The sequence below is a fragment of the Etheostoma spectabile genome, chromosome 12, assembly GCF_008692095.1.
Source record: "Etheostoma spectabile isolate EspeVRDwgs_2016 chromosome 12, UIUC_Espe_1.0, whole genome shotgun sequence".
Lineage (NCBI taxonomy): Eukaryota > Metazoa > Chordata > Actinopteri > Perciformes > Percidae > Etheostoma > Etheostoma spectabile.
In genome coordinates, this window is record NC_045744.1 from 22,909,001 (window position 1) to 23,053,179 (window position 144,179).

Here is a 144,179-nt window from a genome sequence, read left to right on the forward strand (position 1 = left end):
CATGTGCCCTCACACACGGTTGCTCAGACATCTCTGACCTTACTGTAGTGCTGGGTCACATCATTCTGTACCTTTGCATTCTAATTATTATTGTTATTATTCATTAGGTGCATGGGTTAAAGTGGGATCTGGCAGGTGCGGGAACCCTAATAACAGCCGCAGACAAACAAGGCCATATGCTTAGTATTTAAAGTCTATTTTCCGACGCAGTCCCTCCACATAAAACACACCGGTGCTACATTCACACCCAGCAAATATTTTTAAATCTGTCTGGAGCGGTAAAACATATATGAGCCTTATAATGAAGGTAACAGCCTACTGGGTCTAAATTAGCCTATCAACATTCCTTTCCTAGTATGTCTAAATGAGCTTTTGGTTATGATTATGTTTGTTGACATTTTTAATTGCCCTGTCTTTTGACCAATTGATTTTATTCTCAAAAGTGAACTTGCTCTGCTTTTTGCAGCAGTTCCAAAATCTCTTTCTCTCTCAACCTAGCCAGATACTTTTTTTTAGCAAATGCAGTGTGCTTGTTCTGGAAATGTCTTTCAATATGATTTCTTTTGGATTTGGGTTTGTAATCCACAGCTAGCCTACAGAAACTCAAGACCGCTATTAGGCTAGTAGGCTATGACACATATTTAGTTGATTGAAATGTTACGGGGCTAAAGAGCTGCACGTGGCCCCAGAGCAGCAGGTTGCAGACCCCTGGTCTAGCTCAACTAAAAACACCGGATCTGCAGCACGTTACGTGATCTTCTCCTGTTCAACTGACATTACCAGAAAGTACCCGACTCTCCTGCTGTTCTTACATACATGTGAACTCACTGTGAACCACAGGCCGCTGCCTTGCTCATGGACTCATGGCAGTGTACTGCTGAGACCGAATAGGAAACACTGGAATGGATATTTGGCGTTATTTAAAAGTATTCTTATAACCATTAGATATAGTTATTTATTAATCAAAAGGTGCTGGAACAGCGTTTTGGATCATTTTGTCCCGCTTTAACCCCTGCATAGGTGCCATCGGCAGTAAGCGTTCCTACAGTACACGCCCCCCTACCTGCTCCTGATGCTGGTGCACAATGTGGTGCTGTTCTTCATTCAGCTGGTTCACTCTCTGTCTCAGCCAACCACAGCACTCCTCAATGTGCTCTGGGGACGAGCTAATGGAGAGAGAAGCATCATAAAACATAAAAAATACCACTACTGAACCTTCTGCAAAGTGCTACATACGTAATATACAGTCAATACCCCTATGTTAAAATACAGGCAGCATAAGTATACACCCCCCTATGTTAAAATACAGGCAGCATAAGTATACACCCCCCAATGTTAAAATACAGGGGCATAAGTATACCCCCCTATGTAAAACAGGGGCATAAGTATACACCCCCCTATGTTAAAATACAGGGGCATAAGTATACCCCCCCTATGTTAAAATACAGGGGCATAAGTATACCCCCCTATGTTAAAATACAGGGGCATAAGTATACACCCCCCTATGTTAAAATACAGGGGCATAAGTATACACCCCCTTGTTAAAATACAGGGGCATAAGTATACACCCCCCTATGTTAAAATACAGGGGCATAAGTATACACCCCCCTATGTTAAAATACAGGGGCATTATATTACAACCCCTATTTTAAATACAGGGCAATAGTATAACACCCCCATGTTAAATTTCCCATAGAGGCAGCCCATTTTATTATTAAAGACGTTGATTTCATGGAATCAGGATACTAGTCTCCCAATAAAGTTCCTTTGGCCTTTAGAAATAAAATGACCCCCATCATCACGTACCCTTCAGTTAGCTTAATAACTGGTTGGATTTGCATTGTGAGATGATCTTATGGATAAATTAAGTTCATCCATTTTCCAAAAGATGTTTTTTTATTCCTCTTTTAATCAACTTTAGCCTGGGTGTGTAAACTTTCTCAAGCCACTGTGTACATACTGTTTATTTTTAAACTTATTCGTTTCATGTATTTCACACGTCATCATTGTATCTTTAAACACAATCTCAGGAGGTACAATGATCATATGCAGGCCACATGAAATGGGAAACCCCAAATAAGCCACTAAAAGCTATTCGGAGGGGGCCCGGTAACATTAAAAATACAACAAATAATATACCAACCAAAAACTCATTGTACATCATTGTACACAGAAGGAGTCTGTTCACACTTGTTTCAATGTTAGGAAATTGCACTGGTACACTGAATGTGTGTACTGCATGCATTCTTGATTTTGTAGTTTATGATTTATGGTTAACAATGGAAAACCAACTGTAATAACTAATGATTTGAAACTTGTATCAAGTTCTGTTCAAATCAAATACTCTTGATTTAAGGGGGTTTACATTGTCTTGCTAAATATCATATCTTGTAAGAAGCGTGTGTCGGAGAAAGTGTTATCTTTCTGTAATTTGAGGTATGATTTAATCTTTGTTTTTTTGAGACATAATTCGTCTTGAAGGGGGGAAATATGTAGTATCTAATGATTTGTAACTTGAACAATAAAATACTGTTGATTTACATTGTAGTTTGGTCATGAGTTGCAGTGAACTTTGGAAGGGATGTTTGGGCTAAAAAGTGATGACTTGGATGTGATCTTTGGTTTCCCACGTCGCAAATCCTATATGTTATCTAACATGTGACCTACACACATCCTATATCAAGTATGTCCAATGTATTGAAAGCTAGAGTGTGTCCATCTGACACTCTCCAAGCTTCTGCAGAGCTTATAAATCAAAGCTGAATCTAATATTATAAACTTTATAATCAAGAAACAGTGTTGATGCGGTTTTCTTTCGAACCATCATCCAGCCTTGTTGTTGTTCACCACACAACCACAGGCAGAATCCTGCAGTCAACTAAAGTTGTCATGTTCAATGTGATCTGAAACTGAGTCATTTGCTGATCATTGGAGCATTTTGAACTATATTGTGTCGATTGCTGAATGTTGATGTTCAACGTTCTTTTGCTTCAGTGCATGGAAATGGTTTCACACACACAAAGTGGTTTGCTGTTGTTTTAGAGATGGACATGCCAGATTGCAAGTAGAAGAAAATAATATGAATCGAGTTAAAAGCATTGAACCTTACTAAATGGATTTATTAAGCAGGAATGTAAAATGTATCCAAATTTATGGGAACACAAGCTCATTGGGGTACAATTAACAAAAGGAAGGGAAATTGGCAGTGACCCAACCGCATGTTATTTTTAAATTTCATGAACTGAAGTAGAAAAACAGAAAACATCTAGAAAATGTGTGAAATAATGCTAATGTTATTAAATCTTCATCTGCTACCAACGGTGAGAAAACAACACTTGACTGGTTGTCAGGCGTGAATTAATGAAAGAACTAAAAAAAAAAAACACTAAAACTGTCACTTCTTACAAAAGAACTGAAAGTTTTAAAGTGACAGTCATAGCTTGAAGTTTTAAAAACGGACCTGTGAGGTACAAAGGTCTCCAGAGCAGAGTCCATGTCCACTGTGCTGCCATAACGACGGTAATTTGGGTCCTGAATGATCCTCAGACCCTTCTTCCCCTCGGTCTTACTATGGTCTGGCTTGGTGCCTGAAAAAACACACACACACACACACACGCAAAAGGATCATTTAAGTCAGTTAAATAGCATCTAACTCAATTGTCTCAAATGTCTCGGACACTAGCAGCTTTCTAACTGATCAGTACAGCAGCCATGATGAGCTCTTACTGAACAGCAAGTGTTGCTGTCCATTTTTTTCTAAAAAGCATCATCTACACAAGAGTTTTAGTCACGTTATGCAAGTCAGGTAGGTCCGATACTATGACTGCAACTTACAACAATTATTTTCATTGTCATTTTCATTGAGTGAAGAAACTATAAAACATTCACATTCACTAAGCTGGAATCGGAAAATCTTTCCTATTTTCATAAAAAAATAACTCAAACCAGTTGATTGACTGTAAAAATAGTTGTCGATTATTAGGGCGCCCAGACAGCTCAGTAGGTAGCGCGTGCGCCCATGTACAGTATGTATATAGAGGTTTACTCCTCTTTCATGTCTTCAGCTATCCTGTATACATAAAGGCCTAAAATGCCCAAAAGAAATCTTAAAAATAGTTGGCGAATGATTGAATAGTTGACAACTAATTGATTAATCTTTGCAGCTCTATCAGATACAGTTCGATTGAAATAATTCATTTTAAGGCTTCATGTTAGCCTGACAAGCCAGACCCACATCCAGATGTTGGGTCTGGGAACTCACCATTGGCTGGGCTCAATCCGAGGGGCGGGATAAAGGGCTGTCTTTCAAATTCCCTCTGCACGCAATAGGACAGCGCTACAACCAACCAGAGTCAACGCAAGTTGATAGATTCAACTTTTGCCGAATCCGGTCGGCAAAAATCCGAACACATCTGCCTTTTTTTTTTAAATGACTTCAGCAAATTACATTTGCTGCTGCTAGGGTGCGTCTAGCTTTCTAGGCTAGCTTCAGGTTTTTTTCCCCTGTTTTACGGGGTCCCTGAACACATCCTGTTTATGCACGAGATTGCTGCCGAGCTGGCATGTTTTTGAAGTGTTGCAACCATAACAAAGTGCATATTGTTTTTCAGTTATTGTCAGTACCGACCATTTAGTAGTAGGGTCCTGAACTGCTCCACAGCAACGTCCACTTTGACCTGGTAGAACTCCCACAGTTTGATCTGAGGATACACGTCCTGCCACAACACACTACGGATGGCCTGAAAAACACACACACACACACACACACACACACACACACACACTATTATTTAATTTTTTAAAGATTATCCCCCCCTTTAATCACTAGGACAGCTTAGATATGAACTGGGAGAGAGAGGGGGGCTTTGAATAAACCTCTACATATGGGTGTGAACACTACCAACTGAGCTACCCGGGCGCCCAATAATCACTATTAATAAATGAGCCTTTTTTATTTTACTGTATCAACTATAGCTTTCATGGTCTGCAACATGTTGTTGAAAAAATGTACGTTTAATATCAGCAATGAATCACAAGGCTGGGAAACACACCTTCTTTAAATGTGTTACAATCATAAAGCGTACAGGAAGTCAGCTTTAGCAGCTTTTTTTATTTACTCAATCATTGTATTCCCATGTTTTTATTACCTACCAACATTAGAATAAGGTAGTCTGGAATCCTAATGAAAGCATCCCCCCTTAGCTGTATTAATGATATTAAGTTGTGGCTTTCACAAAACTTTCTTCATTTCATTGAAGCTAAAACTGAGTGTATCATCTTTAGTCCACGGTCCAGCTTTGAGTTTGGCAGCTCTGGCTTCATACCTTAAGCCAGCTGTCAGAAATCTAGAGGTTACTTTTGATTGCAACAGGAAATTTCATAAGCAAATCAGCAATGTAGTTTAAAATGAGCTTTTTCCAGCTTTGCCTCTTGGCTGAAGTTAAGCCCTTCCTTAACAGGCATGATCTAGAAAAGGTGATTCATGATTTTATTAGTTCAAGGTTGGATTACTGTAATGCTCTTTATGTTGGTTTGAATCAAACCTCCATCTCACAACTTCTACTTGTACTAAATGCCGCAGCCTGTTTTTTGACAAATACATCTAGACATGCACACATCACTCCCAGTCACTTCCCATTCTTCCTTCACGGGCACTTATTCCAGTTCATCCATATACAAAACGACTTGGTCAGAAATCTTTTTTCTATACACACACCAGTATTTGGAACGACATCCCACATCACATCCGAACACTATCATCCATCACATGCTTCAAAAAGACTACAAACAGCTCCTTCTTAACAGTGACACCTGCACACATTAATTGCTCATGTGTCGTCCAAGCCTTGTTTGCACTGTTTGTATTTGTCTAGCTGGTGCCTTGTATAAATGTTTCTGTCCTTATGTGCCGAAACTGTATTGTTGTTTTAGTTGTCCGAATTTGTCCAGTCCAAAATTGATGTCCTGTACAAATGTTTGTCCCGACGTGCTGTAACCACGTTTAATGTCGTATGTTTCTGCAGAACAGGAACCTGCTGAAAACAGCAGTCAGGCCCGTTTATATTGTAATGTAATGTTACTTTTTAACTTTCCTGTATAATAAATATGAATGAGCGTTCTCTACATTGGCTCCCTGTGCGTTTTAGAATTGATTTTGGGATTTTGCTGTTTGTTTTCTAGGCCTTAAATGGCCTGGCCCCAGAGTATTTGTCCGAGAGTTTAACCCTGCATGAGCACAACCGGTTTAAAAAGTCCCAAGTCCAGGTTCAAACGGTGGGGTGGTCAGGCTTTTGCGGTTGTTGCCTGAGACTGCAACAAGTTACACTCTGATATTCACACTATTACAGATGTAGCTCTTTTTAGGTCTAAACTCAAAACATATCTGTTTAGAATGGCTTTTATTTACGGAGCAGTGGTGTGACAATTTCCCTTTCTTATTTCTATGTAACCTTTTCTGATTTTACTGTTTTCTATGTTTCATTCTTTTACTGTATGCTATGTTGTATGCAATGTGTTCTATTCTTGGTTTCTGATGTTAAGCACTTTAGATACCTGCTGGTTACTGTAAAGTGCTATATAAATAAATGTTGACTGATTGAGTACATCTAACATAAAGAGACAAAATTAAGTGTTGCGGTCTTTGTCACATCTCAATAGAAATACATGATTTTAAGACTAAGGCCATGTTTGGACCAGGAAATCCAGCGACCCCCAGATTATAGCGTATGTACGCTTTTTAATTCACAATTAGGGTTTTCCTTCAGATGGTTTATAGATCTCAACATTTCCAACCGCACTCGAAGGCCACTTCATTACACGGAGAAAGAGAGAAAGAATAAAATTAAACACACTACCGCCATTCGAAATGAATGGGCAGACCTGCATTTTCACCGCAGCATCTGGTGGCCGATGTAGACAGTGTGACTGTGCACTAACTAATACTGTCAAATGATCCATAAAGCCCACTGGTTATTACATGTGTCTCCTCTACAACACAGTCATGAAGTGTGTCATGTTTACTCTTTCTATAATCTGTACACAGGGTTCAAAATTAGCACCATCTGGCTAGCCAAATGTTGGTAAAATATGCAAGTGGCTGGTAGTCATAAAAACAATGGTTATGCTATTGAGTGGCTGGTAACATTTGAACGTTCATTCCCTATTTTGCTGGTTTACAAAAAGAATATTGTGAACCCTGTCTGCACAGCTGTGCAGAGGGTGTCCAGTTGAACTGTGTCTACTCACATTCAGATGGCTCTCGTTGGTAATATCAGCAGGAAGTCCTTTAGCTTCGTAGCGTCCCTCTGCTACTCTGGTGGTTAAATGCCACAGAGCTCGATCTAAGACCCAGGCTGGTCGCAGGTGGGGAGAGTTAATCAGGTTGTACCCACACTCTGGATGTTCTTTGATCCACTCACTGTTAGCAGCTGCAAGAGGAACACTGAATCAGAATCCCCAACATTTAGCGATTTAATTGTCTAAGGTACAATAGATGTTGGAACACATACTAAAATAGTTGGCAAAAATGGTGAGCATGAGCCAGAAAGGAATCATCAACAATGCTAACATTGGTCCCTAGATTGAATAGCACCAAAACTCCAATGAAAACAACATAATTGAATTGATAGTCTTTGTTGAAAACCAAATTTGAATTAGTTTTAAAAAAAATTGTTTAAGGCAGGGTTGGTAAGATTTTAAAGTAGCATCTCCTCGGGGCTCCGACACGTACACAGACGTGCACAAGCCCCGCTGCGTTGTTGGGTCAGAGCAGAGCGGAGAAAGAACCGCAACCTAACTTCATGGCTCATACCATGCCTCGGACTGAATGTTTAAAACAAACATGGCTACTGTTAGCAGGGCAAGGAGGAATTTTAGTGGCTCTTTCCAAGCGGCGTGCGAGGCAGTGATAGGTGGGCGTTTTTCAAGGGATTACAGCAGCTACAGATGTCATATCTTTTTTGCTTATTTTTTAGAGACCTTAAGTTATTTATTGGCTTTGTGGTTTAAAGACCATTTTAAACAATGTATAAAATAAGTTGATGAATAAAAATGATTTGTATTTTGAGACATTATGAAATTTAGACTGGGTAATGGTCACTTCCCCTCCTCTCCTAATTAGGTCATACTCAGGTATAATGAGCTGCTGGGTGACCTCTTCATGAGTTAAGAAGATAGATTTTTACAAAAGAATACCTTTCTTTTATGTTATGTTCAAAGCCAACCAAGGATTTATTTTGTGACATGATAAATCTTCTATATTTGAATAAAACAAGTGCCGAGTCACAACCCTCCTCCAAAAGGCGACAAAGGATAATGAAAATGAGTGGAGTGGTCGCCATAACAGAAATAGTTGCCAACCCTGCCTTCGATCATAACGTCTAATCATGCAAAACTATACACTACACCGGTAAAAGGTTTGGGGTCACTTACAAATTTCCATACTGCTCCATTATAGACCGAATACCAGCTGATCTGAGTGGGCGACTGATCGTTAATACAATATCTACATTGCCCATTATCAGCCACCCTTCCTCCAATGTTTCAATGGCTCATTCTGTACTAATCTGATACCATTCTGTCAATAATGGAGTGCAATGGAAATTTCTAATTGACTGGTAGTGCATGTTTAGCAGCAGATCATGAACCAGCCTTATTTAGAGAGTTTAGAAAAGGCTACCATATGGACGAAGAAAAAAAAAAAAAGATCTACAGATAGACTGACAGTACATTAACCACTCAGTCAGTCTAACCTTTTAGTCAGGCTCATTTTACTGCGTGACCTTTTCTGGGAAAGGAGGTGAAAAAGATTTTCTGATAACAAGGGGGACAAAGGTAACTAACTGGGAGGAGGGGGCTCACTCTCGGGGGTTTTTTGCTGCAGGTTCCTTTTAGTTACTTTCATGTTAGGGGTTTTAGGGGTCCCCTAAGCGGCCCCATGTAATTTCCACCTGCTGAACCCCGGGAAGAGTAGCCTTACAGTTAACCTTAATTTCCCTCTAAACCTTGCCCCCTCCGGCTTTAAAACCCGTGGCTCTTTAATTAAAGGGGGGTTTTTTGTGATTTTTTCCCGCTGCCACACACACACACACTTCCAAATTTTTGTTTGTTTTTGGGGTGTGTGTGGTGGTGTGTGGTGGTGTGTGTGGGGGGGGTTTTGGTGTGTTCGAGAGAGAGAAAAATTTTTAAGACCCCTTTAAAAACCCTTTAAAGAGAAAGAAAAGCCTCTCTCAGCCTTTCTTCACTGAAGGATTTTAAAATTATCTTTCTTTTTAAAACTTTCCCACTTGTTCGGGAGAACCCCCCCGGGGCCCATTTCGGGGGTTAACCCTTGCTCTCACCTCACTTTGAATCAACTTTTGGGAAAAAAAAATGGTTTTTCCAAAAAGTTGCTTGTTTTTTTTGGCCAGAATATTTCCCTGGACTCGCCATACTTCCCGGTCTTTGAAAAAAAAAGCAACACTAAATTTTATAAGGGCTTTTGGGGCTTTTCTTTTTGCTCTATGTTTCTAATATTATATTTAGAAATTTGGCGAACAAAAGTGACACTGACAACAGCGAGAAGGGGAAAAGAGAAAAGGGGAGAGAGAGAGAGAGAGAAAAAAGGACAGAAAAATGAGATGTCACCACCACCCCAATGTTTTGCTCAGAGAACTTTTGGGGTTTTTAAAAAGGGATCTCTCTTAAATCTTATATGATTTTAAAATTTTGGGGCAAGGGTCAAAATACAATAAGTAAATGCTCAATTTTTTTTTTGGGGGCCCCCCGTATTTGGGTTTTACTGGGTTTTTCATTTAAGTAAAATGAAAATCTAAATTCACTTTGGGAACAAACTAAGAAACCCCCCCGGTTTTTTTAAACGGAACCCCGAGATAGTTTTTTTGAACCGCAAAAAAATTTTAGATGAGTTTCACGCCTGCCCAAAACGAACCACTAATTTCCCCTGAAAAGCTCCTTGGTTTTTTAAAACTGGGGGGGTGCGGTTTTTTTTTGGGCGGTGAGAACACGGGAATCAAACTCTGGTTTCGCACCGAGAAACGGGCCAAAAAAACGTACCGAGATCATAAAAAGTCAAAAAAGATATTCATTTACCATCAAGACGAGGGGAAAAAAACTAAAAAAAATTTCCCAAATTTTTTGGAGCTGGATCATTTAATTTTACTTAAACCAAATTTTTTCTCATGAAAATTTTGGAAAAACAGAAGGGATAAAGTTCCCCCCCCCCCAGATGATTTAACCAATCTGTAATCCCCCGCATGTTTTCCCCCCCTTTTTTACATCTCCACCCGCCCCCACATCCTCCCAGCCCGTACTCTGACCCTTGGGCGGGCCCCAGGGTTAAAACTGAACCGGCTGCCAGGATAACGGGCCTGATCCCTAATCTTTCAGGGTGTGAAGTGGATCAGGGGTTTTCCCTGTAAGAAAAAAAACACCAAAACAATTTTTAAAAAAATGCCCTCAATTTTTTAAAATTCCAATAAAATTTTATGAACCCTTTACCCTCAAAACCCCCTGTCCCCTTAACATAAATGACACACAGACACCGACCCCCACCCACAACCAAAACCAACCCCAGACACCCCGACCACCCCAAAACACAACCCCACACCCGCCCCTTTACCCCTTGGGGTAAACCCCATCTCTTCCTTTATCTAAGTGTCCCAGACCTTTTTTACAGGTTTGGTCTTATGGTTTTGGGGTCTAAAAGGGGGGATGTCGTTATTTTTTCTCCCAAAATGAAGAACTGGGGCGCTACATGTTTTCCCCGCCCGACTGTTTTTTGTCCTGGGGGGAAAAAAGATGGGAAAAAAAAAATGATACAGTTTCAATCCCCCAACATGGCCGGAAGGAAGGGGCTTGTACTAAATATTTTCATACGTGAATGAGCAAAAAGAAAACTACAACAACATAACTGTGTGCAACATAAAATTTTTAGTCGGCCCAAATGAAGTCGTTTATTTTGTTTTTCCCTTTTTTTGCCATAAAATGTAAATTTTAAAAAATTAGTTAAAGGACCGGGTTCTCCTTCTTTCTGCTGTGTCCTTTTAATGTACTGAGGTTTTCCTTTCCCCAGTTTTTTTAATCCCCCAAATCAACACCAATTTTTTTTTGGTGGGAATTTTCCTTTTTGGGAACAACTCTGGGCCCAGCCCTACTTCCTCCCCCTTCATCTCTTTTGGGATTAAAAAAATAAAAAACTGAACAAATCCAAAAGGGGAAAAAGCCGGAAACATTACGGGACCCCAAAAAAAAATCGGGAGGGTTGGGGTTAACCGGGTTTTTGGGGGTATCCACTTAAAAAAAAAAAACAGCAGCTTTGGGGAACTGTTTTTGTCGTGTTTGTGAAGGAGAATATTCTAAGTTTCATTTATTTATTTTTTTTAAAGATTTTTTTTTTAGGGGTTTCCTTTTGACTTTGAATTGACAAAAAGATAGGGGGAAAAAGGGGGGAAACCTTCCAAATTAAAAAATTTTTACAGGTCCGGGGGGTCAAACCCTGGGGCCCCTGCAAACGGGGGCAAAATTAACCTCCCATGTTTATATTTGCGCCCGCTCTACCCAATGATCCCGGGGGAAAATAAAAAAGCAGTTCTTGGGTGGCCAGGGGGGTTTTCCAAAAAGGGGGTCCCTTAAAAAAACCCATTCCAAAATAGGGGACTTTATAAAACCCCCGGCAAAAAAGTTTGGGGGTCCCGGAGAGAACTTAATCAGGGGTCACCCCCTTCCTGTTGGGTTTGCTCCACCCCAAAACACGGGGAAGGGTTTTTTCGGGGGTCAACTCCTTTCCTTTCCCGTTTTAGGTTGGTGTGCCCAATCCTCCTCCCCTGAAGGCTTGGGGGGCCTAGGGAACTGGAGGGGTCAAAAAACCCTGAAAAAGACCCTTTTTTTTATTAATTGGGTTTGGGGTCAACAAAAACGCCGGGAAACAAACGGGGACATGGTGTTTAAAAAATGTTTTTTGCTGTTCCATGCCAGTTTAAAAACATTTTTTGGGGAATTAAGTATCAATTTCATGGGGGAAAAAAAACTAATTCTGAGCCTTGGATATTTGCTTCCTCCCCCCCTTTATAAAAGGGCCCTTCCCCAAAGTCCTTTTCAACCCGTCCGGTCCTTTACTGAAAGGCGTCATCCCTTTCCCCCACCCCACACACACACACCCACCCCACACCCCACCCACACCCACACCAACCCCACACACTACACACAAAACACACCACACCCCCCCTTGTGGGGGGGAAAAGTCCTTGCCTAATGCCTTCCACCCCCACCAAACCTCACACCCTGCCTAACCCTCACCCTCACCAACCCAACCCAAAAAAAAAAACCCAAAAAAAAGAAAAGCAAAAAAAAAAAGGGAAAAAAAAAAAGGGGAAAAGAGGGGAAAAGAAGGGGGAAAAACGTTTTAAACCGTTTTTTAAAACCCCCCCAATTTTTTGGTCACCCCAAAATTATAAACCCCAACCCCACCCCACCCAAACCCAAAACCCCCCCCTTTTAACCCTACCTAATTTTTTTAACCCCACTTAAGGGAACCCCTGTTCCTCAAAAAACCCCTTTTTAAAACATTTTAGGGCCCTCTAAAGGGGTTAAAACATTCAAAAGGAACCCTATTTTCAAATACAGTCACTTGTATTTATATATTAGTGAAGGAGACTAGTCCTCCAGAGGCTGGACCGTGAAAGGTTTGTCTATATATAGTCCAGTCTTCACAGCCAGACCACACAATCCCTATCAGGTTCAGAGTCCTGTAAATGTCAACTGGTACATGTCTCCCAGTCCAAGTGTCAGAAAGCCAAGTTTGAGGCCTCTAGTTTGATGGTGGTGTCCTTTGTTGTATGACCCGGTGTCCCTTTCTGGACTCTCTCTGGTTTTGGTGGTTGACTAACGCATATTTTTGCAGATTGGCTTTCAAAATGGGCCGGATGGGGGCGCACGGCTCACCCCAGTGACTCCATGAGATATACAGTATATCTTGTATTGCCCTTCAGCCGAAAAATTAAATAATTAAATCTTTTTGGTCTATATCGCCCAGCCATAATAGTAGGCTACCTTGAATTCACCTTAACCCTTGTGTCGTCTTCCCGTTAACCATTAACTTGTCCTTCGAGGTCAAAATTGAATTTTTGTTTGTGCTTTTCTGAGTTTTGGGTCTTTTTTTTCTGATTTATTTCTCACTTTTCCAGCTCTTGGTGCTTTTTTAAAAAAAACCCGAGCTGGTTTAATAACAGGTTTTACACCCTTTTTCTTCGAAATTCCCTGGTCAAAACCCATTTATTCAAATTTTGCATATTTTTTAGTTAAAAGGCAGAATTCTGAATTATTTTGACTAAAAATGAAGATCGAGGATGTTGAGTGGATCTCAGATGGGTAGATGTTTAAAGTTTAGTCCGGATACTGTTTGGAAACCATTAAAAAAAAAAAAACTCAAATGCTATAAGATTAAAAAAACACCCAAAATGAAAGCAATTTCCAAATGGTTACCGGTTTTTTTTTGGCAAATTTGGGGTTTAAAAATCTAATATTTTGATATGAAAAACTTTTTAAAAAGGGCAAAATTTTCCCAGACAACCCAAGGGTTTTTAAACCCCCCGTCTTTGGTTTTGTCCCCCCCCCAACACGTGTTGTAAAAAAAATGCGACAGCAAAAACATAAATCTGACTAAAAAGCTTTTCGAGGGGGCCCCGCCCCCCCTGATACTTTAGGGGATTAGGGAAAAAACCCAAAAACCGAAAGCCCAGCGGTTTTTAAAAACATGTTACCCCTTTTTCAAATCCCCAACGAGCCTCTCCAAAACTCCTGGCGTTTAAACATCAGGGCTTTGGATCTCTTCAGGTTTTAGGCCAAAATCTTGGGAAAATCTTTAAAGTTAACTGACCCCCCTCCTGTAATCAAGAAATTCAGGGTTTTCAAAAAAGTTCCAAAACCCCCTTTCCAAACCCCTTTTTTTAAATTTATTTAAAAGGTTTCTAAGGATGAATATTTCCCAAACGGAACCCCGGGCCCTTTAAACCCGGACCCTTTTTGCAAATCTTGGGGGATTCCCCCCGGTAAGGTGGCCATTGGCACTAGTCGGTTTTTTGACGTTCAATTCGGGTTGCTCCGGGGCTGCAGGGAAAAACCCCGGACATGTAATTTTTTGTTTCCTTTCGCTTTAAATTTTTGGGGTTTAAATTAAAAAAAAAATTTTTTCCCCAAAAAAAAAAAAAGGGGGAACGGTTTGGCCCATTATTTTGAACCAAATTTTCCTATTTTTTTTTTTTCCCCTTTTTCCCCAAAAATTTTTTAAAGCTATTCCCGGGGGTTTTTGACAAATTTTCAGACGTTTTTTACCGGGTTTTAAAAAACCCCCCCAAAATTTCAAGTTGCTTCAGGGGATGAAATAAAAAACAACCCCAAAAAAAATGAAAATGTGAACTTTTTTTACCTCGGAAAGGCATTGTATGGAACCAGTGTTATTTTTAAATTTTACAAATTTTGTTGGGGGAAAAAAAAAAAAAAAAAAAAAAAACATTTAAACTAAAAATTTTTTAAAAGGTTTTTCAAAAATTTTCCCAGGACCTCAGGAGGTTTAAAGGGCTTATTTGAGCAACTTGATAAAACAGAATTCAATATACGCGAGCCAAGTAAAAAGCCTCAACTTTTATTTTAGACAGGAAGCAACTTTTTTTAAAGTTACGCTGGTGAAAAAAGGGCCCCAAAAAAAAAGCACAAAATTTTGAAATAAACCACAGTTACCAAAACCTGCAACGGGGTGTTTTTCATCCGTTGGTTAATTTCCAATTTTTGGCTTTTTTTTTTCAGGGTATCAAGGTCTGGCAAACAACCCTTAATCAAAATTAAATTTTTAAACCCCATGACCTTAACAGCCCAAACAAACGTGGCCGGAAAACGATGGGACTTTTCCTAAAACGGCTGATTTGACAAGTTAAGGGGGAAGGTTTTTGAAATCATAATAAAGTATTTTAACTACAAAATGCACCAACTAAATTTAATACCAGCATTCACAATTTTAAATGCATGACCGACATCAATAGCACATAGACGTTTGTCAAATACTGCTAACTGGCATGAAGATAGGAGGGGTTACATGTTAAACAAGGATTTTTAGGCAATACTTAGGTTGAGAAATGCATTGTGCAAACAGCACAAGGAAGTTAGTCCTGACACTAAAAGTATTCAGTTCAAACAGACCACAACCGCTGCTAAAACCCACTGGACTCAGTCAGTCAGCTGGTATTGTAGCCTCTGAGGCTGGAGCATACTTTACTTTTTTAATGTCATCGTAAGTTGCAGCCCTAATATATAAAATATAACATTCTGATAGGAGTCATTATGAGCATCTACTTTTGATCCTACTAGTGCCCGTTGAAAATATGCCTGTTTGGAAGCGGGCCGAGTGCTTGGCCAGTGGTATTGATGCTTTTCAAATTCTTCAAAACCAAATTGTACCCCAAAATTACTTCCAGAAGGACCTCAAACCACTTAATATGCAACTCCACTATAAAGCCCAATGACTTAATGATTAGTCCTGACAGAGAACGTTGCAGATTGACAATGTAAAATGTGGAGTAAACAGACATCAGCGTCATGGAGTCATGGCCGTGTGCTACCCAACTATGAGAGCTAATCACCACATATCTTGGTTCATCAACCACCAGAACTGGACTGAGTGTGTGTGTGTGTGTGTGTGTGTGTGTGTGTGTGTGTGTGTGTGTGTGTGTGTGGTGTGTGTGTGGTGTGTTGTTGATGAAATCTAACATTTCAGCAGAGGTGTTAATTTCCATACAGGTTTAGTGGCTTGACGGCTAAAGGTGAGGTAGGGGATTTTATTTGTGGGGGTATTTTAGAGACGATAATGTTAATAGTAAATTAGCATTAGACTTAATTAACCCGACCCGGGGTAAGTCTGATGAGAAGTTCTGTGTCGGCCCGGTTCAGCTTTGAGATTTCCCCATATTGCACAGCGCTGTGAAGGAATAATCTCCGAGATTACTTTATGCTCTGCTTCTGTTTAGAAGTGGTGAATGTAGACTACAGCTCACAGCAACTTAATAATCTATAGGGTCTTTTCTTTGATATTTAGAGTCTGGGTCAAAGGGCTTTTTATTGAGTTTCCTCTCGGCAAAATAATAGACACTGAAAAGCGTAGGGCCATTTTTCGACAACCTTATTCCAGACAACATTCGTAATGTTCCTTTCAGCTATCCGCTGAAGAAAGTGTGGCGTCTGTGTGTGACGTGCAGGTGACCATCCCAACAACCACGCCCCCAAACAAACATACATAGATACATAACATACATTCATACACACATACATACTGTACATACATCCACATGCATGCATGCATTTCTATATGTTGACTTCAGTAAAACCTTTAATGCAGGACTTTTACTTGTTATGGAGAATTTTATTGTGTGATAGGCCATCATAAAGACATCATACACCCCTGACTATTTTAGCCTCAAGGATTCTAGGATTACATCCACAAATTACAGCTGACAGTCTTGGTTGTGTTCTTACAGTGTGCCCTCAGAAAAATAAAGAGAGTTGAATTTTCAAGTAGCCTAACTCAATGTGCATTTTTTTTAAAAAGGCACATTACTTAACACAAATACCTGAATCATAAACATAGACTGGCATGTCTTCATATAACAATAACTCAAATGACTAGAATCAGACTCCATAGGCAAACAGATTTGTCAGCTAGGATTTAGTTCAAGCTAAATCACATATGTAAAATAAGTAAATAAAACTGGTCTTCTTGGTACTCCCTTGTCGAGTAGAGGCCATGGATATGGATATTAGTGGCCACATGCTAACAGATATTTGCACACGGGTCCAGATAATGCTGCGGTCAATTTTGGGTTCAGTTGTGAAATAATTTGAGCAAGTTAATGCATCCAGTTCCTGAACCCTCCTTCTGAGTCTGCGCAGTGCATCGGTCCGAGGATCAGACCAAGGTCAGGAATCCAGCTGTTAATGTCACACTATCTATTTATAAAACACTGTTCATCGTGCTTGGCACCCCGGGTTCACACCGACACAGAGTAACAAAATAGAGACGCAGTCGACGTACAGTTTCAAGATGACGGTAGATAACGTATTCCGTACGGTGATGCAGGAACCTGCAAAGCTAATGTCGCGCTTATGGCTGGACTCCAAATTCCATTCAAAAAGTGGCCATTTAATGTCGCATCGCTTTCTAGCGCACCCTTATGCATCATGCAAGACAATGCAAAGCCCTGATTTAATTGAAATTACCCACTTAACAATTCGGCATACGTACAATGTATCAAAGAAACTTTAATTTTAATAAAGCAACCTAATTAAGTTGTGTACTTCAGTCGGCCCCGACCAGATTGCACTGAAGTGGGCGGTGCCGTCAAGTTGTAATTGTAACAACAAAGTAATGCAGGATTGGTCATATTTATTTATAAATTCAGATTGGTTATAAATATATGTTTCAATGTTACCTTCGTTGTAACGTTTCTCAAAATAACTGAGAATGTATATGTTCCCTTATTAGGGTGTAGGTTGAACTACGAAGAGCAACGTGAAAAGCGTTAACGGTCAGTTAGTTCATGTTGACGGTGACAGCTAGCTAAACTTATGCCAGCTAACGTTAGCTAACGCAGCTAGTTATCTATCTCTCTGCCAGCTGCTAGCTGGGGTTCTAACTCGTGGAAGCTTAATAATGACAACTTTACACAACAATGCAAAAACATGTTTGACTGTGTCTTCCCACTCACCTGTCAGATGTGTCTTCGGGGTGTCCCAGCAACAGGAGGACAGTTAACACCGTGACAGCTCTGTCTTTCCAGGATGGACAGTGGCTGAACTGAGGGGGCGTGGTCCGCAGACTGGGAGCCTTTACCGTAATGACCCGAGTAAAACGGTCGTACAGTATCACATGTTTTTTTGTACCATAGGAGTTCTAAAGGCCTAAATGAATTGTATTCTAAGATTTTTACATTTAACAATACATGTGCTCTTTTCAAACCTGTATTTATTCGAGCGAGTGATTTAAGCTCATTTAGTGTATTCATTCCAAAATTTACAGTTGTAAAATGAAACAATCATGTTTTTTGCACAGACAGCATGTCTATTTGTCTAGTGTTTTACTTAGACAAAGTTTTCTTGATTGTAACAGTATTTGAACAATGCCGGAAAGATCTATGCAATCTCGTATATTTGCAACAATACCTAATTGACTGTAACAGGATATTGCTGGCAAAATGCTAACTTTGTGGCACAATTTGTGTTGCGCAATTTCTGAGTTTGACCACACGCACAGCACACATCACGCACACACATAAACAGACCAGGGGGTTACGTAAGACGGCACTGCAGTGCAGTTGTTTGGCAGACGGAGAGCATCACGTCTGCACTGCGAGATATAATTCATTGACATAGATAAAGTATATGCAAATGTAATCTGAACCGCGAAGGAGTTCCGTTTTGTTTCTATAATCACATTATTTGCACGCCTTTTTTTAGATATTGGTCACAGACAAATGTATAATAATCTTTCTGTGTAGTCAATTCTTCTACAAGGTTATATTGTCAGGGTGGGAAAGCTTCAGAAAAAACATTGTGTGCATTATGGGAGCTAAAACTATTGTTATTGAAGAATAAAAACGATCTCACAAACATGAAATTAGGTTTTAAACTGTCTAGTTAATCCGTTCATTGTTAAATTCAATTTTTTGTGCCATTTTTTAAGGCTACTGTGTGGTCCAAATGCTTCCTTCACACTTCCAAGAATAACAAATCATAATACTAAATCACTGTATTTTTCCATTGTATTCCCCTGAAAGTAATCACATTAAAATATATCAAGTCAGGACTCGGCCTGTGAGATACTAACCATGTGTAGTAGAACCTAAACCCACAATTTGTCCCTTTTCTTTCCCCCTATCTGGTCTGGTGAAAATATACAACAGGGGATCGGGCCGACTCCATTTGTACACCACTTGAAAACCTTTGCAAATAAATGCCATAAGGGAACAACATCTGACCATTTCATCCTATTTGTCAACTGTACTGTTGACTTAATCTGTTGAATTTATTGTAATTTAGAGTGTGAGGTGGTAAGTAAGGTGGATAAAGACATTCAAAGAAAACTACATGAAGTGGAATGTAAATTAAATGAGATCAGATTTAGAGACTTGCACAGAGCAGAGTGTGCACAGATGCCATTCCCCCACTAGATGTCATGGTGGTGTAATCTGAGTATCATATCATGTGAACCACCCAGACCCCAGAGTCAGAACTGGGGGAAGCAGCGTTCAGTTTTTTAAACTCCCAGAAAACTGCAGGTCCACAGCAACTCTCAGTTCTTTTTATTATTTTTTGTAAGATTATTTTTTGGGGCTTTTCTGCCTTAATTATTGGATAGGACAGGTAGGTGAGAGAGAGAAGGGGGAAGACATGCAGGAAATCGTCAAAGGTCGGATTCAAACCCTGGACCTCTGCATCGAGGCAGATTAATCCTCTATGTTTACGTGCTATTCTGGGGTAACTGAACCACCAACTAGCGTAGACCTGACGGAGCACCGTGACTAATTTCTTGGGTTCAGTTTAATGTGAATTAGAGTCATTTGCCTGCCAATGTTGTGTCATGTCATTTCTATGAAGCTCCATTGTTCCGACCCCTCTATGAGCCGAAAAAAGTCCTTTTGGTCCCACAGCCCAACTAGTCCGACGTCCCTTTGTTAGGAAAAATACATACCTTCCTCTCCGACATCCCACTGTTCCTACCATTTTGTGGAATAGGACAATGTATGCGTGTGCATGAGAAGTGATTGGCATGCAGTTAGACCCCCCCCCGGCCCGTATTGGTGCATCTGAACAAGGAGCAGGGAATTTTTGCAAATCACACTACAGGCTGTAGATGGTGCCAGAGGAGCCATACATTTTGTCTGAATCACCTGCTTCATGCAGTTCTACTGGAACACAGGGTCAGGTTCAACATATGGGACAGAAAGTTAGTTTTGTAAGTCGTACCTACAGCATCTTTAAGTAGATTATACTGGCACGGCAAGATTTGCAAGAGGATTTGCACAGCGAGCCCATTTTTTTTGTAGGGTCAAGAGCATCAAAAGAAAACAAATTACCAAGACATCAAGAACAGCCCGTTTCTTACCAAACTTAAAATATGACAAAGACTGATCTCGTAGGACAAATGACGCCCATTTTGTTTTCTCCCCTCTCTGAAACTGCGCAGAGTAACGACAGAGAGTGGGACGGTGATGAAGATGAGGAAGAACGATGTGCTTCATGATATCAGGGTGGGAGAAGAGTACTTTGCAAACTATATGGAATTTGCCAGGGGGATTGGGTGCCTATATATACAGGCAAACATATTAAACATTAATAAGAATAAACAATAAATACTGAAACAGAGACAAATATATGCAAAATTGTTGTTTGCAGTGTGTGCAATGGGCAGCTATACAGTATAGTCCAGGATGGGGTATAGTAGATTAATTCAGAAAATGATTACTTTCCATTTTTGCTGTTCACGCACAGAAAGCAGACAGTGATGGTTTCACAGGGGTCAAGAGCAAAGAGTCACACCATACATATTACATCCAGTAAGAATCAAGTACGTGTAAAAAAAAGTGCTTGGCAAACATCTGCAATCTACAACATCTGCAAACATGAAACAAGCGTGTGAATGTTGATTTGTTGTTGTAAATGACAGTTGTGCGTACATTTCAGCTGTTTTCAGCCTCCTCTTCACATCTACGTGCCACTGCGTCGAGATGGAACAGCGCTGTCTGTTTGCAGATAACCTTCTGGGCCACTGTTAATAATGAGAAAATGATGTGCTTTCAAAACCAGATTACACATTCAAATCCGGGTCAACCCACACACTCAGATAATGTACACCGTGCTGGGCTTGATTATTCTGCTGGGGTTAGAAATATCCCTGTGTGTGAATCAGTGCACAACAGTGCCTCAGATAGTTCCTGGTTATTTATTTATTTAACCATCCTGTTGTCCTCGGGTCAAATTTGACCCATTTTTTTAAGAAGTTGCTATGTCAGAAACGTGGGTTTCTTTCAACAAAATTGTCCAAAATAAAACATGGACAGTTCCGTACAACGCTCTTCACAAGCAAAATAAATCATTAGTTCACTACTTTTATTGAATTTTGGGGTTTTAATTCATTCATTTATAGCATTTGGAGAGAGAAAATTTATGAAAGCAAAAACGTCAAAAAAAAAAGTGCAAAATAGTCTCGGGAAGGAACTTGTTTTGGTGGAACATGTGTACGTTCAAAGGAAGTTTTAGTCGTGCAACAGAAAACTCAGCTTGGACAGATAGTCTAGCTAGCTGTCTGGATCTACCCTGCAGAGACCTGAGGACCAGGTCACCATAGTCCTCAGATTGGACAGATAGTCTAGCTAGCTGTCTGGATCTACCCTGCAGAGACCTGAGGACCAGGTAACCATAGTCCTCAGATTGGACAGATAGTCTAGCTAGCTGTCTGGATCTACCCTGCAGGGACCTGAGGACCAGGTAACCATAGTCCTCAGCTTGGACAGATAGTCTAGCTAGCTGTTTGGATCTACCCTGCAGGGACCTGAGGACCAGGTAACCATAGTCCTCAGCTTGGACAGATAGTCTAGCTAGCTCTTTGGATCTACCCTGCAGAGATCTGAGGACCAGGTCACTATAGTCCTCAGAAATCCACCGGCTGAAAAGAGCGGAATTCCCCAAGCGGCACCTGAGGAAACCCGGAAGTGGACCGTCGTGGATATAGTCTAGGAAATTGGTTACTTAATATAGAAAAAAGCAGGTTGACAAGATGTAGTACAGGCCAAAAAGTTTGGTTACACCTTCTCATTCAATGCGTTTCCGTAATTTTCACGACTATTTACATTGTAGATTCTCACTGAAGGCATCAAAACTATGAATGAACACATGTGGAATTATGTACTTAACAAAAAAGTGTGAAATAACTCAAAGTAGCCACCCTTTGCTTTTTTGGTGGCGCTGCAAACCCTCGGTGTTCTCTCAATGAGCTTCATGAGGTAGTCACCTGAAATGGTTTGCCCCCCCCAGGTGGGCCTTGTCAGGGTTAATTAGTGTAATTTCTTGCCTTATTAATGGGGTTGGGACCATCAGTTGTGTTATGCAGAAGTCAGGTTGATAAACAGCCGACAGCCTGTAGGACGACTGGTAGAATTGATATTAACCGTTTAAATCTGAGCATGCACGACTCAAATCTGCACTCGACTCACATCAGGGAGTGGCAGTTAGTTTAAACACTCAAAATTATTCAGCTAGCCAACAGCTAGACCACGCCCGCAAGGCAAAATTTCAATGACCAAAATTTGCTGTGTGGAACCTCGGCGTCAGTCATTCTCTACTGTTTCACGCCAAAGAAATACTACAAACTGCTATTTTTTGGGACTGTCATTGCCACTCTTCATTTTAACCCCAACCGGTCGTCAGACACCGCCTACCAAGAGCCTGGGTCTGGGTCTGGGTCTGGGTCTGTCCCAGGTTTCTGCCTAAAAGGAGGTTTTGTTGCTTGCTCTGGAGGAAACTACTAGAACTGTTGGGTCCTTGTAAATTCTGGAGTGTGGTCTAGACCCGCTCTATCTGTAAAGTGTCTCGAGATAACTCTTGTTCATGAATTGATACTATAAATAAAATTGAATTGAAACTGAATTTCTCTCACCACAGCTTTGTCCCAGGTGTTCTACCTGCAAAAAAAAGATAGAATTATAAAATAATTTAACGTTTTCCTGAAATCAAAAAGAAGTCCTAGAACAAAAACAAAAAAAAGACTTAAAAGACTAGGTGATGCTTTCTTTCCCTCATCTGGATCAGGATGGGTGCACTCTAAGTGAGAGTGTTTTTAAAACCACCACATTGTTTAAATCCTGGTTTATACACAGGGCATAAAGCATGCGAAGCACTTAGACGGAGCGCGGCTGCTTTACGTTTTCCGTCCGCCCGTTTTAATGTGGTGTTGATACTTTCGCCCACTGCAGGGCCGCTGATGGTCTCCGGCTTTGTGTAAATATGTGCCACTTTAATCCTCGCTCTGCTATCATGTTTTCACCGTAACCAAGACAGAAACCGTGCGCACATGTGAGAGTGTGTGCATTTATTATAAAGACAGTTGTGTTTTTGTAGTTCAGTTTGGCTGTTCATCTCTAAATCAAGATGTTTCATCTCGGGGTCTGAAGTGAAATATCTGCTGATAACCCCAAATGCATTTCACACTTTCTGCATGTCAAACTGGAGTAGAAAATCGTAAAGGCTCGCTGTTTTCAGCTCTGTTCTGTTGAAATAAGAGAAAGTTTCCAAACGAGCCATCGTTACGGTCTGTTTTGAGATCTCGGAGCAGACAGTCCAGCAGGTTTTAAGTCTGTTTTCCTTAGTTGCCAGTGAAGGGAAATTGATAACTGCTGGTTGCGAGAAGCGGGACGATCCCTGCCGTCAAAAAATGCCAATGTGGACACGTACAATGAGAGGACAGATGCTTTCTTTGGAGATCTCTGATGAAGTGACAACCAACATCAACAGTTACGCAATACAACTTTGAGAAATGTGACCGGTCCTCACCCCCCATTGTGACACTAAAGCACACAATTTACTGCGACATTGTCTGCACCAACAAGAAAAACAACTACTAGGCACTGTACTGTTATGTGGTCCACTCCACCGACGGCAGCCCTGTGGAGCAGTAGATTTGGACAAAGGTAAATAATTGAATTGTCGCACAGTGGAAGGCTAATGGGAGATGCAGACCAATGCAACGGTACACATTGAAAGAGGCTGTGTTGATACATTTGTGTGGTTTGAATTGCAGGCACGTGTCTGCTTCTTTGTTAACTGCCCAGACATGTGCTGTGGTTTTCCTCTCGGTGAGCCTCGGTTATTCTGGTGTGAGATTTCTCCAAAAGCAATCTTCTAAGCAGTCGAGTCAGTCAAAAAGATAACTTTAAAATGTTTGCATGGTGAAAGAATTGTTGACATTACCAATCATTTTTCTATAATCTCTCCTCTTTCAACAGTAAAAATATATTGACGGTAGTCTTGCATTCCCAGTTCTATGTCCACATATTCATTTCTATATTTATTCAGTACATATCCACGTCCTTCACTTACTGCTATTGCACTTCTGGTTAGACCTAAATTGCATTTTGTTGCCTTTTACCTGTACCTGCGTAATGACGATAAAGTTGAATGTAATCTAATCTAATCTAATCATACGTTTGCATTTCTGTAAACCAATCACAGCAGGGGTCTTCAACAGGGGGTCCGCGACCCCTAGGGGGTCCGCGGAGGTACTGCATGGGGGTCGCGAAAGTTTTGGTTGATTAGACTTTTTTTTATATTCCCCCCCCCCCCCCCCTGCAATTTTTCCCACTAATTGAAATGTCTTTAAATACACATTAACATGAATTCAACACACTGTAGTAAACAGATAAATGGAGGCAGAAGATGTCTTTCAGTCATCAATGCTCACATGGCACTATAGGACCAGTTTGATATAACACAATGTTATACAATATATATAATTAGGGGGTCCACGCTCCATCTCGCCATCAGTTTGGGGGTCCTTGGCCTGGAAAACGTTGAAGACCCCTGAATCACAGTCTTCTTGGGTGGCGCTGAACTCTGGATGCAAAATATTCTCGGGAAGGAGCTTGTTTTGGTGAAACATTTGCCCCCCCCGCAAAGGAAAACGCCACATACATTGAAGTTGTTCAAGTGAAGGAAGTTAACTGTTGACACGAAACATTAACTTGGGCTAAATTAATAAGCCGGATACATGGTTAAACGCCGTTTGCTATTGCCAGTGCATCGCCGTGTGTACGTCCACAGCAACCCCACCAATCAGTCCCAAAACGTCCCAGTTAGAGAGGAAATAATGTAAATGGGTTTTTTTTGTAAATCTTTACAATCATTCTCTCAAAAGAACCAAGCAGCTTGCCTTGTTGGTCAAACCAAATTTTCTTCAAAAGTTTCCATTTTCTGTGTGTAGCTTGCTAGCTCGAAATTTGTTGTTTCCTTTAGAGAAGGGATTTTGCGCGGCAACACACAGAGAGCATTGTGAGGATAAGAGGGACAGGCAATTATGTAAAATTATTTTAAAAACAAAACAAAATCCATCTATCTAAAAAAAGAGACCGTAAGTCAATCCAAATGCAGGGTCCAAGAACAACTTATAGGAAGTTATACATAGAAACACAGCTAAAAACAACAACATAGCAGGGGGAAGATAGGTAAAATGACTACTATGAAGTACATGTGAGGAATCGGCATATTCACATATCCAGGCCTAGTGTATCAAAAGCATTAATAACCAACAACATACAAGTCATACAAGTGTTTCTGCAAATTTTAAACAAAAAATAATAGTGCAAAGGAATGAATATTGAATGTATAATGTGTTAGATTAGGCTACTTCATATACAGCATTTAACCTATCTTTTCTTTTTGATGCTGCCTTCAAAGTAAATGTTCAGTGTAATGCAACTTTCTTGCACGTCTTAGCTTTCTTTTTCTAATTTAAGCTCTTTCATATTTTCTTTAACGAATTGTTTATATCTGGTTTAAGTTTTTCTGAAAAGCACTTTGAATTGCCTTGTTGCAGAAATGAATAACGCTGTTTTACGTTGCCTCGCCCATAATACAGTAATCCTCAATGCAAGTTTTATTTTGAAATCCAGCACCGGAAGTCTCCATGCTCTGTTATTTGAGGGGTTGAAAGCAGCCGCGCGCAGCTGATGTCTCTCTGCACATTCATCCAGCCCAGCGGAGGACACAGACCGGCTCCGGCTTCTTCTCGGGGTTTTCCTCCTCTTCCATGGAATTGAAAGAACATCCAGACCCCCCTAGCGGGACGAAAGAGCCCAAAGTGGAGTTTACATGAAGTCCGGACCCCGGTTTGTATTTCTTAGCTGGGTTTCCCGTGTGAAAGGACCTGTGACCCGGGGCTCTACCTGAGGAGGAACGATGAGAAGTTTTCTCTTCTTCACCTTGTGTTTCTCGACCTGTCCGCTCACGGTGAGTCCCTTTCACTACACGTGCTTAACTACACAACAACAACAACAACGTTGTGAGTCTGAAGAACAACGTGATGGTGGAAAGCCTGTTAAGATTCAAGATCCAAGATTCAAGATATGTGTTTGTCACGTGCACAGATTTTACACCGTGCAATGGAATTCTTAAGTTGCAACGTTTCCCACAATATAAAAATGTACACACTATACACACATTATATTTCAAAGATTCAAGTTTAAAATTGCATGCGGCAGCAAGACATTAAAAGCATTATTTAAAAAAAAAAAAGCATATGCATTGAACAAATGCAAACATTCACAGTGTAGTGCAAACAGTGATTAGATTGCGAGTAGAAGTTGTCAGTAGACTGAGTCATTCAACAGCCTGATGGCCTGGGGATAAAAACAGTTTTTAAGTCTGGATGTTGTGGCTTTCAGGCTCCTGTAACGTCTGCCAGAAGGTAACAGTGTTATTAATGGGGTTTCCTAGCGTTAACGCAAATATATAAATATATTTCGCTGTAGGCTAAACCACACACCTGGTATGCCATCCTTTTAATTAGCCCACCGATTAGTAAAGACACACGTTTTCGACTATGTTATGCGAAGTCTTAAATGGCGAAATGTCCCCTTTTTACGTTGCTTATTATATTCAAATTAACTATAGGCTATGTGCATATTTTTCTATAACTGTATGGACTTGTGTGTCCATATGATTTAAGTTAGCTTCGGAATTACTGATGTGAAAGCGTGACATTTCAGGTAAAGCAGCTGAAAATTCTGTCTGAAACACACCTTGAGATTTGTGAAAGCTTTATATTTTACAATAAATGGAGATTTCATGGATTTTTTTTTTTTTTCCACATAAAGACAACATTGGACCAGATCCTAAACCACTATACCTAGACTTGTCAAATCTGGACTACATTATAGTCTACCAGAGAGGCTTTTTAAGCTTTGTGAAAATGCCATAAAAGAGATTTTATTTTTATTTTATTTTTAAAGGTGGCCTACTTTTATGGTTTTCTGTTTGTCTGCAGTGCAAATATTCTTACAGTGCAATACGAATCTGGACAGTATTGAGATTTAGCCCCTTGATTCTGATGATAGGGCTGCTAATTATTTTCATTATCATTTAATCTGCTCATTATCTTCTTTTGATTTACGGCTTAATTGGTCTATGAATTATCAGGAAAGCGGGAACTCTTATCCCACTTTCCCCAATAACGTATTTGGAAATATAGCGGAAGACAGTGCTCATAATTTTGTGTTCCTTTTGAATATTTCCTGTTTTTCCTTCAGTCTCACGTTGGATTCTTTTCAATAGTTCTTAAGGCAAAATTGTAAACTGCTGTCTGACATTTTAATGGATTAAACAATAAATCACTAATGAAAATAATCAACATCTGCAATTTTAGTCCAAAGATGTTCAATTTACTGTCTTATAAATCCAACCAAATGCTCACATTTCAGAAGCTGCAAACAGTGAATATTTAAGCATGTTTGCTTAAAAAATGGCTTAAATTTTCATTCATCAGAAGCATTTATGACAAATAAATGCTATTATAGAATAGTCTGTCCACCAGAGGGCGCTCTACAACGTCCCTGTTGGCAACACACTTATTTTATTTTTTTATTTCTTTGTAATTGTGTTTTTGTTCAAAGGACTTTAAGTTTCATATCTTAAGTTTGTATTTGTATCCTGTTCTGGAAAAAACAACAACATTATCCTTATTTTAGTGAGAACTTACAAATAACTAAAACGTAACAACACTGCGACCGTTTGACGAGGTGAACGATGCGTTTAAAACCTCGACGTAACGTTCTCCGGTTCAGATGTTTTTTTTTTTTTTTTTATTGTTTCTGTTGAACCTGATTGCTTTTTGTTGTTTCTGTTGTAATTTAAATGTCATTATTCTTGTAAACGCCTTTACAGCACCTGGTAACTGGTTCCACTTATTATTCCACTTATTTAGTAGAATTCATCATTTTCATCCTCATATCTCACTTATCTATTTATTCATCATTCTCACTCCCTATTCCAGAACTGTTCATATTGTAATATAATACCTTTTTAATACTATTTATCCCAGTATCCTTTGCACTATGCTCCACATTTAAATAACTTTATTGAACTCTTCATTGCACTCATGCCTCTATATTGTTTCTGTTTAGAGTATGTATATATTGTGCATATATATTTTGGTTTTGGTTGTTTTGTGTGTGTAAGCACAGTGTGAGCAACTATGCTCCAAAGAAGAAGTCCTCGTATGTGTCCTCATACCTAATAATAAAGCTGATTTCTGATGTATTTTGCTGAAATGCATGCTGTGCCCTTGACCCTATTGAAAATGAGGGTCTCCCCGAATGGGCCCCGAGTTTTAAATAAAGGTTTGAAATTAAATGAACTTTCCACTGCTCGGGTGCTCCTTAATGAACCGCTCCCTGAGGGTCGTATGAACGCAGAAGGAATAAACAACTGATGTCCTCATTTGGTTTGGAGGACTTGTTTTTTTTTTATTCTCACAATAACGTGTGGGCTGGCCAGCGTTGGAGAATCGTAGACTCAATCATTGGTATATGTTGATTTATAAGGGTATTCTGCGTCTGCTCCCCTCATATCTGTGTGAATATATTCAACCAAAAGCGGGTAGACTGTATTCTTTACGCTCACAAGACTTCCTGCTACTGTCTGTACCGAGTGTCCGCACAGAAGTTGGTAAGGTGGCGTTTCACTATTCTGCCCCCCCCACAACATGGAACAATTTACAAAAGTTCTGGAAATTGAAGGAAGTGGTTGCAATTGGCCAGTTTAAGCTCTTGCTCAAAGGTTCGGAAATGAAATCTATGGTCTGTAAATGTGTTAAATAGTTTTTAGGAAATTGTTATGAAATTGTCTGTAATGTACGGAATTGTTGTTGTGATCTGTGCCGCTGTCTTGGCCAGGACTCCCTTGAAAAAGAGATTAGTAATCTCAATGGGATTTTCCTGGTTAAATAAAGGTTTAAAAAAAAAAAAAGGAAAAAAAAAAACTTCCCAATGGAGTTAAAGGAGCTTGGTGTACAGTACGTGTTTGATACGTAAACAAACCTCCTCCATCCAAAGTCTCTTTTCTAGGAACAAATGTTGGTAATTTGGACTCTGAAGACACCGTTTGACACGGTTTGGAAGCTGCAACAGCCGATGTGCTGTACTCCCCTTTTTTCTTTTTAACCCCCTGGGAGATTGTGGTTGTGTCGGCGTGACAACGTGTGGTGCTGTTATGTAACGTCACGTCTCCAGCAGCGGAGAACACCCTTGTCGTGGCACCTTTGCTGGAGCTCGCGATCGATGCTCTACTTTATGCTGTGGTGTGTTTATATCTTTTTTTTTTTTTTTTTTTTTTTTTTTTTTTGTTATGATGTATTCAGGTCAGCCTTTGTTTTGCAAATAAAACTTTTAAGTTAAATATATATTTTTTTCTACCCCTGTAGCATACTATAAAATTATATAAACCACAAAAGAAGATTTTATCCAACCCTTCATACTGAAACATTCCCTTTTACAGAGGGATAGAAGAAACTGTTGATGATTGACAGAAAATCTATTGACAACAATATTGATATTGAAGCTTAAAAAAACCAGCTTTTGAAAAGTGAGGACTTGCGCTTTTTCTCAGTTTTATATTATTGAATTGAAATTTGAATATCATTTTTTTTTTTTTTTCTCGCTTTTTGGTTGCATTTTATGGGCTGCTTTGTTGTTAGATGATTAAACAAGAAATATATTAACACTTCATGAAATATTATTAGTTGTAGTCCTAAATTAACCATGTTGTCCTCGGGTCAAATTTGACCCATTTTCATTTTTGTCATGAAGAAAAAATGGGCCTTGGAAATAAGCTGTAAATGTCAAGATTAAAATTATTAAATACATTTGGGAAAAAACATTTTTTTTTAAAAAAGCACCCACAACATTGAAAAAGTGACACAAAATGTCAGAAAAAAACGATAATAGTGTTGACAAAAACCACTTTTTTTTCGTGGTTGACGGGAAGACAACACAAGGGTTAAAGTAAATTTTACAACTGATTCATGTGATTTTAAGGGACTAGAATCAAGATCGTGTGTGGGTGTGGTGGTGGGGGGGGGGTGGGGGTGGGTGGTCATTGACTTGCAGATATATAAGTTACACATGTTGTAGAGGCAATCTGTCTACAAATAATGCCACTGGGTGAAATCTGAAGCCCTTTCCAACTCTTGCTGGTGCAAATAATGAGGTCCGCCGTCGTCGTACGGTTAATCCTTTATTGTACACATTTTAAGATAAAAGCACATACAAAATAACCGACTCGAGTGATTAAAAGCTGAGAACGACAAGATCTAAAAACATTACTCTCACACAGCTGAGGTTGAAAAACTGTGTGGCTTCCCAGATCCAGATTCCCCTTCCAGCTCACCTGTGATTCCCTTTATTACCTCCAATTAGCACCCACACACAGGTGCGCCGGTGACCTAACAGACAACCATTCACACAGACCTACCGCACACTACGCACATAATTGGCCATTACACATGTCATATTTGAAGAGGTTGGGTCATTATTTGCTTCGGGACTGGCCGTGTTCATTAATTTGTCCCAGTTTATGTCCCAGTTTGTGAGTTTTCTGCAGCCGGAGGACAGCAGGGACTCAGGTGTGAACAGGCTCTTGACCACTGTGGTGTATCGGGCTCATTTGTCTGAACGTGGGCTGCAGGAGATCAAACTCGGCACAGTGGGTTTAAACCCAAACTGGGTTACTCGAAATGAGTTCCCAGTAGACGCAGACTAGGGCTCATGTTGAAGTTTACACTGCCAACTTTCAACTCTAGGTCACCTGTGTATGTTTTTAATCAAATAACTTGGCAGAAGAAATGGTGCTGGATGCCTGGTTTCAGCTGTAGAGAACTGTTGTTAGCTAAAAATGTGTTTGTTGTTCAAAAGAGAAGAAAAGAAATTATTTTTGAAGCGTTGAATCACTGCAGAGATCCACTAAAAGCAATGAAATGTGAAAGAAATGCTTGTGTGAAATGTTTTGTGATGATGCAACATGGAAAAATCATTAGAGCTGCAAATAATAAACGCAAGAGAGTTCAGCAATATCGTCAAATATAACACATTTACAACCTGAAATGTGTGGACAGAAAGTGGACCTGAACTAAAAGACGACAAGATATGAACCACAATTCCAACCAAATGGTCAAATAGTCCAAGTAGTCCACATTAAACGCATTATCATAAACGGGTTTGTGTGATGTTGTATGAAAACGTATGCCCAGCAATTCGTGTATACTACAAAATTACGGCGACCATCAACCGGTCACTTGATTAAGTTTAGCATCACACAGAGTAAAAGATGAGAACAATGCTTGGGTTGAAACACCGCTTTGTTTAACCCTTGTGTTGTCTTCCCAAAAAAAGAAATAAAGACTTTTGTTGATGCTTTTTATCGATGTTTTTAACTTTTTCTTACGCTTTTGTCCCTTTTTTTTTTTTTTTTTTTTTCAAAACTTTTGATGCTTTTTTTTTTTGATGCTTTTTTTCAACTTTTTTTTTTTTTTACTTATTAACTTTAGTTATTTTTCGATTTTATTATCAATAAACCTAATTTTGAGGAAATTATACCTAATGTTTGAGTTAAAAAAGCAGAAATTAGGAATTATTGAGACTAAAATTAAAGGAATGGATGTTGATGATAATCACAGACTGGAATATGTCAACTTTTACTCAATACTATTTCAAAAACACTTCACTTTGATTTTCAAATGCTATAAAATTGAATAAGACGCCCCAGAATTAATGAAAGTAGAGATTTGTACTTGGCAAAGAGCGTTGTGTTGAATCAATCATGTTATTTTGGGTAGTTATTAAGAACATTGATATAGGAAAACGGGTCAATTTGACCCCAGGACAACATGAGGACAACATGAGGACAACATGAGGGTTAAGTAGTCTTTATGTGACAGGAACACCCGTTTCCTGGGCGACAGTTGAGGCAGCCCAACTAACACTTTATATCTGTTCATGTATCGCAAGTAATATTGTCATCGCGATATTCAATTTGAATATTTTCCTCCATATTGTGAACATTTTCCTGGAATCGCAGACTGATCTCATGAAGTGTTGTATGTATGACATGCCATTATCGGCGTGTTATTAAGACGTATACTCGCTTTTATGAGTAAAACGCAGGACTTTCACCCAGCAGGCCGGATTGTGTCACGTTTCCTAAACTCCGTCGCTTTCTTCTTGCGATAACACGCCACGGCGATACCATGCCAAGTGGCGTGTATGTTGACGTCCGCTGAATAGCTGAAAATGCGTACAGATAACACGCCACTTGGCTTAAGAAAGTCCTCGAATGTGTTTAGGCAAAGTCATGATGTCATGTTGCACATCGTGACTATTTTTCTCATATCGAGCAGCCCCAGTATAAATTACTATGCATTACTTTTTGTAGCTATATGTACGATTGGTGAGAACAGCCTGAAATGTTAAAGATTTGTTTTCAGACTGGATTCTGTGGATTGATTGAACAACGCTATAAAAAAAAATACATATTTATAAGTATGCTATTTGAGAGCTTTTAAAATGCTTCTCTCTCACTTTTATATTGTTGCTTTGGTCAGACTACCAGCGAAAAGACAAACTTAACTGGCTGTGTAAATAATGAATGTCCTCTGTGGGAAGCAAAGGTAATGTTTGGCAGAGCGTCCAACTTTTTATATATAGGACCAAGACAACCCACAGAGACAGACGCAGCAGGTTGTCCCCAGCCTTCTGCTGCTCTAACATGAAGCCTTTGACCTCTCTCTTCACCATTTAACCTCTGTTCAACACCGGCTGGAGACGTTAACAACCGGACCGATCACCCTCATTACAGCGCTGACGCTGTTGCCGTTTAATCTCACCTTCTCAGATAGAAAATAGACTATAACCCACATGCTTGTGACAAGGTTTTCGCCCTAGATACTACTTATCATTATTATTATATTATATGGACTGCTCCTAAAGCTGGAAGTCCAGGCCTGATCCGCAAACTAAAAGATAAGAAAAACAGGCTGTAAAGAACCGGTCTTCACAACACAATGAAAGCTCATTTCCCAAACACAACTCTTAATCAGAAAGTCTGTCAAGAGTTTTAATTTCTTTTTTATTTTAACTGTTTCCAAATCCACATTAAAACTAAGATGGCACACTGAGAGAGCCTACCTCCGTCAAGGCACATGGTGCAGCCACCTGCTCTTCTGAAGGTCCCATTTCAGGAGTTGGGAAGTTGTTATTCAGACTTGGATGCGTTTGTGATCTTTGAGTTGTAATGTGGAAACATCATGAACACTACAAAGATGTGCTGTATCCTATTGCTCAGCATTTAAACTAAACGTTGATGATTTCTGGCCCGGACCAACTACTTCAGGTGAAAGACCAAAAAGAGACTGATGACCCTGTCTTGCACCCGGCGCAGCGCAAAGCCCAACGCAGTTGTCAATTTCCCGTCCAGCGCCATGTTGTTTAAATAGCAAATGCACCTGCTCCTATTAGTGCGCCCATGGGCGTGCTGGTCTTACAGGGAGGTGTGTTCAGGTGAATTCTTGACGTATTGCTATCTTAAGGCAGCGGAAATTGATCGAGCCATTGACCGACAATAACCTGGTCTAAAGTCAATAACGCTGCATTTAATTATTTTAACGCCTGCTTCACCTCGGGGACTTTTGGTGGCAGGGTGCTCGTGCCAGATAGGATCTGCGTGCGCGCTTTTACTTCACACATGAGCAGATCAGTTTTGTCTCCTAAAAAAATATCAGCCGTCATAATAGCAATGTGCCCGGGTACAAACTTCCCTGGCTGTGAAACGGAACGGGAGATGACACTCAGACTGGTTAATTGCATGTTACGCCCAAAACACACCTATAAATTAATTAAGACACTAAGTAAAACCCTCAAGCTCAGATCCTTAAAATAGAGCCCTGAGTGAGCCACCAAATCCCTTGTTTTTTTTGTTGTTTTTTTTTAGATGTTTGTCATTGGGTTGAATGCTTTTTGTCCAAACTAAAGGATCTGTTGTTTTTGCATCTCCTGCTGTATTAACACATAAAGAAAGCCGCAGAGAGCAGTTATTTTCACCTCCAGAGGGATCAATAGGAAGCAACGGCATCTTCAAAACCTCCACCGCACCCACACCGTTATGCCGTATTCGTTATGTCCAGGCATAACAAAAACTACCTTTTTTAAATCTTAATGATGCCTTTCAACAAGTGCATCAGTGCCAAATAAACTGAACATACACACCTTTTCTAACAAGAAAGCAAAAGGGACTACTGCTCAAGCCTGGATTTCTCAAATAGACATAAGATTTAAGTAACACCTTTTTTTTTTTTTTTTTTTTTTTCCCTCGATTGTTTCCACAGGTATGAGCGAATCATCTCTCAAAGTTTCATCTGCTTTCACATATGCGAAACGATTGCCTGCTCAAACACGACTCATTCATACACTCATTCCTCTTTTCTTGCAACAACATATCACACTTTGTGCAGGAGACTGGACAGTAATTGATATGAATTGAAAACAGTGGTTTAAAGTGGCAACAACAGTTTGAACCATAAATGTATAAGAGGCTGTAAAACGCACCGGCCACATTTACATTTTGTGCAAAGCGACATACAAAGGAGGTGCAGTTCAAAGACAGCCTGAAGCCGTGAGCTGCAAGGTGATAATTGTGGTGCTTGTTAGTCTTTTATTTTAATTGGATGAGACATGAGAGACTCAATGTGGGGCCACATAGAAGGGGGACAAAACACACAGCTGCCTTCTCTCTCATATGGAAAGGTATTGATTTATCATTTAAAGCCAGTGAAAGGGTTCATGCAGCTTGGTTGTGTTGATGCCTGGCAACCTAAATGAGGTTAACACAAGTCCTCCAAACCAAATGAGAAATGGCTGGTATAGTCCTACCCTCTAAAACACGTGTCAAACTCTAGGCCCGCGGGCCAAATCTGGCCCCTTGCAAGTTTTGATCCGGCCACGCATTTCAATTGAGGTTGACAATACATTTTGGGCCGACTAGATGTGTGCTGAACCCAAAAATAGGGAAACTGTTAACAAACTGTAATTAGGCAACACTTGAATTTTGCAGATTTGTTGGCTTTGAGTCTCAGATATTCCCCCCCGAACCAGAGGGTTTTTATATTCAGGCTGTGAAACAGGTTGTTGTAAAATACATATTCATTGTTTGGCTTGATTTGCTAAATTCTGATGGCTAAGGAAGGAAGGAACTTTTTTGTTGACTTTTTAGGGCGCTATGTCGACCAAACTGTAAGTGAGAAAGCTATATGAGACGCATACAGTCAAAAATATTTGACTTTTAATTTTTTTTTTTTTTTTTTTTATCCTTACGTTGTCTTCCCATCAACCATGATAAGAAAAAGGTTTTTTCAACACTATCACTTTTTCCAACATTTTTGTCAGTTTTTCAATGTTGTGGGTGCTTTTTTTCCAGTTATTTGATATTTCTAATGTTGACATTTTCAGCACTTATTTTGAAGGCCCATTTTTTTTGTGATTTAAAAAAAAAACTAAAACTGGTCAAATTTGACCCGAGGACAACATGAGGGTTAAAAGCATGTCAATGAACTATACATGTTGGCCCTTAATCTTGATTCTCGTTTTCCAGTGTGGCCCTTAGTGAAGCGAGTCCTGCTCTAATACGACCAACAGGAGCATTTACCGTCTTTATATCTAAACCAGAGAAGCAAACGGATGCAGTTTGGTGACGTTTAGGTACAAAAACTACTCAAGTTTAGAAAAACCTCATGGTTTTAGGTGAAAAGTAGGCACCAATTCACTTTGGGCTATGCATGTGAGGCAGAAAATGACATTTCCGCTTCCATAAAATAAAATACAAACCGCTGTTTTTCAAATGGGACACAACCACAGGGGGGGACCTACATCAATGTTTCCCGAACTTAGGGTCGGGACCCAAAATGGGTCGCAGACCCGTTTTTATTGGGTCGCCAATTGGCAGAGAACAGACTAAATGCTCAGCATGACCTCAGAATGACACTTTCAAAAACCGAACCTAGACTAGATCAGCTGGTTTATATCTTCAACCAGACACACACATCTCATTAAATTCTAGTCAGCATTATTTAAAAAAAACGTTGGTGTCGTCGACACTAAGGGATGATGGGGGGGGGATGAGAACAAGAGTTGAGAAAGGGGTGAGACACAGAAAGGAGAATAGAGACCTTTTCTGTTTTTTATAATGGAATAAATATACTTCATATCCATTTAAATTCATGGTTTTGTTCCGTAAACTTGGGTCCCGGGGAGACACCAAATTACTCTTTTGGGCCTTGAGCTGAAAAAGTTTGGGAACCACTGCCCTAGATGTACAGTAAGTCCTGTTTCCGTTTGACCCCTCCACCCCCTTAATGGGGGGGCTACACACTGTTTAGGTGTGCATCCCATAGTGTGTGTGTTTTGAAGTTCTTTCTTTCTGTTTTGACGTTGAGCTGACGTAAAAGGTGCAAATGCCACCCACCATTGCTGAGTGCACTTACAGTATCTGTTACATCTATAATTCAGCATCCATCCATCCATCCATCCATCCATCCCATCCATCTAGTAGTAAAACCAAGCTGAGATGTTATTGTCTTGGCTTCCCGCCAACCGGTAGATATGTTTAGTATGTCTACATTACATGACACACTAACACTAGTGGTTTTAGATTGATTTAACTATTTATTTATTTTTTTCATGGGTGCTTTTTAACGTCTGACCAGGCACACATAGGTCAGTCTGAATAAATCATAAAATGCTGCACTCTTATGACTTTCACATCAGGAGATTTTTTGAGAGAAAAATTACTTCTTTTTTTTTGTCACAAGAGTCACTATTTGACCAACGGACCTTTTGAAGTTGCCCTTGCTACGTATATCTTTAATGTGTATGAGAGCTGAGGTCATGTTTGTTCATATTTGGGAAAGCTGATTTTTTTTTTTTGGTCTTTGAATTTAGGCCACAGAAAGCTGCGAGGCGGAACTCATTATGAATAAGCACAGCACTGTGATTCCTTGTGCAGTCTCTTACCAACCGTTGCTCTTGTGCCGTTAGCCCGAACATTAACACAATGAGACAAAGCCCTCGCCTTCATCATACGCTGCTGGCAGAAAACAATAGAGGCACTAAAAATATTAACAGCTCTCTTTAGTGTCGGTGTCTTCCAGTTTGTTTAATCTGGTCTAAATGTACAGTAGATTTATTCCACTGTAAATCACACTGGATAACGGCATCAGTGAATGGATCTAATAGGGATTGCTTATTATCCCGCTTCGTTTTCTGCTCTTGTTTATTTTGTCAATAGATCCGATGAAAAGACCAAAACCAACAATGTAGATGTCTGTCACCAAATCTCAAGCCCACTCTTGCTCACTGCTAACATAAAATCCGTGCACAAATATGTTGTTTCAGTTTTCTAAAAAAATGACACAGAAATTTCCTGAACGAGCTATGTGAGAAAACGTAGCAAACGTTACTCAAACAAAAGATTGATGTTTTTAACAGTGGAGCTCTATTACATTTATGCAAAATGTTTCCGTGTTTAACCCCGTGTGGTATTCGGGTCAAATTGACCCATTTCAAAGTTTTACAAGAAGAAAAATGGTGCAAGTTACATTTTTTTTTTTTCTACCTGAAATCAATGGTCTTACCTTATTTTCTGTGATTAACATGTATTCCTGACTCATTCCAGAACATTATTCTGGATATGACACTTATGTGGTTTCCATAGTGGATTTTTAACATGAATTATAACCTTATGACAAAAAACAAACCCCACTTCCATTTAAAAAAACAAAAGTAAAGACTGATTCATTCCCTAAACATATGTTATCTCAATAGTTAGAAATTGAGATAAAGACAATATTTGTTAACCGATTATGAAGTAAAATCTTATTTCAGAATTGTTTTTAAAACCCCAAATAAGTCACAAGTCAATTTGACCTGAGGGACACGAGAGGGTCCCAAAAGTGAAGACAACACGAGGGTTAAACAAAAATCTCAAAACCTCTTTAACCAATAACCAATTCCTACAAGTCCTCCAAACCATATGATATGAAATAGGTTATGCATTCCTACCCTCTAATCCTGTCGAGGACAGAACGTAACGATCTCCGTTTTAAACAAGTCGTTGACGTTGTGAAACGGTCGCAGTTTGGTTACGTTTAGGCACAAAAACTACTTGGTTAAATCTACAGTCCCTCCAGGATTTGTGGCCTTTTTTGGAGATTGTTGAGACCCAAAGAGCCAGATTTTGCGTGAGCTTTTGTGAAAAATGGCAAATTGTGGAAAATTCAATTATTAGTCAAATTTGAAGTTGAAGAAAAGTTGCAGTGATTGGTCAAAATTGCAAGTTGCACCAAATTTATGGGGATTGGTTGAATTCACGTGAATTAGCGACATTGCGAAATCCTGGAGGGACTGAATATAGGAAAAGAACGTGGTTTTTGGTTAAAAGAATCTGATACACTAATTATTTTAGAAGTGTTCAAATATATCAGAATTCGGCTATAGAACCCCACATTGGTTTCTACGTCGTGGTACTTCAGTGTTTATCACGGTAAAGGGAAGTTAAGTGAGCGTGCTCTGCTCTGATGCACCATGACGACTGACTTCACTGAGTGACTGTGAAACCCTGAAGCAGATGGTGAAGGGGGGAGGTCAACAGTCATATCTGCGGATCCTTACGAGTCTCTTTTTATTTCCATGACTTTTGGGTAGCTGTGGCATGAAGGTCAGAATACTGGACTTGTACCTAAAGGACCCGCTGAGGGAGCTGCAGTCTGTCCTCCCCTCCTCTGCTTGTGTCCTTGCTGAGAGCCCTTGAGCAAGTCACTGAAGCTGGAACAGACCCAGTGTAAATCCCTCAGTAAGAATAGGAGGATTTCTCAGATAGCAGATGCTGAAGTTCCAGATGTGTTTTTGTTACAAGGGGGGATGTAACGATGCATCGTGAATTGGTTAAAAATCAATTAAAATGTGTAAAGATTACAGCCGGTTGAGATGAAATGAAATCGCAAATATTTTAGTAAACGGCCTAGGGCGTAATCCACTTTTGATTTCACTTGTTTGGCTTCAGGCGTCACTACGTCGTCTTCTTAGTTCATTTAATTAAGAGTGTTTTCTATTTTAGATTTTTGTGGGATTGTTTTTTTCTATTTTAGATTTTTATGTGGGATTTGTTTTAAAAATCTAATAAACAATTTGTATTAAAGTGTTATTTGGGATATATTACAGTTAGTACTCATTAGATAGATAGATAGATAGATAGATAGATAGATGTTTATGGATCCCAAGAAAAATGGGAAATTCTGGTGTTACAGCAGCAAATCAGTCACAAAGCACAGGATATAAATTAAATACTAGGAAAAATATACATACATACAATATACATGAAGTAATAATATGAATAAAATAAAAGAACAAATATTTGAATATGTACAGGAGATAGATAGATAGATGTATGTATATGTGTGTGTATGAATGAATAAGATAAGGAATTTGAAATTTAAGTTTTGTCAGCAGCTCATTCTGTTAAAAATCAATTGTATGGTGAACTTTAAAGCGTGAATCAAATCATGATTGGACTGGATCGTTAAATCCTTACTTTCAATACAGGTTGAATTAAGTTACCACGTCAGACCTTCACCAAATGAATTTATTAAACTTGTTGGTAAAAGTGGAGCTTCATGTTGCTCCAAGTCGCCCCTTACATTACTACATTACTGTGATAGAAGAACTCATGACACACACACACACACACACACACACACACACACACACACAGCGAATCTGACTGTGAACACTATGTTGATGTCTGATACCACATTTACACTGGAGGCGGTTTCCTGCGGCATCTAGAGTGAAGAGAGTGATTCATTTCCTCAAGCTACGGAATCTGAATTTATTTCATAATATGACATATTAAATGCCACAGTAATGTGTCATCCCTTACAACGCAAGTTTATAAATGCATATAGTAGTTTAATTTCAGACTGTAGCTGCAGTTCAGATAGGGATGACTAACACCACTGTCAACACTGAAACAGACAGAAACAAAGGCATGTTGATCAGTCTCTCTAGATCCTCACCATGAGGGGTTTAATTAGCTCAATTTTGCAATAAATTCAAATTAGTTTGATGCACAGTTGTCCCCCAACAATCTCACAGCAGTGGCTTTTTCTAGAAATCAGGATCTGGTTACTCCAGATAATCCAGATCTGGGGTCTATAACCAGAAACCAGAATTTCATATAATCAACCATGAAAACCTGGAGGACATTATACAACATCTGAAAACCTCCTCCTGTTGCCTTGATATTCTACCAATGGGTGTTTTCAAAAATATTTCAACTTGTTTGGCTTCTGATCTTCTACAGATTGTGAACTTGTCTCTTCTTTCAGGTATCTTTCCACAGGCCCTGAAAACTGCAGTAATCAAGCCACTCTTACAAAAGAACAATCTAGACACATCACTAATGAGCAACTATAGGCCGATATTAAACTCTCCGTTTTTAAGTAAAATCATTGAAAAAGCGGTTTTTCTACAACTCAGCCATTTCCTGTCACTAAACAACAGTTTTGATACCTTTCAGTCGGGTTTCCGACCGCACCACAGCACTGAGACGGCTCTCGTCAAAGTCTTTAATGACATCCACCTTAACACAGATAGTGGCAAAATTTCAATCTTAGTATTACTTGATCTCAGTGCTGCATTTGACACGGTCGACCACGACATATTACTAGACAGATTGGGAAAACTGGGTAGGACTTTCTGGCTCAGTACTAAACTGGTTTGAATCCTACTTACAGAATAGGGATTACTTTGTGTCAATAGGTAATTATACATCTGAGCATACAAATATGACGTGCGGAGTTCCCCAAGGCTATATTCTGGGGCCTCTTCTGTTTAACATCTACATGCTCCCACTGGCCCAGATTATGGAGGACAACAAAATAAGATACCATAGTTATGCGGACGACACACAAATTTACATAACCTTATCGCCAGGGGACTATAGTCCAATACAAAAACAGACTAAGTGCATCAAACAAATTAACGGCTGGATGTGCCAGAACTTTCTGAAATTAAATGAAGGAAAAACTGAGGTGGTTGTTTTTGGAGCAAAAGAGGAACGATTAAAAGTCTGCACTCAGCTTCAAACAACAATGTTAAAAACAACAGACAAAGCCAGAAATCTTGGTGTAGTCATGGACTCTGACCTGAATTTTAACAGCCACATTAAGACAATTACAAAGTCAGCCTACTATCACCTTAAGAATATATCAAGGGTTAAAGGACTTATGTGTCAACAGGATTTGGAAAAACTGGTCCATGCTTTCATCTTCAGTAGACTTGACTACTGTAACGGTGTCTTTACAGGTCTCCCTAAAAAATCAATCAGACAGCTACTGCTGATTCAGAACGCTGCTGCTCGAGTCCTCACTAAGAACAAGAGACTGGATCACATCACTCCAGTCCTCACTAAGACCAAGAGACTGGATCACATCACTCCAGTCCTCACTAAGACCAAGAGACTGGATCACATCACTCCAGTCCTCACTAAGACCGAGAGACTGGATCACATCACTCCAGTCCTCACTAAGACCGAGAGACTGGATCACATCACTCCAGTCCTCACTAAGACCAAGAGACTGGATCACATCACTCCAGTCCTCACTAAGACCAAGAGACTGGATCACATCACTCCAGTCCTCACTAAGACCAAGAGACTGGATCACATCACTCCAGTCCTCACTAAGACCAAGAGACTGGATCACATCACTCCAGTCCTCACTAAGACCAAGAGACTGGATCACATCACTCCAGTCCTCACTAAGACCAAGAGACTGGATCACATCACTCCAGTCCTCACTAAGACCAAGAGACTGGATCACATCACTCCAGTCCTCACTAAGACCAAGAGACTGGATCACATCACTCCAGTTCTCACTAAGACCAAGAGACTGGATCACATCACTCCAGTTCTCACTAAGACCAAGAGACTGGATCATATCACTCCAGTTCTGAAGTCTTTACACTGGCTTCCTGTGTCTCAAAGAATTGATTTCAAAGTACTCTTGCTAGTTTATAAATCCCTTAACGGTTTAGGTCCAAAATACATTTCAGATCTGCTACTACACTGTGACCCCCTCCGACCTCTCAGGTCATCTGGGACAGGTCTACTTTCTGTCCCCAGAGTCAGAACTAAACAGGGTGAAGCAGCTTTCAGTTTCTATGCTCCTCATATCTGGAATAAACTCCCAGAAACCTGCAGATCCGCTGCTACTCTGTTCTTTTAAATCAAGGCTGAAGACCTTTCTTTTTGATGCTGCCTTTCTTTAAATGACTGCTAATTTCTTTAAATTTCTTATGCTGCACTGTAACTTTTATTCTTGTGTTTATGTGTTCTAATGTTTCCATTTTGTTTTTAACTGTCTATTCATGTGTTTTATCGGTTTTTAATGCTTATGATTTTTTAACAGTTTGTACTTGTGTTTTATCTGTTTAACTGATTTTATCTAAAGCACTTTGAATTGCCCTGTTGCTGAAATGTGCTCTACAAATAAAGCTGCCTTGCCTATACTACGAAGCAAAATTTGGCGTTAACAAGGTAACTTCAGGTTTAAACCACTTGTTACCGGGTTAAACCGCCGTGCTGAACACCTACAGTATATTAGGGATAAACCTATGTAAAAGCACCGCCTACTAAAAGCCGTTAAAGCCGTTGCTAAACCCGCCCACAGAGCCAACAAAAAGGAAAAGGAAAGGACGTCTCATTCCTCAGAAAAGCCATTTCCATGTTTCCACTCTCCTCGCATGATTTCCTCTCGTCTCTCCCGTGCTTCCTCGGTTTGACTGAGTAAGACGCGAGGAAGGGAAGCAAGTGAAGGAAACGTAGATGCAGTTAAACGACCTGGGACAAACCCCATGACTGCTGATGCTGCACCAATCTGCCTTTTTAACCTCACCCTCCGTCTTTCCTTCACTCTTAAGCAAGACCCCAGCTTCCAAAGTAAAGGAATAAATCAAGGCTACAATATAACTGTTGGTGTACAGGAATATTACCATGATATAAATGCATATTTACGCTTTCCCCTTCGTGTTGTCTGGCTGCAAAAGCAACCGGGGGCCTGTTGCACGAAAGTAGAATAAAGATATCCAGGATAAGTGAAAAAGCGCAGCTTGACTTAGTGTGATCTTCTCATCCCGGCTTAATCGGTTGCACGTTTGCCGAGCCAGGATAAACAGGTGGAGCTATGTCAAGCCAGGTGTAGATAGCCAGGATAAGTGCACGTTCACAGCTTTCTCAAATAGACCACGTTATCGATCACAGATTTACTGATGCAGAGATGAGAAGACGCATGCGCCAAATGTTTCACCCAATGAGCAGCAGCTTCGAATGGAAAGTAACGAGGAGGGGAAGAATATGGAAAAAGGGAAATACGGCTCTTATCAAACGGAGAGAAAAAGCCCGACATAGCGGACCCGACTGAATGTGTGGGGGTTTAAAAATATCTACTTTGCCTCAAAAGTGAGCAGAGGGAACTAATATTCCTCGGGAAATGGACCCTACGGACTTTAGGCTTAATTTCAAACCCTTTTTTACAACGTGAGAACATGTTTTACAACCACGCACAAATCTCTATAAGCTATATCTAATTCTTTGTACAATTAATGTTCATACAGAACAATCAGAAAGGGACAACAACTAGAAAAAAAAGTAAATGACTTCAATACACGCTGTGAACATATATGTAAAACAATATTCATGTTTTTTTATTCTTCTGACAAGTGACCGCACCAAAATAAAAAGATTAAGAAGCATTGTGGTGTTCCCAGTGTGATGAATGTAAACCACACTACATACGTGCTGTATATCGACCACGTTATTGGTCCAGGGATGTGAGACTTATTAGGAAGGTTATGAAACCAATGTAAGCTATAACAAAAAACAATAGGCCCACTTATTAAGGAGTAACACAAACTACCCTTCATTAGAGAAGGACAAGCAACAAGAAAATGAAATCATGAATGTAGTGGTCTCTGACCAGTCTGCCATTATTATCATCTGGGAATATCTCTACATTAATATCGTCACACTTAATCTCCGGAGCGCGTCCTGTAGAAACCTGAAGCTGAGACCACGGACGCTGCGCTGCTCATCTCTACTTTTACAGAGAGAGTGGACACTGACACAACTCGCAAGTCTGCTGGCAGGCAATAGCCACCGGCCACCGGGCACCGGGCAGCGGCCGCACGCCAGGCAGCCTCGACACTACACGTCCCACGGGAAAAGTCCCACTCCGGATCCAGGGTGCACAGTGCAACATGTCTAACATCTAAACAGCTGTAGTAGGGTTTAAATCAAACTCGCGAAAACAAAAGTGACAAGTAGGCTAATGCATGTTAATAAAAATAAAGCAGAACACATGCAGAAGACAACGCAATAACTGTTAAACACGTTTATTTGGGATCAGACGGCAGCTGATTTGAGACATGAGACTCCAGGATTAATCTTAGCCTGGCTGTTAGCCTGCTCTGGACCAGGCTAGCCCCAAAGAATAAATCTCCATGGTTACTTGGCTGGGCTTAATTCAATCTGGTTTCGTGCAACCGAGTCCAAGCTAAATTCATCCAGGATAACTTGAATATCCCGGCTTAATCCCTTATCCTGGTTTCGTGCAACAGGCCCCAGATGTCGTTAGTTAAACACAATAGCACTGCATTAAAATTAAGATATATCTTGGCAACATGGTATATATATTTAGAAGAACCCTAAAGACACAGAAACTCACTAAAATGATCGGCTACAGCTCTGAAATATAAATGATGGCTGAAGGATTCAGTGTTAAATGTTTTCTCTCCAGTGACAACGTGGCACCGCAGACTTAACCTTGTGTTGTCTTCCCATCAACCATGAACATTTTTATTTAAAAAAAAAAAAAATGTTTTTGGATATTTTTAATGTTGACATTTCCGGCTTATTTTAATAGCCCATTTTTGTGACAATTTTTTTTTTACTGAAAACTGGTCAATTTGACCCAAGGACAACATGAGGGTTAAATCCCACTCACGAGGCTTTGCTGTCACCCGTCTTCCTCGCGAGCCCTCCTCATCCTCCCTGACATGGTCATCAGTGACCGTGTAGCATCTACTGGAGTGAAACGTCTCGAAGTTGAGGCTGATGTACAAACTAGACGTCAAGCGTGAAATTTGTTGTTGGTTTTTTTAACTCCTTTGCTGCCAAAATGCAGCGAGCAGCCATGACGGCTCAAGGGATAATCCACATCCGCTCATGTGTGTCATTTTTGACACACATGAGCAGATGTGCACAGATGAGCACACGAGATGATGAGGAGGAAAGGGTTAAAAAGGCTTTCCAAGTTAAATTTAAAAAGAGAAAAAAAAGGTAAAAGGTTTGGTGCGTGCATGTATATACTTTTTTTTTTAGATTTTGCAAAAGTGGGGAAAACCCTTTAATGCTTTTTAGGGGGGAAACCAATATAAGAAACCCCCTCTGTGTCACCGCCCGGCCCTCCTCCCCTCTTTTGGCCCCCCCCCCGGCCCCTGGCCCCTCCTCCTCATGCTGGTCCCAGCCTGGACCTCCCCCACCCCCCCCCCCCCTCCCCTCTCTGGCCCCGGGCCCCGCTCTCCTCCTCGTCATGCTGGTCACCGCCTGGAAAACCTCCTCCTTTTTGGGTCACCCCCCCTTGCACCTCCCTCAGCTGGTCACCGGCCGGCACCCCCTCCTCCCCCCGGCCTGGCCCCCTCCTCCCCCAGCGGGGCCCCCCCTGGCACCTCCCCCCCTGCTGGTCACCGCCTGGCCCTCCCCCTCCTCTCGGGTCCCCCCCCCCCCGGTACCTCCCCTCATCCGGCACCGCCGGCCCCCCCTCCCCTCAGCGGGTCCCGGGCCCGGGCCCTCCTCCTCCTATCTGGTCCCGGCCTGGCACATCCTCCTCCTCTGGGGTCACCGCCGGGCCCCCCCTCCCCTCATGCGGGTCACCCCCCCCCCCCCCCGGCCCCTCCCCCTCATCTGGTCCCCCCGGCACCCCCTCCTCATCTGGTCCCCGGGCCCTGGCACCCCCCTCATCGGGGCCCCCCGGCCTGGCCCCTCCCCTCATGCTGGCCCCCCTCACCCCCGGGGCCCCCCCCGGTTCCTCCTCCTTTTGGTCACGGGCCGGACCTTTTCCTCAGCTGGCCCACACCTGGCACCTCCTCCTATCGGCCCCCACCTGGCCCCTCCTCCCTGCGGGTCCCCCCCGGCCCCCCTCCTCCTCATGCGGGTCCCCACCTGGCACCTCCTCCTCATGCGGGCCCCGGGCCCCGGCCCCCTCCCGTCTGCGGGTCACCGGCCCGGCCCTCCTCCTCAGCGGGTCCCCGGCCCCACCCCCTCCTCATCTGGTCCCCGGGGCCGCACCCCCTCCTCTGGGTCCCCAGCCTGGCACCTCCTCCCATGCGGGTCACCGGTCTGGCACCCCTCCTCCCATGCGGGCCCCGGGGCGGCCCCTCCTCCTCATCTTTTCACCGGCCGGGCACCTCCTCCTCATTGGGGGTCCCCGCCGGCCCCCCCTCATGCGGCCCCCGGCGGGCACCCTCCTCCCCGCTGGCCCCCTGGCACCCCTCCTCACGGGGCACCGGCCCCCGGCACCTCCCCTTGCGGTCCCCGCCGGCCCCTCCTCCTCTCTGCTGGTCACCCCCTGGACCTCCTCCCTGCGGTCCACTCCCTCACCTTCCTCATGCGGGTCCCGGGGCCCTGCACCCCTCCTCTGTGGTCCCCGGCCGGGCCCCACCTCCTCATCTGCTGGTCCCCTGCCTGGCCCCTCCTCTCACTGGTCCCGGCCGGGAAAACCCTCCCCTCTGCGGTCCCCCCCGGCACCTTTCCCCTCGGGGTGGCCCCGGGCCTGGACCTCCCCTCATGCTGGCCACTGCCGGGACCTCCTCCTCTGCTGGTCCCCCCCTGGCACCCCCCTCATGCGGCCCCGGCCTGGCACCCCTCTTCATGCGGTCCCCCCCTGGCCCCCCCTCCTCAGCTGGCCCCGGGGCCCTGGCACCTCCTCCTATGCGGGTCCCCCTGGCACCCCCCTCCCATCGGTCCCGGGCCTGGCCCTCCCCCTCAGCTGGCCCCGGGCCTGGCCCTCCTCCTCAGCTGGTCCCGGTCCACCTCCCCTCCTCTGGGTCAGGTTCTGGCACCTCCTTTTCCTCTTGGGGTCCCGGCCTGGAACCTCCCCTCAGCTGGTCACCACCTGGCACACCCGTGGGTGGCCGCCCTCTTCAACCGCGTTTGTTGCAAGTCAGCAGGGGTTTTGGGGGATTCTCTTTCCGAACACACGCCCAAGCGACAAAGTGTTGGGGGGGGTTTTGAGGCCCAGGGGTCTGTGGAGGGCCCATTGCATCCTCTCCACTCCCCAAATCTGGGGTAGTCTCTGATAAACCCCCTCTGTGGGAGAGGTTTCATCTTTTTGGAAAGAGTTGGCCCATTTTGGAGATAGGGATTGCTCAAAACAAGAGTCAAAAAAAGTGGAAAAGCTTATTAGCTTCAAGGCTCGACGAACGACTTAACTATTTTTTTTTTTTTTTTTCTCATTTTTTAAGGGAAACCTTTCATGGTAACACAGCACAAAAGGGTTTTTGGCATTTTAACAAATTTTTGAAGATGTAAGTTCACAACTCTCTTTCGGCCTTTAATTTTTTAAAGGGTTCTTGTGGTCAGGGGGTTGTGGACGCCGTGAAACTGTCTGGACGTTCATAGCAACTGCTGTCCGAGCAGCTCCAGGAACGAGCTTCTTCTGCAGCCAATTATTGCAATGCAATGTTAAATATTATAAATATTACTAGATCAGAAACCCCGACATTTGATAAATATGTATACACACACACACACACACACACACACACACACACACACACACACACACACACGTCACAGGTGTGGGAAGGACGATTGTAAAAGTCTTACTACAAACTCTGAAGATGAAGAAAAGCCAGGAGGCAAAAAAAGATGAATGGAAAACGTGTGTGTCCGTCCGTGTCCGTCCAGCAATCAAATAAATCGTCATTCACATGTAAATAAAGTCAGTTTTGTGGCTGCTGTTATACACCAGGACTCAGTCTGGTGAATAATGGGTCTGTGAGCTGAACAATCCACTACTGGGAAGTTGTCCTGTGAAGAGTAAGTCGTGCATTTCACAGTTACAGGGTTGTCCGGGAGACGGTACATTTTTGAACTATGCAATGGATGGATGAAAACGTGCGTGCATGCATACAATGCAAATTGTTGTAAGGTGTACAAACATATTGAGTTCAAACCCTGAGTTTCTTATCCCCACAAATCTGCCCAATCAAAAATGAAGTGGGCATGGTGTGTTTTATTTTTTAGATTTCTTGCAATGGGTCCAGGGTACAAGCGGCCGAAATGGGGCTGTGTCTCAAATCGCGCACTTCCCTTAGTGCACTTACAGAAGTACACTTCGTGCACTACGTACTATCTTGCATAGTGCGTAAATTTTGACAGAGGAGTGTTGTCTCAAATCGCGCACTTCCATGTGCACTTACCGGAAATGACGATCACATTTCATCCCTTCTTCTTCTGTACAATTAGGAATTTCACCAGGGAGAGCATTCCAGTCTATTGTGTTTCGCGAAAAATAATTCCTGCTTTGTTTTTGATATTTTAACAAAAATAAATGTGATATATTTGCTCCGTGTCACGCCAGGATGACGATTGCGACACCGCCGTCATGTCCACCACCCCCATTAGCTTCAAACAGTACACACAACTGTATCGTAATATTCGTTCTTGTTACTTCACTCTTAATTCATTATAAAACCTATTCTTTGCAGTCCACTCTTATGTATATGCTTGTTTCTGCTCCAAAAAATAAGTAAATATTCATTCATAACGTTACTGTTCATTTAATGCTCACGGTTTCATGAGGACATCCTTGTGGCCCAGAGATAAGACTGTTGTTATGAAGCATTACCCTTACAACTTATATTAATATAATAATATAATAACATATAAACTACCTTACAACTTACCTAATAGCAAACCTCAGTACATCTTTTATATAAGTTTATTTTTGTTCTAAATGGTCTTCATGTCAGTGACAATACATAGGAAGCAAGAGGTAACAGAATTTGACATTTAATAGACCCATTTCCTTTATATTATTATGTTTGCTACAGTCATGCAACGTGTTAATACAAAAGATAACAAAGTTAAATACTTTATATAATTTTATTAAAAATGTGCTTGTAGTTCTGCAGGCTCCCCCCAGGCCGTAGCTAGTCTGATGGGACAGGGACATGAGGGGGGATTCCAGACTCTCCAGGGGATCCTTCTACGTATGATGGCCATCGTCACCCCTAAATGATGGACCTCTATTCCTCGTTGGTCCCTGAAGAGACGGTTATACAGGATAATCATCAGGGGGAGGCAGTATAAACAGGATAACATCAGGTGGAGGCAGAAACAGTGGATACGTTACGCTACTGTTAACGTTACTGACAATCAGCTGATCGCTATTTCGCTGAGCTAACGCTCACATCGGATTATGTACAAACTGTTAAGATCATACATCTAACACTAAAATCGTCTACAATGGGACAAAAGTTTAACACAAACAACAATATACTACAAACACATGTAACGTTCGCTTATAAACTTATTTGCCAATTCTGGTTAAACTGCCGCTGTTAGCTAGCTAAGGTGGCTTGCTAGCACGTCAATTACGGTACTAATAAACGTTATAATCGTGGTACAAAAATGATTATCGACTGTAAAATTAACCAAATATACATTTACAAGTGGTTATATGTATAGCAAAAACACTCACGTTCAACTTTGTATGGCTCCGTCGGTCTCGCTATCGCGTCTTCGGCCGCTGCTATCTAGTTTTTTCAACGGTTGTTAGCTCCGCCCCTTCCGCTACGTAGCCAAGATGGCGACCGTTGAGTGTGGAAAGTGTCCATCGATCTACACTTAACTTTGTGACCGGTTTTGAGTGCACCATCCGGGTATTTTAAGTGCACTGCATTTGACCGCACTTCAACAATGTGAACGCACTATGTACTCAAAAAGTTAGTATTTAGTACAGAAGTGCGCGATTTGAGACAACAGCCCCTGTTTCCTCAGGAGGGTGGCTGGCGTCTCCCTTAGAGATAGGGTGAGAAGCTCAGTCATCCGAGAGGAGCTCGGAGTGTAGAGCCGCTGCTCCTTCGCGTCGAAAGGAGCCAGTTGAGGTGGTTCGGGCATCTGGTAAGGATGCCTCTGGGCACCTCCCTAGGGAGGTGTTCCAGGCACGTCCAGCTGGGAGGAGGCCTCGGGGAAGACCCGGGACTAGGTGGAGAGATTATATCTCCAACCTGGCCTGGGAACGCCTCGGGATCCCCCAGTCGGAGCTGGTTGATGTGGCTCGGGAAAGGGAAGTTTGGGGTCCCCTACTGGAGCTGCTGCCCCCGCGACCCGACACCGGATAAGCGGATGAAGATGGATGGATGGAGATTTCTTGCAATGGAAATATAATAGAAGTGTGCACCCGGCCGACTCGCCAGTCGTATCATACCTCACCTCCCTAACATTTAACATTTGAAATGTCTTCTATGTTAATGGTGCAACAATTATTGGACAGCCTGACTCCTTATGAATGGAGTTTATTCCTCGAGAGCCTTCAAATCCCTTTGCTTCATGTTAGGAAGTGATTTTTGCAATCAGTATCACAGCATAACAGCTCCGTCGTCTCGACATTATCAACATTAACCAAGTAGCATGGATTTAGTGGTTTGCAAGTCAACGAATGAGTTTCTTTTTTGACATTTAGGTTATAACTTTTGTTTAAGTTTCTATATTTCCACATGCGGTTAAAGACCTGCTTCACATTAAAATATATTGTTATATAAATGCTTTTCAAATGGCAGTTTTATGTAACCTGACCTGACTCATAAACTGTGTGTCTCCCTCCAGGCTGTTATAAATATAAAGTGTTGGCTTTTAGTCATCTTGCCTGATGAATTTCACAAAATTCTGCTGCTCTTTACCAAACACTTTGAGATTCAGTGGGAGCTGCGTTCAGCTCGGTTCATTTGGTTTGGCAGGTGACTGTTGGTGGAAGTCTAGGCACAGCGTTCCTGCCAAAGCTGAATCTTAATCAGTTATCCACATTTAGGATAAATACTAATAATAATGTATTAATTAATTAATCCTGCAAGGGGAAATTACAATTTACACTCTTGTTACACACATGATGTTGGTGAAGTGCCAAAATTCTCTTCCGCTCTTCTGGCTGCTGGTTTTGTGCCATGTCTGTGTACATGGTGGAACGTGTGTGTTGTCTTGATGACGGGCCGCTTCGCCTCATGCCAGGGGATAAAGGGCCGCGGTCTGTGTGGGAGGATTTGGGAGAGTGATTGGCAGGAGGGGAATCTGTTCACTGGGAGCTATTCCAAATACTGCTGATCTAATTATTGGCGGGAATCCTCAATTTGAGTGACTAAAGTCTCCTCAACTAAAGTCATTGTAACTTACAAAGACCTTCTTCTTGACATGCCACCTCCTATGATTATAGTGTCAGTCTAAATCCAGAGATTTCTGAAAGCGTGCTGCAGGAAATGCAGAAGTAACTATGAAATCAGATGAGTCAGAGTTTAAATTCTATACGCATTAATCCTGCTGCTGTTTATATGGTTGTGGCCTATGTGGCATCTAAATATTCTCATGTACCATGATGTAAGTAGACTGCAGTCTTTACATGAGTCTGTGTTACTGCTGAGTTCGTTACTGCCGATCACACGGGTTTTTGCATGCGCGCGCCCCACAAACACACACACACACACACACACAACACACACACACACACACACACAACACACAACACACACACACACACACACACACACACACAAAACCCCACACACACGCGTATATGCGTGATGTTAATATTGAAACATGGAGTAGGTTTTGCTGTTTTTGCAGTGTTTGGTCGAGTCTGTGTGTTCTCTGCAGGATTTATATGGCTCACACACTATTAGTTCATCTGCCACACACACGTTTAAGCAGCTTATATTGACCGTGTATTCATCTATCAAGCATTACCTTGACTTTCACCCTGTCCAACAGCTTGAAATACCCCTCCACCAGTTATCATTCAGAATACAGCAACCATGTGGTACAATTTCACAACTCTCAGTACCAACCTCCAGACTCATCACACGTGTAATACAGTCTTTCATTAATATCAATTGTAAACATCTCTCAACCCACAACCATTATACTTAATTGTTTCAACTACCAGTGAATACAATAACAAACAATGCAAGATGCATGTTTCAAGAAATATGCTACAGTAGTGTAAAAGACAGTTTTTACATTAGGTAATACACTTGCATTACCCAACATTTACAGAATCTTTTTATCTTTAAATTATCATTTCCATAATATCTATCCTATGTGTAATGAAGTTGTGATCAGAAGACATCCTCTACAATTGTTTGGCCAAATTTGTTTTTAATGCATTTTTTTAGTTTTTTGTGATTAACAATATTTTTGTTTTATTTATTTGTTAGCCTACTATTTACTTTTGCCTTATTGCTGCATGAGTTTATTTACTGATTGAAATGGACAGCAATTATTTCTAGTGCCGTCAAACGATTAAAATACTTAATCGCGATAAATCGAATTATTGTCATAGTTAACTTGCAATAAATCACACATTTTTATCCATTCTAAATGTCCCTTGATTTCTTGCAGTCAGTCACAAAAGGGTGAAAAAATTTGTGGAAAATTGGCATCAGCTGTGTGCTCGGCCATCGAGTGGTAATTTAGACTGGCCGTGCTGTGATAATCGTTCAGTTCACAACGACTAAACACACGGATCACTTTGGTCTGGTCAATGAATGAACCGCTTGTCAACTTTAAAAAAGTGAACTCTCCATTTAGAATCTTATTGGCGTCCATTTTGCCTTCTCACGCTTGACGTCCACTCAAAACGTAAACATAAGCGTAACGTGGTCGGCTCGCAAGCCCAAACAAGTGTGTGTGTGGTGGGCCTGTTCTGTTACTGGTCTAGCTAGATCCGCTGGATGTTGTAGTTTTTATAAGGTTACTAGTGTTGCAACGTGTGAAAAAAAGGCCAAAAAGAACGTTAATCTCGGAATAAAAACATTGACGGCGTTAAAATGGGTTTGCGTTTACGCCTTTAACTGATAACTAATTATTTCCTTCCACCATTTTGGTCAAATCCAAACTTCTTTATGATCATTTGTCCTCTAGAGTTTAAGATCTTCTGAAAGAAGATCGTCTTCCCGAAGTGTTGTCACAATATTTAAGGTCGATATTAGCATGGAACCTGGCTTTGTGCAGATTAAACTGGAAACTGTTTGCTCTTCCGCTACAGGTTGACGGACGGCATCCAACCTGCAACTTCCTGTTGGAGGTGGAGCGAGACCAGGCGGAGTGTCTGAGGCGGCTGAGGGAGGAGGACGCTGCCGGCAACTATAAAGGTCACAATCTTTAGCAATCATTTGCTAAACTACTATAAGAGTGACATGACACTGCCATGACATGAACCCCTAACTAAAGCTTATGACAAACGTTTGTCTTGTTTCTAATATTTGACACGTTCATGACAGCGTCTGTTGTGGTGAGTGAGGGAAGGAGGACCCGAAAGCAGAGGAGAGCAGGCAGGGGAGTAAAAGGCAAAATCCCAAAAGTCCACAATCCAAAAACAGGCATAGGGGAAGGCAATAATAAAACCGGGTAAACTCCACAGGGGAAAACTCACAGGGAACGAGACAGGAACGTAGACCTAACCATATAGACGAGACGTACGAATCTGGCAAGGGACAAAGTGAACACTGGGGTTAAATACAAGAGGTAACGAGATAACAGGGAACAGGTGAGACATCAGGTGAACCACATTAGGGCGGGGCAGGACAATCAGACCGACAAACGTAAAGCTGGGTGAGACGAGACAAGACAGGAAACCATACTATCAAAATAAAACAGGAAGCAGACCAAACAGACAAAGGGGAACACAAGACAGGACCAACAACACAAGACTGGGGAGAAAACCGAAACAAAAACACAGAGAAGGCCAAATGGGGAAAAATAAACCCAAACAAAAACCCCAAACCACAACAGTGTCATGTCACTCTGGATCTTAAAACAGAAAACATGGTGCTCAAGTCTGCAGACTGAAAGCTGATGTCATGCATTCATACAGTTTGTACAGAGTACATGTATTCATACCTCCTGCCATGTGAAGACAGGAACAGCTTTAGTTTAATCCGGTCCTGGACTAAATCTGGATATGAGACGCACCTGATTTGACCGCTGGAGTTTACTAATCAGATCATATCTCCGATCAGAAAACTCTTTTGAGTAGTTTTTTAAACGGTTGTATGGTTCCGTTTGGCCAAATGGGTCATGGCTTTTATCTACAAAGTCTTTTCAAGTAATTTTAAAAGGGAATTTAGGGTTGTTCCTTTTAATTTAACTGTTGTCATAGTTGTGTTTTACTGTGGTCAAAATGGTTCTTGCTTCTTCATTTAAAATCAAAAAGGGAAGATGTTGTGCAGCAGGTGCGCTGTGAAAGTTGAGCAAACTTTCCCTTTTCCTCCTTAAAGCTTTATCTGCATGTATCTACCTCTACAATGCACATGCAGAAATGTCATGTACTGTACATACTCTAAAGCCCCTTTTCACACCGCCTGTTCCAGGCGGGAATGTTGTGCTGTTATTCCGCCTCGCCCTTTCTGTATAAAAGGTAGAAACCCGGAATGGGGGAACAGAGTTGTTCCACCGTTACGCTGGCAGCGGAGGTAGAAACAGCCGTCATGGCGGGACTACACATTAACATAATCAACACACTCTTTTGTGTTTTTAATGCCAGCTTGCTATCTGATATCACACAGTGGGGCTGCATTATATTGCCGTCTTTTGGTTTAGTGTAAAAGCCTGCGTAATGGCGGATCTTCTGTACAGCAGCGTTACAGAATCTCTTTGTCTCTCTGTTAACGAGGCACGTCTCTAATTGGTGGCCTTATCTCTGAAGCGAAAGGCTCATGGTAAACAAATGTATTCTATTGTTGTTTTTATCTGCGACTGTGTGCTGTGAACTCTGGACTCTGACTCGCCCCTCCACCCCGGCTGTGTTAATTAAAGACACAAAGTAAAGCAAAATAATAACATTGCTCTAATTATCTGGTCGAGGCTCTCCGGTGATAAACCACTTTACATGTTGCTGGCTCAGACCCAGTGGGAATCAAACTGCCAACCCCACAGCGTCTGGGCCTTGTTACACTCACCCAGCAGCACACTGGGATCAGGTTTAGACTCAAGCTCAGGTTCCTACCAAAGCGGTTAAAGTGTTTTGTGGTGAGTCAGGATTCAAGTGAGTTTCAAAGATCACTCTGGCAAACTCCAGAACGGCTGCTAAATCAGAATCATGATCCGGTTTATTGCCAAACAGGCGTTCACATACAAGGAATTTGCCTTGATATGTTGGTGCATAACAATAAACACAGCAGAGAAACATAAATATAGATACATATTACAGCAAAAATGCTATCGCATTCTCTTGAATGAGCTGGGTAAAGAGCACTGGGAGGTGCCTGTTGCATTTCAGTTGCAAAATAAAACTCTTTGGCAGATTTTCATTCTGGATCATTGCTAATAACTATAAAACTAAAATCAGCGGATTTTTTTTTTGTTAGGTTTGAAAATAAGACAAACATCACGATACAGTATCACATCCAGAACAATAATGATAAGATAGATAGAGATATCATCTATCTATCTATCTATCTATCTATCTATCTATCTATCTATCTCTCAAATCATAGTTTTAAATACATTTAAATATTTATGATGTCAAGCTAAGCTAACTTTTTAATATTTTATTGTTATGGGATTTTATTTATGAGCATCGAGGTCATGATCCCTGACTGGTCTCCCTCCACTGAACCCCAGCCAGATGCTGGGGCAGTCCGTCATATATTAAATTCGGGATGTAATGTAATAAAAATAGTGTTTGTATGCCGAAGATGCATGCAAACGTTAGTAAGTCTCTTTAACTGACTGCATGAAATCGAAAGTAGGGCGACGCTGGAAAAGGGCACCGTCAGTCCTCCAGTCAGCCTTCACTCTGTAGTAAACCGAGAAATGAAAGGAGAGGATTTCCCTCCAGATGTGGGCTGCTGTGCATTTGTTGGCTCGTTGCCTCTGATGTTTCTGTGAAAGCTAACAGAAAGGATGGATCACTTAACGGGTAGATGGACAGTTCTTCATGCACTGATGAGTTTGTATCTGCATTTTCTTTTCTTTTTTACCCCAAAGACATCTGTTCTCGTACTCCGTCCCCTCTCCCCCTCTTCTGTCCTCTCGTGCCCTCTCAGTGTCTATTTCCTCCCTTTTTCAATCCCCCTTCTTTGCTTCTTTCTTTTCCTCTCTTTGCGTTCCTGTCTCTTGGCTTGTCTTTTGTTCTCCCTTTCTTTGGTTTTCCTTCATGTTCTTTCCCTCTTTTTAGAACGGCACTTCCACTCGCTCTCCTTCTCTGTGTAGTCGGTGTGAGTTCAGTCCATTTACAGTGCGGTCAAGACCAGAATAAGCTGCATTTCCTACATTAAAGACAAAGGTCAGAGCAATTTTAACCAGACATCAGATGGGGGAAAAAAAGGATCTTGTCCTTAGGCTTTTACAATTTTAACGTGCAGGTAGAGTACTTAATTTTGGCTATATGACAACAGGCCGTTCTTTAATGTCGCCAACTGACGTTTTGTGCTTTTCTTTTTTATATTATATACGTTACAAATATGTATATTTCGGTTCAGGCACCGAGTGGAGGTTTTATGTAGATATGTGTCTGCCCTACCTCTGAATGTTGGCTGGTTATTGTCATTTGGAGGAAGAAGATGAGATGTATTGTTTCTTGGTTTGTTTTGGCGTCCACTGTGGCAACGCGCGATCTCATGAACGAGTTTGTATGATATCCTACAAAAACGTAGGTACACCAATTCGTATGATATCCTTCAAAATTAGACGACCGCCAGCTGGTCACATGACAGTTTAGTTTAGTGGTCTTTCCTGGTAAATTTAGCAGAGAAAAGTTGACTGTCACTATAAGGTGTCGGCCCTTTAAGGGGTTGTTGCGGTTGAGTTTAGCCGTCAATGGGTGACCATCTGGTTTAAATTGGAAAACAGATTGGTGTTCCGGGAGGAGTACTTTCAAAAACCAAACACACATTTCCTGGGTGAAGGTCTTAGGTTTTCCCCAGTACACAAAATCCACTCCTGCGTTTAATGTCTCGCCCATCCACCCCGACCTCCCGCCTACACGGCCCAGAGCGCTCCTCTACAGCAGCAGCTACTGTGCTGCATACAGCAATAAATACGTGGAATACATTAACAGTACAATACTTTCAGTAGCTACATGAATGTTTCATGAAAACAACCGGACCGTGGATGAAGCTCTTTTGCAAAACATTTACAGAAAATGCTTTCCATTTTGGAAGTTTGATCTCCGCAACACGGCGTGTATCTGTCAGCATGTTGTCACCTGACAAAACAACAAGCTGTCACTCTTGATAATAAAAGCATCAACCCGTGTAACCGTCTGCATTTTGTATTTTAGAAGGAGCCAAAAATTGAAGCTTCTTCTCACCTCCTCCGGTTGTGTTCTTTTTTTTTTTCTTCCCCTCGACACTAATAGGTTTCTTTTTATAGCGGTTTATTCCCCTTCACAGTCGACTGCCTCGGTAGCTGGCTGCTGTTTCTTTAGCTGGAAAGTTGAAGATGAGGGCTACATTTTACCAAGCACACTGTCTCTATTCATCTGTCGCTAAAAAGCCCAGTAAACTGTTCAGTTATCATCCGCACTTTAGCACCCATTAAGGTTCACACTGAAGAACTGGAGGAGCTATTTTGGGTTTGTTTGTTTTGTTTCTGGAGGGTGGCGGAGAATTTTGTATTCATTCAGCACCGCTCCGCCTTTGAATTCTGCACTGATAGTGTCTTTATCTCTTACATATGCATGTCTCTTATGCAATTCAGGAAAGAATATGCCAAATCCGAAAGGCTTAATGAGGATTATAATTGTTTTAAATAGGAGTTTCTTCCAGGTCCTGTTTAATATGCAAGATGTAATTGCTGTAAATAAGCTGTTTGTGTTGTGCTGCAGTTTTGTCAGTGTCCCTTGAGAAGGCATCGCCAAGGGATGTAACTGAATACACATACATTAGTTGAACAGATGTGTTGTAATGTATTTTGAATGTTCATATTTTGTGTATTTAGTGTGTGTTTTGCGTATTTAATGTGTCTTCATGTTGTTTGTCTTTATCCTTTTGTCTTGGCCAGGTTGTCGTAGCAAATGAGGATTTGTCCTCAATTGGCCACTATAAATAAATTGGCTCAATATAATGTTGTAAGACACTTAGAATATTAATCTGAGCAAAACAAGCACTTTTGTGAAGGTAAATGCAAGCTGGACAATTTTCCTATTAACTTCCATTGTAGCTTGTTCCTCCGCTGTCGACTGCAGCGTCTCGCTTAACACGGCCCCACCCCAAAGACTTTTGTTGCAGCGCATTAGACTCAAAAACATAGGGGATAGGGTTGGGAAAAAAAAACATAGTTTCCTTTTTAATTTATTTTTTTAATCGTTATGACCCCCTAGGGGAAAATTCCCAATTTAGACTCTGTTTCCACATTTTATTATTTACACACATAGTCCTGAAACAATTAACACACACATGTCGGGATTTTTTCATGCACTAATCCCCCAGAGTGGGGGGGTCCCAGCTAAACCAAAACGAACCAAACCCGAGGGGGTGGGGGGGGGGGGCGGTCCGTCTCAACGCATGGCAGTCCCCGGAGGGAAGTGGCATCTTCCAGCCACCAATCCTAACCCCTCTTTTGGTCCATACGGGGACTTGAACAGGCCCTCCATTTCCCAAACCCAACCCCCTATGGATGAGCTACTGCCACCCCCCAAAAAAAAATCCTAGTGAATTGAGATTGAAAATTTTTACTAGCCTTTTACTCATGAGGGGGACCCGCTTCTTAGTTTGTTTCTGTGCGAAAATTACCCAGAACCCACTTTTTATTTATTTATTATTTTTTTGAAGAGCGGGATGCAAAGGAAAGGGGGAAAACATAGCATGTGGAAGCAAACCGCGATCGGAAAGAGACCGTCACCCTCCCCTGTTCCCCAGTCCTCGGACGGGTTCGGCGAAATGGTGGGGTTTTCTTGGGTTTAATCACGCCCTTTGCAGATTATTTTTTCACATCATTTTTTTTAAAGGGAGTGAAAAACGCAGAAGGAAAGTTCAAACAAATAACTGATGATCACATTTTATCAAGGGAGGGAGGGATTTACGTCCTGCATACGGCCCCTTTCGGCCCCGCTTCCAAAGTCACTTTTTTAAATGAAACCCACTTTTTACAGACAAAAAAACATTTTAAAAAGGGTTTTAGGTTTCAGTAGGGGACTTTTAAATTTATAATAAAAAGCCCCCTTTAATTCCCAAACATGCAGCCCAAAGTGCTTCACAGTACAAAATTAAAACACAGATGAGAAAGGAAAAGGCAAAAAACCTAATTAAACACAAAATGTTTTTTAAAATAAAAAAAAAAGAAATAATTTAACCCAAGGGTTTAAAAAAAAGATTTTAAACAAAATAACCCCCTTATAAAATAAAGGTATAAAAACCAAACCCAAAATGAATGTTAAAAGCCAGATTTAAAAAAAAAAAAACGTTTTTTACTGAGCTTGCCGTTTTAATATCCAAAGGCATATAGTTCCCCAGTTTAGGAACATAAAAACAGAAAACACTCTCGTATTTTAAATTCGTTTGGGGGTCACGGGAGTCGGGCCCCGGTGTCGTTTGGTTTTAAAAAACGTTTTCGGGAGGGAAAACGGTTGGGGAAAGACCGTTAACAAAACCACATTCCCAAATTTAAAGTTTTACCCTTTTAGGGGTTATTCCCTTTAGGTTTGCTGTCTTTAGAATAAAAACTGTTGTGGTTTTTTACAGGGAGTGACAGGTTAAAATATTTGAATTGATGAGGCTTTCTGTCCTCGCGTTGACCTCGCGTTGTCATAGCGTGTCTGGGGGTTTAATGTGTGCAGGGGGTTCCCGGGGAAAACCCCCGTTTTTTTTCCAGCCATTGACCAGAGGCAGTCTGGAGGTTTCCCCTGCGAAGCGCTCTGATTTTCAGGGGGGGATAAACATTATGTAAGCACCCGGCGGCTTGTTCAGAGCCCAAAGTTCAGCTTCCCAAAGCTTCCCTGTCTGGGACGGATCCAAAACCCCTAAAGTTACCACATTTTACAGAAATAGTAAGGCTTATATAAGATGAACACGTAGCAGGTGACAGGAAACAAGAAATGAAAACAAACTGCCACTCATTAAGTCATTAAAGATCCCATGGCATTTCACTTTGAGGTTTAATATGAGTTCCCCCAGCCTGCCTATCGTCATTTGTAGCCACTGGGGGGGGGCTACTGAACTGGGAGAAAATGAAAGCTCAGATGGGTCGATCTGGCCCCTTATGAGGTCATAAGGGGCAAGGTTACCTCCCCGTTCTCTGCCTTGCCCGCCCAAAGAATTTGGCCCACCCATGAGAGAGAGAGAGACATCATGGCTTTCAAACAAGCAGAGTGGCCGTCGGTCACCCCCAGCCTCCACCTCCCGGAGAACATCGGCCACGGTGTAGAACATAAAGGTCGTGATTTTCAACACATCTTTAATATTGCGAAATGGTAAGTTTGGTGATATTAGGCGCAAAAACTACTTGTTTAAGATTATAAAAGGCTTGTGGTTTGGGTTCAAATCGGACGTTACTTAGCAGACCGTTACTCACCTCCTGAAGGTTGTGCACGTGGCGCTAAATGTGCGGTTTGTTTGGTTAAAAAAAACTTGCTGTTTATCTTAGTTTCAAACGGGACTCAAACCCTGCTCTCCAGGGTGAAAGTCTTTGTCATTACTACATCCACTAGAGGGCGCCGTCACCAGAAATGTAAGTGTAGGTTGTAATTGCTGCTTGAACAAAAAACCTCTGGTAGGGTTTTTTAGGGGGGCGACAGTCTCTCCAAATGTGCTTGTTTTTCTCTTTTGCGTTTACTACCAATGCAACATCTAATGTTCCCAAGATGAAAAGTTTCTGAAAATTGTTTGTTTTGGTTAAATATAAAAAACTTTATTTAATTATTTATTTTAAACCCCAAGTCTAAAGTACACACGGACACGGACGTTGTTTTTTGTGCTTTGCAAAGGGGATGAGTACTGAAATCATTAAGCAGTCCTCCAAAGTACTTTCCCCTTGCTTTGTCTTTTTATTGAAGTTGTATAAATGGGTGTAGACATATCATATTCTTTGCTTCACCACTGGTTGAGCTGTGGCTGCATGGATTAGGCAAGATGGTCACCAAAGTTGGATGGAGGAGAAATAAGGTTCTACACACAGTCCCAGTAGCAACCCCCAGCCAAGTTTCTTACCTTCTCTCTGTCAGTATTACTCTGCTAGCTTGACATTCCTGTGTCCTAAGCTGCCTCACCCCAAAAGCTTTTTCTCCCTTTCTCAAGGTTTTGCATATTCATATGGTATCTATTTCCCAGTATAACTTTGTACAGTTCCTACAAAACCCAACCTACGCGTGTCTTCTTGTTGCAGTAAACGCAAGAAAAGGAAGAAAAATAAAGTCTTAGTTGACTGGGTGAAGTGTGGCGATAATTCGCCCTCTCTCTCTCTTCATCTCTCACAGGTAACATCAGCAGGAACTGCACGTCGGCGGGATGGTCGGACGTGTTCCCAAACATCACCAGCGTGTGTGGGTCGGACACCAGCCAGGACAAGGTAGAGAAAAAGCCTTCCCTGCCACTGCTGTAAATGCCACCTGAGCGTTAATGAGTTGTGACTGTGCAGCAGGAAAAGGAGCTGCAACACAACATGGACCATTAGCGGCCTGGGATCAATGAAGCCTGCATGGGTCGGCTGGTAATTAACACAGTGACGGGCTTTGTGTAAGGTCAAGTTGCCCGACAGTAGTGTGATACATGTTTAAATGGGAGCGCTTGGTTGGTGCGTAGCACTGAATGACAAGTTGAGTTTAATTCCTATCGGCTCTTATGCTATATTTAAAGCATTTAGCTGATTATTTATCTATTTATTTATCCATGCAGTTAGACGGATATAAGTGAAACTGTAGGGAGAGACTGTTCCTCTCGGGCCCCAAGAGGAAAATAGATTGACTGATCTGATGTTACAAGAATTTCTTCCATAAAATTGGCTCTTTCTCAGGTGATTTTCATTCTCTTTGTACATGAGAAGTGATGATTAAGATTAATTACATTAATTACAGTGATCTTAGAAGACTTACATGTAATTTTCTCTCTCTTTCTTTCTCTCTGGATGTTGAACTTGTGCACTGGTGCAGCCTTTACGTTAATCTGGCGGCCTTTAATTCAGACATGTGCCCTGTTGAAAGTTATATGGAACAAGATCCGCATACAAGTGACCTTATTCAGACATGAAACCGACGGCAAATATTCTTTTCATCAACGTAACATTTGTATTAATTTTTATAAATGATAATTGACTGTCTTCCCCCTTAAAATGCTCGCATAAGTCACTGCTTCAGGCAGGAAATACAACTCATATAAATGGTAATTGTATAGTTTGGAGGACTTGTGGTAAATATTTGTATTCACAAAGTCACAATTGAAATGCTGAAAATATCTGCAAAACGTTCATTGTCTAAATATTTAATTAGGTTAAAAAAAGCATGACTTTTTAAACCTTATTTTAGGCAATTCGAAGCACTCGTTTAAAGAATCAGTTTGCTTTCTCCCTGAGAGCAAGATGAGGAGATGTGCGGTTCATTAGAAGCTCGAGTCTGGGGACGGTTAGCTTAGCTTAGCTTAGCTTAGCTTAGCATACAGAATGGAGGCAAAGAGAAACAGTTAGCCTGGCTCTTTTTTGAAAGCGCTTGACATTTTCCAAATTTTCCAATGACGGCTTTTCGGATGGTTTTGTGTTAACAAACCATCCGGTGAGTTAGGTTACGTGAAGGTATATCGAGGAAGTTATGCTACTTTGATTGTTTTGCTTAGTGCATTTGTTGGGTGTGCTGTGGTTCCTCCTCCACCCAAACAGTTTGTGGAAAGAGAAGAAAAGTGTTTGTTGAGGAGAATGCTTGGCCTTGTTTGCCTTGCAGGGATAATTGCTGCTCCCCTCCTCTTTCACTGCTAAGGTTCAGCCTGGGACACGACTGGTCTTATTCTGAATCAGCCATTGTGCTTGTTAAACTAACTGTCTCACCATCTCTCCTCTGTCTCCTTGTTTCACCTTTGTCTGTCTCTTTCACTCTCCTATTTCTGTCTTTCTCATCTTAACGTGCTTTTTCTTCCTCCTGTCTCCCAGCCTGAGCAAGTCTACTTCTTAATACAATTAACCTCAAAATGTCCAGAACAATACGCCCATGTCGGTCTAAATTCGTCCACCGTTAGCTGCTGTATTTTGCGGAACAAAGGAAAAAAATGAACAAAGGAAGAAAATGTACATTTATTTCTCAGACCCCTCATATATTAGTGGAAAACAGCCGTGTGAAAGGATTCAAAGGCCAAAAACATGAATATACTGCAGCTTTTGTAATTCAGACGAGAGAAAGGGAAATTGCAAACCTGCTGGACAGATGTCATGCTTTTCCTTTCACCTGAAATCAAAGGAGCTTCATGCTGTAAAGAAAGATAAAGGAATGAAAAATGTATTTCTGCCGTTCACTGAAGGTTAAAAAGAGACTTTTATCTGAGAGCAGCAGACAGAAAGTTTCTCAAGAATTAAAGTACTTCATAGATTATACCACAGCTCAATATTTTTTACCAAAATACACTGATATCGATATTTTATCGATATCGGTCAGGAGAGCGGAGTGGCCGGCTGCGGCAGGTCAAAGGTTCAAGAGCCCACTGTTGCTTAGTTACATATGCACATACGCAATAGCTCTTGAACTCTTGAACTGCAGCTCTCCTGGCTCCACTCCATTATATTGGATTGTACGAGTTCGACAATCGACCAGTGTGGACTTCACCGGAAAACAGGAAATAAACAGAGGTATGGATTAACACTAACATTAACACTTTTATGCCTTTCTGTCACCTCTAGTCAAATTCACTGTGTTCCCTCGGAAGGAATCACCGCACATGGCTAGTCACTTGTAATGACATTTTGAACATGGTTACAGGCTCTAAACACAGTTAAAACTTGCCCTGTTTAAGCCTTAAAACACGGCGTAGGCAGCACAGATTGTTTAAATTTTTCTTGCTACTGACGGCACTCCAAATTTCCAAAAATCAGAGTTACGTGTTAAAATCGACCGGAATTGTCCTTTAAAACAGGGTGGGCAGGTTATCTCTCTATGCTGCAATGACCCTTATCTTAATCTGATGTAATTAAAGTCACACTTGCACCACCTTCAAAGTATTACAGAACTATTACAGGTGCGACTTAACAATATTTCTGTCATGAATAAATTCCCAAGTCGTGGCTCGGCTGGCTGGTTAAGCATCAGATTTCAGAATTCTCTTTCTGTTTTGAACAGGAAATTACCTGTTCTTCAGCTCTAAACACGCCATAAATTGTTCTTAGCAACAGACGCTGTGTTTGGGTACATTAAAATATGCAATATTAATATGAAGGAATGGAGTATCCCCTCAATACCAAAACAGACTCTGGTGCCTCTTCACTAACTGACCAGATGACAGTGTACACACAATAACCTGTATCTTCAGTCCCTGCTCTTTCTATAACTTGACACTAATTCAACGTTCAGAGCTCAGTGAGATTTAAAGATCTCTTCCTCTGGACCGCCCACTCGCTCTGCCACGATGTACTGTATAACCGTAACCCTGCTCCTCTTGTCTCTCTGTCCCTGCAGCTGGTCTTCTACGTGGTCGTGCAGACGCTGTACACTCTGGGTCACAGTCTGTCTTTGATCGCCCTCACCACAGGGAGCGCCATCCTCTGTCTGTTCCGGTAAGTTCAAACGGTACAATATTATCACATGAAGTAAAACCTCAGGTCTCCGGAATGCAACGCATTTAGGAGATACTAGCGGGGGCGGATCTAATTACTGAAGAAAAGTGTCTGGTGTAATTTCAAGCTCACCTTTAGGTCTCTGTGTGCTGACTGACATTCCTCACAGTTTAATTTGATTTTAAATGAACAGCACATCTTAATTGTGTGTGTGTGTGTGTGTGTGTGTGTGTGTGTGTGGGGTGTGTGTGTGTGTGTGTGTGTGGTGTGTGTGTGTGTGTGTGTGGGTGTGTGTGTGTGTGTGTGTGTGTGTGTGTGTGTGTGTGTGTGTGTGTGTGTGTGTGTGTGTGTGTGGTGTGTGTGTGTGTGTGTGTGGTGTGTGTGTGTGTGTGTGTGTGTGGATTTCATTTTATTCAGTTTGTTAAATTAAATATGCATTAATCACACACATTTGTGAAAATATATTTTAATTAAGAGACAGACATGTTTTGAAGGCTCATTTATCTCGCAACTTGTGGTGACTAAGTAAGAAACTGTAAATGTAACAATTTAAGTAAGAACATGTACATGGAAGGACTAAGTAAAGATGTGTATAGGTAAGGACTAAGTAAGAAGTTTGATGGTGTTTAAAATCCTATATTTGAATTAAAGCTTCTCGACACCACGGGTATCACAATTCTACATTCAAGTCATCGTGTCTGTAATGGCCAATTTGGCTGTGTGTGTGTGTGTGTGTGTGTGGTGTGTTGTGTGTGTGTGTGGTGTGTGGTGTGTGTGTGTGTGTGTGTGTGTGTGTGTGTGTGTGTGTGTGTGTGTGTGTGTGTGTGTGTGTGTGTGTGTGTGTGTGTGTGTGGTGTGTGTGTGTGTGTGTGTGTGTGTGTGTGTGTGTGTGTGTGTGTGTGTGTGTGTGTGTGTGTGTGTGTGTGTGTGTGTGTGTGTGGTGTGTGTGTTGTGTGTGTGTGTGTGGTGTGTGTGTGTGTGTGTGTGTGTGTGTGTGTGTGTGTGTGTGTGTGTGTGTGTGTGTGTGTGTGTGTGTGTGTGTGTGCGCGCGCGAGGTTTTGAGTAAATGGTTGTCTGTTAGGTCACCGGCGCACCTGTGTGTGGGTGCTAATTGGAGGTAATAAAGGGAATCACAGGTGAGCTGGATGGGGAATCTGGATCTGGGAAACCCCGCAGTATTTCAACCTCAGCTGTGTGAGAGTAATGTTTTTAGATCTTGTCGTTCTCGGCTTTTAATCACTAGAGTCAGTCTTTTTGTATGTGCTTTTATCTACACTTTTTGTACAATTAAAGATTAATCGTACGACGACGGCGGACCTCATTATTTGAACCAGCAAGAGTTGGAAAGGGCTTCAGATTTCACCCAGTGGCATTATTTGTAGACAGATTGCCTCTACAATGTCCATAGCATACCTTTTACTGCTCTGAATGAAAGCACATGTAATGTGGATTAACAACAGCATACTCCATCTAAAAGTGTCTGTCACTGATGGATACAACCAAACAAAGCTGTCCTCTTCTGAAAAATGCTCCCCACATAAATTGCATGCAACAATTACACCTTGTATCTACATATATAGAGGGTTCGCCCTCTAGTGGCTGCAGTAGTTATTACGGAAGCAAAGCAGGAAGTGTGGTGACGAAGTATAAGAGTGCCAAAGTTTCAAGGTAGGTTGGGGTGGAGAATAGGTCAAACAAACACAGGACTGTCACTCAGGAGCGCAGGGTTTGAATCTCGTGATGTAAATATATAAAACTACACTGCAAGTTGTTTTTTTAACTTTACAAACGATGTTCAACGTCACGTGCGCAACCGGATGTGAAGTAGCGTCTCAGGTTAACCGAAACCACAATCTTTTCATAAACCTAAGTAGTTTTTGTGCCTGAACGTAACCAAACTGCATCTCATTCACAACCTTAAAGACATGTTCAAAACTGCGACCTTTGTGTTCAAACTGTGACCGACGTTGACCTTGAGAATACGCTGCTGTAGGTCGTATCAGAAGGTAGGAACAAACGAGCCATCATTGTATGGTTTAAAGGACCTGTTGAAACTGGCGTTGCTTAATCATTAATATCAGTGCAAAAATAAGTGGGCAACTTCAATCAAAAATGGAGCTTTTTTTGAACTTGTGTGTGTCAATATGCAACACATCCTGCAAGAGTCTATTTTCTACAATCTGTGTATTGTGTGTAACATCTGTGCAGGAAGCTCCACTGCACCAGGAACTACATCCACCTCAACCTCTTCTTCTCCTTCATCCTGAGAGCCGTGGCCGTGCTGGTGAAAGACGACGTTCTCTTCAACCGGACCTCGCAGTGCTCCAACCAGCCGTCAGTGGTGAGGTCACCACCTCTGTCCACCTCTGTGCAGCGCCGGGCCGAGTCGTGTCCCGAGGGAGTCGGGAAGCTGCACACTCGGGTGTTTTTTACAGCACAACTGTCACTGAAGGAAAGCGGTCTTAGCAGGAAGCTGCCAGCTAGAGTTGTTAGAATGAAAATCAAAGAGTTTTTACAGGAATGAGAGTCAACATTTTTCTATTTACTGGAAATATTTGCAAGCAGCTCATGTCTTATCAAATGATAACGCCTGGGAAAGCATTTACTACGAGAGTTTATTTACTAATAACAGAATTTCATTTAGTTGGAATGACTGAACTCCTCTTTAGCCACAAATTGTGTTGTGATTGACATCATGTTGTCTTTTTTTGATATTCTGAACACTTGGAATACTTTTGCACTACACTATTTCATTTAACAAAACAAAACCTTCTCATTCATTCAAAAACATTCACCAGTGTCAAATGTAAAATGATTATTTATATCAGGAAAAAGACTCAACATGAAATTGCATGAACCGCAAATTACACCATTTACATCCAGACAGAAGTTGCATCTTTCTCTCGTCACGTTTTGTGTCACAATTTTTTTTTTATCTTATAAAGGCATAAAAATGCCCCAGAGAAGAAGCACAGAAGACAAAAAAATCAAGAAATTTCCATACTTGACCACTTTAGATAACCTAGTTTCTAAAACCTTTGATGCTCTTTAGCATTTATATTTGATCCTGATCCTTTTCTTATTCAGCCGACTAATGTCCCAAAAGTTCCTTACCCGCTATTTGTATATTTAAGAGAGGAAGCGTCTTTGTAATAACTGAAGGAATACTGTAAGTGTGCTCTGACCTTTTATACTCCCATCTACTTGCTGCTTGTAATTTGATCTACAAATTAAAGCTCATCCTCCTGGTAAACTCTCTGCTTGCCGTGGGGGAAAAGGGTAAAGTAAATCCACATATTGGAAGAATTAGCATAATTGCCTGATTAATCCACATTGTCTCTGTGGAAGTACCAACACTGCAGTCACCTGCAGCCCTGCAAAGACAAACTATAGGACATCCCCTTAATGTTCATATGAGACCTCGGAAACGACAATGTACGTCAGTCAGCCTTATCGGTTAGGTAGGCTAACATATTAACATACACGTAGCATACATACGTTAAGACTAGAGAAGCGCTCCATAAATACAGCACATTTACATTTACACATCTCACAGTAACAGTTCTACCTTGTTGTCCGTCCAAGATAATAAATCCCTTGCCTTACTTTCACCATTTTCACTATTTTCTGTATTTTAAACTATCTACATCATGATTCTCAACTGCAGAGCAACGTCAGACAATCTTCTTTCTGGTTACGCTGCCGCTTGCCCAGTGTGTAAGAACAGTCATATGATACGCGTTGTTAGACGTGTTGATTTGGACGGAGATTAGTTCTGCTGTTTTTTGGTGTTAACTCTTGTGTGGATGGAGATTGTTGCCTGAAAATAAAACTTAATAAAAAGTTAATTTTGTCTCACCAGTAATGCTGGTACAGAATTGTTAATGGTTTTGCGACATTTTCCATTTTAACATTTTTTTGGTAGAATACGAAGTCCATAACCTCATTAACCCTGGTGTTGTCTTCGCGTTAACCATGAACTTGTCCTTCCAGGTCAGAACTTGAAAATTAATATTATAATAATAATAATAATAATAATAATAATAATAATTAATATTTTTCCATGCTATTGCCGCTAAAAAAAAAACCTGAGCTGGTTTAATGATAAGTTTTACACTTATTCTTGAAATTCATGATCAACAAACCTCAAATTATACATAAGTTTCTAGTTAAAAAGGCAGAAATTATGAATTATTTTGACTAATAGTTAGGATCAGAGGATGTTGAGTGGATCACAGATGGGTAGACGTCAAAGTTTAGTCCCCATACTGTTTGGAAACCATTAATAAATTAAAAAAAAATAATAAAAAAAAAAGTTCAAATGCTATAAGATTAAAATAAAACACCCCAAAAAGTCAATGAAAGTAATTAATTTTACATGGAGAATATTGTATGGAATCATCCATTAATTTGGTTGAAATAAATCCATATTTGTGATTTAAAACCCTTTGAAACGGGTCAGTTTGACCCTAGGACAGCACACGGGTTAAGATCTTTATAATGTGTGTTTCTTAGGTGGGGTGTAAGGCCAGCCTGGTGTTTTTCCAGTACTTCATCATGGCCAACTTCTTCTGGCTGCTGGTGGAGGGCCTGTACCTCCACACGCTGCTGGTCGTCATCTTCTCCGAGAACAGACACTTTATCGTCTACATGTTCATCGGCTGGGGTCAGCAATTTCCTAATTTTATGTTTTTCTACTACCTGTTTGCCATGTGTGCATTAGACACTTAGTTTAATACATTTTGTACACCTCATGACAAGATTTAAGGTCCAAAAGTATTCGCTTAATATTTTGTTACAAAATATGCAAATTGGAAAAGATGATTCAATATTTAATGTCATGTTATGATGTTTCAAATTTGAGTTAAAAATAAGCATGCTAACTGGAATGTAATATATATTTCTATGCATGTATATAACCGCTGAATAAACAAAGTAAGTTTTTTTTTTTTTTTTTTACAAATGTCATTTAAACAATTACATACAGATAGATAATATTTAACTTGGAATGTATCGGTTGTCTTTTGTGGCGTTTTGCAGGCATCCCCACGGTATTCGTCTCTGCGTGGGTGATGACCAGGATTTATCTGGAGGACACGGGGTGAGTAGGAACCAGCGATAAACCAGTCACTCACCAGCAGGGCCGCAGGGACCCTGTGGAGGCAGAATTCTACGTAGATTTAGAAATAGAGTTGTGAAGGGTAGAGACACCGAGGGTGATCACGAAAGGTAGCACTAACACGGACTAATTAGTGTGAAGGTACTCTCAAGTGGGTTAGGGTTTTTTACAGAGAAAGACAGACTCGAAGGGTAGCACTTTAAAGAAAAAGTGTGAATGTGTAGGGTCGTTAAGTAGCCACGAAAGGCAGCGCTAGATCGGCTTAATTAGTGAGAAGAAGAGTTTAAGGAGACAAAAGGTAACGTCTCTAAAAATAGAGTCGTGAAGAGTAGAGACACTGAGGGTGATCACGAAAGGCAGCACTAACATGGACTAATTAGTGTGAAGGTAGTCTCAAGTTTACACTTGTGTTTTATCTATTTTATGAATTTTTCTCTTGAGGATACTTGTTTTATCTGTTTAACTGATTTTGTGTAAAGCCCTTTGAATTGCCCTGTTGCTGAAATGTGCTCTACAGATAAAGCTGCCTTGCCTTATCTTGCCTAGATTTACACAGAAAAAAAAACAGCGGTATGTGATCATAGTTACGCGGTCTTTTGTTAAAAACGCCCTAAACATTACACGTGTTAAAACTGGTGTAAAATAGTCATTTTATGAGCTATTGTTATCAGATATAAACTGGCACTAGGTAAGACTTCTTGCCCTAGCCCCATTGTGTTTTCAGACTTTAAATTCACAGCTGAGAGCTGATTCTGTTTGGACCAGTTCATCAAAATGAAAACGGGATACAGATTTGGTATTTGTCATCATAGCATCTTTAAATTATACTACATATACATATACATTCATAAGACTCTGCATGTGTTGCCACATTAATAATTATCTGTTATTTGTTTAGTTGAGTGGATAAACGAACGTATGGTTAACGCTCGTTGGAATAGTTTATCATTCATTACTTTATTATGTAATGTGAGACATGGAATTTCAATCCCAGTAGAGAGTTGCACACATTGATATTTAACAGGTACTGCATCTGTAATTACATTAAATCCACAATTTACATTTTAGTGATTTAGATTTAGCCAACGGATGTAAATGTGGCTCGGTTTATAGAATAAGACAAACATCCGGCATGTCAAAGAGGACTTTAGATAATTAGATAGTTTAGATAATTCAGCTAGATTTATTTGGAGTAGTTATAATTATGAGCCTGCTGCTCGGCTTCTCTTCCACATTATTGCAGCTCATCATCGAGTGAGTCACACTTAGTGACTGCAAAAAAATACTTTGTAAAACAACTCTGCAACTATAATTACAACAGCAGTCTCAAAATGGACAAATTGGTGCATCAGTCGTTATCCGGACACTGTACCGGTGCCATTTTGGTTATTTACAGTAGAATTGAGATTGCGGATACTAATAAAAAGAAGTTTCTTTAGCAGGGTGAAGGGTGCTCATCCTCAGATCCAGTGAGCGGCTCAGACATCCAAAAGATACTACTGCTTAGATACGATGCTACTCCTTTATCAAAAGAAGTCAACCACAACAGTTAAGCCCACTAATAATGATGCCGCCGGTTTTCCGGGTAACTGGGAGGAGAACATGTAGAAAGGATTGCATACTCCACCCAACATAGAGATATAACTGGGAAAGAGCTGAAGGCTATGGCTTAGGAAAAGGAAGTCCGGACTACCTTGCTTAGCCTACGCAGCCCGGTAATCCCGAACATGAATGGATGGATTCTGGACTTGGATTTTGGTGTTTCCCTGAAGGACGTGAGACTTACTTTAAGATGGGAAAGACTTTTGAAAAGCTCTACGCCAGACTCAACCTCGCAAACTCAGTTTCGCTTTCAGGTCTGGGGAAAATGCGTTAAGGAAGTAGCAGCCTGGCTCTTCCGCTGCTTGTAACCCTCCACACGTTTTTGTTGCCATTGTGTTTTTATACTATACTAGTTTCATTATGGTAATTTATGGTGTCCTCAGATGCTGGGAGAGAAATGACAACCCCACACCCAACTGGGTGATCAACGGACCAATCGTATTCTCCATCATGGTGAGTTAAGGTCCATTACCTCCTGGTCGTCTGCAGGTGTTTCATGTGCTTCAGTTCAAAAAGCACATCCAAACTGAATAATGGATGATATATGCTGCGTTCCCTTGACCTTTCCATTAGTTGTTAACTATTAACATAATCCCCAACCATTTTGATAATAGATTAATCGATTTATCAATGGAATCTTTTATGACAAAAGTAATTTATCTGATTTCAGCTTCTGAAATGTGATTTTTACATGGCTTGGTTGAATTCTAATGTTGAATGCAGTCTGTTATTTCCTTGATAACAGACCGGGGTAGAGCTAGTTAGCCTAGCACTTTAACAGTTGTAAGAAACATGAAATGCACAATAACTTAACTAACACTGTAATAAGGTTTAATACTTCATTCTTGTTCCACTTTAACTTGGGGGGGAGGTATTTTAGGATCATGATAAACTGATGTTTGGCAAAGTCATCTCAGGAAAATCGAGTATTTCATGCACACCAATTTGGCATGTAAAGATAATACATGCTTGACCGATGTGTCGTGACCTTATTATGCTATTTGCTATGATATGATTTGGACAATCACTTTTTAGCAAGTAGACAAATTAACACTAATATTAGCAAATGCCCCAAATGTGATTCCAAAAATGTGACTAAACTATTTTTTATTATTATTATCATTTGAAATGCTTTAAGACATAAATCCAAAGAAGAAACTTCAAAGCAGCGAGTGCTCTGGCCAGAGAAAAGGGGATTGAGCAACTTTGAAGATTTTTCCCTTGTGCATTTTCGGTTCCTTTTAATTTTCCATTTATTGGTTCATGTGGGTGGAAAACTGTCCAACAATGCAACATAAAACCACCCTCTGTGGGGGTTTTCTGACTCTCTTCAGCTACTCTGCTATTTCTGTTTCCTCCTTGTCTCCAAGGTGAACTTTATCCTCTTCATCAGCATCATTCGCATCTTGATTCAGAAGCTGAGGTGTCCTGATGTGGGTGGCAACGACCAATCACAATACAGGTATCTCACATGGGGCACAGACTTCGGTTGCTCTTTGAACAGCATGGACAACAGTATGCAAATCTTATCTCTACCTATTCGCATATATGCTCCAAACTTGAGCTTCGGTTGTCACAAAAAAACATTTGTGTGTCTTTAAGCAAACGCTACATGTGCTTGTGTATCACTGTAAACTAGATTAGATTAGATGATACTTTATTCATCCCACAGCGGGGAAATTCCCTTGTTACAGCCGCATTTTCTACAATAAAAGCAAAAAGAAACAAGTAAACACACAAGAAAAACAGGCAAACAACAGACAATGTGCAGAAGGTAGACTGAAGTAAAGTGAAGTCACATAAGGTTTTGTAAAGTGCGGTTGCCATAGTACAAAAAAAACAACATTGCAGTGTAAGTAAGTGAGGTTAAAATTAAAATGAATATGTAATTAAAGTGATAATGCAAAAGCAGGTAACCATAATATAAGTTATATTCACCTGTGACCATAAATACTATTGAAAAAGTAAGTACTTGTAATAGAAAAATATAAATACAGATAAAGATATACAGAGAGTGTGTGGATTAAATGGAAAAACAGGAACAGAACAACAACACTACAACATTGTATACTACTGTGGATAAAAAGTCTGCTGAATGCCTCAAAATATTGAGGCTCCCTGAACATTTTTATCCTATTTGTCTTCGCTGTCCAAAGGGATAAATGAGACGCTAACGCTTATTCAACCAGACAGAGTTTTGATGATTCAGCCGTCGTGAAATGGAGGGTTAGGGGTGAAACCTCGTTGCCCTCTATACCTCTGTGTTTAATCTTCAGACAGTGTTGCCCTGCAGGGAAATCTGAGCTGTGTTGAGCGGTCAGGTATTCTCGTGTCCTGCGGCTGCCGGGATCCTGAGAGTCAGGCGAGCGGTGATGAAAAGCCGCTGTAGGCCACCGCAGAATCTTCCGTTGTGCAGGTGAAGCTTCAGAGCTGAGATCTTAGAGGTCCTGATGGACCTACTAACTCAGTTTCCAAATTCCGTCTAATCAGGTCCAGATAGTGTGCCTTTTCTTTTCCAAGGGGTTTTGAGCGAGGCCCAGGGAAATTTATCAAGATGCATAAAATCCTGGATCCATAAAATAACTGGCCTTTAAAAATAAAAATCTCTATTGGAATTTAACATAGGGGTGTGTCTACTTATGCTGCCTGTATTTTAAGGAAGAACATTTATTTATTTACAATACATTATTAATTCACAAAGAAAACTGGTGTCCTTAAAAGGTTGGATTTTTTTAATTAAGGCATTAAGATCAGTTTCCAAAAGAGGTTTTTTTTATTTAATTCCTCTTTTTAGTCGACTTTAGACTGGGTGTGTAAACTTTCTCAAGCCACAGTAGCTGCAAAATGTGATGCACTGTAATTTGTATGTATTCCACACATTTATAACTGTGCCACATAGACTGCCACTGTATGAGACAGCAAAAATCTTGACGGTGGAGGTCAGGGCGATGGATAGGTCCTAAAAAACAGAGCTTTTAGCGAGGGACAGAGTTCATGTCCCAGAAGAAAATTAAGGGACTTGGATCATAAAACCTAAACTCCCTACATGGCACAAACAATACATTATCCTGGGGCAAAACTTTACATATGTGATGTTGAAGGAGATGACAGACTCAATCAGTGGCTGGTACACTCTGGATAGAAGGACCTGTCTCACTTCAGATTTCTTTAATTTATGCTCTTCTACAACAGGAATGAGAACAAACACTGCATCTGTTACAGTTGAATGGTTTGTTTCCCTTTAGGAGGTTGGCCAAGTCCACTCTCCTGCTGATCCCCCTGTTTGGGATCCACTACGTGGTCTTCGTTTCTCTCAGTGAATCCATCGCAGAGGATTATAAGATATTCTTTGACCTGGCCCTCGGATCCTTTCAGGTGCTGTCCCTCCACTTCTATCACTACATGTTTGTGTCTTTGATATTCCTTGTGTCCATCTTCATGTTACAAGTTTAAGATTGAATCCCTTCTGATGTTTGTCTTTCACATTGTTTTCTTCAGGGTCTGGTGGTGGCCATTCTCTACTGTTTTCTAAACAGTGAGGTATGTTTTCATGATATGAAATGCCATATTTAGTACTATTAATGAGAAGGAAACACTCAAACCGAGTGGGGCACTTTCAATCAATATCCATTTATAGAAAACAGAATGTCTGCAGTCAGCTGATAAAATTCTTATGATACAAATGGAAACATTTGATGAGTAGTAAATTATATTTTTCTTTGGTCAGAGTTTAAAATTTTGGGTTTTCCTTCGTTAGATTTATTTTAATCCAAAATATTTCAAATTATATTATTCAATCATCCAGTGCCATTTGTATGGACATGTACTGCTTCTGCAGCTCCTTCTGAAGACGAACATTCATTATTCTACAAAAATTACGCAGTAAAGATTCAAACTTTGATCCTCTCTCACTGTGTTTTCACTTCATCAAAGTCAACAAGAACAGTTTGGTCACCTTAAATCTCCGCTGGATGATTCACTTCAGAAGGGTTGAAAATCAGCACCTGTCCCCCTTTAGCAGTTAGCTTAGCGCAGCATCATTCAACCTGTTGTTCCAAAATCCTTACATCCAGTATTAAAAAAGCAAAGACGCTGACGGCCAAACTCGAGGCTTCAAAAAGGAAAGTCCACAAATCAATGGGTGACGTCACTGGTGCTATGCCCATTTTTTTTTTTTCACAGGTTTTCTTTACAGAGAAATACACACAGTCCCACATCTGTCTAAACAGATTTAGCCCCATGACATGTCAACAAAAAGACTAGAATGACAACTGATGCATGTTCCAGGGCGCTCTTTTGCACCCAACTGTAAACATGGCGTGAAAATGAAAGAGATGTGAAATTGTACTAACCAGATAACTGCAGTACCAAAATTGGCCAATTTAGATGTCACTTTTTGACCGTTTAAAATAATTATTCAAAACTATGAACCATTTTCACCCCCAACTTTAGGCTAAAAAAAAATGTGTTAATCTATTTTTGCAGGTTCAAGGCGAGCTGAAGAGAAAGTGGCGGAGCGTGTGTCTGAACTGTCGTCTGAGCAGAGATCACCACTTCCACAGCACCTTTGCCTCCAGGAACTGTTCAGAGCACATGGGACAGTTTCACCGCGACTCCCGGACCCAGTCCATCCTGCAGTCCGAGACCACCGTGCTCTGAGGACCTGAGGGATCCTCAGGGGGGAGAAAAGAACACAGTCCCCAGGTTGACCTGGGTCGAAGACAGTTTAACTGAAGTATTTTAACACAAAGCTAAGGTGGAATACACATGGAGGGGACCCGCACATCGTTTCACAGCAGATTTTGGTTTTAGCTTTACAAATCTCTGCAAGCCTTCAAAATGTACCTTAAGTGGACCTAAAGCGGTTCTGGTCCATCCAATGAGGGTGTGTTTGTGTTGGCTGCCAAAAAAGAACACTTTTTATCCAGTGTTTTTATGTTTTATTATAGAATAGGTTAGATCTTTATCGTCATTGTTTTCAACAACGAAACACAGTTTAGCAGCTCTCGATCTAAAATACAGAAATACATAAAATGTATATAGTAAAAATATATAACAATCAAGATAAATAAATAATGAATAAATGTGAAGAGATGACAGTATATACTATGTGTATATATTTACTATGAGGCAACAAAGAATGGGTCTAGTGGGTAATTGTTGCAACATCCACAGCCTCATGTTGAGTCAGGTTTTCCTGAACCTGCGTGCAGTGAGGTCAGAACTGAACGCAGTTTGGCTTGTGTATGTTAGATGAAGTAGTTAAACATTTTTATATTTGAAATATGTAAGACAAACAGTGCCATTCTTGTCTTCGTGGTCAGCAGAACTGAAGACTTTACATTGAGGAAACAAGTTGCAACAGCAACGCAGCCGTGCCACTGCCACGTCGGAGCCTTTATACTGTGGCGGTGTGTGGTTGGTGGTAGTGTAAAATGAGAGACTAGCTACAAAGCAAAATCTTGAAATAATGTTGTGTTGGTAAGTTACTATATTAGCCCAGTTACTATATTAGCTCCAAAACCGCTTGCGGTCAAGTGACAAAACACTGTAGTGGTCTCATCAAATAATGGTCCTTGTCCATCGGGAGCAAAGGAGTAAAAGAAACTATCGGACGTAAACATGGGAGACAGCTGTTTATTTCCCGTTTCCTACCACAAGTTAACGTTGGCTTCTTTTAAACCATGAGCACGGTTGTTCCATAATCATTAGCAGAGTAGATTTTGTGCCTAAACCTGAACAAACCTTATCTATAGCGGTGTTGGTTTAGAAAATGATTGTACATGTTGAGACGTTGAGTTGTAAGAGTTTCGGAAGGCACTGACAAACAAGGCCATCTTGCTAATAGTGGAGTCATATGAGAAAACACTTAACATGTCGTCATAGACGACGTGAACGAGCAACATAATTAGTTGTTTAATTTAAAGGACTTGTTAAGGCTAAAAAATGATCAGGTGGTTAACTTAGGGCGCTGTCACACCTGCCTCGTTTAGTTTGGTTGAATCGAGTTCGTTTGCCCCGCTGGTGCGGTTGGTTTGGGAAGGTGAGAACGCGGAAATCAAACTGATGCGCACCAAAACGGACCAATCAAGCGTACCAAGACCTGCTTAAGGAGGTGGCCTCTGTAGGCTTTCATATTTTATTTAAGTTTTATTTTATTAATTCAGGACAATGCACATTGATGAGCATGCAACAGTACATGTAAATGAGCCAGATTGTAGCCCGAGGGCTAATTTCCGTCTGCAGTCCAACAGGAAGGTTGGAGTTATAGTAAAAAAAAAAACATAGGATAGTAGCACTTAGTATATAAAAACAAGAAGAAAGAAAAAGAAAAAACAGGACAATTCATTTGTAAAAAAAATGAAAACACAAGTTAGAGGTTATTACATGTTTGGTATTGAATTGAGCAATTGAACTCTAGAGCGGTTTGTTTGTGGTGAGAACGTGAGCCGTACTCGAACCGCACCAACTACACACACTCCGCAAGTCTGAGCTAATGTCTCCTGTAGTCAGGTGTGTTTAGCAGTCTACGATGCAGCAGAGCAGCAGCTTGTGGTGTTTCTATCACAGAAATAGTCTGCGGTCAAGCTGGCCCTCCATCACTCGCATCGCCGTGGTCAAACCAGCTGCTGCTGCTTCCGTCACTATTGGAGACGGCCGAGTCTCGGTGACCAGAGCAGGTGTAGTGACGTCTCCTCGTGAAACGATGTCTGATCATTTTAATATAATCAGCTGGTTTGACCATGGAGATGCGAGAAATATGCACTAGTCCAGAACACAGGACCTTCTTCCTGTATTTATTTTCTTGCTCCCGCCCCCAGACACGTTTGACCAATAAGAGTAGTGGACGTTCTTGCGTGATTTGTAATGACGTATTTTGGTACGCTTGGATTTCTCCAGGTGTGAAACAAAACCGAACCGACCGAGGGCGAATCACTCCAAGTTTACAAGCTCCCCGACTGATTCGGACCAAAGCAAACGAACTACAGGTCTGAAACCACCCTTACTTTTAGAGAAGTTTCTTTGGGCTAACCCAAAAAGATTTCACTCAACCAAGCAGCACAAAAGCAGGTCTGATACATAACGTTTGTATAATCCAGCTACCTTGTTTGGCTCATTGAACGAATGGTTTTCAAACCATTTGATGTGCAGGTCAGAGTTTTCATTCCAACTCAAGGCAGCAGCATATTCTTTTATGTAGTTATTATTATTATTATTATTATTATTATTATTATTATTATTATTATTATTAAGTGTGTAGGAAAAGCTGACAACTTGTTTAATGGCATATTTTCTGATCACACCCATCTCATACTTGAAGTTTGTTCAAATCAATGCGAAGAATGATTCACAAATGCATTTTTGACCCGGGTCAGCACATGCTCCCCGGGTGTCTGGTAAACAGGGTTGTTTATTACTAATTCAGAACCCAAACTGTTCTGACAAACTGCATACTTTGTAAAGTACATTTAATTATTTGCTGTTATTGGGAAGGGATGTGCATGCTCCAAACCCTTTTTAATCAGTTCTATGATGGTTTTGATACTGTGCTAATCTGTTATAATGAAACATTGCAGGTGCTCGGGCTGAAGATGTGAAATTAAAAGGGAAAGTTTTGTGTGTCCGCCTGGAACTTCTGTTGAGATTGGTGGCATTACCACCTCTTGGCCTACAGGTATGTTATTATTACCACAGTTCATAATCAAACTGCACACTTTACACTGCCTAGGAGTCTTAGACCGGGAGAGGACCGGATGGATTTACAGATTTGTAATGTGCAATTTGAGCTAGACTGAATTTTCAGTGGGGACCCACAATGATTTGTGCTGATCTCCTCTGTCGGATTCCAGCCAGTCCTGATGATGATTCTAGTACTTTGATCACTGACATTAAAGAGCTAAGTCCCATGTCAAAGTGTCCTTGGGCAAGACACTGAACCCCGAGTTGCCCCCGATGCTGCGCATTGTAGAGTGTATGTGTGTGAGTGTGTATCTGATGAGCGGGTGGCACCATGTACGGCAGCCTCGGCCACAGTGTGTGAATGAGTGTGAGGGGTACTATGGTACTAATCCTGTACTATGTAAAAGCGCTTTGTGTAGTCATTAAGTAGAATAAGTAAGTTAATTAACTAGAAAAGCGCTATATAAAATCCAATACATTTACTTAACATGTCTAAAACAATTAAAACAAAATCTTGTTTTTGCCAACCTCCAGTAGTTTAACGTCTTACCTTGCGGTAGTGATGTAGGTGTGTACTCCAGGGTGTGTCAGTGCACAGTGACATCAGTGTTGGGTGGGGTGCAACGGAGCACGCAACAACACCCAAACACCCATCAGTGGTTTTGTATGTTGTCAGATGTCTTTTAAAAACAATTGTTGAATAAAAGCAAACTCATAGTCACCAATCTGCTTCAAACATAATCATAATAGTCAATATTTAAAGCAGAAGAGCCAGGTGGATACAGGAACCTAAAAAGGAGAACAATGTTTTGATTATGAATGGGAATTTCTTCACTTTTGTTCATGCAGCAAGTGTTACGCTTCAGTTGCATGATATGCTCAGTGTTTAGCTTTTTTTTTTATTTCTGTTGGTAAATGGCTGTCAATGTGTTAATTTCTTGTTAAAACTAAACAAGAAGGAAACGCTTGCTTTGTGCAATGTGCTGTCTAAATGTATTTAAATATTGCCACAAGACGAGAAATTCTGTTAACACTTGACTTACAGAATAAGCTTAATGTTTTGAGTAATCACATTTTCACACTACTGAGTATTATCACTCAACAGTACTCCCCCCTGTTAAGATCTTTGGTGAACAAAACAAACTGAAGCCAACCTACTGTCCTGAATAAGTGCCGTCATTTGTTTAGTTTGTACTATCTTTAAAATGTGCTTTTTAAATGAATACAATACAGCACTCTAAACCAAACATGCACTCATGATCTTACTAACATCAACTACAAGCCAGAATGTCTCTTGTTCAGTATCACTGCAGCAGGAAATACACACAAATAACTTTAGACATGCACGATGAAGTGCCATGGTGACTTTACATTCTTTCAGAAACTTCTGTGTATCAATTTTATATAAAGATGGAGAAAAAAAATAAGTCATCACCAGTAGTTGTGTTTAAAATAACAGAAAATCCAGGGGAAAAGTTGCCACATTCAAGCTGTTTGACAGACTAACCCTTAGTAGTCTCGCTTTGCCAGACCCTCCTCCAAAGCGTGTTGGAGGAGGGTCTGGCTACTCCACATAGCATTTGGGGACGGGAGGAAAATGTGCTCTGGTTTATTGGCATTTCTTTAAACCAATCACAATCGTCTTGGTGCTAAGCACCGGAGAAAAGCCACGGTGCCGCTGCAAAATAGGCTCAGAAGGAACTTGTTTTGGTGGAACGTGTACGTTTAGAAGTTGTTTTAGTCGCTCAGAAAACTCCAGATAGTCTAGCTAGCTGTCTGGATTTACCCTGCAGGGATCTGAGGACCAGGTAACCATAGACCTCAGATTGGACAGATAGTCTAGCTAGCTGTCTGGATTTACCCTGCAGAGATCTGAGGACCAGGTAACCATAGTCCTCAGATTGGACAGATAGTCTAGCTAGCTGTCTGGATTTACCCTGCAGAGATCTGAGGACCAGGTAATCATAGTCCTCAGATTGGACAGATAGTCTAGCTAGCTGTCTGGATTTACCCTGCAGGGATCTGAGGACCAGGTAACCATAGTCCTCAGATTGGACAGATAGTCTAGCTAGCTGTCTGGATTTACCCTGCAGAGATCTGAGGACCAGGTAATCATAGTCCTCAGAAATCCACCGGAGTTTAGAACGCCGACACAAAGAAAGCCCAAGGCGATGTATATCGTTATATAGCCTGGTCCCACCAGACTCTTGTACATTTCATTTGACCAGAGAGTCTGGCCACTCTAAAACTATTGGATCTGCCCAGAGCCACACTGGATCTGCCATTACCAATCACTAACGTTTGGTCGTGACGTCGGCTTGTCATTGCTAGCGTTAGCCTTAGCTAACTCCTTCACCACTAATGGCGCTAGCTGGAAAATCAAACTTTTCCCAAACCTCATGGAGAGGAGGGCCACAACATCATGGCCCCCAACAGAACTCAGCAAAGGTTGTTCTTGCTCGGGCTTTAACTTCTGGATATTCTGCAGCGTTGCCACAACGGACCCGATGGCTTCGCTCGCATCGTTCTCCGCCGCCATAATTACGGAACTCATCGAAAGTTCCCGGACCTCAACGTCATCGTTCTCAGCCACTCCCTCTGTTTGACCGCCAAATATTGGGCCAGAGAACATCAGCAATTATACCGCAAACCCAGATGGAGTACTGAAGGAAAATGAAAATTGAGCCCGGCTAGTACTAGAAATCCGCGGATTTTCGAGCGGCAAAGGAGCAATCCTGGAAGTGGAATGTCAAAGATATAGACTAAACCTTTAGTAACAGAGATGGAACACATGTATATAAGTCATCATATGGAGGCTTACAGCTTCTTCAAGTTCCTTTATTTTTCCTCCTCCTCCTCCTCCTCCCTCATGTCCTTTCTACATGTCGGCTCCATCCTTGGGGCTGGCCGGCCTGGAGGTGGCGAGCTCGATGTTCATTCGTCTCTGAGAAGACGAGCTGCCCGTGATCGGAGCTGACAGAGTGGCCTGAGGCGAAGACACCGCTAATTGGGAGGGAGAAGGCGGGCTGGGCGAGGGGTCCACGTTAGGGCGATGACTTGGCTTCATGTCGCTGGTTGTTGTGTGCAGAAACCAGAGTCCTCTGAAGGGGGGGTGGGCTGAATCTTGAAGACCACTAAGGCCTATATAAGAGACTTCAGATACAGTATTAGTGACCACTAAGGCCTATATAAGAGACTTCAGATACAGTATTAGTGACCACTAAGGTCTATATAAAAGAGACTTCAGATACAGTATTAGTGACCACTAAGGCCTATATAAAAGAGACTTCAGATACAGTATTAGTGACCACTAAGGTCTATATAAAAGAGACTTCAGATACAGTATTAGGGACCACTAAGGTCTATATAAAAGAGACTTCAGATACAGTATTAGTGACCACTAAGGCCTATATAAAAGAGACTTCAGATACAGTATTAGGGGACCACTAAGGTCTATGTAAAAGAGACTTCAGATACAGTATTAGGGGACCACTAAGGTCTATATAAAAGAGACTTCAGATACAGTATTAGGGACCACTAAGGTCTACATAAAAGAGACTTCAGATACAGTATTAGTGACCACTAAGGTCTATATAAAAGAGACTTCAGATACAGTATTAGGGGACCACTAAGATCTATATAAATGAGACTGAACCATGTCATGGGACCTTTTTAATAATCTTTTTTTTTTTTGCCTCAAGATGGTCTAGTACCAAAACTTATATACTACAATATAACTCTTGCAAGTTAGACAGATTGCAGCAGATTTCTTTACAACTTCTGACCTGCTTGTCTTACCCCAACGCACCTGTCTCATGTTGGGGATGTGCAAAGTATTTTTCTGAATCTTTACTGCGGTTTCTATAAGGGCCGATAAGGTAAAAACTCTGGGGAGAGTCACCTGGCGGCGCCCTGTAGCCGGAGAACAGTCACCTTTTGTCGGCTAAACTCAACCATCAGCTCTGTTGCCGGCATCACGCTGGCCGACTAATTTCTTAGGATATCACACAAAAGTAGGGATGGACCAATTGGTAATCAGTCTATCCCTACTTTCTTTAGTCAGCACGTCACATGGATTCACACATTTTTTTAGACAGCGTGGCTTTTTAATGAGCAGTTGGTCAACTTGTGAGAAACAGTTCAGTGAGCTTGAAGAGTCGGACGCCTTCAGCCATCTGGTGACTCCATCTGTCAGCGACGAACATCTGTTCGCCGCCGACTCTCATCTCAACATCATTTCTGGAATACTGATTCATTAAAACTCTGATAGTGGAAACTTATCTAGTAAAATATTCTGTCAACTGTTCACACAACTGACACACAAACCTTTTGCATTTGATTTCACGTCCCAAAAATGATTCCACCAGCAGCTTTTCAACGTCACTGGTTTATTGACTGTGAACGGCTTTACACCTACAAACTATGGCCTCATTTACTGTGCGTCATGTGTTTAAATAGAATCCAGATATATGATGTAGTTCAGTTTTTTTTTTTTTTTAAAGGAGCTTGCAATGGGGCCAACACCTGCACCCACAGTCCCTTCAGGTAAGACCCGAACCAGCTGCAGACTGGGTCAGACAGGTAGCTCCATTATTCTGAGTTACCTCTCTGCTCCTCTCAGGATAATCAGTCAGACGGGAGGAATGTATTTTTAACGTTGGAGGGAAATGCAAACAGTGGCAGAGAAATCCTTCGTCCCTCGGGGCTAAGGTTGGTGCATCTGCTTGGTTTTTTTTTTTTTTTGCAGCTGTTTGTCTGGACACTTCCAGGTCAGTGCGTAGACATTCAACGTGTTGCCCTCTTTATGGGTTCAGTCAACAGGCAGATCACAGCTTTAGCACAAAGATGAGACCGAGACCATTGCTGCAGTTTGGTCGTTTAGTGCTGTATTCTATTAAGCTGTTTTTTGGGGAATCCGAAGCAATAACATTCAAGATATCTTGAATTGATATGTGTCATCTGCATATATATGACGCTGCACTGAGGATATATTTAATGTAAATTCTATATTCTAAAGATCAAGACATTATCAGCTGCAACTTAGTTATTTTATTTGTAGAGTTATCTGTTTGTTTGGTCTAAAGACCGGTCAGAAAATAGCAAAAAATGTTGATCAGTGTTTCCTAAAGCCCAAGATGACGTCCTCAAATGTCTTGTTCTGTCCACAACTCAAAGATATTCACTTTAATGTAACAGAGGAGAGAAGAAACTATTAAATACTCATATTTAGGAAGCTTCAATCAAGGAATTTTTTTGCTTTCTTACATATAGAAGACACGCGATTAACCAATTAGTATATTTGTTTTTGATATATCTTTTCCTGACAGATGGTCTGGCCACCATGGGAGGACATCATGCTTTTTGGGACTGGATTAGTGCTGTTAATTCTGCACAAGTCGAATTTTGGAAAGATTCAGATCAGTGTTAGGGACCACTAAGGTCATATAAAGAGACTCAGATACAGTATTATGGGACCACTAAGTCTATATAAAGAGGACTTCAGAACAGTATGGGGACCACTAGTCTATATAAAGAGACTTCAGATACAGTATTAGGGACCACTAAGGTCTATATAAAAGAGACTTCAGATACAGTATTAGGGACCACTAAGGTCTATATAAAGAGACTTCAGATACAGTATTAGGGACCACTAAGGTCATATAAAGAGACTTCAGATACAGTATTAGGACCACTAAGGTCTATATAAAGAGACTTCAGATACAGTATTAGGGACCACTAAGGTCTATATAAAGAGACTTCAGATACAGTATTAGGGACACTAAGGTCTATATAAAAGAGACTTCAGATACAGTATTAGGGAACACTAAGGTCTATATAAAAGAGACTTCAGATACAGTATTAGGGACACTAAGGTCTATATAAAAGAGACTTCAGATACAGTATTAGGGACCACTAAGGTCTATATAAAAGAGACTTCAGATACAGTATTAGGGACCACTAAGGTCTACATAAAAGAGACTTCAGATACAGTATTAGGGACCACTAAGGTCTATATAAAAGAGACTTCAGATACAGTATTAGGGACCACTAAGGTCTATATAAAGAGACTTCAGATACAGTATTAGGGACCACTAAGGTCTATATAAAAGAGACTTCAGATACAGTATTAGGGACCACTAAGGCTTTATTTATATCCTGCACTGCTTTTTAGTAGTCAAACATAATTTTAGACACTTAACTGACGTGCGAGAGTACAGTTAATATTCACACATGCTCTGCTGTCATGAAGCATGAAATTCTGCCATTATTTTGTTTTTCTCGTTACACTCGGTGTTATAATGTTTCCTACACTTAACCCTCTGTGCACACTCACTCTCACAGCTCTATCCCTGTGTTACATCCCGTCAGGTCTGATGTGAACTGACAGGATGTGATGATAGAGGAGAGGATGTGAAAGGTGCCATTATCTGTCATAATGCATCTTTTTCCATAGGCAGGTGAAAGCGGCAGATATGTCTCTGATTCTTCTGCATGTCGTTCCTCTTCTATTTTCTGGGCGACGTGGACTCTGAAGAGTGCCTCACTCTCTGCAGCAGTTGGCTTTTTTTGTTAGCAGTAATATGAAGTAATGTGATGTATTTCGGAGTATCCAAGCGGGCGTAATCAGGTTTCTAAGGCAGCTTTGGATCGTGGTTTTTTTTTCACCATTTTTGACATTTGACATTTTTCTTTTTTTATTTCACTACCACCACCTTACTACCACTAGTATTACACTACTTTTTTAAATCCATGGTCAATAACCCTCAGTTGCATAGAATTATACCTAATATTTGAGTTAATAAAGCAGAAATTATGAACTATTGTGACTAATAGTTAAGATCAGAGGAGCGTATGTTGCGTGGATGAGTTTGGTCAGGATGCTGATTTAAAACAATTTCTTAACAAGTCATTTTGGTGCTGTCATTGCCGCATTACGTTCACCTTTTGTCTGCTAAACACAACTGCAGCGGCCACTGAAACGACCTTAATCAGCACCCGGCTTACAGTCACCTTTTGTCGGGTAAATTTAACTCTAAATACCGCTAAGCTCAACTATCATTAGACCAGTCGTCACATGACCGGCTGGCTATCGTAATTCCATATGACATCATTATCATATTTATTTGTTTATCTTATTTATTTGAGTAGGACAATGCACATTAAGATTTAGTAAATGTGCCGGTGTTTTTCAACTGCAGTCCTACCTAGAATGCATGTCTTTTATGGACTTTTTTTAAATATCAATTATTGCATACGTTTTGGTACGATATCATACAAACCCGTTATACATCACATTTTATTCATTCAAGAAGGGCCAATTGAGAGCAAGCTCTCCTTTCCAATGACGCCTTGATGACAAGCCAAATATGATATACAGTTGCAATACACACTGGACTCAAAACACAATTACAGAATGTTAAAACAACTCAAAGTGCACATGTACATTCAGGATACATGGAATACAATTATTTAAAAGTTCAAATTCTGAGAAAAATGTTTGAGATTAAAGTCAGGATGTCATGGTTCGGATTTTATCTCAGATTTCAATATTTTTTCATGTGGCATTGATTCCCTCGTACCTTGATATAATATATTTAAAAGATTTAGAAGGGTCCCTCATTAAACCATAAAACAAAAACATCCCAGCTCATGTTTTTTTGGATGGTTGGCTTTTTCTTTCTTTCTGTTGTGTCCTCTACCTGTCCGTGAATGTGATGAGACTGTGTGTTGTGTGTGTGTGTGTGTGTGTGTGTGTGGGTGTGTGTGTGTGTGGTGTGTGTGTGTGGTGTGGTGTGTGTGTGTGTGTGTGTGTGTGTGTGTGTGTGTGTGTGTGTGTCGAACTGAGGGAGAATGGCTGATGTAAGACTGGCAGCCCGTGGGGGGAGAGAAAGTGAGACCGGTGGCGTCGGGGGGGTTTAGGGGTCACCGGCGAAGCATGTCGTTACGATAAACCGGGGGGGGGGAGGGGGGGGAGGGGGTGTTGAGCTGTCACTCCATGTCAACCATCAAAAGCCGAGACGTTGTGACATCGCAGGCCAAACCTGAAACTATCAGTCAATCATCAGGGCCAACAATCTCTCTCGCCACCTCGGAGGAGGTTCAAGAGAATCGATTCTGATAAAAGTTATAAAAATAAAACTTAGGTATTATTGTGCTTTTTGAGCTTCTCTTGAACTTTACAACAAATGGGTTCATTGCGTTCTTTTCTTTGACGATCTCTGCCAGCTGTTTGCAACCTGAACAGAGTTCCAAATGATCAAGCTGAAAGGTTCAGCTGCACGGAAAATCACAAAGACTTGTGAATATTATTATATTTCCGGTTTACTTTGAAATAGTGTCAAAGGATTTTACATCACTGAAGGAAGCTTGGTTCTAATTTTTCTCTTTTGTACGTACAAAACTTAAGTTTGTCTTCAAACTTTATGAGAAAATAAGAGGAGAAAAACTGTATTGTCTGTCATGAGAGACAGAAATTTGTCTTTGACAGGGCCGGCTCAAATGACATAAAATACATATCAGAACATAAAGATACATATAGAAACAGTAAGAGAAAACACGGACCGTACAAACCTGCAAAATGCCAAAACAATGAAGACTGAATGAAGCGGTTTGATGTTGTTTATGGATGGTTGTCCATTGTGGGGATGGTGGGGATGGAGGATTTTTTCATAAGCGTTTTTTTTCTTGCCAATCTCTGTTGCGTCGGACTGGAAGGATTGGGATGGGATCCTGTGGGATCATAACTGTCTGGACTAAAATAAGGCAACGACTAAAATAGTCTTTACAAAAAAGTACATTCTGCAAACAACCCAACAATAATACAATGTGTCATGCAGATGATGGTCTGGTTCAAGGGAAGTACATTTCCAGGATAATTGCCCTCACCTTCCACTCTCCATGTGTTGCCGTTCTCAAAATCTGCTCGCTTTGGGAACAAAAGAAAATGCTGCACTAAATATTAAATAAAGTTAAAGGGCCCATTGTATGGACTTGAGGTGTTATTTTGTGTCTCTGGTGCGTCCACACGCATACAAATTTGAAAAAAGCTATCCATGCTGTTTTGAGTGAGATCTGGTTTATGAATGTCCTCTGTCTTCAGTCTCCGGGTGAGATGTCCAACATCTGCACGGCTTTCTACGTCACTAGAGACGAGGTGGCTAACTGTAGCGCTAGGGGTGACAAAACAAGATCTGCAGCAATGTGCGGTACAACAACAAAAATGTTTCTTGAGAATGAAACAAAATACAATTAAGAACCTAAAAAATGAGCAGAATATGGGCGCTTTAACTAAGTTAGCTGGACACATCAAACGTCTTTTGCCCTTACCAGTGTGTCGCCGTGTGTACGTGTCTATCCACAGCAATCCCCACCATTCAGCCCAAAACATCCCAGTTAGAGAGTAAAAGCCGTAAATATATTCTTTGTTCATCTTTGCAATCATTCCCCAGAAGAACCAAGCATGCCTGCCTTGTTGCGTGGTCCTAATTATCTTCAAAACATGCTTTTTTCAAAGTAGTAGTAGTTGTAGTTGCCAGCTTCGTTTGTTGTGGTTGTGGAATGTCAGGCAATTATGATGAAATGTACTTCCGTTCATTTGAAAATGGACACCCTGCAGCCAATCAGAATTGAGTATTCGCCCAGACCAGACCATGGTACACAGTGGTGAATGAATGAATGAAGGAGGCTGTGACTTCGGACACATCTCCAGACGAGCCTACTGTCTTCATGCTAAGCTATGAGTGGCTATCCTCTAGCTCTGTCATTTAACCACGGGTGCAGTGATCTGTGTACAGGACCATGTGTTCTCTAAGGGGTTTGTGTTCATAACCGTGTACAGTATGTCAGACGACGGTTTCTAACACTCAATAGAAGATAAACCACCTGGGATGCACTGCTACACAAGAAGTCCATGTTGTAGTCCACAGCAGTGAGGCGGCCTGGATACCCGTGTCAGTCTGTGTTAGAGTCCAGATGTCTTCAGATGACACACCACCAACAACACACCACACACAACACCACTACACCACACACACACCACACACCACAACACTACACACACACACACACAACACACACACACACACACACCACGCACACAAGCCTGGCTGACGTCCTCAGGATAACATCACCACTCTGTCGCTGTCACACATGAAGTAATCTTTTTTTTTTTTTTTTTTACAACCGATGCTTCTTCAGAGCTGCCTGACAACAAATAAGTATCTCCTGGCAGGAAGCATGTCCTATAAAATGTATGAAAGGGCCTTTTCCCTTTTCTGTTTCACAATCCACTCGTCCCTCTGGAGGTGACTCTCCTCTGAGCGGCTGCACCAGAATGAGAATGAAAATGTGTCTGTTTTTTTAGATCTTACCAACTGCGAACATACACTTTTCCCGTCACAAATGAATTATATTTCAGGGTCAATAAAAAGTGCTTTCCAGAGCAGTAGATATGGGACATAAATGCACATAGAAACAGGGCAGAACAAACACAACATGAAGGCGGTATTAGTCATTAGATTATCCCCGTCATCCATTAAAAATTCAACTCATCTCGTTGTCTGTTTACAGAAAAGCACATTAATACATTCAAAGTGAAGCTTTTATGTCATTTTTACCTGGTGATTGTCTCTAAAATGTCCCATGGCATGTACGTTTCACTTTATTTCCCCCAGCCTGCCTTTGGTCCCCCAGTGGCTAGAGATGGTGATAGGTGTAAACCACTAAAGTCTATATAAAAGAGGCTAAACTCTTTACAGTTGGCTACATGATACAAGCCTTCCGTGATCGCGCATGATAAACATGATAAAAAGAAAACATGATCGAACTAAAGAGAGGTCTTTTTTACATGTACTTCCTCACTGTCACTTAAAACTGCAGCCGCAGGTGAAGTTGTTGCTATGTCAACCCCCCCCCCCGGTCAAACATCTTAAACATTGACAACATTTCAACATCGAGCCCTTTCAGACCAGAATAAATGATGGTACAAGTAGAAAATAATCAGATTGGGATTTGAATGATCATTCTGTAGGAAAACAGACTTGAATGCCCTTTACGCTTTAATGGATTCTAAATGTACAGTGTAGCTGCATTTAGGTGTAATGGAGGTAAGACGCCTTGTGTCTAATGCTGCCATAGATAAAAGGCGTTGTCTTCTTTTTTCCTCTCTCGAATCTGGTTTGTCTGATAAAGTCCGAAGCAGACAAAAGTAATAAAATAAAATGAATGTTGGGAAATGTGTTGACAGCTTCCTGTCAGTGTGGGGGGGCCATACACAACCTCGCCCCCCCATATTTATCTGATCTCCTCCAGCGTCCCACTCCCTTCCGCTCCCTCAGATCCTCTTCCTCCATAAACCTGTCTGTCCCCCCCGCCCGTCTCACCACCATGGGGGCAGAGCATTTAGCCGCTCTGCTCCCGTCTCTGGAACTCACTACCCCCCCAAATCAGAAACATTGATTCATTCCCCCATTTCAAATCACAACTAAAAACACATCGTTTATAACTGCCTATTCCATGTAAATGTCTATTGCTCCGCCTTTTCTGTTGTATATATTTGTTTTGCTGTATAGTATTTGTTTTTCTGTTGTATAGTATTTGTTTTGCTGTATAGTATTTGTTTTTCTGTTGTATAGTATTTGTTTTGCTGTTGTATAGTTTTGTTTTTGTTTTGCTGTTGTATAGTATTTGTTCTGCTGTTGTATAGTATTTGTTTTGCTGTTGTATAGTATTTGTTCTGCTGTTGTATAGTATTTGTGTTGCTGTTGTATAGTATTTGTTTTGCTGTTCTTAATTTATGAATTCCCTGTGCGGCGTCCTTGAGTACCATGAAAGGCGTCTTTAAATAAAATGTATTATTAGTGTATCTGGATGGAACGTGGTTCACACGGTAAATGTGGCCTGAATCAAAGTAAAATAAATTGGCATTTCTGGCGTCAGTGATTGAGATGTATCTAATGGACGTTTAAAGCAGTTTTGAGAACTTTTCTGCTTCACTAAACTATGAGAGAAACGTGTTATGAGTTCTGTCTTACACATTACACTGGCTCTGCAGGCTTTATTAATCGTGTCTGATGGGTTTATGGAAAACAAAGGCTGTGTTACTGCCACAGTAGGTTTAGCCTGTCTGATACAGCAAAGAGTCTACTCCTGCAGCAACAATTAAATGGAAAATCTAATCCATCAGGGAGTGTTTGGAAAGCAGCTCCGAGTGGATGAGAGATGTGGGAAGACGAGTCAGCGCCTGCTTAGTTTTCATGAAACAGAGTCTGCATGCTTTCAGGTCAGGCAGTGATCCAGATGTACGCATCATCATCATAATCTGGCTTTTGCCGTTTCTCCTAAACAGTGTCGAGCAGAAGAAATAGAAACCACGAGAGAGTAGCTGTAACGTTCTCCCTCGGTCTTATTGACACTTATTCAGACTGAAAGTCGAACAGCAGAGAGCTGCCGTACTATAGTGACTCAGACACAGGATACAGATCTTTCTTTTTTGGTCCAACGTGCTTAAACGTGCAATAATATTTGCTGGCCACTTGGGGGCAGCAGTAACAAGTGGTGTACACAAAACTAACATATCACCTTTTAAATTGATATGATGAAGTTGTTAAAAAGTAAAAGGATCATTCATTTGGAGTTGTGATGGATCCACCTGATGAACATGTGTCTTTTCTCTCTTTTTTTTGGCTCTGTTTTGGTCCCTACCCACTACTAGAGGGAAAGACTGTATGTCTGGGATGGCTGTGGCTCAGGTGGTAGAGTGGTCTTCCATTATCAATGTGGTTTGATGGTTCAATGTGTTTTCTTCTTTAAAGTGGAGCCATGTCAATTTTGTACGATTTTATTTGCACAAAGAGCGAGGAATAGAGTGAGATACGAACAAAATTGGTCACTTAAGATGCATGTAAAGGGGATGCCTAACAACCGGAAGTTGGTAGTTTGATCCCTGAGCCCGCAGTCCCATGTCGAAGAGTCTCTGGGCAAGACACTGAACCCTGAACTGCTCCCAATGCCGCAACATTGGCACGTGAATGTGTGAACATTTATCAGATGAGCATGGCACCTTGTGAATGTGACTTTCAGTGGAAAGACTAGAAAGACTAGAAAAGCGCTATATCAATAAAGACCATTTACATTGAGGAATGTCCCATTGTCTTTCAAAACAGCATATGTCCTTCAGGTCATTAGCCATGTGTAAGTCGTCACTGGAGTGTGATCTCTCTCAATGGATGCATCTTTGTTCAGAATTGTAATGTTCAGACGTTGACTATCATTGCCACCTATTCAGAAGTCTTGCATACATGCAAATGAGTGAGTGTGAAATGCCAACGGTACAGGAATAAATTAAACATGTTCTGAATGTATTCTAATTGTGATAGCAGACTATTATAAAAAAAATTCCCAACCTATTTGTCTAATCCTACGTGAAACTCAATATACAGGGCTCCAATATAGCCTGTGTGCTCAAACACCAGTTTATCTCGAGCGTCCATTCACCTGAAAGCCACTGCAAACCTACTTCAAGAACTTAATGGCACTGGTTTAAATAACTTTTTGTGTGCCCTGTTCGCCGTCTTGAAGCAGACCACATGGTGTACCTGAAAGCAGATGTCTTCCCTACTGGCCTTGGATTTGTACACTGATCGAAATGTGAAATGAATGTTCTCAGTTGGGAAAATTGTTCTATTGATAGATTCTTGTTGTAGGTATTTTCACCTAATACAGATAAAAAAATGAAATGAAGCAGCACCAACAAACTTAGATTTTATAAGACCAATCATTTTGGAGTGAATCTAAATCAAGTGACTGCAAACCATTAATGTGCTACTTTAAAAACTTAAATGGAGCTGGTTCAAAACTGCACTCAGGACAACCAAAAACAACCAAACGGAACGTTGTGTGGCGGTACAGCGCAACCACAGGAGAACGTTTCAGTTGGTTGGTTCCCCTGACGTTTAGCGTTTAGCGTTATAACCCTGAGGGAACGTTCCCTAAATGTTAGTTTTTGGTTCAAAGTAACCTTTAGAGAACCTGAACGTTCTGTGTTAGTGGGGAATGACACATACATCAGACAGCTCGCTACAGACACATAAAACATAGCCCAGAGTTTAGTGAAGTGTGTGTATGTGTGTGGGTGTGTGTATGTTGGGTGTGCGTGCTACTTTTCTCAAAAAACAAAAAGCTGATGCTGACCTGTGAGCTCTGGGAGAAGGTCAAAGGTCAGGATCACGGAGGCGAGGTTCCAGGGATGTGAGCCACATCCACTACTTTCTCCACAGTGGTGATATTTCAGTGGGAGTCTTTCTCCTCCCAGTGGCAGCTCTAGTTTTCACACCTTGTACTGCTCGTTCTGATATTAAAACTTGTGTTGTACTTGCAAGTTGATGCAAGTGTTACATTGATGCACAAAAGAAAATAGAGAAAATGCAACGTCAAAAACAAAGATCAATATTCTACCTTTCTGCTCAACTCTGTTATTATTCTTGGTGGAGTTTTTAAAGTTTTGGCTTTCTACAATATCGGCACACAGAAACTACAGCGTGATTAACGTTAGGAGAACCTTTTAGTAACATGGTTTTGTAACTTTATAAATCACTGGTTTCCATGTTCCTTCCCTTTTCATTTTCCTAAAGCAGTTTGTCACTACATATTTAAAAGAATGGTCGTTTCATATCAGATGTGCCATTAAGAAGGCACATCAGAGGCTATATTTTTGAGGTGTCTTAAGAAATATGGTATGTCTCTTAATTTCTAAAGGAATTCTACCGTTGTACAATTGAGAGTATATTGACAGGTAACATTGTAGTGTGGTTTGGTAGGACTACTTCACATGATCGTAATCTTCTGACAAAGGTGGTCAAAACTGCGTCTAAATCATCGGCGTTCCACTGAACCATTGCAACATATTTACTGGAAACGTAGTACTAAGAAGGCACGTAGTATTATGCAGGATTCTAGTCATCCTGCACACAACCTCTTCTCCCACCTTCCATCAGGGAGACGGTTGCAGAGTATCCCAACGCGCACATCACGTGTAGGGATAGTTTTTATCCTCAGGTAATCAGGTTGTTGAATGATAGCGCAGCAGGAAGGAGGGCTGGGGTCTGTGTTTAGTCACTTAGCCACTGTTTATTTTGGTGGTTAAATGGTTTTATGTTTTTAACCTATATTATTGTTATTGATTGTTACTGTTGACTGATGCTGAGAGAGTGCAATAGGGCATACTGTATTTCATTGCTGTGGTACTTGTACTAAAGTGCATATGACAATACATTTTTGAACTTTTGAACTTTAGAAAGCTTTTTGAAACAAACAGATACAGCGGGATTGTTAATATTTCCAATGTTTGCTTCCATTGATGTAACATGGAAGTAATTGAAAGAACTCCACATGTAAATATATTTGTATTTTTCTTCTAATCTTCACTGCATATTGATTAACACAGAAAATACCCTTTCTCATAAAACAATTGTAACCCATCCTTCTTGTTGCTTCACTCTGAGCACATGTTGCCTTGTTCCCTCCCCCTCACTAATCTGTACGTGTGAAGATGGGTGTAACCACAGTGGATAGGGCAGCAGCTGATTGGTCCTATTCAGTGAATTCAGAGATTTGCAAATTAAAGGAACAAAGGATCGGGTGCTGATTTAAGTCAGAACACAGAGTAACTTCTGTTCAGAGAACACCACCATCCACGTTACGAGGTGCATGGCACAGCAAGAAGTTAAACTGCAACGAGAAACTTCTCTTGTTCGATCTGTCTGGATCTACTGAAGGACCCAGTGACTATTCCCTGTGGACACAGCTACTGCATGAACTGTATTAAACGTAAGTGGAATGGGAGGAGAATCACAGATGCCCCGGTGCAGCCAGACCTTCACACCGAGGCCCATCCTGATGAAAAACACCATGTTAGCAGATTTAGTGGAGCAACTTAAGAAGACTGGACTCCAGGCTGCTCCTGCTGATCACTGCTATGCTGGACCTGAAGATGTAGCCTGTGATATCTGCACTGGGAGAAAACTGAAAGCAGTCAAGTTCTGTCTCATCTGCCTGGCCTCTTTCTGTGAGTTACACCTTCAGCCTCATTATGACTCCCCTGGGTTTAAAAAACACAAGCTGGTGGAGAAGAATCTCCAGGAGAACATCTGCTCTCGTCATGATGAGGTGATGAAGATGTTCTGCCGTATTGATCAGCAGTGTATCTGTTATCTCTGCTCTGTGGATGAACATAAAGGTCACGACACAGTCTCAGCTGCAGCAGAAAGGACTGAGAGGCAGAAAGAGCTCGAGGGGAGTCGAGAACACATCCAGCAGAGAATCCAGGACCGAGAGAAAGATGTGAAGCTGCTTCAGCAGGAGGCGGAGGCCATCAATCTCTCTGCTGATAAAGTAGTGAAGGACAGCAAGAAGATCTTCAATAAGCTGATCCTTTGTATGACCAAAAAACGCTTAGAAATGGAGCAGCAGGTCAGATCACAGCAGGCAACTGAATTGAGTCGAGTCAAAGAGCTTCAGGAGAAGCTGGAGCAGGAGATCACTGAGCTGAAGAGGAAAGACGCTGAGATGAAGAAGCTCTCACACAGAGGATCACAACCAGTTTCTCCACAACTACTCCTCACTGTCACCACTCAGTGAATCTACATCGAGCATCAACTTCCGTCCTCTGTTCTACTTTGAGGATGTGACAGCAACTGTGTCCAACATCCGAGATAAACTACAGGAGCTTTTGAGAAAGAAAAAGACAAAGGTCTCCCTGACAGGGAATACAGTGTTTGGTTTACTGTCAAATTCACAACCAGAGCCCAAGACCAGAGCTGACTTAAAATTTTCACCTGAAGTCAGACTGCTTCAGAGAAGTTTGGAAGATGAACAGCCTCGTTTTCATCAACCAGACAGTGTCAGAAAGAACAGTGTGGCTGGACTCGTGTGGACAGTTGCTACTGGGAGGTGGAGAACAAACGGCATGAAGTTGGTGTAGCAGTCCCACACGAGAATAAAGGCGAGCAGGGTACTCGGGTGACATTGCATGTTTTTACAACAATGTACACACCACCGTCTCAGGTCCTGTGTCTTCCAGAGTAGGAGTGTTCCTGGATCACAGTGCAGGTACTCTGTCCTTCTACAGCGTCTCTGATGACACCATGGCTCTCCTCCACAGAGTCCAGACCACATTCACTCAGCCCCACTATGCTGGACTGGGTTTTTGTTCCACTACCGAGACACTGCAGAGGTCCTAACTCAATTTGTCTCCATAGTTGTTGCTCAAAGCTGATGTTTTGGAAATTCTCACTGCACGTAGATCAGCTGTTAATCAAGGGTAGTACTTATTTTTGTAAATATTTGTATTTTTTTTTTTTTGCTTTATCGATGGGGTGCTTGAACAGACTGAAGGTTTACGTGATGAATAAAAAAACACGAACAAAGAATTTTCTTGTTTTCTTTATTCCAGGGTATCATACAAAGCCCATAGGGAAAATATTAAACATTAGTATAAGAGTATCAAGTAGTTCTCAGTTGAGCCATTACATTTAGCTTGCTATTTCAACTCTATAGCTATACTTTTAGCATATTTTTTCAGAATCAGTGGTGTGTGTGTGTGTGTGGGGGGGGGGATTCACAAACATTGCATGTGTAACTCATGTCTCATTCAATGGGATCAAACATTATTTTCCCTCTAGCCTGTCACTACTCAGGATTATGTTTCCCGAAATAAGGTCTCATTGGGTCCCCCGGGAAAAGAGAGGACTTTGGCTGAATTCTATTTCTCCATCTGACCCTTACCCCTTACCCCTTACCCCTTACCCCTCAGCCCGTGAAACCAAGGGGTAAGGGCTAAGGGTGAAAACATACCCCTATGAAATGGGACACCACTTGGTTACATCACCATACAGAATTGATCACAAACTTCCGAGATGCCGTCTCTGTCTGTCACATGCGTGGGTTTTGACAACAGTGTCTTGTGCATTTATATGTTTATATATTTATATAGTTTTTTATGTTCACTTTGGTGGTGCAGAGGCAGATGTTATCTGTGTAATACTTAGGTCTGTTTGCAATACATACTATGTGTGTTGGATAGCTGTTTCAGTTATCACCGTTGTGAATGTCATTTATGTTCAGAAAAACATTTTAACAAAAATCTGTCTTTTTGCCGATAAATTAAACATAACAGGCAAAAACATTACATTAAATATATTATATTACAGAACCATTATCAACTATTAGAACCATAACTTACATGTCACACACATAAAAAGGCACTCAAATATATAAAACTAAAAAAAAACACACAAACAAACAAATTAACTACAGCTGTTCTGATATTCCAGACCAGTCTGATGCCTGCTGGCCTCATATTTCATCAGTGTCCCATATCAAAACCAACAACAATTTACAACTGCATGAACAGGAATTAATTACAAATGATTACAATAATACAGTACCAATGCAATACTGACTGGGAACAACATGAACACATGATTTAAGAAACTTCTGCTTGTTTTCAGCCCGAAAGTGGATCAGCTGCTGTGTCCTCCTGTGTGATACAGGACGGTATACTGTATGTAAAGCACGTGGTGGTGTGTCATAGACCGTTAAGATTAATATATATATAGTCTATGCGATGTATACAGTCCTTTCTAGGCAGAGAAATGCGGGACTGTTGTTCAAATCCACGTTAACTTTAGCGGTTAGCGATTAGCATTAGTATAGCAAGCTAGCGATTTTTAAAAAGTTTCAGTTAGGAACATGGTTACAAGTATATTTGCACAGGACTGTATAGACCACAAAAGAAGACTTTCATAACTTTTAAATCATCTTTCATAACTTTCTTCTTTTCTTTTTGTTTCTTCTTGATTTTATATACTAAATGCTTCTATCCTATGTGTTTTTTACTGTAACTTTATTTTGCCTATTGGACTGCGGATGGAAATTAGCCCTTGGGCTACAATCTGGCACATTTACGTGTACTGTTGTGCAGGTTCATCAATGTACATTGTTCTGAATTAATAAATAAATAAATAAATAAAATAAAATAAAAATTATTTAAGCCGAAAATACTTACATTTCTGGGTCTCTCTGGTCGATGCGGCAGCCATTGTTGCTTGCTGAACAGTAGCCCTCCTTTGCAAGTGAGCTCGGGTCCTCACTTGGTTTCAAGGGGTATACAGCCCTCGGTCGAAACAGGTATTGGGACACCACTAGGTTCCGCGTGACCGCAGAAAAACAAGGTGAAGGGGTAAGGGGTAAGATAGAGAAAAGGGATTCAGCCTTAGGCTGAATCCCATTCCTTCCCCTTACCCCTTCCCCTTACCCCTTCCCCTACCTTTTGCGCGTTCACGCGGCACCTAGTGCCGGTCCAATACGTATTACGAGCTAGGGGTAGGGCATGGATCAAGGGCTGTATACCCCTACGGATCTAGTGTGGACGCGACCTCACTAGAAAACACACAGGCAGTGTGTGGCTGCTGCATCAACCAGAGAGACACATGAATGTAAGTACTTTCAGCTTTAAATAATTGATTAAAAAGTTACGACAGTCTTGTTTTGTGGTCTATGCAGTCCTGTACATGTGTACCCATGTTCCTAACTGAAACTTTTTAAAAATCGCTAGCTTGCAATGCTAACGCTAATCGCTAACGCTAATCGCTAACGCTAACGTTGAACAGTCCCACATATTTCTGCCTTGAATGGACTGTATAGATCGCATAGATTGTATAGCTAGATATATATTAACGGTCTATGATACATCGCTACGTGCTTAACATATACCGCCCTGTCTCACACAGGAGGACACAGGAGGACACAGCAGCTGATCCAGGTTGGGGCTGCAAACGAGCAGACGTTTCCTAATTCATATGTTCATGTTGTACCCATTCATTATTGCATTGGTAGCCTACTATTATTGTAATAATATTTAATTAATTCCTGTTCATTGTTCATGCACTTGTTATATTGTTGTTGGTTTTGATATGGGACACTGATGATATGTGAGGGGGGGTTACTGGCCAAAAGGCTCCAGACTGGTCTGGAATATCAGAGCAGCTGTAGCTACAACAGTGTAGTGTGTGTGTAGTTTGTTTGTGGTCTTGTGTGTATTTTTTTAGTTTTACACATATGAGTGCCTTTTATTGTGTGCGACATGTTAGTTATGGTTCTAATAGTTGACAATGGTTCTGTAACATTATTTTATGTAACGTTTTTGCCTGTTATGTTCATTTATCACCAATAAAGACAGATTTTTGTCAACAAAATGTTTTTGTGAACATCAATGACATTCAAAACGGTGATAACTGAAACAGATACACACACACCATGTATACAGGGTGTATATGTATGTATATGTACACATGATGCATGTGTATACACATTTGTATTGCAAACAGACCTAAGTACTACACAGATAAGTACTCTGCACTACCAAAGTGAACCTAAAATAACTATAAAATATATAACACTGTTGTCCAAACCCACACAATCAACAGACCTAGACGGCATCTTGGAGGTTTGTGATCAGTACTGTATGGTGATGTCACCAAGTGGTGTCCCAATTCATAGGGGTATGTTTTCACCCCTTACCCCTACCCCTTGGTTTCAAGGGCCAAGGGGTAGGGGTAAGGGCCAAGGGGTAGGGGTAAGGGGAAGGAATGGGATTCAGCCTTAGTCTCTCTATATATTTTGACTGTCTAAGGAATTTAAACAGCTACATTCCTCTGTCATATGAAATAGGTTTCTTTTTGTTCATCATTACATAACCTATTGTTTTTTTGTCAAACACAACTACTGGTTTGGGCTTTGGTAATCTGATACCAGTATGTCATTTAAAAGAAAAATGGTTACATTAGGCACCTTCAAAGTAAATTTCAAGGCATTCAAGTAACCAGTGTGATATTTGAGTAACCTAAAAGGGTTTCTTAAGATCTTTGGGTACCCGATTGCATATTCAAGGCCCTTTGAGTTTGTGTCTGTCTTGAACAGCCTGTTGACGTCCCTCGATGGAGAGATCGTCGGGATCAGGACCGTCCTATTGTCTTTGAAAACGATTCAGGGTGTTGGCCATACACAAGTTGTTATGTTTGCTGGTGGTGATTTGTCTCAGACCCTTTCAGACAGATCACTTAGAAACCTTCTCATCTGTCCCTGAACAATGCAACAAGTACCCCCAACACTCAGACCTGTTTCCACCTACTGCAACAATCAGCCACATACAAAGCCCAGTGAAAAGTGTCCGTTTAATCACTTTTCACAGCACTGACTCAAAAGCAATTTTGATGACTGCATTGAATACATGCTGCTTACACATTGATGCAACAGGATTATACTTTATTATAGTCTAATTATCATTCACAGGGGCCAAATGTCTGCAGAATGAATGCCCTGTGTCTTATATTTAGTCCTTCTTATTTTCGTCATCTGTAAAGCACTTTGTCAGAACAGTTTTAAAAGTGCTGTTTTAATAAAATCAGTTACCCTGCTAGACAGACTAGAGTTAAAAAATTAGCCGACTGGCTAACACTGGCGCATTTACAGTTATGTTGTTTAATGTGCATTGTCCTAATCAAATTAATAAATCTCAACTGTCCTGACAATGGGGTTTCTTATGCAGTTTTGCAGTGTTAGCCTCCACTGTGACCTAAAATTGATCAAAATGACTCCACATTCAAGTAAATATTTCATCTTTGTTCTAATATTTACTTTAGTAGAAAAGTACAGTGAAACTTGCACTGCCCCATTTAGTGCAACCCCCTCCTGCTCAAAACCATGAAAGCTTGATAACTCCTCCCTCTTCTTCCTGATTTCAAACACAGGCAGCTTCACTTTGAGCACATGTTGCCTTGTTCCCTCCAACACACTGATTTCATTTTTTTTTTGCTTTATCGATGGGGTGCTTGAACAGACTGAAGGTTTACGTGATGAATAAAAAAACACGAACAAAGAATTTTCTTGTTTTCTTTATTCCAGGGTATCATACAAAGCCCATAAGGAAAATATTAAACATTAGTATAAGAGTATCAAAGTAGTTCTCAGTTGAGCCATTACATTTAGCTTGCTATTTCAACTCTATAGCTATACTTTTAGCATTTTTTTTCAGAATCAGTGTGTGTGTGTGTGTGTGTGTGGGGGGGGGGATTCACAAACATTGCATGTGTAACTCATGTCTCAATTCAAATGGGATCAAACATTATTTGTCTCTAGCCTGTCACTACTCAGGATTATGTTTCCCGAAATAAGGTCTCATTGGGTCCACCGGAAAGAGAGGGACTTTGGCTGAATCCCATTTCTCCATCTGACCCTTACCCCTTACCCCTTACCCCTTACCCCTCAGCCCGTGAAACCATGGGGTAAGGGCTAAGGGTGAAAACATACCCCTATGAAATGGGACACCACTTGGTTACATCACCATACAGTATTGATCACAAACTTCCGAGATGCCGTCTCTGTCTGTCACATACGTGGGTTTTGACAACAGTGTCTTGTGCATTTATATGTTTATATATTTATACAGTTATTTTATGTTCACTTTGGTGGTGCAGAGGCAGATGTTATCTGTGTAGTACTTAGGTCTGTTTGCAATACATACTATGTGTGTTGGATAGCTGTTTCAGCAGCTGATTTCAAACACAGGCAGCTTCACTTTGAGCACATGTTGCCTTGTTCCCTCCAACACACTGATTTGCATGTGTGAAGATGGGTGTAACCACAGTGGATAGGGCAGCAGCTGATTGGTCCTATTCAGTGAATTCAGAGAATTTGCAAATTAACAGGAACAAAAGGATCGGGTGCTGATTTAAGTCAGAACACAGAGTAACTTCTGTTCAGAGAACACCACCCAGTCACTGTTACGAGGTGCAATGGCACAGCAAGAAGTTAAACTGCAACGAGAAACTTTCTCTTGTTCGATCTGTCTGGATCTACTGAAGGACCCGGTGACTACTCCCTGTGGACACAGCTACTGCATGGACTGTATTAAACGTAAGTGGAATGGGAGGAGAATCCACAGATGCCCCGGGTGCAGCCAGACCTTCACACCGAGGCCCGTCCTGATGAAAAACACCATGTTAGCAGATTTAGTGGAGCAACTTAAGAAGACTGGACTCCAGGCTGCTCCTGCTGATCACTGCTATGCTGGAGCTGAAGATGTGGCCTGTGATGTCTGCACTGGGAGAAAACTGAAAGCAGTCAAGTTCTGTCTCGTCTGCCTGGCCTCTTTCTGTGAGTTACACCTTCAGCCTCATTATGACTCCCCTGGGTTTAAAAAACACAAGCTGGTGGAGAAGAAGCTCCAGGAGAACATCTGCTCTCGTCATGATGAGGTGATGAAGATGTTCTGCCGTACTGATCAGCAGTGTATCTGTTATCTCTGCTCTGTGGATGAACATAAAGGTCACCACACAGTCTCAGCTGCAGCAGAAAGGACTGAGAGGCAGAAAGAGCTCGAGGGGAGTCGAGAACACATCCAGCAGAGAATCCAGGACAGAGAGAAAGATGTGAAGCTGCTTCAACAGCAGGTGGAGGCTACGAATCGCTCTGCTGATAAAGTAGTGGAGGACAGCGAGAAGGTCTTCACTGAGTTGATCCTTTGTATGACCAAAAAACGCTTAGATATGGAGCAGCAGGTCAGATCACAGCAGGCAACTGAATTGAGTCGAGTCAAAGAGCTTAAGGAGAAGCTGGAGCAGGAGCTGAAGAGGAAAGACGCTGAGATGAAGAAGCTCTCACACACAGAGGATCACAACCAGTTTCTCCACAACTACTCCTCACTGTCACCACTCAGTGGATCTACAGACCCCCGCAGCATAGATCTCTGTCATCAGCGCTACTTTGAGGATGTGACAGCATCTGTGTCCGAAATCAGAGATAAACTACAGGAGCTTTTGAGAAAGAAAAAGACAAACGTCTCCCTGACAGGGAATACAGTGTTTGGTTTACTTTCAAATTCACAACCAGAGCCCAAGACCAGAGCTGACTTCTTACAATATTCACGTGAAATCACACTGGATCCAAACACAGCGCACGGAGGTTTGTTATTAACTGAGGGGAACAGAAAAGCAACGGTTTTGCAAGATGTGCAGCCTCGTCCTCTTCACCCAGACAGATTCAGTGAATGGATTCAGGTCCTGAGTAAGGAGAGTCTGACTGGACGTTGCTACTGGGAGGTGGAGAAGAAACGGCATGAAGTTGGTGTAGCAGTCGCATACGAGAACAACAGACGAGCAGGGCACTCGGGTGACATAGCATTTGGACACAATGACAAATCTTGGGCATTAGAATGCGACAAAAAAGGGTATACATTTTTTTACAACAATGTACACACCACCGTCTCAGGTCCTCTGTCCTCTAAAATAGGAGTGTACCTGGATCACAGTGCAGGTACTCTGTCCTTCTACAGCGTCTCTGAAACCATGACTCTCCTCCACAGAGTCCGGGCCATATTCACTCAGCCGCTCTACGCTGGACTGGGTTTTTATTCCACTACTGGAGACACTGCAGAGCTGTGTAAACTCAAGTAAACAGAACTAATTTAAGGGTTAAATTCTGTTTTTTAACCTCCTAACTAAATTTGTCTCCATATTTGTTGATTGTTGTGGAAATTCTCACTGCACTTAGATCAGCTATCAATCAAGGACATTTGGTAATTAGTTGTATTATTGTTATTTTTTGCTTTACCGATACCCTGAAGGTTTACATAAACAAACATGAACAAAGCATTTTCTTGTTTTCTTTAATCCATGGTATCACACAAAGCCCACTGGGAAAATCAGAGTATAACTGAGGTCGTTCTCAAGAAATACCAAGAAGTATAGTGTTCATTTTTAGAGCAGAAGATCATTTAGTTAAGTAGTGTTACCAGGCTTCATGATAGGATCATGGGTAACATAGAAAGTGGGTTATAGTATACTTAACTAATATAGTTGGGATCAGCCAAAGGCAAATAACTTTTTTTTAAATTTAGTATTCAGTGGTTCCCAACTTTTTAGGTCTAAAGTATCCCACAGTCCTCTCAGATGAATTCACGTAGCCCTTCATTCATTTCCAATGTACTGTATGTTTATAGATGTACAACACTGGATATGCAATACTTTTTCAACCATTTATCCATTACCTTTAGCTAACTAAAGTAAATACTAAAGCCATTGTCTTAAGCGAACTGTATGTCAACTGTAGCTATTACATTTAACTTACTATTTCAACTCTATAGCTTTACTTTTAGCTATTTTTTCAACTCTTTAGCCGTCTTTCTTGGCTAACTACTTCCACTGTTTATTCATACTTTTAGCTAATTTAATTTATAAGTGTAGCCAATATCTTAGGTGAACTGTTTCAACTGTTTACCCAATACTTTTAGCTAACTATGTAGTCACTGCTGTTAGCTAACTACTTCAACTGTTTAGCCATACTTTTAGCTAACTACGTGTTTAAACTTCAGTGCGTGATATCAAACTAGCTTTCAAACACTCTTACATAACTGCAGCAGATAGTGTTCGGTGTTACATTTGATACATTCACAAACATTGCATGTGTAATTCATGTCTCAATTCAAATGGGATCAAACATTATTTGTCTCTAGCCTGTCACTACTCCGGCCTTTCTGTCATATCAAAGAGGTTTCTCTTTGCTCATAATATAACCTATTGTTTTTGTCCAACACAACTACTGGTTTAGGCTCTGATAATTTGATCTATGATTTTAAATTAAAAAGGTTACTCGAATCCCCTTCTAAGTAATTTTAAGGCATTCGAGTTACCAGTGTGATATTTAAGTAACCTTAAAGGGTTTCTGGAAGCATCTCAATTATATTTTTAAGATCTTTGGGTACCCCATTCGTTTTTTAAGAAACCTTTGAGTTTGTGTCTGTCTTGAACAGCCTGTTGACGTCCCTCGATGGAGAGATCGTCGGGATCAGGACCGTCCTATTGTCTTTGAAAACGATTCAGGGTGTTGGCCATACACAAGTTGTTATGTTTGCTGGTGGTGATTTGTCTCAGACCCTTTCAGACAGATCACTTAGAAACCTTCTCATCTGTCCCTGAACAATGCAACAAGTCTCCCCAACACTCAGACCTGTTTCCACCTACTGCAACAATCAGCCACAAACAAAGCCCAGACAAAAGTGTCCGTTTAATAACCTTTTCCCAACTATGACATAATAAGCTCAAAATCAGGTTTGATGACTGCATTGAAAGTATGCTGCTTGCACATTGATGCAACAGGATTATACTTTATTATAGTCTAACTATTATTCACAGGGCCAAATGTCTGCAGAAAGAATGCCACGTGTCTTTTATTACTCCTCTTATGTCGTCTGTAAAGCACGTTTTAAGAACATTTTTAAAAGTGCCGTTTCAATAAAATCAGTTACCCTGCTGGTAACAAACAGACACAGTGTTTGTCTTGATGTGAGGAAGCTGTCCTTCCAGAGAGAATAAATACAGGAATGCTAGGTAACTCGGACTAGAGTTAAAAAATTAGCCGACTGGCTAACACTGGTGCATTTACAGAAATGTTGATTAATGTGCATTAATCCTAATCAAATTAATAAATCTCAAGGAATATAAAAAACGAGTGTGACTCGTGTGAACAAACTGACACAGTGTGTTATTACATCTGTTTAAACGTCAATTTGAATGTTATTTGGTTTTGGACATGTCTCCCTGCAGTGAACATCACACCAGGTTAAAATGTGAAAACGGATGCCCGACACCAGAGGGCGCCTTCATCCTGTTTACCAGACATGTAGTGGCGGTTGAACAATCTTAGTTTAGACCAGTGATTCTTAAACCTTTATCAAAATGTCCCCCTTTTGATATGTTTCTTTAAGCCCAGTACCCCCTGACCAGCGCTAATCATTTTGGGTAGAAAATAAGTCAAAATAAAGAGGAACAGTCCAGCGCTGTCAGCGATAGATTTACTTGTAACTTGAAAAAAAAGCATTTTGTTTTTTGTGATCAAATATTTTTAGTTATTTATATTTAAACAATTAACAAACAATACACCAGGACATAGGAACGCGTCCCAGGACCAAAGAGAAATTAAAAAAATTTAAAAATGAGATGGGGAGGGGGGAGACCATCTAACACAAACTAGTGTAAAAGGTGTTGACAAAAGAGACATAAGCATAAGATGTTTAATTTTGACGGGAAGACAAGGTGAATTAGAAAGAGCTACGTATACAAGTCTTGAACACACTATCTCTCTCAAACTGCTCCTCTTCCTGGTAGAAACCATAGCTTGTAACCCTCCCTCCTCTTCCTGGTCTCAAGCCCAGTGAACTCCTCTCTGTCATATGTGGTGTTGGTCCTCCCTTTAGATCTACAGTTGTAAGCTGGGAGGAACCAACATGTAGTGAAGTGCAGGAGCTGACGGGCCCCATTCACTGCAGAACACATGCTCTATAGATCACAGACTCAAACTACTTTCAATTCCCAGGAAGTGAAACTCAGACAGGCGTTGTCTCTGAGAGCAGAAATGGCGCAGCAAGGAGTTCAGCTGGACCGGAAACTTCTCTTGTTCGATCTGTCTGGATCTCTGAAGGATCCGGTGGGCTATTCCCTGTGGACACAGCTACTGCATGAACTGTATTAAAGAGTTCTGGATGGAGAGGATGAGAAGAAAATCTACAGCTGTCCTCAGTGTAGGAGGACCTTCACACAGAGGCTGTTGTTGTCAAAAACACCATGTTAGCAGTTCTAGTGGAGGAGCTGAAGAAGACTGGACTCCAGTGCTGGGGTTGATCACTGCTATGCTGGACCTGGAGATGTGGCCTGTGATGTCTGCACTAGGAGAAAACTGAAAGCAGTCAAGTCCTGTCTGGTGGTCTGGTCTCTTACTGGATCAACACCTTTATTTCCATAATGATGTGGCTCCATTCAAGAAACACAAGCTGGTGGAACCTTCCAAGAATCTCCAGGAGAACATCTGCTCGTCATGATGAGGTGATGAAGATGTTCTGCCGTATGATCAGCAGTGTATCTGTTATCTCTGCTCTGTGGATGAACATAAAGGCCACGACACAGTCTCAGCGCAGCAGAAAGGACTGAGAGGCAGAAAGAGCTCGAGGGGAGTCGAGAAACACCTCCAGCAGAGAATCCAGGACAGAGAGAAAGATGTGAAGCGTGCTTCAAAGGAGGTGGAGGCCACAATCTCTCTGCTGATACATCAGTGGAGGACAGCAAGAAGATCTTCACTGAGCTGATCCGTCTCTTGGAGAAAAGAAGCTCTGATGTGGAGCAGATGGTCCGAGTTCAGCAGAAAAAGTGAGTGAGTCGAGTCAAAGAGCTTCAGGAGAAGCTGGAGCAGGAGATCACTGAGCTGAAGAGGAAAGACGCTGAGATGAAGAAGCTCTCAGCACACAGAGGATCACAACCGTTTCTCCACAACTACTCCTCACTGTCACACTCAGTGAATCTAAAGACCCCCCCAGCATAGATCTCCGTCCTCTGCGCTACTTTGAGGATGTGACAGCAGCGTGTCAGAAGCCAGAGATAAACTACAGGAGCTTCTAAATGAGAAATGGACAAACATCTCACTGACTGTGACTGAAGTGGATGTTTTACTGTCACAACCAGAGCCCAAGACCAGAGATGACTTCCTTAAATATACACGTGAACTCACACTGGATCCAAACACAGCAAACAGACGCCTGTTATTATCTGAGGGGAACAAAAAAGCAACATCAGTAAAACGACGACAGTCTTATCCTAGTCACCCAGACAGATTTACTAACAGGTGTCAGGTCCTGAGTAGAGAGAGTCTGACTGGACGTAGTTACTGGGAGGTGGAGTGGAGCGGAGGAGGGATTCATGTAGCAGTCGCATACAGAGATATCAGCAGAGTAGGGGAGTTGGGTGAATTTGGACAAAATGAAATGTCCTGGGTTTTAATATGTGACAGACAGCGTTACTACTTTTGTTACAACAAAGTCCGCAGTTCCCTCTCAGGTCCTGTGTCCTCCAGACTAGGAGTGTACCTGGATCACAGGGCAGGTACTCTGTCCTTCTACAGCGTCTCTAATGACACCATGACCCTCCTCCACAGAGTCCAGACCACGTTCACTCAGCCGCTCTACGCTGGACTACGGCTCTGTTATGGTTATGGAGACACTGCTGAGTTCTGTAAACTGAAATAGACAGAAGTCATTTAAGGGTTAATTTCTGTCTTTTAACTCTTAAATGTATTTAGTCTCCATGTTTGTTGCTGAGAGCTGGTTGTTGGGGCCTTTCTTCACTGCACAGAGATCAGCTGTCAATCAAACATGATGGGATGTCCTTTCACATCTTCTCATTGGTCGTGTAAATGTTTGAGTCTCTTAAGGTGGCGCTACTTCCTGTCTGTGTAGCCATGGAGACGATCCCTGATTCTCCTGATGTTAGTTGATTTGAACTGAACATGTCAACTTCTCTGTTGATGAATATTTGTATTGATTTATTTGTAGCTTGTTGTTTCTCTTCCACTGCATGAGTCTGAAGAGAGAAAGCACCAGACCTCCTTTATCAGAGATATTTTCTTCTTTGTGTACATTTTAAAGAATCTGTAATCAAATTGATTTTTTTGGTTTTTGTTTGGCAGACCAAATGTTGTTGTTGTCACATGGTATTATAGAAACTGTATGATTCTGATGATAATCAATGAGAGGGAATAAGAATCAAACAAGGTGATGGTTGTTGATGAAGTTAATCTGTTAACATTGAACAGACGTTGCTGATGGGATGTTGAACAGACTGAAGGTTTACATGATGAATAAACTAACATGAACAAAGTCTTTTCTTCTTGTCTTTATTCCAGATTATCAAACAAAGCTGAAGGGGAAAATGTGAAACTGATCTGAGAGTATAACTGAGGTAGTTTTCCTCCTGAAACACCACAAAGTCCAGTGTTCATGTTCCAAGTCCGTCAGTCTCCGTCCTTTCTCCTTTTCTCACTAAAACAGGTAAAGTCCCAGAGCAACGAGCAGTTTTCCATCCCTTGTTATCAACATTTTCTCTGGGCACCGAGCCAATGAAGAGGATTTATTACACATACTTAAAGGTTCTAAAAACACATAAGATATATATTGTGTACCTGATTCTTTACATTTGGTTACAAGTATTGTAACGTTGTTTAACCCTCATGTTGTCCTCAGGTCAAATTGACCCGTTGTCCTATATCAATGTTCTTTTAATTTACCCAAAATAACATGATTGATTCAACACAACGCTCTTTGGCAAGTACACATCTCTACTTTCATTAATTTTGGGGCGTCTGATTCAATTTTATAGCATTTGGAGAAAATCCTTGAAGTGGTTTTGAAATAGTATTGAGTAAAAGTTGACATATTCCAGTCTGTGATTATCCATCAACATCAAATTCCTTTAATTTTAGTCGAAATAATTCCTAATTTTTGCTTTTCTAACTCAAAAACTCAAAGGTATCATTTCCTATAAATGAGGTTTATTGACCATAAATTCCAAAAATAACTGTAAAACTGAAGTTAATAAGTTAGTGTTATGTAGTGTTGAAAACGTCAAAAAAAGTGACAAACATTGAAAAAAAGTGTCTAAAGTGTTGAAAAAAGGGACAAAAACATAAGAAAAAGTTAAAAACATTGAAAAAAAGCATCAACAAAAAGTGTTGATTTTCAATTTTGATGGGAAGACAACAGGAGGGTTAATCAAAACTGTAGAAGTCAGAGAGATTTTAACATTTAGCTTCCAATCTCACATTCCCAAATACTATTTACAACCTAGCAGCTGAAACTCTTCTCTCCTATGTTCCCCATGGGACCTGAATCCAGCATCAGTGTAACAGAGTGGGACTCATATGAAAAAGCTGACACAGTGTGATATTACATCTGTTTAAATGTCTCTTTACAGATGTTATTTGACGTTTTGGACGTGTCTTCCTGCAGTGAGCATCACACCAGGTTAAAATGTGAAAACTGATCCACAACAAAGACGTAGTGGAGGTTAAAGCACCACGACTGTCTACACTTTTAGTTCAGTCTGTACTCTGCCCTTATAATAAAGACCGTAATCTCCAGTGTTTGACATTTGACAGATAGTGAGGGCTGCTTGTTATTCGTCACTTATTTTAGCTTCAGCCTGCCGTTGCTAAAGTTCAGGTTCACTAGTGTGTGTTACTTTTAACACTGACGCTTTTAACAATAAACCTTAAACACTTCACTCATATGAGAGAACAGCACGGCTAAAGCTGGTTCCTTGTGTCATTACTGGAAGGATATAACACTGTAAATGCTCCATGTCTCCAACTTAACAGCAGAGGGAAATGATGTGGTGCATTCAGGTCCTGTTGGGATTCAGAGTTGTGACAAGTAATCAACTACATTTATTAGTTTAAATGCATCCAACATGTTAAATATAGGCATTAAAAACGTTAACCAAACTGTGTTTTAGGAGAACAGAAGAAATCATTTTGAGAAAGCAGTCTCCAAAGCCTCTGATTCTAAGAGGAGTTTACATCCTAAGAGCTAAAAGTGAAACTCTAAAAGAGAGTTTTTAAATAAGAAAAGGGCAATGTAAACAAGTGAGAACACACTGTATCTTTCACACGGCTTGTCCTCATGGAATGAGCCATAGCTGGGAAACCCTCCCTCCTCTTCCTGGTAGAAACCATAGCTTGGTAACCCCTCCCTCCTCTTCCTGGTAGAAACCATAGCTTGGTAACCCCTCCCTCCTCTTCCTGGTAGAAACCATAGCTTGGTAACCCCTCCCTCCTCTTCCTGCTCTCAAGCCCAGTGAACTCCTCTCTGTCCATATGTGGTGTTGGTCCCTCCCCTTTAGATCTACAGTTGTAAGCTGGGAGGAACCAACATGTAGTGAAGTGCAGGAGCTGACGGGCCCCATTCACTGCAGAAACACATGCTCTATAGATCACAGCTCAAACTTCTTTCATTTTCTAGAAAGTGAAACTCAGACAGGAGTTGTCTCTGAGAGCAGAAATGGCGCAGCAAGGAGTTCAGCTGGACCGGGAAACTTTCTCTTGTTCGATCTGTCTGGATCTCCTGAAGGATCCGGTGACTATTCCCTGTGGACACAGCTACTGCATGAACTGTATTAAAGAGTTCTGGGATGGAGAGGATGAGAAGAAAATCTACAGCTGTCCTCAGTGTAGGGAGACCTTCACACAGAGGCCTGTTGTTGTTAAAAGCACCATGTTAGCAGTTCTAGTGGAGGAGCTGAAGAAGACTGGACTCCAGGCTGCTCCTGCTGATCACTGCTATGCTGGACCTGAAGATGTGGCTTGTGATGTCTGCACTGGGAGAAAACTGAAAGCAGTCAAGTCCTGTCTGGCGTGTCTGGTCTCTTACTGCAAGAAACACCTTCAGACTCATTATGACTGTGCTGCGTTTGAGAAACACAAGCTGGTGGAGCCCTCCAAGAATCTCCAGGAGAACATCTGCTCTCGTCATGATGAGGTGATGAAGATGTTCTGCCGTACTGATCAGCAGTGTATCTGTTATCTCTGCTCTGTGGATGAACATCAAGGCCACCACACAGTCTCAGCTGCAGCAGAAAGGACTGAGAGGCAGAAAGAGCTCGAGGGGAGTCGAGAAAACATCCAGCAGAGAATCCAGGACCGAGAGAAAGATGTGATGCTGCTTCAACAGGAGGTGGAGGCCATCAATCTCTCTGCTGATAAAGCAGTGGGGGACAGCAAGAAGATCTTCACTGAGCTGATCCGTCTCATGGAGAAAAGAAGCTCTGATGTGGAGCAGATGGTCCGAGTTCAGCAGAAAAGTGAAGTGAGTCGAGTCAAAGAGCTTCAGGAGAAGCTGGAGCAGGAGATCACTGAGCTGAAGAGGAAAGACGCTGAGATGAAGAAGCTCTCAGACACAGAGGATCACAACCAGTTTCTCCACAACTACTCCTCACTGTCACCACTCAGTGGATCTACATCCAGCATCAATATCCGTCCTCTGCGCTACTTTGAGGATGTGACAGCAGCCGTGTCGGAAGCCAGAGATAAACTACAGGAGCTTCTAAATGAGAAATGGACAAACATCTCACTGACTGTGACTGACGTGGATGTTTTACTGTCACAACCAGAGTCCAGAGATGACTTCCTTAAATATTCATGTGAACTCACACTGGATCCAAACACAGCACACACACAGCTGTTATTATCTGAGGGGAACAGAAAAGCAACAGTAACACAAGCCCAACAGTCTTATCCTAGTCACCCAGACAGATTTACTGATCATTGGCAGGTCCTGAGTAGAGAGAGTCTGACTGGACGTAGTTACTGGGAGGTGGAGTGGAGCGGAGACGGGATTCATGTAGCAGTCACATACAGAGATATCAGCAGAACAGGTGTATTTGGACAAAATGAAATGTCCTGGGTTTTAATATGTGACAGACAGCGTTACTACTTTTGGTACAACAAAGTCCGCAGTTCCCTCTCAGGTCCTGTGTCCTCCAGACTAGGAGTGTACCTGGATCACAGGGCAGGTACTCTGTCCTTCTACAGCGTCTCTGATGACACCATGACCCTCCTCCACAGAGTCCAGACCACGTTCACCCAGCCCCTCTACGCTGGACTACAGTTCTATTATAATTATGGAGACAGTGCTGAGTTCTGTAAACTGAAATAGACAGAAGTCATTTAAGGGTTAATTTCTGTCTTTTAACTCTTAAATGTCTTTAGTCTCCATGTTTGTTGCTGAGAGCTGGTTGTTGGGGCCTTTCTTCACTGCACAGAGATCAGCTGTCAATCAAACATGATGGGATGTCCTTTGACATCTTCTCATTGGTTGTGTAAATGTTTGAGTTTCTTTAGGTGGCGCTACTTCCTGTCTGTGTAGCCATGGAGACGATCCCTGATTCTCCTGATGTTAGTTGATTTGAACTGAACATGTCAACTTCTCTGTTTGATGAATATTTGTATTGATTTATTTGTAGCTTGTTGTTTCTCTTCCACTGCATGAGTCTGAAGAGAGAAAGCACCAGACCTCCTTTATCAGAGATATTTCTTCTTTGTGTACATTTTTAAAGAAATCTGTAATCAAATTTGATTTTTTTGTTTTTGTTTGGCAGACCAAATGTTGTTGTTGTCACATGGTATTATAGAACTGTATTGATTCTGATGATAATCAATGAGAGGGATAAGAATCAAACAAGGTGATGGTGTTGATGAAGTTAATCTGTTAACATTGAACAGACGTTGCTGATGGGATGTTGAACAGACTGAAGGTTTACATGATGAATAAACTAACATGAACAAAGTCTTTTCTTCTTGTCTTTATTCCAGATTATCAAACAAAGCTGAAGGAGAAAATGTGAAACTGATCTGAGAGTATAACTGAGGTAGTTTTCCTCCTCACAAAGCAGTGTTCATGTTTAGAGTCAGCCAGTCTCAATCCTTTCTACCTTTCTCACTAAAACAGCTTTTAGAGAAATGAGCAGTTTTCTGTCACTTCTTGCTTTTTAAACCTACATTTTCTTTGTGCCCTGAGTCAATAAAAGAATCAGAATCAGAACCAGAATCAGCTTTATTTGCCAGGTATGAGGACACATACGAGGAATTTTTCTTTGGAGCATTGTTGCTCACACTGTGCTCACACATACAAAACAACCAAAACAAATATATAATATATACACACAATATATACTAATATATACACACAATATATACATACTCTAAACAGAAACAATATAGAGGCATGAGTGAACAAAGAGTTCATATAAGTTATTTAAATATGGAGCATAGTGCAAGGATACTGGGATAAATAGGATTATGTTATTATATTACAATATGAACAGTATGAACATTATGGACAGTTCTGAAATAGAAAATGAGAACATGAATGAATAACAAATAAGAGAGAGATGTGAGAATGGGAATGATGAGTAAATAATAAATAATAAGTGAGATATGAGAATGATGAATGAATAGTAAATAATAAGTGAGATATGAGAATGAGAATGATGAATAATATTAATTAAGTGGAATAATAAGTGGAAAGGATTCTTATTTGTGACAGCTCCCAGGCTCCGAGGCCTATTAAGTCCCCTTGGGTGCTGGGATCTGGGGATTGGCTAATAAGGACTGATGATTGACACCTGGACTCACATGTCCATAAATAGGAGGCCCTGGGCAATTACTCTTCCTCTCTCCCTCTCAAGGCTGCTTGGTGTGTTTGGATTTTGGGTTGTGTTACCTAACAGGGTCTTCACCTACACTACACACGTGTCCAGGAACTACTTTTTATGGACATGTGAGAAATCAGTTCATCTAGGTGTCACTCATCAGTCCTTTATTAGCCAAATCCCAGATCCCAGCCACCAAAGGGACTAGGAGTCGTCACACATGACACAGACCCAAACAAGAGAAATAGTCAGGCGTTTGGTTAAGTTTGGACGTGAAGGCTTTGGAATCCTGACACACAAGACAACTTATATTGTGTATTTTGTTGACTTGAGATCCAGGGTGTAATCTGTCATTCTACAAAACAGCCTGCTGTGCTAAAGAGTCTTTTCTCAACTGGTAACAAGGAAATGCATTCTCAAAAGTCACATGAGGGTTTGGGGCAACGGTGATTGAATTATTGCACCGTTACAGGTAAAGCTCCACCTTTCCCAGTACTGAAGTCCTGATTATATCCATATAAAATCATGCATCCAGTTCAACATTGAAAGGACTCAACGCCTGAAAGCTACATGTTCAGTCTCAATTTTAAGTCATCAGGACCTAATAGGACATAATTTGTAATTGTTGGAGATACTGTATGAGTTTTTCCTGAGAAATGTTCTGAGTCTTCACTGCGGTCAGTGACTCAGCTTTTACAAAATGAAAATGTGCAGCTCATCCGGTCCAGTCACAAAAACACAAAATGATGAAATAAAATGATTATTTACATTTGGTTACAAGTATGTCCACGTTGTATATTCAGAATGAATATTACTATGCTTTTTAATTACAGTTAATTCACAGAGAAACGGGAATGTCTGTAGCCTACCATCTTGACATGTAAAATAGCATTTAATGAGCCCAGGTGTAAGATTTAGATACACTGTTCTAGTACACTGTTCAAAATAGGAAGGAATAACCTAGATGTGACTACTGTGGGCAAGAAGAATTAAGAGTATATTATCCTAGTATTGTTAGAAACATGTGTAAGAAAGAGGGCATTTGATTCAAAACCTCACAAAGATAACTTTACATTATGATTAAATAGATATTCTACAAAAGAACTCAACAAATCAAGTGTCATTGAGGCTACTATTCAGTATCTTAGACAAATAGTGACCATCGCCATATGCTATCTCATATTCATCTGTTTATTGAAGTGTGTATCTATATTCTCCCCAAATGTAAATAATGACCTGAATATGCATTTTTCATATATATATTCCCCCCACCTGCAAATACAAGAAGTGTTTATAGTGTACATATACCGTTATTCCTCTTATTTTTTTATTGTTCTATTATGTTTATTCTTTCTTTGTGTATATATTTATACATTTATTATGTGTATTGGTGTAATTTTGTTGTGCTGCATGGAGCTGCTGTGGCAAGTGAATTTCCCTATTGTGGGATCAAGTCTATCCAATCCTACATTGATGTGATTAAGACGACATGAGTTAAATTATGTATGTATGGTAATATATATATATATTTTTTTTTTATGTGGACTGTATATTAAAATTCTAAACCACACTCCATGTCTACCCACTGGTGGCGGTAATGCAACCAAATCCCCCTCCACCTCCAAGGAGTAGCCCCGGGGGTTAGGTGTAGTAAGTCGGATTCCACCACTAGAGTTCTCCCGGTCCTCCCTCCGGTTCTGTGTTTACCTCCCAGCCCAGCGCTGCTGTACTGGGGCCAGCTGGACTCAAACCACCAGCCTCGGCCTCACCTAGCCCCCGAACGATACTAATGTAAGCTGCCTCGCTTTCAATCCTTCGCGGATTACCTGCAGCGCTGTGTGTACGCGACACCGTAGCAAAGGTGAGTTAGCTAGGTTTTTTTTATTTTTTATTATGATGATGAAAATGGCTCAGTGACAACACGGCGGCTAGCACCGTTAGCCGTTAGCTTAGCCGTGGCTGCCTTTTCTATCCCGTGATGGAGGATTGTGAACATGGCGCCCTCCAAAACAAACCATTAGGTGTCTGGCTGTGTTTTGTTGTTTTGTGACGGCGAATGGAGCTTCAAGTAGACCCGAAATACTAGTAGTTGTCGCTTTGTTTGTGAAGCTTGTCTGGGTTCGCTGACAAGTTAGCTAGCTTAGGTTTTACCAATCAACAAGCTAAGGTATGCTACAGTTCACTAGCATCGCTAATATAAATTAACTAACCACGACAGCCTGTTTTCCCATCAACCATTCATTTTACGTGCTTTTGGGGGGTTATGTACTGTCATTAAATATATGTGTATTGCAAACTGTCTGGTTTGAGGTATTTAGTGCACGTTAAATCAGTAATTCTGTCTCGACACGCGTTGGTTTGGACGTTAGCTTAGCCTGCTGCTAGCTAAACTCAGCTTCTTGAATGGCAATGCCTGTGGCCTTTTACGGCTAACCTCTTTGTTGCCAAATCTACGACTGGTGTTTAAAGGTCCCATATTATGCTACTTTTCAGGGTCATATCTGTGATTTGGCTTCTTACTATAACACATTTACACACTTTGAAGTTCAAAAGCTACATTTTCTCAAACATCTGAATATACCTGTCCTCGCCCTCTGCCTGAACTCTGCTTGTTTTAACACCTGTCACTTTAAGCCCAGTCTGCTCTGATTGGTCAGCATTTCCAGGGTCTCTGCTCGGTCACGTCATTGCAGCCGGGGAAGGACTGTAGTGGCACGTTTTAAGTGTGTAGGATTGTGACACAACCATACGGATGTCCTGACAGCCCATTTGGGCCCCTGATATTGTTTCCAGTGTGGTTGCTAGCTGGCTAACCGTGAATGGCAGAGAGTCATGGTTAACATCTTTGGACAGCACTGCATCTTTAAAAACTGTACGGAGCCCCCCAGAAAGAGCCACGTCTAAATCTGTGCTGACAGTTTGCAAATCGGTGTCCATAGATGTATGAACTATGGCCATGCCATGAACTATTACAAAGAACTACTACAAACTACTATTTTTTGTGACTGTTATGGCCACTCTTCATTTTAACCCCGACCGGCCCGTCAGACACCGCCTACCAAGAGCCTGGGTCTGGGTCTGGGCCTGGGTCTGGGCCTGGTTCTGGGTCTGGGCCTGGGCCTGGGTCTGTCCCAGGTTTCTGCCTATAAGGAAGTTTTTCCTCGTCACTGTGGCCCTGTTGCTTGCTCTGGAGGAAACTACTAGAACTGTTGGGTCCTTGTAAATTCTGGAGTGTGGTCTAGACCTACTCTATCTGTAAAGTGTCTCGAGATAACTCGTTATGAAATTGAAATTAACGCACCGCCTCTGTGTTTCCGACAACGGCAGATGCCTACGGTTACGTCCCGGTGTTGGAATCCTATACAAAGAACTACAGTCACACGTTACACCGCTTAATGTAAACTGTCGGCATTTTAACCATTGGGTTAAATCCAGCTACTAGCTAACGGTAACATAGCGTCCTGTGTAGCGATGCTTTTGGGGGGAAAAAAGAGAGCCAAAGATACCTAAATGACGCATCAAAATCTTTGTTGTTATTCGGTTTCGTTACTACTGTTTACGCCGGAACCTGTTGGCACCGCGTTTCGGTACCCAACTCTAACCACTACATCTCTAGACGGTATATTTTGCCTGTTTACTGCAGCTAAACACATTGTTTGGGTCGATTTTAGCTTCATTTGCTTTTATTTTTGTGTGATTTTGCTGTAAAAACCAGATATGTTTCTTGCATGTTTTCTTTCTTTCACCCAAACCATAGTCAGTTCATACTCTGATGATTAAAACTGTGAAGAGGAACATCCTTTACATCCTCTCATGCCACAAAGTGCACTAAAAGCCAAGACTCCTCCTTTTTGTCTAAAAATGCCCCAAGCGTCATTGTGGTTAGCTCTTGGCTGTGATTTATGAAAGTGACATCTTAAGTTTCACGGATGGTTAAGAGGAGGACCGCGTGAAATTGGATTTGAGGATGTACGGGAAAGGCCAGGCCTGTACGCCACAGTGAAGAGGCAGCAGGTATTATTCAGAGCCTTTGAAGGTCTAAGACTTCTCCTTGTCATATTCTCTCTGACATTTTCCGAGTATTCATCAGCATCGCGGTATTTGTTCTCATGTCACTGAGGGAAACAGCCTGTGATGAATGTGGCAACAAGGCATGATAAAAATATTTTTGATATGTGATGGTTTGTCAGGATGAAAATTGCTTATAAAAGCAATTTTAATCCTGAGAGATATATATATGTGTGTGTGTGTGTGTGTGTGTGTGTGTGTGTTAAATAAATATACAGTACTTTGATAGGACATTGTAATTCTAAACGTATGCCTGTTTTGTAGCTTTATGTTGATCGACATCAAACACCTAGCATTTGAAGAGTGATCACAACAAATATATATGTCAGTGCATCAAAGCCACCACACTTTTCCCAAGTACTTGGGAACTACTTTTATTACTTTTATTCAAAGAATTTCAAACTATTGTGATTGCACGGAAACCTCGGCTCAAACATCTCAAGCATGTTGTTATCGAGCAGTTTGCGTTACATAGTGTATAAAAAGGATTTGGTTGTTTTTGAGGAGGTTGCTGAACTATCTCTTGCACAGCAGGAAGATATAAAATGAAACTTTACTGCTACTACAACTAATACTTCTATCACTGACACCGTTACCAGTGTTTCCCACAGGTTGAGAATTTACTTGAGGTTGGTTGCTCAGGATGTGACGACGCGGCACGTGATGACTGGATTCAGTAAAAACTAGTCTAACGAAGGTTTAGGAAATTTTTTGGTTCTGCAGATAAAATTTGTGATTCCCCAGAGCCCAAATAGGATATACTGTATGTTACTTAACCTTAATACTATGATCCATACAGACAGTTACAACACTGTCACTGTACATCTTTGGTTTTTTAAAGTGTTTTATTCTGTTTTTGGGGGATTTTAAACCATTCAATTCAACTTTATTTATAGCATCAAATCATAACAAGAGTTATCTCAAGACACTTTACAGAGAACGACAACCGAAGGCTCAGTTAGCAACGGTCAGCTCCATTATAACGATATGGAGTGGAGGAGGCTGCCGGGACAGGGGTAACAAGTGAACTCTGATAAATGATGTGTGGCCGGGGCATTTGTGCGGTTTTTAAACACAGTGAATCCCACTGCAAGACCACCAGCAGCGTGCTACTAGCCTGAAGTAAAGCGAGGACGCTGTCATGCATGTGGAGCCCCGACTTCACAAGGAGGAAGGGCCGGAGGCCGCTGTAAAAAATACAACGTAATTCAGATTTTATCTACCTGGACGGTGCACCCAAGTAGAAGCTAAATATGGGAAACACAGGTTACTATTATATTAACCCTCATGTTGTCCTAGGGTCACATTTGACCCGTTTTAAGTTTTTTTTATCACAAAAAATGCGCGTTTTAAATAAGTGCTGAAAATGTCAACATTAGAAATATCATACAACTGGAAAAAACATCAAAAAAAAGAACACACAACATTGAAAAAGTGAAATAAATGTCGGAAAAAGCGATGGTTTTAATGGTTGACGGGAAGACAACACAAGGGTTAAGGCTTAAACTCCAGCTGTCATCACTAGAAACGGTACCACTGGTACTCTTTAACTTGTAGTACTCCTTCTATTAGAAATGTAGCCTCTCTTAAGTTCTGTTTCTTTGTAATTTTGGTACCACAACTCCTACAAAAACTACACTTGAACCTGAACTTTAAATTCACAGGACAAAAGAAAAATACATCTGCTGATTTGTTTCCTTTTCTTTTGTTTCCCCACAGTTGAGATGAATAAGGAAGTCATGTCACGTGTGGTGAAGAAGAGGCAGGCGGACCCCAAGGTGGTCCAGTACGTGTGGGCGGCCATCGAGGTCGTCCGCAACCAGAAACAAATCGCAAACATGGACAGGATCTCAAAGTAAGTCCTCGACAAGACGGATATGATGCCCTGGGTCTTGCATGGCACGTCTGTACGCTGTCTGTAAACGTTGGAAAGGGTTGGTTCATCTGCACGTTGTCTGTTGACTACAGTCTACACCTGTTACAGGATTCCTTTCATAAAGGGTTAGTTCAACTAAATCCAAAAACATGGTTTCCCACTGATCTCGCCATGCAGGATGCTCTGAATTCATCGGCTATGATTTTAAAATACGTGTTCCTTAAGTATTATTTAATCAGCCCAATACGGATGAGTTGAATGGGATTTTATTTGTACAGTTCACAGCACTGGAAAGGGACATTTAGTCACTGGAAACTGTTGTCGTGGTGACTACTTTTACATTTTTGTTGCACAACAAAGTGGCAGGAGATGCAGAAAAGAGTGAGAGGGGTGAGAGACGTGTGAGATTTTTCAACTTTTGAGTAAATGGCGTGCGTCAAGGCCCACGTATCCACGGTGATGTACATTAATGAGTATTGGAGGTGAAAATTCAATGTCCTTTTTTATAAGGAATTTTGTTTGGAAAGAGGATCTTTAACCTCCTTTTTTATGGGTTTCGGCTTCATACGTGTATTCCCTGACAGCTCCCTCTTTAAAGAGGTTTTTTTAAATCGGCACGGTGATGACCGGGGGGGGGGAGAAAAACAGCTCCACACACAGACGTGCCATTACTTGAACCTACTATATGTTGACAAGGTGTTCAACAGGAACCATTTCCCAGGCTTTTGGGGTTATTATGCAGGGTGACTTGTGTCTGCAGAAATCACTTTTTTTTTTATTTTTTTTTTTACCTTGAAATGAAATGGGGCTGCAGCTATCAATTGTTTTAATAATCAAGTAATCGGATAAGAAATGCTTTTGCTTTAAAGTAAACAGCAATAGTAAATTTGCAGAGTAGCATGCTGTAGTCTGTGTAAAACGATGGACAAGAGACTTCATGCAGACGTTAACGTTACTTTGTGTAATTGAGTGACTTGTTGTCCAGTGTTTTTTAAGGGGGGGGGGGGGGGGGGGGGGGGGGGGGGGTTTAGCCTGAAGTGATTCGAAACTTTGTCATTTTCTCTGCCTGTCTCGTCTCTTAGCCCCTCACCAACTTCCCTCTCTTTCTCCATTTTATAACCTGCGCCGTCAGTCTTCACGGCGTGTGTTTTACGGCAGCGTCAGCCCGTCGTGCGACAGTAATGATCGTCGGAAACACAGCTGTACACGACGTTGGTTACATTGTGTTAACAAAGCTTCGAGGCAAAGAGTTTTGCGTCAAGGATTTTTAGTAATCAAATTATTCCAGTTATTCAAATCGTTTCAGCCCTAAAATGAAATATCTATACTCAGGGCCGTTCATGAAGGTTGCTGAATAACTCACAAATACACTTATTGGGACTGTTTTAACATAATCAACAGATAATTTAGTGTATAAAATGACAGCAAGTAGCAATGATATCATATGGAGAAAGGCATTAAAAACGTGTGAGAAGATGGAATCCCGTCATCTGTGCTTGATAAATAACTTCACGGTTATAGAATTGATTAGTGAAGTGTTCAAAATAGTTAGACATGGCTTAATGACGTCTTCAAATTGCTGTGCATGTCCAACCAACCGTCCAAAACCCAAATATATCAAATTTCCTACGACATACAACGGAGGAAATCGGTAAAAACTCACATTGGAGATGCTAGAACTAGAGAATGTTGGGTGTTATTGGACTAGAGATTAAGCAGTCATTAAAATAGTTGTTGATTAATATAATTAACGATTAAGCCACTAATTGTCGAGCATTGGTGTTAGTGTAGTGAGACGAAAAGAGAGCTGAGCCAGAAGGCAAAGCTCTCGATCTACCGGGCAATTTTCGTTCCTACCCTCACCTATGGTCATGAAGGCTGGGTCATGACCGCAAGAACGAGATCCAGGGTAAAAGCGGCCGAAATGGGTTTCCTCAGGGGGGGGGGGGGGGGGCTGGCGTCTCCCTTAGAGATAGGGTGAGAAGCTCAGTCATCCGAGAGGAGCTTGGAGTAGAGCCGCTGCTCCTTCACGTAGAAAGGAGCCAGTTGAGGTGGTTCAGGCATCTGGTGAGGAGGCCTCCTGGGCGCCTCCCGAGGGAGGTGGTCCAGGCCCGTCCAGCTGGGAGGACGCCTCGGGGAAGAACCAGGACCAGGTGGAGGGACGTCCAGCTGGGAGGAGGCCTCGGGGAAGAACCAGGACTAGGTGGAGGGACGTCCAGCTGGGAGGAGGCCTCGGGGGAAGACCCAGGACTAGGTGGAGAGATTATATCTCCAACCTGGCCTGGGAACGCCTCGGTATCCCCCAGACGGAGCTGGTTGATGTGGCTTGGGTAGGTGAAGTTTGGGGTCCCTTACTGGAGCTGCTGCCCCCGCGACCCGATACCGGATAAGCGTTCAAAGATGGATGGATGGATGGTGTTATTGTGCGTGTGTATTGGCGCAAAGGCAAGACATTAATGTTCTGCTGAGCCATACTGGGCTGCAATCAGATTGACAGCTGTTGGAGTTTTGACTTTCTCCAGCTGTCAATCACTCATTGCCATTCTTGAAATGAAGTCCCCCCCCCCCCCCCCCCCCATTATCCGTGGAGTGAATCTGATGTTGTTCAAACAGCGCGAACTGACGACCAATCACCTGCAGCAGACCTCACTGGTCAGTCGGCAGACGGGCTTAATGAAACACTAGGCACACCTCATATACGGCGAGTTGGGGAGCGCCTTGGAGCTGGCTGCCGGCCAGATCAATACCCGGCGGCGAGCGGCTGTTGTCCTGGCAACAGTCAGCAGCGGGCGTGCAACGGATAGCCCCAGCTCTCCCACACACCTCCACCCTTCACTGAACCTTCACACTCTGGCTTCAGTTCTCCAAACTTGCTTTGTGGCCCAGAGGGGGATGACTCTGGCTTTGAGGAAATAGAAGAGACGGCAAATAATTAACCGCACTCTCTCACGTGATGGAGATGTAACTGTATTTGAATGAAACTGTACTTTTCTCGTACGGCACGGTCAAAGGCTGCTTATTAAATTAGTTAATCATTAACCAAGCTAAGTGCTAATTTACATAACCTGGCGTGTGTTTTACCAACTGTAACATTCATGGAGTATTTTGCTTTTTGTTACTTCTAGTTAACATTTTATAGTCAAAATGATCAGTCCTGGTAATGAGAGAGTACCAAAGATACAAAATAATGCCTAGTCACTCACAACATACTACAAAATAACCCTGTACAATATCAATAAAAGATCAACCACAAGGAGACACACAGTTCACCTCACCCTCCAGTCAGTGCAGGACATCCTGTATATGGGGGAGTTAAGGGAGACCCTGGAGAGGCAGAGGTGAGCAGAACTTACGGTGTTTTTCTGCTGTTCTCCTGACTCAGGGATCATTTTACCACAAACTACCACGTTGTTGTTGGCATTAAGAGTAAAATACTCCCACACTTAAGAAGACCACGTGCGAGTTTTTTCCTTAACGTGTTGTTGCGAGGAATCCTTACGTGCGCTGTTGCTGGAGGCAGCCATGTTGTTTTTAGATTTCCACATTACGCATTTACGTAATCGATTACGTCGGCGAATCGTCCCAGCCCTAATGTCACCCAACAACTAGACACAATCAAGTGGCAACTAACTTGTGTGTAATTTGATATTAAGTCTTTAGAAAAAAAAATCATTAATATCAAACATTAGATGGTTTGGAGACCCAAAATGTTTGCTGTTTTTCTTTGTCTTATGATAGTTAACTGGGTATTTCTTTGAGTCCTCAACTTTTGTCAGAAACAAACGAGCAATTCAAATGTGTCTCTTTTTCCTCTGGGAAAGTGCGATAGCCCTTTTTCATATTTTCTGAAATTTTACGGATAAAACGATAAAATAATAGTGACTGTTTAGTCCTACTTGATTACTATAAAACTGTTTTTAAAAGCATAAAACTTGTGTTCCTGAACTGAAATGGCCAGTTAAAGCCAGGTGGTGTTAAACTTTTCATGTGACCTTACCACGATAAGACATTCCTAAGTAAAGTTGTGTTATCAATTCTGTGCAACCCCACACAGAAAAATGTCGTTTTACTTTAAATGTGTTCACAGTAACTCCAGAAAACAGCCTGATACAAGTAAAGGTTCCTCATTTGTTCACTGGGGGGGGGGGGTCTGGATGAGCCTGGTCGGGGCTCCCTGGTTTTAACATCTCTTCTTTAAGTCATCCAGTCTGGTTTGTGATCACCTCACCGACATCCTACATACTGTAGGCCTGTCCATCGTAACTCCGGAGTAAATACGGCCTCTCAGCTGATTCCCCCTCTGACACATTCGGTTGGTTGGCTGTCGGCCTCAGTAGAGGATCCAGGACCTCGCTCATGACCAGGTTCACTGGCCATTATTTAAAAATGGTGGGCTGCATTAGAGGAGGAATTGGGTAGGAAAGGCAAGGCAAGGCAAGGCAGCTTTATCTGTAGAGCACATTTCAGCATCAGGGCAATTCAAAGTGCTTTAGATAAAATCAGATAAACAGATAAAACACAAGTACAAACAGTTAAAAATCATAAGCATTAAAAACTAATAAACACATGAATAGACAGTTAAAAACAAAATAGAAACATTAGGACACATAAAACACAAGAATAAAAGTTACAGTGCAGCATAAGAAATTTAAAGAAATTAGCAGTCATTTAAAGAAAGGCAGCATCAAAAAGAAAGGTCTTCAGCCTTGATTTAAAAGAACTGAGAGTAGCAGCGGATCTGCAGGTTTCTGGGAGTTTATTCCAGATATGAGGAAAGACATTCTCTAAAGTAAAGAGTCTGTAGAAGAAGAAATAGACTGTCACGGCTGGTATAATTTATAGCTTACAGAGCTTTGGGGTAGGCCTGCACGATTCGGGGGAAAACCTGAATCACGTTTTTTTTTTGTTTTTTTTAGCTTAGAATTGATATCACGATTCTCTGTCACGATTTTATTTTCTCACGAAGGGTAATGTTAATTACACATATGAACCATGACAAAACAAAACAAAATGGCAGTACCAAACGTAGGTTTTCTTTGGCACCCATAGCACATCGACACACGCCCGTAAACGGAGGCTTCACTGAAGAGAAGGGAGAGCAGTGCAGCGCTCAGGAGCGCTTTAAAACATATTTTATAATCTCACAGAAGAAAGTAGTAGCGTTTGTGATGCAGTCTGCTCGTAAAATGAAATGAGAATCATAGTCATTTAAAATAAAAATGATATATATTTTTTAATTACAAAGAAAATCAAAGTTATTAAAACTAAATTGTGACTCGAGATCGTGATTGTATAACGATTAACCGTGCGGGCCTACTTCGCGGTATTGTTACTATATTGAAAATGGTATTGATAAACTACAAGTCTGGGAGGCAAGTCATTTTTTGACCATATATAATGCCTGCTCCCTGACCAACGATCATTTTTACCACATGTGAAACTCAAGGCCCGCGGGCCAAATTCGGCCCCTCACAGATTTTGATCCGGCCCGTTTAGTAAGTTTACTAGTTTTTCACTTTTCTCATTTTGCCATTTTTTTTACATTTTTATCAACGTTTTTAGAGCTTTTTCCGTCATGTTTGATGCCTTTCCAGACGCTTTAGGTGCTTTTTAAGACTTTTTTTTGGCGCATATTTCAAGTTTTTGGAGCCTTTCCCACCTGTTTTTTTGGGCACTTTTTTCAATGTGATTGATGCCCAAACTGTAAGTGAGAAGACTCTATGAGACATGCAAAAATACAGTCACCTAAGCATGGGGCTCACTCTGAGGGTGGCCACAATCCAGCCAGGTGATGTGGAACTTTGAGAAACCTTGCTAGTGAAAACCTTGTGTAAAAAGATTTAACCACTTTTTTTGTAAATAAAAGCACCTTTTTGCGTTTTCCAACTCAAGCCATCGTGCTACCAACTGTTTTTGGTTCAGACACCCAACGCTTTCTTTAACGTTCTCTTAAATAAAAGCATGTCAATAAACTTTACATGTGGCCCTTGATGCGATTCTCATTTTCCAGTGTGGCCCTTAGTGAAACTGAGGTTGACACCTCTGTTGCACACGGTCATTAGAGCTGGTTTCAAGGATGTCAAGCGTCTTGAGCAGCCATTTTAAGTGTTTTAAAATTCATGACAGCAATCCAAGTTGTAAATGGCACACACGAAAATGGCTAACACACACACACACACACACACACACACACACACACACACACAACACACACACACACACACACACACACACACACACAGCTCATTCTTTACTCCTGTTCTCATCCTCCTGTCCAGGTACCTGAGCCGTGTGTTTGGCATGCACCCTAAGGAGACTGCCCGACAGCTGAGCTTGGCCGTGAAGGACGGCCTGGTGGTGGAGACCCTGACCGTCGGCTGCAAGGGCTCCAAGGCCGGCATCGAGCAGGAGGGATACTGGCTGCCCGGGGATGAGATGGTACGTTAATCCAGTTCCTAACACAGTGAACTGTGAATCCTGTTTCTATAATATGTTTTATCGGGCTCCAAAAGAGAGCAGATTGGTCCTTTTGTATGTCCAATATTTACCGGGTGGTGTGTCCGTCGGGGCCTGTGTATTCACACTGCGAGCAACATTGGGCTTAGGAATTCACTGGAAGTCCAACATTTCCAAAAGAGCTGAATTTTGGAAGGAAACCTGTTCAATAACAACTAATTACCTCTGCTTTCACCGGCCTCTGACGGCCAACAGGATGTATCGTGTCCCATCGGATGGGATTTTATTTTTTATTTTATTCTTTAGGGAACTGTGAAAAATGCCCATCAGTTTCCTGAGGCCCGGTGTGATGACATTACAGCATTTTTTTTTTGACTAACAGTCCAAACTCAACAAGTTACCGTAATGTAAGATGAGGAACTTGAGATATTGGACAGGGGAAAGCTTTACATTTTTGCGATTAACCAGCTAATAAAATAGTCGATTTTGTCTTTTAATCATTTGGACTACTTGTTGGCAGCTCCCTGAACAATTATAACACTAAATAGAATAGAAGTATTGTAGGATGGCTGCATGTTAACAATGTCATTTAAGGGAATGTCAGGATTGTTTAAATTCTTTATATAATATTTTCTTGATTCCAGCTTTCAGCTTCAGTTTTTTTTATTATCTAACTGAGAAGCATATCAGACAATATGATTATTTATATGAGAAGAAAAAGAAGTGAATGGAAATTAAATCGTCCACGTAGCTATACTGCACTACCAACGATAAAGATCACAGCAACAAAAAAACCAAACACGTTTGGCTAGAAAAATGCAGAACCCATCTTCAGTGATGATGTATTCGAGACCAGCACACACGTTCTGTCAGGGTGTAGCCGCCCATCTGTCAAGTTGCTCGCAGTGTGAACACAGTTTTAACAAGAGTCACAGTACGCAGACATTACAGGAGGGTGGAGGAGGAGAGGTAGAGAAGTTCAAGAAAAAGATTGATATTTTGGCCAAATCGAGGATTTCCACATTTAGTTCTGTATATATATGAAATTGTATCATCTTTTGACCCGCTCAGGCAGCCTTCTGCTGTGCAGCGTTGTGATTTTAATGGGTTTTTTTTTGGTTTTCATGTAAAGTCCTTGTTGTCATGTTCTCTTATTTCCCTTGTTAGTTCACAGTGTAGCCTTGTTTTTCACTTGTCTCTGCCACAGTAGCGCGGTCCCTTCCCAGCACCACCTGGGGACAACCCTCATGCCTTCTGCCATTTGAAATGCAGAGAGCACTTAATGGATTACTGTGCAAGTGCCACATTAACATGTGTTTGCTGGCTGCTTTAATCCCAGTGCCTTTTGCAGCACGGTGCTAACACCTTGGCTGAATCTGCTATGCTTTACCCATTATACTGCAAGAGCTTCACAAGTGGTTTGTAAGAAAGAAATCTGCAGGAAAAACAGAAATAACAGATGATCCGAATAGTAATAATTTAACAAACTAAGCCTAACGGGAACTAGATTGTGGATTTGACTTGCTCATGTACAACACATGTCCCAGTTTCTATTGACTCAAGGTACATTTTGCAGATAAGATTTGAATCCAAGGTTATTTGTTATGGTTACAGGCCAGAAAATTAGTCATGGATATCCTGAAAAATAGGCCCAAAATTGAAAAAAAAAAAAATGGGTCTGTCTTTACCGTTGTGGTGTCACCACAACATATTTATATGATTTGAAAAGGAATCTCTGTCACGACAAGAGGCTGTCCGATGTCCAGCGGAGCTCAGGTTGTTTTTAGCAGCAGGACTTTTAAACACTACTCTCTGAATCACTTGCAATCACAGGAGCCGAAAGCCGAGGGAAGCAAGGTAAGGGCTGCATTGTTACTTTCAAAATCAGGGTGTTTTTTCCCCTCATCTGATCCCTTCATTTTCTCCCCCCTCCCCTCCCTCCCTCCCTCCCTCCCCCACCACTCTCTCTCAACTAACATCATTCTGTGAGAAATCGGCTCTGCCACATGCAGTGCTGTCGGGGATTTGAGTGAATCTTTTTTCATGCAGGTTGCAGACAAACTAAAACAGCGCAGAGTATGTTCTGGTCAGTTCAAAAAGTTGTAGGCTATGTTTCAATTTGTATGGAAAGCCTTCTGAGCCAGTGGCGAGATATTCAGTCTCCCTGCACTGTGCAAGGCTTGAGATTGAGTCTGCTCGCTGCATCCTTAAACAAAACGAACACACAAACAAGAGGAAAACGTGTCAGCTTTCCATTTGGAAATTGCCTACAGTACATTCTATCAAACTGCCAGAAGCTACTCGCTGTCATTCAGTTCTGCTGTAAAAAAGCTTCATGAAAGTCTAATGCAGCGCTGCGTCTACACGGCCACATTTCTTGTGGTAGTGAACAGTGATCTTGATGAAATATGGGCTCGCTGCTTATCTACAGATGTGCCGTTGCTTGATTTTTAAAAACGTAAACGCTCCCTTTGTGCAGCTCAAAGCTGCATCCAGTCCTGGCATTTCAGACGCTGCCAACTAGAGTCAAATATCAAGTGTAAATTTCCGCTTGAACACTTATTAGTGTCAATTGAACGAGACGACAAGCAATGCAAGCATAGCCGCAGGTTGGTATCAAGCATCTGTGCGTTTGTAGTATTTTGGTCTTGGTAGTTGTAGTTCTCCTCAGAGGGGGGGGGGGGGGGGGGGGGGGTTGTGTTCTGCCGTGTTCTTAACTTCTGTCTGGCATGTGTATTTTTCTTTTTTTCCACCCGTCATTTTCAATTGATTACACAGGGTGGAGGCGGGGGAACGGGAAGGGGAAGGAAGTGTGGTTGTGGTTTATGTGGTTGTGTTGTTTAGTCTTCTCTGTGCCTTTCCACCGACCGGTTCTGTCAGATTATTACTCAGTGGACGGAGTTTGAATGTGAACGCGGGCAGCGACGTAGAGCAGTTGCTAGACGGAGGCAGCGCTCCCTCCGCAGGGTCCTGGATTCAATCCAGCCGGATCGGGTCCTTGTGTTGACCGCAGGAATATTTACTCCTCAAACAGATACCACAGCGTTTCAACACTGACATTTAAGATAGCCGAGTCAAATTCTTGAAAACAAGTTTAAAAATAGCACTTCTACCCAATGTATAATATATTGTAATTGTTATGTTGTTTATGTAAATATGTAATTTTACTTTTTAGGGTGACTTGTTACAATCTGTCAAGGGACTGCAGGTGAAAGATAGCCTTTTGGATAAGTTTGGTGTATTGACAAATGTCCATTAATATGCAGTGTCCCTAGTTTAAATAAACAAATAAAAAGGATTGAAGTTTTTAAATGCGCTGCCTCAAATCTGATTGGAGTAAATCCAGGTTTGCCAGGAATAATATTACCTTTTAATCTGGAAATTTATAACCTAAATTAGGCATATTTAAAAGGGGGAATTTAGTAGTTTAGTAGTTTAAAAGTTAAACTAATTTAAATCTGCGCTCTTGTGTTGCATGATAATGAACATCTGTGTTGAAGCACTTGGCAGTAACCACACACACTGTTAACAAGACTCTTATTACACATTTTATTTGAGTTACTAACCCTTTATTTTGACAGTTATGTGAACGTCTTTGTTCAAACACGGTCTTCATCTTTACCTCCTCAGTCATTTTACTTAAGGATGAATTGTGTGAAAACAGTGCTATTATTATTTTATATATATATATATATATATATATATATATATATATATATAGTGCAGAAGTTCCACATTTGAGACAACCTCCCCTAACATCATGAACAGTTTCTAAGTATGAACTACAGCCTTTAAAACGTGATAATTAATGTGTGTGGCTTACCATCTTGGTTAACCAATTTCCTGCAGGAAATCCCGAAATGGGGCAGAGCGATGTGACGATACATGTCATGAGACACCATGGAAGCATAACGTTTTTGTCCTGTTAGATTTTTATACAGAGATGTCCTTGTCTACAGATGTCTCCTTTGACATAACAGGACTTATGTCAATATTAGACTAAGTAACTAGATTTGTCCGGTATTTAATTAGCTGAGTAATTTGTCGGCAGTTGCACTTCTGTCGGTAATATTATTTTAACGCTACAATGGGACATTGCTCACTTAATGTCCAGATCCAATGCTACCACATCATGAAATTACTGTTAGGGCAGTGTTTCCTTTAGGATTTATTTTTTTTGCAGGGGGGAAAGGTCCTTCATTCCGCTAAAACCCTTTCCCCCGGGAGACGGGGCAGAAGGGGGGGTTGAGTAGCAAAATGACCATTAGATAGGTCTTTCTTCAGTTAACTTTTGAGAATTTGGGGTTAGCCCAAGTTGTTCGGGTGGTCAAAAAATCATTTTAAAAAAAACCGGGGTGTTGAACTATGTCTAATTTATGACCCCCAAAAATGTTAACTTTAAACCAGCTTTGCTTTTCTCAATCAAAACCCTTTTTTGAGTAGCTTAAGCTGGATCAATCGTTTGAAATAGTCAATACAAATAAAAAGGTCTCTGTTGGGGTTGAAAGGGGAAAGAAATCGTTGCAAAAATAAACCCCCGATCGTGGCTAAAAAAATCGTATAAAATAATAAAATAATTTTTTTGAGAGCACTTTTAAAAAACAAGTTAAAATCTTTAACAAATACAAATCAAAGCATAAAAACTTTAAAAACTAAAATACAGTTAATATAAATATTTTAAATCAATAAAATAAGGGGTAAAATGAAAGTCAATAAGACGGAAGGCTCTCCTATAAAGTATGTTTTAAGAGCGACTTAAAAGAGTTCACTGACTCGCTACCTTGAATTTCCCGGGGCAGGCTGTTCCAAGCCTCGGGCCCTGACAGCAAACGCTCTGTCCCTTTAGTTTTTCATTCGCGACTCTGGAACAGATAGCAGACCTCTGCCGAGACTCAGGTGCGTGCTGTGTATATGGTAAAAGGTCAGAGATTAACAAGCGAAAGGCCATGAAGAGCTTTAAAGTGATCAATAGAATTTTAAGTCAATCGAAACCATACGGGAGCCAGTGAAATGAAGCAAACAGGAGTAAGTGATCATATTTCTTTGTTCTGTTAAAAGCCTGGCACCTGAGTTTGGACAGTTGAGTCGATCATAGATTTTGAGTTAAACAGGTGAAAAGGCTATTGCAATAATCCGGGCGGGATGAGATAAGGTGTAAGGGCCCTGTATCTTTAAAAGTTAATAGTCGAATTTTGCTATATTTCTAAGTGATAAAAACATGATGAACAATTTTGTGATGTGCTGCTCAAAATTAATTTGACTACAAACCAACACCGAGTTTTTTCCCCGGGGCTTAATGTGTTTACTAGCGCCCCAGAACTAATCGTGGGTTTGGTGTATTGTTTACAGTCCTAATGTTCATATGAAGCTCTTGTGTACGTCTTTTGGAAGGCACGCTAACCCTGCTGCTCAGCCTGGCGAGTCTCAGCTTGACACAGACGGTGCAGAGCTGTTAACCAGAGTGGGAAAGCAGTGGGGAAATATGGCCAACTCTCTGGCTGCCTCAACTCCTCCACCTGTCCCTATCCAAGTCCCCGTCATTGTTGGCAGCTTTTAGTCGAGGCTCATTTCTTTTCTTTCTCCAAATGCCCAGAGGTATTAAACGGATGTTTTAAGAGAAGTGATTTAAACCCATATACAGATGGGTTTGTTTTAGAAGTCTGTTTTTCTTTTTTTTTCTAGATTTTGCTGCTAGACTTTTGAACGTTGGTTGCAGGTCTTTCATTGGCAGGGAGAAACCGTCTCATGTCTTCTCATGTCGCTGTTATCAGCTTTTTGCTTGGACCCAATTCTATCCCCGACGCTCCAATGTTGAAACTCCAGCTCCAGCCTTTTGAAGTCAGCCACCATCAGGCAGCCCAAACAATAGTCAAGTGCCTCTTGACATTCAACAGAACACGAGGACCATTTCTGTGTTCTTGAATGTTTGTGTGGGTGAAGAGTCTCTTACGCTCTAAAAATAAAACAAAAATAGAAGTCCTTTGAGGAATCTGTGGATAGTTTTCGGAGTATCTTCTCACCTGGATGGGCTTTAACTGTGACCTCGATGCATTTCCCTTTTTTTAGTTCTGATCATTTGAGAATATGTGCTGTGCTCTACGTGAGGAGCCTTTTGGGGTGGAATGTGATCTGATCATGACAGGGTTTCCCCTAGGTTGACTGCTTTTGGTGCCGCAGGTTAGGGTTTTAGATTTTCTTTAAAAGAGTCCCCCGAAGAACCGCTGGATTTGAGTGTAGCGTGCTTCCTCCTGGCGGGCCCTGCGTCTGATCTGGTGTTGTGTCTGGCTGGCAGCAGGGACGTCGGAGCTGTCCCCCTCCTTTTTTGTTCTCCGTGACTATTTATGGTTACGTATGGGCTTCTTTTCCCATGATTGGGACTGAGGGGTCCACGTTGTTTTTAGTCTGCATGTTGCTGCTGCAGTGTGCACCCTCGCTTAAGATTTATGCAAATCAGGGTTATTTAGAAAGAGGCATTCAGCGTGCAGTGAGATGTTCTTCTGTGATCAAAACCACAGCGATAAGCAACCTCTCTTTCTCAGACTGTTCTTTATCAGACCATCACTGCAGTTATAAGCTTATTTTAACGTGCTTCCTCCAGCTCAAACCTGAACACGTGGAGAAAAGATCAAGATAGACCTTTTTTCCCTCTTGCTCTTATTGGGCGGCCCTCCTGCTCTCCCCCACTGAGTCGCTCCAGACTGTGAGTGGGAGGAGTTGGACTCCTGACAGATTGATAAGTAGTTGAATTTTAAGCGGTTCATGCTTCCCGTCTCTGTGGCATTGACTTAAACCTCTTACTGAAAACTACCACTGCAACATGTATGTATTTGGATTAAAGAATACATTAAATAAGTTGTCAAATTTACGCCCACTCTCATCCACTCAGTATCTTCCTGCCACAAATGGAAACCTTTAACCTTAACCTTTAATTCTCACAGAATAAAGGCAGGTTATAGTGGTGTTTTTCTGTTTAACATTACAATATGCAATCTATGGCTCGGCGTTGCTTGATATGTTTATAGGAATACTAAGTATCATACCCGGGTTTTCTACCAATACCTTTTTAATTACAATGATTAAACGTACAATATGCAATATCTGCCGCTAGGGGGTCTCAATCAAAACAATGGATGTAAACAGACTTGATGACGTGAAGTGGCATTAGGGGAGTTGTAGTTTTCATTGTTTAACACAATTGCCGATTTAAAATATATCCTTTAACGGATGGGTTTATCCATTAAAGTTTTATTCATGGAGTGTCATTTGGATAAAATAGCTTCAGTTGCCCCCCCTGTGTAATTACGTTTGTTATTCGATTTACATTGGTAGCTAGCTAGCTAATGTTAGAGGCCAGCAAGCTAACATTAGCCACTCAGCTAAAACCACAATATATTTCACGCAAGTGTTTACTTTTTGGATGTTTTCTGAGGAATCATTATTCAGAAAATGTCACGATTCGATATCGACTTTTAGGCTCAAGAGTCGATTCAAAATCGATTTGAGTCATAAACTATTCTCAATTTAAAACAAAACGATTCACAATATGTAAAATGTGGTTTTTTTCCCCTTGTGATAGTATTCACACATTACAAAAAAAAATTAAAAAGAATAATTGATTTTATCTGTAGAGCTTCAATCGCAATACGAATGTTAATCTATTTATTTTTTCTGGGCTGGTCGCCGAGAGGTTACCCAGCATTTGATGTATTACTTCCTGTAGAATTTCAATGATATGGAGTATCTTGAAGTTGCGTTAATACACAGTGTGTGCGTAGATATAACAGTCATGCTACCAGATCTTATCAAATCTTAATCTATGCAGTACCAGGATTTGTTGGATTGAGGCGTTTTGCAACTGTAGTAATTTAAAATTTCATTTTTTGGATACACTTCATAGCCCCTTTTAAAAAGGATACCAACCAATTTTTTATTTTTTTATTTAGCTTCATCATAACCTGACACTTTTTACTTAATCTTTTTTCCCCAGATAAATCAATTTAAGAAGCATACACAGTCAAAACAAATTTGAAAAGTGTTTTTCAGAGGCAGTTTTTCTTCTTCTTTTGAGTGAGGAGGAGGTTGATTTCGGTGATGTGGGCTCAACCCTGAAACACCCTGACGACCAGAGTACCATCATCATGCATCTGTACCTCAGAGCTAGTTTTAATTCAAGAATGGAGGAAGAATAAAGTTGTTTCCTCCCCTCCCGCTGTGGTTCGCGGGTTGGAGGGGGGGGGGGGTCACCCAAACTTTTGCTCTGCTGTGTCTTCCGTGCAGGAGTGGGAGGCAGAGAGCCACGACTGGTACTGCTTCGAGTGTCACCTACCGGGCGACGTCCTCTCGTGCGACAACTGCTTCCGGGTTTACCACCTCAAATGTCTGGCGGACGAGTTCAAGCCCAGAGACGGAGGATCCCACTGGCAGTGTGTCGCCTGCAGGGTAAGCCTGTGTTCTCATAAATGGCTACTACAGCTGTAGTCCAAATCTACCACGGTCCGCTTTGGGGATCATCATTTTTTGTTCAAAAGGAACAGTGTTTTTTTTTTTTTTTTAATATTCACTTGATGTTTTAACCATTTGTTCAAGGGACCCAAATGTTCTGAAAATATTGTAATAATATAAGTTAGGACAGCACTTACATTTTTGTGTTATGCTTTCACAGTACACACATTAAGTCAATGTTCTCAAACTCAACCGATTATTGTCATTTTACCATTCTGTTAATTTTGTGTTTACTTGGAAAGATTACTGTATATTTCCACTTTGTATTTCCATCATAAGTTTGGTCTTAAATTTCATTTAGAATTGGTATTAAAAAGTCTAAAATTTAACTTGGTTAATACCCTTTGCCACCCTGTGTTAAGGGGTTCTTGGAAATTTTCGCAGAATTTTCCTCTTTTTATGCGGATTGTGTTGATTTCTAACCTTCTAACTGTATTTCGAGGACTATGGTTACCCGGTCCTCAATCTCTGCAGGGTAAATCCAGACAGCTAGCTAGACTATCTGTCCCAATCTGAGGACATGGTACTGGTCCTCAGATCTCTGCAAGGGTAATCCAGACAGCTAGCGACTATCTGTCCAATCTGAGGACTATGGTTACCGGGTCCTCAGATCTCTGCAGGGTAAAACCAGACAGTAGCTAGACTATCTGTCCAATCTGAGGACTCTGGTTACCTGGTCCTCAGATCTCTGCAGGGTAAATCCAGGGCAGCTAGCTAGACTATTGTCCCAATCTGAGGACTATGGTTTCCTGGTCCTCAGATCTCTGCGGGTAAATCCGACAGCTAGCTGCTATCTGTCCAATCTGAGGACTCTGGTTACCCGGTCCTCAGATTCTGCAGGGTAAATCCAGACAGCTAGCAGATTATCTGTCCAATCTGAAAGGGCTATGGTTACCTGGTCCTCAGTCTCTGCAGGGTAAATCCAGACAGCTAGCTTGACATCGTCCAATCTGAGGACTATGGTTACTTTTGGGCCTCAAAATCTCTGCAGGGTAAATCCAGACAGCTAGCTAGACTATCTGTCCAATCTGAGGACTCTGGTTACCTGGTCCTCAGATCTCTGCAGGGTAGATCCAGACAGCTAGCTAGACTACTGTCCAATCTGAGGATCTGGTTACCTGGTCCTCAGGTCTCTGCAGGGTAAATCCAGACAGCTAGCTAGACTATCTGCCAAACTGAGGACTCTGGTTTCCTGGTCCTCAGGTCTCTGCAGGGTAAATCCAGACAGCTAGCTAGACTATCGTCCAATCTGAGGACTATGGTTACATGGTCCCCCAGGTCTCTGTTGCATGACTAAAAAAACTTTTAAACCCTACACACGTTCCATCCTTGCCGAGGCTATTTTGCAAGCGGAGCGGCCATTGTGCCTGTCACCCAAGACGATTGTAATTGGTGTGAAGAAATGCCACTAAACCAGAGCACGTTTTCTCCCATCCCGGAAAGCTGTGTGGACTAACCAGACCCTCCTCCGCGGCGCTGTGGAGGAAGGTCTGGCAATGGGAGACTATTAGAGCTGTAACAATTCCAAATTTTGCTGTACAATATAATTGTCTCTTTCAGTCACAAAAAAAGAAATAAAGAAACACATTAAGATACATTAGTTTGAATGAATTCCAGGATACATCTTTTGTTTATATCACTGTTATGTGACCCAAAATAATGTAAGAACATAACTACACAACCTATGAAATAAAGTGTTCCAGATGACTTTTAGTAGCAGATTCTGACAGACTCAATGGTTTAGCTGTTAGCAATTTTATTTTACCTCTGTTCTTGCAAAGCTGAGAGTGAAAATAAGGCGATGAGGTGACAGTCGTGATGTGAACAGATAGTTTCAGGTGGTGTGGGGTATGTGGCGGGTAACAGCAGTAGATGAGCTAACAGGCAGGCTCAACGTTGACAGGTGCTGGAGATGAGAGAGACGCAGGTGAAGTTAGATTCAGCGGAGTACAACAAAGACTCAAAGTTAAGTTCTTCACTAGAGAATTAGACACTGGAGAATAAAGCCTGAGGAGCTGTCTTATGGTGAGCGGAAACTATCTGGCGATGAGATGAGAAAACAACCGGGTTTCTTTTACTGTGCTTGATTGGGAACGGGTTTCAGGTGTGCCTGGTTAAGCCTGTAGAGCCACGTCTCTGGTGATGAGTACACACACACTCACACTCACGCACACACACACGGCACCACACACGCAGGGGAGGAGACACAGGGAAAAACAGACAGGGTTAACTAACAGAAAACACAGGAACATCCAGAGGTCACAGACCGGGCCGTGGCACCAAGATTCTTTAAAAATCATAAAAACATTGTATTTTTTCTTCTTAAATGAACATAATATTGACAGTTGATTAATGTCAGCTTATGCTAATGTTAGCACCTCATTGCGGTTAAGCAAAAAAAAACAAGATTAGACAAGTTTTGGAGCGATTTTTACGGGCCAAATGGCTATTATGCCAACTTTTCTGACATTCTGTCTCGTCCTCATTACTTCAGAGGATTTTTTTGAGGATTAAGGGAAGGATTTAGGGTTAGGAAGAGATATCGGGGGAGGTTAGCCATTCACCCAATCATGGTTTTAAATCTTTAAAAAAATAAATTAAGAGATGATATTTGAAGCTGCAGCCTAACAATCTTCTTTGTGTCAGACTTTGGATTTAGTTATTTTGGATGTACCTGTATGATGTTTCTCTACAAGTTGGGGTCTTTCCTTTCATTCTCCCATGCTGCCACTACAGCGATACTTTGTCTAAAGTCGTCTTCGCCTGCTCATTTTTACTAAGCTTTCGGTAATAATCCTGCCTGGCATCGGCAGACTTAATTCATGAATGCAATTTAGTCTGGAACCTCTCTGTTCATTTTCAATTTCTACGCAATAGACCTATCCAACCAATCAGAGCAACAAAACAACTTAGTGACACGTAGGAGTTGGGAAGGTGCTTGGTCCATTTTTCAAGCAGGACAGGTGCAAATACTCTCCAATTACAGCCTAACTGTTCAATAAGATGTGAAAAAATAGGCAATAGAGTAACAGAATCTTAATTCAAAGTTTGATGAGCCTTGTGCGTTGATACTCCTCTGTCAGTCGTCCTCTTAAGCCCGCCCCAAATATGATAAGCAGTTGTGATTGGTCCGCCCAGGAGCCTGGTTGGCTGGAAGATGCTGCATCTCAAGGGGTTATTCCTAATAAAAAGAGATTACAATATATATATTCTTTTAATTATCCAGTGTCTACGGAGACAAATAAGTTTGGTTTGACCTGCAGAAATCTTGCTGAGTTAACTGTTTCTCTTCTTTCTCCAACGTAGTCTTGTTTTCATGACATTTAAGACATCAATGGTCCGCAGAAGCAGACAAAATATGTTGGTAGTCAAAAATTATCATTCAAACTAATGTTGGAGCTCGCTGTAAGTTTGTATGCCAAGAGAGACGCCTGATAAAGAAAGACAATTTTTAGTTCCTCACTTGTTTGAAGCCCTGTTTCTGTCCCTCGTTGTCTTTATTCCCTCCTTTTTTCTCTGTTCACTCCTTGTCTCCTCTTACAGTCTGTTGCCTTTTGGTATGTTTGAGAATAAACATTTTTTCTCTCCACATCATCCCTCTTTCCAACCTGCAGGGCAGTAAAAAGAAGAACCTGAACAAACAGGAGATGAGTAAATACCTGCGCTTCATCGTCCAGCGTATGAAGGAGAGGGTGAGAACACACAAACATTTATTTCTACCTGTTATCCGCCTTCAACTTATCAAACCTCCCACTCCCAAACCTGCAACAAGGGTTAGGGTCGGTCTAACTTAGACTATTAATCTGAGTCTGTCGGTGGCGAAACGAGCACTTTTGTCAAGGTAAATACAAACTGGACAATTGCCCCATTAACTTCCATTGTAGCTTGTTTCGCTCGCTTAACCCTCCTTTTGTCCTCGGGTCAAATTTGACACGTTTTCAAAAAGGTTTCTATATTATAAATTTGGGTTTCTTTCAAACAAATTGTCAAAAGAAATAACGTGGAGGTTCCCTGCATCACTCTGTACAAATAAAACAAATAATCAGTTCACTACTTTGAATACTATGAATTTAGGTGTTTTATTCAATAGTATTTGAATTTTTTTTTTATATATATATATATATATATATATATATATAACGTTGAAAATGGCTTAAATGTGGGAAAAACACATAGTGACACATATAACGTGGGAAAAAAAGTGATAAAAACATTGAAAAAAGTGCCAAAAATGTCGAAAAGCAACAAAAGTGAACACAATTAATTATTATTTTTACATTTTGACCCAGAAAAACAAAAAGTAGCACGGTCGACAGGAAGCCGACACAAGGCTTAATACTGGACCAAGGTCAAAGATCCCATCAGTCACTCAGACACCAAAGCATTGGAGAACAGGGCTCGAACCTGGTCCAGGTTTAAAAAAAAACGGTAGTTAACTCTTTAAGCAGAGCGGATAGCCGCTTCACGCACGCGGTGGTGGATCATCAACCGATGACTTGAATGGCCGTGGTTAATGGCGGGGGGGTCGCGGCGCCTCCGTGACGCAGGGCAGACGCTCCCGGTGGAGAATAGGGGTAATTGTTCTCACAAAAAGCAAAATCCACCTTATATTTTCTCCATTGCAAGACTTATGCTTGTTTTAACGTGCCTCAGTCCTCTTCTCGGTCTGTGTGGTCTGTGGTTGTTGCTTCTGCTGTGTTCTTTTAAAATATTCCACTAGTATAAATACCCACAAAAACCCTCACGCCTCCTCGTAATTAGGAACGAATATCCCCTTTATTCTCCTCCCATTACCCCACCCTTTCATCCACTTCTGCTCTCTCTCTCTCCCTCTCTCTCTTCTTACTCTCCGACCTCCTCTCTATTAAAGTTGTGTTAAATCTCATTACTACCCTTCCCTACCTCTCTTATTCTCTCCTTCCCGTCTCCCTTCATCCCACCGCTCCCTATAAAAACAGCATTAAATCTCATCAGTTGCCCTCCATGTGTCTCGGCTCCTTTACCTCCCTCTAACACTGCCCCCCCCCTCTCTGTAAAGTGGCATTAAATCGTTATCCTTCCTCTACATTTCTAGGCCGTGGACCTGCACAAGAAAGGCAAAGACACTAAACATCCCATGTACAAACGGCTGATCCACACTGCGCTGGAGGTCTCAAACATCCAGGAGGTAACCCCCATGCCCAGGGTCCCCCCCCCGGGCCCCCCATGCCCAGGGTCCCCCCCCCATGCCCAGGGTCCCCCCCCCATGCCCAGGGTCCCCTGGAAACTCCCATCATCACTTGCTGTCTGTCTTTTTCTTTCTATTTCGTTAATTTATTCATCGAATCATTTTTTGATGGACCTTTCTAGGATTTTAAGCTTTTGTTTCGAACCCTTACACAAATCCACTCAGACCGTCAGATTTAAACATCCCTGCACACACTCTTTCTAGTTTAAAACCTTAACTTTTTACAGTATGATGGATTAGCTTTTAGCAGTTCCTGGGGGCATTAAGCTCATGTGTCTCGCGCTCTCTCTTTCTGTGTGTCTCTCTCTTTCTGTGTGTCTCTCTCTTTCTGTGTGTCTCTCTCTTTCTGTGTGTCTGTTTCTCTTTCGCTTTCTGTCATTCCCTTCCCTCTATCTGTCTGTCTCTTTCTCTTTGTCTCTTACTCTCTCTCTTTCTGGCTGTCCGTCTTTCTGTTTGTCTCTCTCATTCTGTGTCTGCGTTGCTCTCTTTTTGTCCGTCTTTCTCTTTCTGTCATTCTCTTCCCTCTCTCTGTCTGTCTATCTCTCTCTTTCTGTCTTTCTGTTTGTCTCTCGTTCTGTATGTCTGTGTCTCTCTCTTTCTGTCTGTCTCTCTCTTTATGTGTCTCTCTCTCTCTCTTTCTGTCTGTTTCTCTTTCACTTTCTGTCATTCTCTTCCCTCTATCTGTCTGTCTTTTTCTCTTTATCTCTTACTTTCTCTCTTTCTGTCTTTTGTTTCTCTCTCGTTCTGTGTCTCTCTCTCTCTCTCTCTCTCTGTCTGTCTTTCTCTTTCTGTCATTCTCTTCCCTCTCTCTCTCTCTCTCTCTCATTCTGGCTGTCTATCTTTGTCTTTCTGGCCATTTGTGTCTCTTATTCTTTCTGGCTGTCTCTCTTTAATTCTCTTCTGTCTGTCTCTCTATTCACTTCTCTTTCTGTCTCTTTATTCACTTCTCTCTCTCTGTCTCTCTTCCAGAACCTGTCTGAAGGAAAGTATAAAAGCTTCGAGGAGTTCAAAGCAGACGCTCAGCTGATAGTTCACAACACTTCCATCTTGTATGGAGGTGGGTCAAAGGTTGAACATATGGCACCTTGGGATTTCGTTGTTTTATTTCATACTAATAACTCTTCCAGTTAAGTGAGTTTTTGTTTGTGATTTATCTCTGGTTTTGTGTGTGTCAGTTCACAGCGACCAGGCGGAGATCGCGCGGCTGCTCTTCAGCGACACATGCCATGAGGTACCCCTGTTTTAGTTATTCTCTCTCACATTCTCCTGTTAAAGCTTTAGTGCGTAACTTTTTGGTGCTAAGGAATACCCGTTACATTCGAGCCATTGCCAAATGAGTTGCTAAAAGCTGATTAAGACCAACAGTGTTGTCAGTATTAAGAATTCCTTCCTGGGGGCGACAGAAACCACGCACTATAGCTTTAAGAGCTCATACGGTTACATCTCCTTTTTATAATTTTTTAGAATTTGTGTCTAGATTTATTCTTAAGTTTGTGCACATCTAACTTTTCTGTCTTTCCCTTCTCTATCTTTTGTCCCTTATCCCTTTTCCCTTCCCGTGTCTTTTCTCTTCCAGTTAAATGAGTTGTTGTTGTGTAAGAACTGTTTCTACCTGTCGAACGCCCGGCCAGACAACTGGTTCTGTTACCCCTGTGTGAGTACAGCCAAACCTGCTCTCATCAGCCCAGACCACAGCTGCAGCAACACAGTTTTAATCATAACAATAATACATTACATTCATATAGCGCTTTATCATAGACACTCAAAGCAAAAGCCACACAGACACGGGAGACTCCACACAGACACAAGGACCGGGGCGACCGGGGTCCGAACCCGGTACCTTCTTGCTGTGAGGCAAGGCAGCTTTATTTGTTGAGCACATTTCAGCAACAGGGCAGTTCGAACTGCTTTACAAAAAAACTGTTTAAAAAATGAAAGATAAAACACAAGACTAAAAGTTACAGTGCAGAATAGGAAATTAGACTTTAAAGAAATGAACAACCATTTAAAGAAAAGCAACATCAAAAGAAAGGTCTTCAGCCTTGATTTAAAGAACTGAGAGTAGCAGCAGATCTGCAGGTTTCTGGGAGTTTGTTCCAGATATGAGGAGCATAGAAACTGAAAGCTGCTTCACCCTGTTTGGTTCTGACTCTGGGGACAGAAAGTAGACCTGTCCCAGATGACCTGAGAGGTCTGGGGGGGGTCATAGTGTAGTAGCAGATCAGAAATGCATTTTTTGTGATTTTATAAACTAGCAAAAGTATTTTGAAATCAATTCTTTGAGACACAGGAAGCCAATGTAAAGACTTCAGAACTGGAGTGATGTGATCCAGTCTCTTGGTCTTAGTGAGAACTGGAGTGATGTGATCCAGTCTCTTGGTCTTAGTGAGAACTGGAGTGATGTGATCCAGTCTCTTGGTCTTAGTGAGAACTCGAGCAGCAGCGTTCTGAATCATTTTTTAGGGAGACCTGTAAAGACCCCGTTACAGTAGTCAAGTCTACAGTAGTCAGGAAAAGGATTTTTTCCAAATCCTGTTGACACATAAGTCCTTTAACCCTTGATATATTCTTAAGGTGATAATAGGCTGACTTTGTAATTACTTTGTAGTCCTAAGGTGGCTTTTAAAAGTCAAGTCAGAGTCCATTACTACACAAAGATTTCTGGCTTTGTTTTTAACATTGTCATTTAAAGCTGAGTGCAGACTTTTAATCGTTCCTCTATTGCTCCAAAAGGCCACAGTGCCAACCATGCTGCTGTATGTTTACCTTCAGATGTTTTTATTTCTGCTAGAAGCTTTACAAGTATACAACTATTATGTGTAGCAGGTATACGTATATAACGGTATGTACACATCATACTTAAAAAAATGCCATGCATTGAACAAAAACTTAAAGAACAAAGCAGGTTGTCTTGCCATAAAAAAAATGTAATTTTAGCTTAAAGTCAGCCCAGTACAAAGTGAAGCGTGGCAGGGTTTTTCTTTTTAGAAATACACCCCTGGGTTGTATCTTTGGTCTATATTGTTTCTTTGTGTGTGTGTGTGGTGTGTGTGTGTGTGTTTCCCACGGCAGAGCCCCAACCACGACCTGGTGTGGGCCAAGATGAAAGGATTTGGCTACTGGCCGGCCAAAGTCCTTCAGAGGGATGAAAACCAGGTGGACGTACGCTTCTTTGGCCACCAGCACCAGAGGTTAGTGCAGCTGGCAGACATCACAACACCACACCAGCGTCACTTCTCTGTTCCACTGGTCTGAGCACCTCAGGTTGAGACTGCTTGTGTCCCTAATTTTTTTATAATTGTTCTTCACAACCATTTCGCTAACCATTGTTAGCCTATTTTTACAAAAACGTCTGCTACGGAGACATAACGTGAGGTGCAAGGTAATGGAGCCTTTTATACATTGTCGTGTTTCTTTAGAAATAAACAATAA

At 41.3% G+C, this 144,179-nt stretch overlaps 4 protein-coding genes and 1 pseudogene across 8 annotated transcripts in view; 4 read left to right on the forward strand and 1 right to left on the reverse strand.

Moving 5' to 3' along the window:
- The window catches only part of LOC116699345 (glycogen debranching enzyme-like), a 29,679-nt gene extending 19,286 nt beyond the window's left edge, over positions 1-10,393 (reverse strand). Inside the window, 5 exon segments of the mRNA XM_032531880.1 lie at positions 1,064-1,166; positions 3,461-3,587; positions 4,628-4,739; positions 7,246-7,432; positions 10,227-10,393. Coding sequence (XP_032387771.1) covers positions 1,064-1,166; positions 3,461-3,587; positions 4,628-4,739; positions 7,246-7,432; positions 10,227-10,255 — 558 coding nt within the window. The 5' untranslated portion in view covers positions 10,256-10,393.
- Positions 10,394-25,763: 15,370 nt separating this feature from the next.
- Positions 25,764-76,532, forward strand: LOC116699672 (vasoactive intestinal polypeptide receptor 2-like). Its single transcript, XM_032532382.1, is given in 15 exon segments — positions 25,764-26,037; positions 53,501-53,606; positions 56,768-56,788; positions 59,248-59,285; positions 59,288-59,339; positions 61,868-61,959; positions 65,039-65,136; positions 67,345-67,477; positions 69,652-69,802; positions 70,177-70,237; positions 72,241-72,310; positions 73,228-73,319; positions 75,103-75,232; positions 75,356-75,397; positions 76,343-76,532. Coding segments are annotated over 15 exon segments (1,311 nt in total). The 5' UTR covers positions 25,764-25,986; the 3' UTR covers positions 76,517-76,532.
- An 18,710-nt stretch (positions 76,533-95,242) lies between these two features.
- On the forward strand, positions 95,243-96,774 carry LOC116699346 (E3 ubiquitin/ISG15 ligase TRIM25-like; annotated as a pseudogene).
- A 5,571-nt stretch (positions 96,775-102,345) lies between these two features.
- On the forward strand, positions 102,346-113,755 carry LOC116699347 (E3 ubiquitin/ISG15 ligase TRIM25-like). Its single transcript, XM_032531881.1, is given in 7 exon segments — positions 102,346-103,095; positions 107,714-107,927; positions 107,930-107,995; positions 107,998-108,659; positions 110,386-110,419; positions 111,359-111,397; positions 111,442-113,755. Coding segments are annotated over 7 exon segments (3,405 nt in total). The 5' UTR covers positions 102,346-102,387; the 3' UTR covers positions 113,124-113,755.
- Positions 113,756-116,294: 2,539 nt separating this feature from the next.
- zmynd11 (zinc finger, MYND-type containing 11) overlaps positions 116,295-144,179 on the forward strand; it is a 44,083-nt gene continuing 16,198 nt past the window's right edge. For 2 of the 5 annotated variants that reach the window (XM_032532326.1, XM_032532329.1), the window contains exons 1-11: positions 116,295-116,479; positions 120,406-120,541; positions 126,841-127,000; positions 128,852-128,875; positions 135,296-135,457; positions 139,135-139,212; positions 140,595-140,687; positions 141,717-141,804; positions 141,923-141,978; positions 142,324-142,401; positions 143,820-143,938. In XM_032532326.1, coding sequence (XP_032388217.1) covers positions 120,411-120,541; positions 126,841-127,000; positions 128,852-128,875; positions 135,296-135,457; positions 139,135-139,212; positions 140,595-140,687; positions 141,717-141,804; positions 141,923-141,978; positions 142,324-142,401; positions 143,820-143,938 — 989 coding nt within the window. In that variant the 5' untranslated portion in view covers positions 116,295-116,479; positions 120,406-120,410. Of the gene's footprint in view, positions 116,480-116,564; positions 116,786-120,405; positions 120,542-126,840; positions 127,001-128,851; positions 128,876-135,295; positions 135,458-139,134; positions 139,213-140,594; positions 140,688-141,716; positions 141,805-141,922; positions 141,979-142,323; positions 142,402-143,819; positions 143,939-144,179 lie in introns of those variants that run through there. The other 3 variants (XM_032532327.1, XM_032532328.1, XM_032532330.1) reach the window with 3 other exon arrangements.